Source organism: Arachis hypogaea, chromosome 17 (assembly GCF_003086295.3).
Source record: "Arachis hypogaea cultivar Tifrunner chromosome 17, arahy.Tifrunner.gnm2.J5K5, whole genome shotgun sequence".
Lineage (NCBI taxonomy): Eukaryota > Viridiplantae > Streptophyta > Magnoliopsida > Fabales > Fabaceae > Arachis > Arachis hypogaea.
In genome coordinates this window covers 3,975,206-4,117,892 of record NC_092052.1, presented here as the reverse complement: position 1 = coordinate 4,117,892, position 142,687 = coordinate 3,975,206, and the positions used below count along the sequence as shown (strand labels likewise).

At 30.7% G+C, this 142,687-nt stretch overlaps 14 protein-coding genes and 4 long non-coding RNA genes across 25 annotated transcripts; 10 read left to right on the top strand and 8 right to left on the bottom strand.

Moving 5' to 3' along the window:
* The first annotated feature begins 222 nt into the window (after positions 1 to 222).
* LOC112764283 (peroxisomal and mitochondrial division factor 2) lies at positions 223 to 1,946 on the top strand. Its single transcript, XM_025809846.3, has 2 exons — positions 223 to 442; positions 693 to 1,946. The coding sequence occupies exon 2, from the start codon at positions 711 to 713 to the stop codon at positions 1,605 to 1,607; it is 897 nt and encodes a 298-aa protein (XP_025665631.1). The 5' UTR covers positions 223 to 442; positions 693 to 710; the 3' UTR covers positions 1,608 to 1,946.
* Positions 1,947 to 2,701: 755 nt separating this feature from the next.
* LOC112766732 (uncharacterized) lies at positions 2,702 to 6,390 on the bottom strand. 2 transcript variants are annotated; one of them, XM_072222188.1, is made up of 5 exons: positions 6,071 to 6,390; positions 4,539 to 4,672; positions 3,600 to 4,453; positions 3,382 to 3,481; positions 2,702 to 2,989 (listed from the first exon to the last, which is right to left on the bottom strand). In XM_072222188.1, exons 2-4 carry the CDS (start codon positions 4,642 to 4,644, stop codon positions 3,392 to 3,394), a joined length of 1,050 nt encoding a protein of 349 aa, XP_072078289.1. In that variant the 5' UTR covers positions 4,645 to 4,672; positions 6,071 to 6,390; the 3' UTR covers positions 2,702 to 2,989; positions 3,382 to 3,391. The 2 variants fall into 2 exon arrangements, with proteins under 2 accessions (XP_072078289.1, XP_025668408.1); XM_025812623.3 differs by lacking the exon at positions 6,071 to 6,390 and having other exon boundaries at positions 4,539 to 4,951.
* Positions 6,391 to 11,893: 5,503 nt separating this feature from the next.
* Positions 11,894 to 13,420, top strand: LOC112765359 (uncharacterized). The gene is made up of 2 exons (XR_003183681.2): positions 11,894 to 12,318; positions 13,175 to 13,420. It is a non-coding gene; the product is annotated as an uncharacterized lncRNA (long non-coding RNA).
* Positions 13,421 to 17,673: 4,253 nt separating this feature from the next.
* LOC112764134 (taxadiene 5-alpha hydroxylase-like) lies at positions 17,674 to 19,630 on the bottom strand. Its single transcript, XM_025809669.2, has 3 exons — positions 18,652 to 19,630; positions 18,333 to 18,520; positions 17,674 to 18,028 (listed from the first exon to the last, which is right to left on the bottom strand). The coding sequence occupies exons 1-3, from the start codon at positions 19,610 to 19,612 to the stop codon at positions 17,732 to 17,734; spliced, it is 1,446 nt and encodes a 481-aa protein (XP_025665454.1). The 5' UTR covers positions 19,613 to 19,630; the 3' UTR covers positions 17,674 to 17,731.
* Positions 19,631 to 29,776: 10,146 nt separating this feature from the next.
* Positions 29,777 to 32,432, top strand: LOC112764241 (uncharacterized). The gene is made up of 3 exons (XM_025809792.3): positions 29,777 to 30,545; positions 30,726 to 31,782; positions 31,888 to 32,432. Exons 1-3 carry the CDS (start codon positions 30,401 to 30,403, stop codon positions 32,216 to 32,218), a joined length of 1,533 nt encoding a protein of 510 aa, XP_025665577.1. The 5' UTR covers positions 29,777 to 30,400; the 3' UTR covers positions 32,219 to 32,432.
* A 1,134-nt stretch (positions 32,433 to 33,566) lies between these two features.
* Positions 33,567 to 35,519, bottom strand: LOC112764242 (uncharacterized). 2 transcript variants are annotated; one of them, XM_025809793.3, is made up of 2 exons: positions 35,378 to 35,519; positions 33,567 to 35,087 (listed from the first exon to the last, which is right to left on the bottom strand). In XM_025809793.3, the coding sequence occupies exons 1-2, from the start codon at positions 35,488 to 35,490 to the stop codon at positions 33,965 to 33,967; spliced, it is 1,236 nt and encodes a 411-aa protein (XP_025665578.1). In that variant the 5' UTR covers positions 35,491 to 35,519; the 3' UTR covers positions 33,567 to 33,964. The 2 variants fall into 2 exon arrangements, with proteins under 2 accessions (XP_025665578.1, XP_025665579.1); XM_025809794.2 differs by having other exon boundaries at positions 35,311 to 35,458.
* Positions 35,520 to 38,134: 2,615 nt separating this feature from the next.
* Positions 38,135 to 41,131, top strand: LOC112765664 (trifunctional UDP-glucose 4,6-dehydratase/UDP-4-keto-6-deoxy-D-glucose 3,5-epimerase/UDP-4-keto-L-rhamnose-reductase RHM1). Its single transcript, XM_025811542.3, has 4 exons — positions 38,135 to 38,289; positions 38,562 to 38,986; positions 39,255 to 40,342; positions 40,423 to 41,131. The coding sequence occupies exons 2-4, from the start codon at positions 38,572 to 38,574 to the stop codon at positions 40,867 to 40,869; spliced, it is 1,950 nt and encodes a 649-aa protein (XP_025667327.1). The 5' UTR covers positions 38,135 to 38,289; positions 38,562 to 38,571; the 3' UTR covers positions 40,870 to 41,131.
* Positions 41,132 to 52,782: 11,651 nt separating this feature from the next.
* Positions 52,783 to 59,903, bottom strand: LOC140180451 (uncharacterized). Its single transcript, XM_072221617.1, has 3 exons — positions 59,735 to 59,903; positions 58,975 to 59,641; positions 52,783 to 52,861 (listed from the first exon to the last, which is right to left on the bottom strand). The coding sequence occupies exons 1-3, from the start codon at positions 59,901 to 59,903 to the stop codon at positions 52,783 to 52,785; spliced, it is 915 nt and encodes a 304-aa protein (XP_072077718.1).
* Positions 59,904 to 64,084: 4,181 nt separating this feature from the next.
* On the top strand, positions 64,085 to 69,187 carry LOC112764490 (probable galacturonosyltransferase 15). The gene is made up of 6 exons (XM_025810128.3): positions 64,085 to 64,849; positions 65,660 to 65,703; positions 66,640 to 66,786; positions 67,247 to 67,834; positions 68,059 to 68,367; positions 68,499 to 69,187. Exons 1-6 carry the CDS (start codon positions 64,597 to 64,599, stop codon positions 68,793 to 68,795), a joined length of 1,638 nt encoding a protein of 545 aa, XP_025665913.1. The 5' UTR covers positions 64,085 to 64,596; the 3' UTR covers positions 68,796 to 69,187.
* A 1,030-nt stretch (positions 69,188 to 70,217) lies between these two features.
* Positions 70,218 to 76,373, bottom strand: LOC112765921 (agamous-like MADS-box protein MADS1). Of its 2 annotated transcripts, XM_025811790.3 has the most exons (9): positions 76,203 to 76,373; positions 75,783 to 76,039; positions 73,241 to 73,322; positions 72,836 to 72,897; positions 72,615 to 72,714; positions 72,174 to 72,215; positions 71,730 to 71,771; positions 71,456 to 71,649; positions 70,218 to 70,496 (listed from the first exon to the last, which is right to left on the bottom strand). In XM_025811790.3, exons 2-9 carry the CDS (start codon positions 76,016 to 76,018, stop codon positions 70,493 to 70,495), a joined length of 762 nt encoding a protein of 253 aa, XP_025667575.1. In that variant the 5' UTR covers positions 76,019 to 76,039; positions 76,203 to 76,373; the 3' UTR covers positions 70,218 to 70,492. The 2 variants fall into 2 exon arrangements, with proteins under 2 accessions (XP_025667575.1, XP_025667576.1); XM_025811791.3 differs by lacking the exon at positions 70,218 to 70,496 and having other exon boundaries at positions 71,452 to 71,649; positions 76,203 to 76,370.
* An 8,137-nt stretch (positions 76,374 to 84,510) lies between these two features.
* Positions 84,511 to 86,882, top strand: LOC140181087 (uncharacterized). The gene is made up of 4 exons (XR_011875743.1): positions 84,511 to 84,583; positions 84,785 to 84,839; positions 84,928 to 85,056; positions 86,569 to 86,882. It is a non-coding gene; the product is annotated as an uncharacterized lncRNA (long non-coding RNA).
* A 5,360-nt stretch (positions 86,883 to 92,242) lies between these two features.
* LOC140181086 (uncharacterized) lies at positions 92,243 to 92,918 on the bottom strand. The gene is made up of 2 exons (XR_011875742.1): positions 92,570 to 92,918; positions 92,243 to 92,464 (listed from the first exon to the last, which is right to left on the bottom strand). It is a non-coding gene; the product is annotated as an uncharacterized lncRNA (long non-coding RNA).
* Positions 92,919 to 99,145: 6,227 nt separating this feature from the next.
* On the bottom strand, positions 99,146 to 102,125 carry LOC112764711 (zinc finger BED domain-containing protein RICESLEEPER 1). 3 transcript variants are annotated; one of them, XM_025810458.3, is made up of 2 exons: positions 101,867 to 102,125; positions 99,146 to 101,254 (listed from the first exon to the last, which is right to left on the bottom strand). In XM_025810458.3, exon 2 carries the CDS (start codon positions 101,243 to 101,245, stop codon positions 99,257 to 99,259), a length of 1,989 nt encoding a protein of 662 aa, XP_025666243.1. In that variant the 5' UTR covers positions 101,246 to 101,254; positions 101,867 to 102,125; the 3' UTR covers positions 99,146 to 99,256. The 3 variants fall into 3 exon arrangements, with proteins under 3 accessions (XP_025666243.1, XP_025666244.1, XP_025666245.1); XM_025810459.3 differs by having other exon boundaries at positions 99,146 to 101,266; positions 101,867 to 102,124; XM_025810460.3 differs by having other exon boundaries at positions 99,146 to 101,334; positions 101,867 to 102,102.
* Positions 102,126 to 104,423: 2,298 nt separating this feature from the next.
* On the top strand, positions 104,424 to 105,539 carry LOC112766500 (HVA22-like protein f). Its single transcript, XM_025812397.3, has 4 exons — positions 104,424 to 104,582; positions 104,784 to 104,810; positions 104,918 to 105,040; positions 105,131 to 105,539. The coding sequence occupies exons 1-4, from the start codon at positions 104,536 to 104,538 to the stop codon at positions 105,402 to 105,404; spliced, it is 471 nt and encodes a 156-aa protein (XP_025668182.1). The 5' UTR covers positions 104,424 to 104,535; the 3' UTR covers positions 105,405 to 105,539.
* A 1,252-nt stretch (positions 105,540 to 106,791) lies between these two features.
* Positions 106,792 to 115,258, bottom strand: LOC112766498 (uncharacterized). Its single transcript, XM_025812396.3, has 5 exons — positions 115,091 to 115,258; positions 113,580 to 114,987; positions 108,042 to 110,090; positions 107,109 to 107,921; positions 106,792 to 107,007 (listed from the first exon to the last, which is right to left on the bottom strand). Exons 1-4 carry the CDS (start codon positions 115,120 to 115,122, stop codon positions 107,214 to 107,216), a joined length of 4,197 nt encoding a protein of 1,398 aa, XP_025668181.1. The 5' UTR covers positions 115,123 to 115,258; the 3' UTR covers positions 106,792 to 107,007; positions 107,109 to 107,213.
* Positions 115,259 to 123,645: 8,387 nt separating this feature from the next.
* LOC140180842 (uncharacterized) lies at positions 123,646 to 125,941 on the top strand. The gene is made up of 4 exons (XM_072222187.1): positions 123,646 to 123,888; positions 124,624 to 124,899; positions 125,013 to 125,515; positions 125,588 to 125,941. Exons 1-3 carry the CDS (start codon positions 123,702 to 123,704, stop codon positions 125,339 to 125,341), a joined length of 792 nt encoding a protein of 263 aa, XP_072078288.1. The 5' UTR covers positions 123,646 to 123,701; the 3' UTR covers positions 125,342 to 125,515; positions 125,588 to 125,941.
* Positions 125,942 to 126,099: 158 nt separating this feature from the next.
* On the top strand, positions 126,100 to 129,319 carry LOC112765644 (uncharacterized). 2 transcript variants are annotated; one of them, XM_072222185.1, is made up of 14 exons: positions 126,100 to 126,148; positions 126,227 to 126,295; positions 126,371 to 126,572; positions 126,729 to 126,815; positions 127,045 to 127,110; positions 127,193 to 127,288; positions 127,412 to 127,477; positions 127,562 to 128,045; positions 128,133 to 128,218; positions 128,333 to 128,461; positions 128,552 to 128,686; positions 128,822 to 128,934; positions 129,005 to 129,098; positions 129,184 to 129,319. In XM_072222185.1, the coding sequence occupies exons 3-10, from the start codon at positions 126,448 to 126,450 to the stop codon at positions 128,430 to 128,432; spliced, it is 1,110 nt and encodes a 369-aa protein (XP_072078286.1). In that variant the 5' UTR covers positions 126,100 to 126,148; positions 126,227 to 126,295; positions 126,371 to 126,447; the 3' UTR covers positions 128,433 to 128,461; positions 128,552 to 128,686; positions 128,822 to 128,934; positions 129,005 to 129,098; positions 129,184 to 129,319. The 2 variants fall into 2 exon arrangements, with proteins under 2 accessions (XP_072078286.1, XP_072078287.1); XM_072222186.1 differs by lacking the exon at positions 128,822 to 128,934.
* Positions 129,320 to 138,271: 8,952 nt separating this feature from the next.
* On the top strand, positions 138,272 to 140,821 carry LOC112766397 (uncharacterized). Of its 2 annotated transcripts, XR_011875511.1 has the most exons (4): positions 138,272 to 138,482; positions 138,844 to 139,028; positions 139,272 to 139,515; positions 140,595 to 140,821. It is a non-coding gene; the product is annotated as an uncharacterized lncRNA (long non-coding RNA). The 2 variants fall into 2 exon arrangements; XR_003184323.3 differs by lacking the exon at positions 139,272 to 139,515.
* Positions 140,822 to 142,687: the final 1,866 nt, after the last annotated feature.

The window sequence follows — 142,687 nt, the reverse complement described above, 5'->3', positions numbered from 1 at the left end:
CAATAATATTTTTAATGATGTATGTAAAATTTTATATAATAATAAAAAATTACTCATTTTTTTTATTAACTAAGTACTAACCAAATTTTAATAAAAATATTAGTTTTTTAATTTTTTTATATATTATTAAAAATAAAAAATTACTCTTCCAATACATAAATAAAAATAAATTATTCGTGATAATCCTCTTCCCCTTTTATCAGATTCTATTCATTGTTTCCCTTTCCATTTCAATTTTTGCAGGAACTTTTTTTTTTTTTTTTTGAAAAGTGAAAAGGATAAAGCGAAGATATTTTGAAACACACACACTCACTCACTAACCACCCCAAACCCTAAACCGCACTCTTACACTCTGCACTCTTTTTTGTCGCTTTCCTGGAAAATCATTCCCATTTTTCCCGGAAAATTCGTTCCCCAATCTCTTCTTACCGCACACTCCAAGGTTCTACTCCATCTTCAACAATTCTCAGTTCCGCTGTTTGCTTGCTCAGAAAATTTTTGAAAACAAAAATCTTCGATCGTTTCTTGATTTTTCTTTTATCAATAACTTCAAGTTACTTTACTTCAATGCTTTTGCTCATTTTTAAATTTTCTCGGTGGCCAAACAGCACCGTCGTATTTTCAATTTGTTCTGCTTTGCGATGTTGATTTAGATTCTCTTCTTTTTACTTCTTCAATTTTTGTTTCTGCAGAGTTAGAGCGTTGAAACGATGGCGGAAGATAACTTCTCGAATGGTGTCGATGAACGGTCGAGGATCGAGGCTTTGGAGAGGGAGAGGGATGAGCTTGCAAGCGAGAGCGCGGAGAGGAAGGAGCAGATCAAGAAGCTCGTGATGGAGAACGAAGGACTCCGCAGCGACGGCGATGAGATGAGAGAGAAGGTTCTCGCGATGGAGAAGGAGTTGGAGCAGTCGCGCGATGCAACTAAGGTCGCAAGTGCGATCGCCGCGAGGGCGGCGGAGCTGGAGACAGAGTTGGCGAGGCTCCAACATGACACCATATCGGATATTAGCGCCGCCGAGGAGTTGGCGGCTGAGGCCGCTGAGCTCAGGAAGCTGCTATCGGAGAACGAATCCAAGGTGGAATTGCTGAAGAAGGACAAATCTGAGAGTGAAGAGAAAATTAGGGATTTGGAGAAGAAAATTGGGGCTCTGGAGAAAAAAGATATTGATGAGAGGAACAAGTGGACTAGGGTTGAGGAGGAGTTGAGGGAGAAGATTCAAGAGAAGGAAAAGGAGGTTTTGGAATTAGGGCAGAAGATTAAGGAAGTGGAGAACTTTGCAAAGTCGAAGAGCTCGGATATGGAGGAGTGGGTTAAGGAGAAACTGAGCTTGCAGGAGGCACTGAAGAAGTCTGAGGAGAGAGAAAAGAGCTTGGAATTGTTTGTTGCTCGGTTGAAGGAAGAAGCAGGGGTGGCTGAGAATGTGATCAGAGGACTGAACCAGAAGGTTGATACTGTGAATGGTGGAGTGAAAGGAAATGGGGTTATTGCTAGGGATGGGAAAGGGGTGAAGGGTTTGAATGTTCAGTGGCCTATGGTGGCAGCTGGTTCTACTGTTGTTGCAGCTGCTGCTGTGATCTGTGTCTTCTATGGAAAACGTAGGTGAGAAGAAAAAGGATTAGAATTTGAATGATGCGGGAGGGTTCTAGAGGTTAGGTTTTATGTTACTAGGGTTTATGTTTACAAAAAAAAATGTGTTTCAATTTTGGTTGATCCATGAAAATAATGACGATGATGGTTTCTTATATGGCTTAATGTTTATCAAGCCTGTGAATTTTGATTTCTTGTTGAAAAGTTGGAATACTTGTTGGTTGTTAGCACTTTTTTCTGAGGAATTAAAACAGAATTGTGTGTTGAGCAATGCTCTGTTAAATGCAGATGCTAGGTTTTGTCTTTTTGTACTGATTATGAGTCTAATATAGTTCATTTTGAAGTTTGGATCTAATGTCAATGGCAGAGTTGAGTTGAGATTACGTTTTATTTTTTTTTGTTTCTCTTGGTAGTTATGTCATTTTTGTTTAGATATTTCACAAGTTTCTCTTGCCAATGTCACAAGTTTCTAAAATCGATCCTCTTTGAAAGTCTATTCCATAGTGATATGAATAAAACGTCAACTTCGTAAGTGAAAATTCTCTAAATTGGTTATGAAAAGATTCTTTTAATCAAATTTGACTTTCAAATATATTAAGTTGATTACACTAGTTTTTCTGTCATTTTCGATGTTGATAGCATAGGAATTTGTTAATATGACATATTAAGAGACATCATAATATATACTTAATAGTTTTAATTGGCTAGTAATATGATAAATTCATAAAATTAGATCAAATCTCTTCCAATTTAGGGTTAGTTTGATCTAATTTTATAAATTTATCATGTTAGCAGCTAATTAAGAATGCTAATTGTGTGCTACGGTCTCTGATGTCATTTAACGTGTTATATTAGCAAACTTTTACGTTGTTAATGATGGAAGAATTGATGTGATTAGTTTAAAATATTTTAATAACGATTTTGATTAAAAAAATTTTCAGAAACTAATTTAAAAAACGAGTAATTTTTTAGGACAAATTTAACTATTTAATGACGGGAAAATTCGCAGATCATGTGCCTTAAAACATAGAATGTGCTGCCTCATATCATATCTGCTTTTGATGCTGCCACATATATTAATGTAGTAATTGTAAAGCAATTTTCACATCATAGAGGGAAAAAGAAAAGGTGCAATTTTCTGGTGATAATTGCCACTCGGAAATTCAGTACAAACACCTGAAATGTATACTGCATAGTCTATATATTTTTGGTCTTTGAAATGAAACAATGGAATGTAACCACGCTGGAGGCAAGCAATTAAAGCAAACAGATACAATGTCTGAGAACTTGGTATACACACAACTGATTTTGGTTTAGTCTCCTTTGGTCTTTGGAAGGTACTATGACAGTCAATGATTGAGCGAACCCTCAGGTTTCAACCTTCTAAGAAGTTCCCCCCTACAACATTCAAAAATCAAATTTTCTGATTAGAAAATGGTTCCAAAATAATGTTACAAGAAGAGCTCTGTTTGAACTTTTAACCTTGTTTAGTATGAAACCTTGGAAATTATTAATCACATTAATGATTACACTAAGCATGAAACATTCCTATTTCTTACTCATCAATCTAGTTAAGTAATTGGTATCACTAACTACAATATAGAAAACCCTTTAAAGCAAAATCTAGCTTCAAAATTAGAAAGGAAAATGGATATATAATCTGCATAGACAATGGGACTCTACTCAAACAGACCAAAAAAATGGTAATAGTTAAAAGATCCAAATATAGAACTATCTGCATAATTTGTCAGCCAATTATGATAACATAACATTAACTATGATTTTCTCACCTTGGATCAATCATCTATCACCACCACCCCTTAGAACCTCAAAGATTCCACAGCAACTGCTCCAAGAAGTGTACTGCCTTGGAGCTACAGAGACAATGCCCTTTCAAACAAAAATAAAGAACAATATCATTACATAAACTCTAACCAAAGTGCAGACATAAATTTCAAATTGCAGCAAGAATCTTTGCACGAAATCGTTTAAATATGAAGTTAAATACCTGATTTTGAGTGCTACTAGGCACTTGAATCTCCCTTTGCACAGTGACAGTGGTGGTTTCAGCATTAAGAACATTTGGCAATGGTTGAAAAGACTCCTCCTTAGAACTTTCATAGGGTGGAACCAAAGATCTCTCATTTCCCTTTGCTGTTTCTTCTTCTTCTTCTTCTTCTTCTTCTTCTTCTTCTTCTTCTTCTTCTTGTTTAGTTGGAGTTGAAATTGGAACTGGTGGAGAAACCTTGTTATCATTCTCATCTGTTTTCTCTAAAGAAAACACATATTCTGTAACATTTGAATGCATAACATTCTCTTCCTCCTCTTCAAGAACCTTCACATCCTTAATAACTGTTTCAACTACTTCTTCTTCAGGCTCTCTTGAATCATCATTCTCAGAAAACGAAGATGGATCATTGATGTACTCAAAAGCTTCCCCTTGTTCTTCTTTCAGTTCCAATTCCAATTCTACAGTTTCTGAGGTCAATTCATTGTTGTTGTCATCAAATTGAGCCTCTTTTGTTGCACCATTGAATTCATCATTAGGTGAAGAAGACACAACATGCTCAAAACATTCATCAGAAACATCTTCTGAATTCTCCTCTTTTAGTACTATTTCTTGTTCATCTTTGATGTCACTTTCACCACCATCATCATCATCAGCAGCAGCAACTTCAACAGAAACAACAACCACTTCCTCATTTTCTTCTTTAGTCCAAGTTTCTTCCACATTTTGATGAGTCTCTACCTCCTTCAAATCCCCATTGAGATATACTTCCATTGTGCTATTAAGATATGAACTGTTGTGTTCAACTACCACAAAGGGTTCCAAATAACCTTGCTCTTCTTCCTTACAAGAGCCTAAAGCAAGAAATAACAAAAGCATATAGAATGGAAATGGTTGATGATGAGATGATAAAGAGAGATAAGAAACATGCATGCATACCTTGGAATGGTTGAACAGTAGGAGAAGAATGGTGGTTGGTTTTGGTCAAAGTTGAGTTTTTCTTGAACTTGTTAGGCTTTTTTCTTCTTGAAGTAGCAGTAGGCATGGCTGAATGGTAGATGGTTTGATTCAATCTTCAAAGGAGAAATTGGATTGGTGGTTAGACAAACTATGAATAAAATGAATGGTGTTGTTGCTTTCAATGTTTGTGTATGTTTACATAAATATGTGTATATGTATGTATTTATATGTAAATGTGATGTGGTTTCAAATTGAAATTGGGTGTGGAGGGAAGTGAGGTTATGCCTTTACGGCTTTACAGCTAATGTCTAAAGTTCACAACAATCATTACCACTCAAAAAAACAAAGAGAAAAATCCAAAATAGCCCCCGACAATTACCTCGACAACGAGGTTTTGACAAAAAAAAATCTCACTCTGGTCCCTGACAATTACCTCAAAAGGACAATGAGGCTCCTGTGCAAAAAAAAATTCAATGTTGTTTTTTTTCACAGGGACTAATCAGTCAAAAAAATATCAGGGGCCGAATTTGGTGTTTTTTCTTGGGGATCTCTTTGTCCTTTCGAGATAATTCTCAGGGATCGGATAGGATATTCACTCAAAAACAAAAGATAGGAATTGTTTTTTTTCAAAGTGTAGATATTTATTTTTTTTCACTAGTATTCACAAACCCAAGAAGCCCACATAGAAAACCAGAATTATTATTTTAAAACAAAAGGCAAGTACCAAACTGGCAATGATGATTCTCAGTCTGACCCAAATAAACAAGCTGTATGGGCCCAAAAGGAAAAGAGTAAAGATGTGATGTTGTTAAATAAATTTTTTAGTTTACTGTAATGCTACCAAGAATGGACACGAATAAGAACACAAAATACTTGAAGATGTTGGTGCAAAGACAAAAATAAAAAATAAAAAAAAAACACTTGAATATGCAGCTTAGGCTTTGATTGTGCACTCCATTCGACCGAAAAAAAATATTTGAACATACTAATTTCATATTTTGTAAGGTAGAAAAACATGATATATATATATATATATATATATATATATATATATATATATATATCAAATATAAAATATTTTTTTAAAAGATTTTATTTTATTTTTGATATTTTATTAATACTAAACTACAAGCTAATATTATCAAATATTTTAAATATTTTTTAATTATATAAAGTATTTAAAATAATTTTTTATTTTAATAAAAATAATATATATATTTCGAAACTCATTTTAAAAATATAAGTTAAGAATAATGTTAGACATGCTGACTCGTGATAATATTTAGATGTGTATAAATATGTTTGAAAAGATTTTGTTTATTGAGATACAGTTAGACATAAGAGACACAATATTCGAAATATATTTGACAAGCAAATATAATAATTCAATGAATTGTGTTTCATAGTTATAATAATTTTATATATTATTTATACGAAATTTCTTTGTTGCAGAATTGAGCCGAATAAAAAGTGAATATTATAGCTAAATTTATGATGAAAATGTACATTACATATTGTTCCTGCGTGTATAACTGTTCCAAGGTATAGCTTGTTTTGCTGGTGTTCGACCTCGCTTTCTTTGAATCAAGGGGAAGGAACGACGTTGTCTTCTTGTAAGAGCGGCAGCGTCGGTTACCTGCAAAGGAACTCCATCACTCAAATAAGTAAGAGTATTAGATTATTCAGAGGAATCTGGAATGAATTACGTATGTTTGACTGAATGAGTCACTTGTATTTATTGAGTTTTTCTGTGGCAGTTATCTGCATCTTTGTTATTGTTTGACGGAATCTTCTGATGATAGTCAGATTTTCGAAATTTGAGTGGTTTTTGTTGGAGAGATTCTCGGAAAAACTATTTCGAAATAACAGCATAACTCTTATTTATACCATAACATAAAAGAAAGAAAAAGAAACCGTATTTTTTATATGAATTAACGTAAAAGAAGAAATGAAACAATAACTGAAATTTAAATTTTTAAAATTTAAATTAAGTTTAATTATAAATATATATTTAAAAATTAGGGATATATTTTTCTAAAAAAATAATTAAATAATATTAAAAGCTAACTAAAGACTTATTTGTGTTGTATAAGTAGCATTTCCCCTTATTTATAAGTTATAACCCATCGCCAAAAAAGCAACATTTTAAGATTTATGAAACATCAGGATCAAAATAATGGTTCTACTAGAAAACCAACTTTTTGTATAATTTATAGAAAAAGAGTTATATATAAACATTTAACTAAAACTCATCAAATAGGAAATAAAGGGTTTTCTCTATCTCAACATAATAGTAAGTTTAAGTTTAAAACTATTAATTTTTATTTACGTAACATTACTTGATGGAATGACACACTTCACAAAATTAATTAAACTTGAAAAATTGTTTTTTTTTTTATTATATTATATATAGGTAGGGATAGGGAGGTTGAATTTGGTGTAGGTTTTTAGGAAGACCAAGATTCCCTTTTTTGGTCACAATGGCATGGAGGAGGCATAATGCATGCATATTTTCAGTTATATTAATGAATAATGTATGTGGTAAAAATTACATGAACTTTATATATATGTCGGTGCCATCCTCAAAGCTCAATAGTTTCAGCCATGTATTAGGAGCAAATTGCAGGTACTAATATATATAAATAATTATTTGCATGCTTATTAGTTTTTTTTTTTTTTGCACGGACATGCTTATTTGTTTGTGTATGTACGTGAGCATGCATGGGTTTGAACTTTGAATTTGAAATTTGAATAGCCACTAACTATTTCAATGATAAACAAATTATTCAATTCTCCTTTATTATTATTTTTATTGTCAACTATCAAAGTGTCAAGTGTGTTTTCTACGCAAGAGAGAAGCAATAAATATTCTTTTTGGCTTTTTTTTTTTTGTCTCTTGCTATGTTTTGTTACTAGAATCTGGTCGAATCGATCAATTGATTCAACCAAATTAATTAAAAATTAATCATTAAATCAGTTAAATTCAAATAAAAAATTAGTTATCCACAAATGAGTCAAAAAATTAAAAAACTCAATCAAAGAATTAATTATTCTGTCAAACTGTTGCAGTTTTTTGCGGTTAATCAATTTAAAGTAATAAAGAAGAAAAATTTACTTTTTCAAAATAATATATTTTATACATAAATATATTATTTTTATTATGTTAATCTCGATTAAACCTCAATTGAACTTTTAAATTTTTGAATTTTTACTTCTACCAATTCAATGGTTCATTTAGTTTTCGAAAATTTAATTTTTAAAGCCTTTTTAAGTGATTTATATATACATTTTAATGTCATTAGTATATATATAGAACATTATTTCTGTTTCTCCGAAATTATTTTCTTTCTATAGTTTTTTGTTCTCACAAACTCAACATCTCAACTTTAAATAGATCAATGAAATAAATCATGATCGCACATTAAAATATAAATAAAAAAAATTGTACTATTGAGGCCACAAAAAGTGAAAAATGTCATGAAAGGGGTTCAATTCAAGACAAGAAAGGAGAATTATTGAATAATCATTGTGTTAAAGGCAAGTAAGGGGAATGATCAAAATTATTATTCTATATTAATATTTTTGAAAATGTGGGACTAAGCTTCTGATTTAATTTGTGAATCTCTCATTTGGTATCGGATTCAATGTTAGTTCTAGCTTGTACCAAATAATTATATATATGCAAATATAAATAAGAGAAGGTTTAATTAACATCTTTAATCTTTTCTTTAGTTTAATGTTCTTTTTCTCTAGCTCGTTTTTCCTTCGTATTTATAGAGACGAAATACATAAATAATATAGTATGATTTAAATATATGATTATATTGAAAAAAATAATAATAAATGTACATAATAATATCACTAAAATATACTATGTACATTTTTAAAGAGACATTGATATCTCTATTTTTAATATTTTTTTAGTATTTTATTATATTCCTCTATTTAATCGTACTCCTAATTTTTCTCGCCACTAATATCACACTTTTTTTTTTTTTAACCGAAGATATGGAGACTGAAACTCGTAACCTCTTAATTGAGTATGAAGACTATGCCATTTGAGCTATTGCTTCTTGGCACTAATATCACACTCTTGGTTGATCATAAAAGGAAAATGCTACTTATACAACAAAATTCAGTCTTTAGTCAATTTTTAATATTATTTAATTATTTTTTAATTAAAATATATTCCTATTTTTTAGGATACATTTATAATTAAGATTAATTTAAATTTTAAAAACTAAAATTTCTCTAAGTTTCTACCCATTTTATAGTTAGTTATTATTTCCTTTTTTTACGTTCTTTCTCTCTCTGTAACATGATTTGATTTTCTTCTTTCTTCTATTCTGCTACAATATTTCAATTTGTATCTGCAGAAAAAAAAAAAAAAAGAATTCAAAGTTAGTGCATTTAGAAAAAAATTAATCCCTTATTGTACCTTTGATAAAATGCAGGATCTATTTTATGACGTTCTAGTAATGAATGGTCGAATATAATTATATACACAAACTAAAATATTTTCAATTGTAGTTTCTTTTTCAATTGTAACACATCTAAAATTATTAAGTTATATAAAAAATATTTTTAAAACACATCCAAAATCATAAATCTAAAATTTAAATTTAAACATTAAAAAATAATTGTAACACATCTAAAATTATGAAATTATACAGAAAATATTTTTGAAACACATCCAAAATCATAAATCTAAAATTTAAGTTTAAACATTAAAAAATAATTGTAACCCATCTAAAATTATGAAATTATACATAAAATATTTTTGAAATACTTCCAAAATCCAGAAATTGCACATGCAAAAATAATTTAACATTATTGCAGTATATATGAAAATCTCTTCAGGCCACTTTATTCGATTTTTTATTTCAAAAAAAAATTATACAGAATAATAAAAAAAGTAATAGTGTCAGAGACCCATCCAAACCTTAGGTAAGTTTTCGGCGTAGACGAACGACGACGACGAGGAGGAAGACGGCGACGAAGATGAGTGTTGACGAAGGGGAATGTGGCGTTGTGAATGAGCGCCGAGAAGGAGGAAGGCAGCGTCGAGGATGAGCACGGAAGAGGAAGGTGGCGCAAATGAATGGCGGCGGAAGATGACTTCTATGAAATTTCGATGTGCGCCTCTGAATTTTCAATGTGGGAAAAAACGTGATTTCTCTGCTTTTTTGAGTGTTTTAATTTGTACGAATTTAGTTAATAATTAGATGGTTTTTTTTTTGTGACTGAAATAAATTAAACAAAAAAAACAAAACAAACAAAATAAGAAATTGCCTAAATAGAATAATTAGATGGTTTAAAGTTTATTTTAAAATTTTAAAATCAAAATTTTAAATTTTGAATAATTTAATTTTTAGATATGTATTTAAATTATAATATATTAATAATTAAATATTTTAAATCTGAAACAAAAATTTAAATTTCAGTTTTATTTAGTTTGTATTTTAAATGTGTATTTAATTTTAAAAAAATATTAAATTTATTCATAATTTTTAGATATGTTTATTTTAATTTTTTAAAAATTATTATAATAAAAAATTGAATATCGTACTATTTTTAAAGAATACAAATACCTAATTGAATTGATCATAAAAATATCACTATACAAATAAAAACAAGTGTACAAAAATAGGGTGCTGGTGTATACAAATAGAAAGAAAGAGATAGACAAAAAGAGTTATTAATAATAATTTTGTTAGGTATATATAAAAAATAAGAGTAAAGTATATTTTTTGTCTTTAAAGTTTTATAAAAGTTTTAAAAATACTCCTAAATTTTATTTTGTTTTAATTTTGTCCCAAAAGTTTTCGATTTGCATCAAATATACCCCTAACGGCTAATTTTTAAAAAAATTTAAGACCAATTCAACAACAATTTCATAAGAACAACCCTCAATATAAGCAAATCAAGCATAATTTTCATGCATTATTGTTAGATTGGTCTTAAATTTTTTTGAAAATTTAGCCGTCGAGGATATATTTGATGCAAATCGAAAACTTTTAGAACAAAATTGAAACAAAATAAAACTTAAGAATATTTTTAAAACTTTTATTAAACTTTAGGGACAAAAAATATACTTTACCCAAAAAATAACTATTAAAATTAGTCATAGAATATATATTAAAAATAATATATATATATATATATATATATATATATATAATGATTAAATTTAGTAATTAATTTTAGTGTGTAAATATGATTTTTTTTAATTAATAATAACGTGCAATGCTGTCAAGTATTTAGTGAATAATAATGGTGTCCAGCTGGTGAGACCTTCTTAACTTATATCACGCTCAAATACTGATTACTTTGTCACTTTCAAATAACATTAATGTTATGATAATTCATTTATAAATCAACAGTCTTTTTATATCAATGCTGCCTACGTACATCCGTATTTTTTGTGTTTGGTATGATATTTTTCAACTTAACTAATATATGAATTGTTAGATGTCTAAAGCAGAATTTAAATTCTCAAATACTTATTTAAATAGACAAATAAGTTGACCACTCAAAAATAATTACAGAATTAAACTCTATTTTTTTTTATTTTTAATAAATTATTACATTACATATACAATATACAATAAAATATTTAAAATTTATTTATGTAAATGAGTGAGTTGATCATTTTATATTCATTTAACATCAAATTGGGTTAATTTTTTCTTTGTTTAATTTCTAATTAAATTTAGTTGACGTTCTCATTTTTTTTTTAAATAAAAATTGATACCATCCTTTAATAGTTTTAATGTAACCAAAAAAAGAAAAAATGAAAAAAAAAAGGAAAGAGAGGCATCAAACTCATACATACATGTTCATGTATTATTATTGCTGATTTATTGCAGTGCAAATAGTCAAAATAAACATGAAAAACACAATTTTTGTGAAGTCTCCAATCCTCCTCAGACCCACATCAAATAAACATAGCTATTAGCTAGAGACCCATCAGAAATATATTACAACTAATTCTTACCTTGTCGGCAGTTTAATTTCATAAAGAAAAAAATGGCACAAAAAAATGTATCTATTTAATTAATTAGTATTAGGGGTGTAAATTACCGAACCGAACCGAAAATTATCGCAGAACCGAACCAAATTTTACAACAACTGATTAGAAAACCGAAAAAATCGGTTTTTTTTTATTTTTTTCGAAGTAAACCGATCGGTTCGGTTCGGTTTTCGGTTGACTCGGCAGAAACCGAACCGAACCGGACCGAACCGAAAAAGGAGGGTTCAATGGTGTGTTTTTACTAAGTTACCCTTTAACCTAGGTATAAAAGGACAACTTAACACACAGCCCTAGCCTTCTTCCTCTCTTTTACGCGAGGCGAATCCGGAGCCCTAGCTTTCTTCCTCTGTTCTTCTCTTCCACGGTTCCACACTTCCACCTTCGATTCCACCATGCTCGAGAGAAGGAGACCCTGAAGGAGAACCCTAGCTTCTCTTCCTCTCTTCTTGTCTTCAGTCATCGCCGTCGCAGGGTCGCCTCGCAGGGTCGCCGTCGCTGGGTCGCCGTCGCTGCCTCGCTGGGTCGCCGTCGCTGCCTCGCTGGGTCGCCGTCGCCGAGGAGCAATCCATTCACCGAGAAGCAGTCCTGTCACCGAGTAGCAGTCCAGTCGCCAAGCAAGACTCCACTCACTCCAGTGGCCGTCGCAGTCCAACTCGAGCGCCGAGCAGCACTCCTGTCACCAAGCCATCTCCTGCAGAAAGCAACTCCACAATGCCTTCTTCGGAGGTTAGAAATTCTGAACAATTATTTTTAGAGATTCTGTTTAGTGATATTGTGCTTGATTTAACCTGAACAATTGTTTTTACAAATTCTGTTTGTGGTTATGATTTTGAGAAATTTTGTTTGTGCCTTTGTGGTTATGTTTTTTAGAAATTCTGTAGCTAGAAATTCTGTTTGTATTGGCTGCATCAAGAACTCACAGGATAATGCATCGCTTTATTTTTTTATTTTAATTTTTTTCGTGGATGAAAAATAGAGACATTCATTGAATACATTGCTTGTGAGGTAATATGATGTTTGATGTTTAATTTTTGAAGTAGATTCTAAACCCATGTGATCTCTGCTTCACCAGCTGTCAAGCTTTAGAATTCAGCTTTAGTGGACTATGCATGAACTGGCTAAAAGTGGCAGTTGATAGTAATTTTAGGGATGAAATCATTGAGATAGGCATTGTTTTAGCTTCACTCATTCCCAATTTTGATAGAAGGTCTATTATATATTTTGTTTGGGACAAACTGCATAGAATCTGTTCTATGAACTTCAATTCCAAGAAAATATGATAAGGAACCAAGGTATATATAACAAGGCTGAATGTGAAGATTTTAATGTGAAGATTTTGTGCAATGGCTGAATCATTAGAGTAATTTGTGTAGAGTAATTTTCTGTAATAATAATGTCATATACATAACAAGGTATATATAAAATAGAATTGGCTGTTTGAGTATTAAATGATGCTTGTTTTGGTGGACTGTTAGAGCTGTTAATGATGCTTGTTTTGGTGGACTGTTAGAGCTGTTAATGAATTTAAATTCTGTTGATTATATTTATAATCTATATTGATTTTCTTGTTTTATTTTTGTAGAAATTGCACCAACCAGAGAAGATGAGAATGAATCTGGTGTGGATTCAGATTAAGCATGGTGGTTGATTGGCTGTTTGGTTTTTATTTGTTTTAAAGTGACTGTTGTGGTTTAAAGTGTGTTTATTTTTGTTGTTTTGCTAGACATTTTTAATTGCCTTTGTTTTATATTTAATTAAGTTGAATTTGTACTGGATTTGGATGTGATATACTCTTGTTATTCTGGTTTATTGAAGGTTTTAAACTTTATTTTATGATATTTTAAATTCTGTTTATTAGGTATAAAAAAACCGACCGAACCAAACCGCTATTGGTTCGGTTCGGTTCGGTTCGATTCGGTTGTCCAGAAAGCAGCCAACCGAATGGTTGATATTAGCGTTCAACCGATCAGGTCGGTTCGGTTGGTTTTCGGTCCAAAACCGAACCAAACCAAACCGATTACACCCCTAATTAGTATTTAGATGAAATTTTTAAATTTAAAAAGAAAAAAATAATGAAAAAAATATGTTCAGTTTAATAACAATAACAATAACAAATAACAATAATAATAATAATAAAGAAAAAAACAACTATTTGTATCCATTAAAGAAGAAAACTAACGTTGTATCCATCAAAGATGGATTCCGTACGACAAAAGTAGCCAAATCCTAAATTTATGTTGACTTTTTAATAAAATTCCAAAATTACCCCCACCATTATCTTCAACCCCTCTTCTCTTCTTTCCCAAATCTCAAATACCTCCATTGCCTAAAAACCCTAATCTCAATACCTAAAAATCCCAAATTATCATTTTTCTAACCCTAATCTCAATACCCCTTTCAATAATTTCAGCTCTCTCTTTATTCAGCAATTTAACCTTTCTTCTTCTTCTTCTATGGCTTCAATGAACTTGCTGGGGTTTCTCTCTCTCCCCTCAAGAACAACACACTACTACTACTCATCATCATCAAACTCGTTTTGGGCTATTCAATCCCACTGCACAAGATGATGTAACTGCTGCTGATGATGGAAACTGCTTCGATCTCACTCCTTCCACTCATGCCGCTACTACTCTCAACCTCCCTCCTTTTTCCATCTATCAAGAACCCTTCAACAATCATCATCACCTTTCTACTCATCAAGGTTTAATAATTTCTTTTCTCTTTTAATTTCTCTATTATTATTACAAATTACTCTTTTTTTTTAATTTTCCTTTATCATCGTATATTGGAAGGAGAACAACTACATCAACCAAAACCTGCTATTGGAAACTTCATGCAACAACAATAATAATGTCGACAACAATCACCACCACCATCACCAACAACCCAAGCTCGAGAACTTCATCGGTGGATACTCCTTCGCCAATCATCATCATGATTACGGTGCCAACTCATCGGGAGACTACCTCTTCCAAAACTGCTCTCAGCCAGAAGTTACAGCAGGAGGAGGAGAAGGCTCCGCCGGCGACAGTGGTGGAAGCACAAACTCAATACACCATCAACACGTGTTGGTGAAGGAAGTGGTAAAATTGATGAAAAGAATAAAGAGAGGGTTGAAATTTGTTGAAAGGGGGTATTGAGACTAAGGTTAGGAAAATGATAATTTGGAGTTTTTAGGTATTGAGATTAGGGTTTTTAGGCAATGGAGGTATTTGAGATTTGGAAAAGAATAGAGGAGGGGTTGAAGATAATGGTGGGGGTAATTCTGGAATTTTATTAAAAGGTCAACATAAATTTAGGATTTGGCTACTTTTGTCGTACGGAATCCATCTTTGATGGATACAATGTTAGTTTTCTTTTTTAATGGGTACTTTTGTCAGCGTTCGTAAAGTTCATGGGTACAAATGGTTGTTTTTCTATATATATATATACCTGGAACCCACAATTAAATTAATTAACTAAAATAAAAGATATATAGGAACTTGTCTAGATATGCTATTTTTATTTTACATCATTACATGCATGAACAATCACATATTGGTTTTTATTATACTTTCAATATGTTGATCTAATTAAGTATATATACAATATGTTAAGAAACAATAGCTCAAATGGTATAGTCTCCCCATACTCAATTAAGAGGTTGCGGGTTCGAGTCTCCATATCTTCGGTAAAAAAAAAAAGTATATATACAATATACCAATTATTGTGGAATAATTATATTAGGCCATTTTAACAACCTAGGGTGCTTTACATTCCAGACTAAATGCTCAGGAATTTAAGAATGGAGGGGTCCAAAATTAAAATATTGTATAATCAAATATAATGCTATATATTTGATAATAGATAAAAGGAGACTCGAACCCGCAATCTCTTAATTAAATATGGAGAGACTATGTCATTTGAGTTATAACTCATTGACTTTTAATTTAAAAAATTAATAAATACTTGTCAAATAAAAGAATTATCTCAGTTTTTATAATTTTTTCATAATTTATTTATGGTTTTATATCTAATAAAATATAAAATTATATATTTTTAAATATTTTGTTAATTAATTTATTTTATTAAGTATTTATGTGACAGTAAGTTATATTTTTATGTTTTATATCATTAAAAAATATGACATAAAATAATATAAGTTAATTGTACTAACAATTTTGTTATGTGAATTTAAAATATATTAAAGTATTTTTATATAATAATAGAGGTAAAAATTAATTAAAAAAGAATAAAAAAACAACTAAATAAAATTAGAAAAAAATAATATTATCATAAATAATATTAAAGTATTTTTATATGATTATAAATGTTAAAATTAATTTTAAGAAAAAAATGTAAAAAAAAAACTCTGAATTAAATAAAGAATACAAATAATATAAATATATGTAAAAAAATTTAAATTCTATTATATAAAGAATAATAACTCTCTTTTTTTTTTACCAAAAATAGAGAAACTCGAAACCGTAACCTCTTAATTGAGTGTGAGGAGACTGTGCTATTTAAAGTATAACTCATTTACAAGAATAATAACTCTTTTTACTATTATTATATTATTAAATTTTATTCTATACCAAATATCTTTTATAATAGTATATAACACATGCATTTTTAATAGTGTGGATTATTTTTGGTTCTTATTATACTTGTGAGAAGATTAATGATCATAACCATGCATGCTTCTCGAAGGTTTGTTTTATTATATATTTATACTATGACCTTAACTATTATTATGAATAATGCATGTGTTTTTCTTCTCATTTGTGTTTTGATATTTGATAGTGATAAGCGTTAAGCGATGAGGAAGGTGGAGACTTAATTTATAAATTATTAATGATGAGTTATCTAGTGAAACAAAAGCGTTTAGGGCTAATTTATTCACAAATTGGGAAAGGCCATGTGACTTTCTCAGTCCTCTATGTACTCCTTTTATATAATTAAATGAGAATAATAATGAATGATTATAACATCATTAATTTTAATTCTTTTACTATCTTTATGTAGTACTAATTTTTTTTCTTTCTGTTACTAACTAATGAATTCCCAATATTTATTTAAACGGATTAATGAGCTTATTATAATTGATTTATGTAATACTACTTAGTGCGACATTAAATAATTACAACCATCTAATTAAAATTTAAACCTGAATCTGATAACTTCTAAAGCATAAAAATATCATAATACAAAAGTCACATTCTTTTTTCAGTTACTAAAAATAAAAATAAACTCTTAAATAAGTTTTTGTTTACTACAAATTAAAATTATTTGTTTTTTTTTTATTTTATTAGTTCCTAGAAATTTTCATTTTAATTTTAGTTTAATATAATTTAAAAGTTGTTTATTTTAGTTGTAGTTGTTAGCTTGTTTTGTTAAATATTTGCCTATCATGTTAAATGTTGATGTAGTATATATATATCCTGTCATGTCAACATTTTAGCTTGCACCATAAGCCCTTCTAATAAATAACATGTAAGAATAAAAAGGGTATCTATTCTTAAATTTTACTGAACCAAAATGAGAAGAAAAAATTATAAGTTCCAAATAAATAATAAATTAAATATTTTATTGAAACTAAAAATATATTTAAGCTATTATTTTTCATTTAAAATGCTAATATACAATTTTTAATGTCTACAATATACATTTCTTTTAACTTTATTTTTCTCTATGTATTTGGGAAGAATATGACATTTTGAAGTGGGAATGAAATAAATGTTAATAATACTCACAAAAATAATAATTAAGAGGAGATTCAGAAGGAACAAAAAAAAGTATGATATTTTTTTGGTAATATTTTTTTAGTAATTTGAATATTGTATATATTAATAAACAAAAATGGAAGTTATAAACTCATAAAAGTTAAAACAAAGTGATTTTAATCATGCCCATCATTTATATTTTCCGCTTAATAACTTGCATTTAGAAATTGAATCTAATAAAAATTTAATTGAGCCATGCATATATATCATATACGTCCAACTAATTAATAGTCCAACTAATTAATAACATGTGCTTGCTCCTCATTTTAAGGACATCACACGATGGCAAGACAACTTTTAATTTAATACATAATTCTCTTATTGCTGATGTGTGTAAATTAAAGGATACAATAATAATTTAATACAAATACAATGTTTTAATTTTGCTTGGGAAAAATTCTAATTGGCATTCCAAGGGATGGGGATGGAAGAGGATCCATGATGATTGGTTCCTGTGGATGAAGTAAGAACCACTCATATTTTGTCACAACATAATGCACAAGAATTAGTATATTGATCTTTGCTAATTGATACCCCGCACACACTCTTGGTCCTCCTCCAAATGGAACAAATGCATATTGTGGTATTTCTTCATCAAACCTACTTGGCTTGAAACTTTGAGCCTCCTTAAAATACTCTTCATTATAATGTGTCCCATAAGTTGTCCATAGCACCTAAAATAAGCCATAAAATACTTCACATTTAATTGATAAATTGAAAACTATATATAAAAAAATTAATCATAAATATATTATTTAATTATATTGGTCAGACTTAAATTGTATCAAATTAACTAGATTCTTTATATTGAGTGGTTGTTTAGGATGTATTTTAGTCTAGTTGGACTGCGATGACTAATATATCTAGCCATTTTGAACAATTTTCAACTGTGATTTAGTGAATAATTAGGTTAATAATTTTAGAAATTAAATCCATACATACAAATATATAAGAAGCAAATATTATTATAAAATTCACCTTCCATCCTTTAGGTATGGTATATCCCTCATATTCAATATCAGTAATTGTTTTCCTAAAAGAGCCAAAAATAGGAGGGAACAATCTCATGCTTTCTCTAGCAACTTGCCATGTATACTTCATCTTCTTTACATCGTTTATCGATAAATTTTCCTCTCTTCTTTTGTTGTTCGCTATATCGACATGTTCTGCATAAAAATAACAATTCGTTGAATAAAATTTAAAAAATAAATTTAAAAATACAGTTTATCTAATTATCTGTTTAGATATATTAATTTTTTAATGTAACGAAAAAAACTACGTCAGCTATCATTGTTACCTTGAAGTAACTTTCTATAGCATTCAGGATGCTCTGCAAGCATCCTGAAAGTCATAGCAATGGCAAAAGAAGTTGTATCATGAGCTGCAAAAACCAACAACACCACATTATCAATGACCTCTTTCTCGTTAATCTCACCATGCATCAATCCATTGACCAATTTTGAAAGAAGCATTCCATCTTTCTCATTCTGCAAATTCTCTTCCATCTCCTTTCTTTTCTCTCTAACTGCTTTGGTAAGAGCCTTTTCTATCTCCATCCTTGCCTTCTTCGCCCTTGAAAACCTTGAGCCAGGGAACATAATTGCCGGCGAAAACACCCCTTCTAGAACTCTCTCAAATGTCTCTAGCATCCCCTGTTCCACTTTAATTCCCAACAAGCACTCGAAAACTATGCTAAAAGTTAGGATTTTGGTGGACCGGTAAAGACTAATTGTGTTTCCATGACCCTGCCATTTAGATTCCAAGAAGAATCTAACATGGTTGCATAGTTTTGGAACTAGATTTTCTAGTCCTGCATAGCTAAGGCTAGTTCCAATCAAGGCGCGAAGGAATCGATGCCTTTCGCCGTCTTTCTCCATAATTGAATCAGTTCCCATGAGCTGAACAGAAGAAGAAGGCCAAGAACTCTTCACCAACTTAAACTCATTGGTTAGAAAGAATTTGTTTGCTTCAGAACCATTCACAACCACGGTTGGAGACCCCATTATTCTTGTTTTGAAGATCTTTCCGTACTTTAGAACTCGCGGCTGGACGAATTTCTCGAACAATTGATTCCTCCTCTGAGCATTGAAGAACTCCATTGTCTCACCAATCAACGGGAACTTCATGTCCCCTGGTGGAAGCCGCTTCTTTTCTCTTTTGCAACCTTGCTTGTGTCGCAAGAAATTGAACGAGACTATCACAAGAAGGATTGGTAACAGGATCAATAATAGAACATCATAGATCATGTCCACAGACATTGTTTTTTGTCTGAATGATTTGTGTACTTTTGTTGTGTGATTTGGATACTAATTTTTGAACATATATATAGAAAACTGTGGTGGATGAAGTCAATGTATAATAATGTTAATTTATTTTAAAGTCACTTCCTTTCTAATAAAATTGTTATATAAATTAAGAAGCCTATGTGTTACTTAGAATATTTTTTTATTAGTTTAATATTGATAGTAATTAATTATAATAAGAATATATAAGAAGTAATAAATAAGAAGTAATAAAAAATAAAAAAAATAAAAAAAATTTATGTACTCTTTACGTACTCTTATTATAATTAATTATTATTAATATTAAACTATTAAAAAAAATAACGTATGATAACACTGTGATCTGGTCAACTTGACTACAACACAAGAATACTAGCAGCTATAGCACCATATCTTTGTGATATATAATATAATAAAATAAATACTATGCAGCATTATATTCTTGAAAGGAAAACATTTATACATTATCCATAAGCTGCATTGCTTTTACTAGTTGAGACACGACATACAGAGAAACAGGCAGTTCATGCTGTTTTCTAGTTTAATTTCTTTTATATTTTTTAATATATAATTTTGTATTAATTTTTATATGTTGTTGTGTCTCTATATTTTTTAAAATAAATTAAAAATAATTATATGTGTATTAATTTTTTTGTAGTGTATGAGTTTGTTTGATAAGCTTTTACGAAAAGATATTTTTTAAGTGATTTTTTAAAAAAAATTTACAAAAATAAAAATAATTTTATGTTTAGATATTTTATGTAAAAATAATTTTTTTGTTTAACAATTATATTTAGATATAATAATATAAATTTTTTTTGTTTATTTATTATGTTAAAAATATTTTTTTAAAAGTAAAATATAAAAGATTTTTTAAAAAAACAAATATAAATTATAACTTTAAGAAAAATATTTTTAATTTTTAAAATATTTTTATTTTTATTATTAAAATTTTGTCAAATATACTAAAAATTAAAAATAAAATTTTTTTATTATTTTTTTAATAATTTAATGATACCCAAACAAATCCTAAGTCAGATTACAAGTACACCACTATTGAATTGGACCCATTTTTAATCAAAGAGATGTATTTATGGATGAGATTACAAAGTAGGATCAGGGACGGACCCAAGCATACAAATGAGGGGCACTTGCCCCCATGATTTTTTAATTTTTGTTTTAAAAAATATAGTTATATATAATATGCCCTCACTTCAAATTTTAAATGACTCTACTACAAATGAAATAAATTCAATTAGCTAAAATTTTAAATTTATTTTTTTATTTTTTTATCATTTTTACTATTATTTAACCTAATCAAATTTAGTTATTGTACCGTCAGTTCTTTATTTTCTTAAACCATCTTCTTATTTTTATATTTTTAACCTTCTTTTTCTATTCCTTGTCTAATGGTCATCTTCTCTTCATCAAAAAGTAAATTTTAAATTCTCCAATTTTTTATATAGCTCTCCATGACTCTATGTATCTTTCAATTTCATTATTTTTCTTTTTGATATTTTCAATTGCATTTTTTAATTCAAACAATTATAGTTTAGTTATCAATCTAATATTTTATTTTTTTCGTGACTTTATATATTTTATTTTATTCTCGATTTATTCATCCTTATTACTTATTTTTTATCTTTTGTTCTAATATATGTACCTATGTTGCATATAAAATTTTAAAATGAACTGATTAATTTACTAATTTAGAATATATTTTTTATTTTTAAAAATAATGATAAAAAATATTTTAATTATAATATATAATTAAACATATACATAAAATATTTTATCTAATATTATATCAAAATTAAATTAAAAAATATATAACAAATTTAATTATTTTAAAAAATAAAAAAATTATAAAAATTATGTTTTTATTATTTTATATAAACATACTTTTCATATAAAGATTTAATTTTTCTAGTATTTATATATAGTTCTAATTTCAAATTATAAATACTAATGTATTATTATGCGCTAATATGCCAGTTAATTCAGTCTTTTATTATTAAATGTGTATAAAAAGATTAATTAGGATAATAAGTTATCTATAATTTAATTAAAAAATTTTAATTTTAAATTTTATAAATAAAAAAATATTTTTTATAAATTATATATAATAAATAATATTTTAAGAATAAAAGTGTTCGCTAACTCTTTTTAATTTTTATATCTCCATATAATTAATAATATTTAACAAAATTTATTTAATATATATATATATATATATTTTTTTTTTTTTGCCCCCACTCCTAAAATTTTCTGGGTCCGTCACTGAGTAGGATTATTTGAGCCAATAGTAATTCCATAAATAAAATTCACTTATGGTACGTTTAGTCGTTTACACAAAAAATTAATTATTAAATTAGTTATTCGTATAAAATATATGTTAAAATATAACATAATAAGATAAATAAGAATTATATTTATACATAAATACGTAATAAATAATTTGATGACAGATTTTTTTTAACAATAACATTTTTAAGAAAAAATTTATCCAACAAAACTGAATTACAGATTTACAGCCAACTTTTAATGTTCTAAATTTGAAAAAAAAAAAACCAGGATTACACATACAAAAATGATGAATAATAAGAAAATAGTAAATTTCTTCCTCTTCTTCAAATTGAAACAGGATCCACATTACATTCATGGTAAAACAAAATTATAAGTCCTGAAAAGTCTGAGCAAGACTTTTGAATATTTCCCTAACCTTAAAAGAATGACACGTAATCATCATCATGTACCTGAGAAATTCATTAAAAAAAAAAACATTAATCTCTTGATTTAGGTCAACGTTAGAAGGTGTTCTAAATTATCCAAAAATCCCTACAAATCTGGTTAAGTATTATTATTTTGTGAGACCTTGGAGCCATATATGATTGCTAATTATGGCAGCAACATTGAGATATGAGACATTAATGGTGTTAGTATCACCGTGTCACCGTCTTTTGTTAACTATATATAATTTTTTTTCAAAGGGTAGGCTAATACAACCGTTTAGGGACATAGATAATGTTATTTGCAACCGCCTAAAACCTAATATGGTTGGAACATTTTTGCACAAGTTGTTTTCAGACAATAGAATTGGGAAATATCCAAAGAATCATAGTCATATATATGACTTATGAAACTGGATTCTGTGGATCTATAATCTATATAGCTTCTTGTGGATATTATTTTGCATAGAAATTTAAGGTTCATTAACCGTTGTTATTATTATTATTATTATGGTGCATGTCAAATAATGAAGCGAAAGCAAGCTGGGAAATGGGAATGGATTGTATACAGTTGTTGTTTTACAAGTAATAATATTACAACCATACACAAAAAATAAGGTTATAAAAATTGAACTCACCGACCAATAAAATTAGATATTTAAAAATTCAATTAAAATTCAACTAAGATTGAAGTTAACATAATAAAATAATATATTTATGTATGAAATATATTTTTAAAAAATAATTTTTTTATATTATATTATTTTAAATTGATTAACTATTAAAAAGGATGATGAAAAGATATAATAATAATAAAAAGGATCTACATATGGTGTTTATTGATTTGAAAAAAAAAGCATATGATAGGGTTTAAGCTAAAGGAGGTCTTATGGAAGGTTTTAGAAAAAAAAAAAAAGAATAAAGATCGCATATATTTGTGTAATTAAATACATGTATGATGGAGTTATAACTATTGTGAATACTCAAGGTGGTGTGACAGAGGAATTTTTTATTAGTATAGGATTACACTAAGGATCATCCTTAAGTCCATACCTTTTCACATTAGTCTTGGAGGAACTCACAGAGTATATCCAAGAACCTGTACCATGGTGCATGCTTTTTGCCGATAATATCGTCCTTATGGGAGAGTCAATGGAAGACCTACCTAAATAAGAAGTTGGAGTTATGGAGAGAAGCTCTAGAAGTGTATGGTCTGCGCATAAGCCGTAGTAAGATGGAATATATGAAATGTAAGTTTGACTTGCGGAGGAAAAACCCTAATATAAAGATGAAGATTGGAGATAATATTCTACGAAAAGTGAAGAGTTTTAAGTATCTTAGGTGCATCATATAAGATAATGAAGAGATTGAATAGGATGTAAATCATAGGATCCAAGCAGATTGGTCAAAATGGTGGAGTGCATCTGGTTTTATATGTGACAAAAAAGTGTCTTTAAAACTTAAAGGTAAATTCTATCGCACTGCTATCAGACTGGCTATACTTTATGGTACAGAGTGTTGGCCGGCCAAAAGGGAGCACGAACATAATCTAAGTGTGGCAGAGATGAAGATGTTGAGATGGATGAGTGGTCATACGCGATTGGATAGAATAAGGAATGAAGATTTAAGAGAGAGAGTTGGAGTAGCATCTATTGTGAAAAAGATGGTAGAATCGCGGCTCAGGTGTTTTGGACATGTGAGAAGAAGACCGACAGAACACCCAGTCATGAGGGTGGATAGGATGGAAGATGGATAAGGGGTGAAAGGTAGAGGAAGACCTAAGAAGACCATCCATGAGGTAGTCAAACGAGATCTACATGTAAATGGTCTTTCTATAGACATGATACATAATAGAGCTCAATAACATCGTTTGATTCATGTAGCCGACCCCACCTAGTGAGACAAAGTTTTATTGTTGTTGTTTGATTAACTATTAAAAAAATAAACCAGTTCAATCAGTTTACTATTTTTTTACCAAACTTTTTTCAATTTTTAACTATTTTACTCGCAACTGTAATTTGCCATGAACTGAACTAATTTAATAGCCAGTTTCTAATAACTCCCTTAAATCAGGCACTGCGATTTGGTTTTCAGAATCATGCCTATATTATATATATATATATATATGAAATGCACTTCCAATAAAAAGATGACAAGTGTATTCTATTTTATCCTCATTAACTTAGTTTAGATACTAAGCAAAGTAATATTTTTCTTTATTACTATGCAAATAATATTGTAAATAGAGTGATCTCTCAATGTTAGAAATGTCAATTAGTTCCGATAATTTTAAAGGATTGAAGTAATCGCTGGCCGGTGCCAAGATGGGGTATAATGAAGTTGTTGATATTGAAAAAAATGCAATAATCGGTTGTTTATGTGTGGATTGATGTATGCTTAGTACTAATAGGTATGACCTCATCTGGAAGTCGATGGTGTGGATAATGGGTTGATAATTTATGACGAAAAGGAAGAAAGCGGTTTTGTGCTTGGTTGAAGACAGTGTTGTTGACTTTGCACACCTTCAACGCCGAGAAGATTTCCAATGCCCCTCTCAGGATCACACCCTTTCACAGCCGACGAGAACCTCGGCTACACCTCTCACCTTCAACGCCAACGGAGACTCCACCTATCCCTCTCACCTTCAATGGCCATGGAGAAATCAGCTCTTCCTCTCACCTTCAACACCGACGAGGATCTCCCCTACTACTCCCGGAAGCGAATTCGGAGAACAACTGGCTGCCAAAAGCTGCAGGTGAGGCGAGCGACGAGTGCCTTCTAATTTTTACCCACTAATTACAAACAGAATTCTAGTTTTTTCAGACTTCATAAAACTACACCCTCTATTGTTGGAAATTGGAATCGAGGATTTTTCAATTTATTGAGTTTATCCAATTTTTGTATTTTTGGTTTTTGGAATTTCATAAAGAATTACTAAGCTCCTCAAAATGTTAATTAGTAGTTGTTTATTGATTCAAAATTTTTACCTTACTTCATTAATGCATTTACGGTTATTACATCTAGTCAAATTCTTCTTCTCATAATTTCAAACATTCCACATGTCAAGTTTGGATTGGTTGCTGGATCTTAGCCACCATAGTCACCAAATTAATGAAGCCACCATAGATAACACCTATATATATATATATATATATATATATATATATATATATATATATATATATATAATTTTATATTTGGTATTCATGGAAATGTTTAATTATTCTATAATGACATATTTGATTATTTTGCTTGAAATATTTGATTATATTCTAATAGCTAATTACTTTATAAAAAAAAATATGAAATAACATATATAAAATATACACAAATATATAGTAATTTATTTAGTGACTAATTTTTCGTATTTATACAAATTTTTAATAATCTTATTATCATAAATTAAAATCAAGATCAATATTTGGTGTCATCTTAGAAGCTACTAAAATGAAGATCAATCTTGTTGGATTATAGTGAAATTATGGGAAGAAAAGAGGCCGTATACAATAATCAAGAAGAACAAATAATTTAAATTAACAGAATTATGTCCCTATTTTTTAATATGATTTTACTGATAGGGTAACATGTTTCTTGTAGCAATAATGAGCTGGCTCCATAAAAGAAGTGCAACCAAGAACCAATAGTAGTAGAATTTCATACTTGGCAACTACTATTATATTCTTTATGGTAAATATATAAATTAATTAATTAAACTAAGAAAGAAAAATAAATTCAATTAACAACTTTGGTATTTTAAGTTGGTTCATCCTATCACAAGAACTTCACATGGGAAAGTTCAGATTATGGTAACCACCGGAGGATATGGCAAATTGGGTGAATGTGTCAATGCAAGTGGCAAAGCTTTGTAAAGAACACACACATGAATGAATCATAGTGTCTGCATGCATGTAATGTCAATAGCTCTTAAATGTTTGCATTCAATGCAGTTTTATTTAAACATTGTCATCATATGTAGTAGTGGCAGTTTTTTCTTATGTCACTAATACAAATCAAACTAGTGCTGTAATTTTTAGAATTTTTTTACACTCCTATTTAGCATAAGTTTATTTACTATGTGAGAGCAAGATAATATTTTCAACGTGAAAATTGATTTTGTTCAACAAATTTACTCAATTATTTTTTGTCAACAACTAAAAAATGATCATTTATTTAAAACTAAAATGAAATATTATTATGATATTTTTTCAGTACCATGAACAAGAGATTATTAAATTATTGAGGGAACATTTTGTCAATAAACTATAATATGATTTATACATTAACACACAAATACTGTGTTATTATTGGCCCATTCTTAAACGCTATTTATTAAGTAAAGAGTGTTGCACTTTATGTTTATTAAACAAATCTTAGTTCTCTATTTATTATATTTAATATGAATGATTAAAATTTAAGGTTAATTTTTTTGTTTCTCATTATTTAACAAGTTAAGTTTTAGAGAGAATTACACTCCTTAATTTCTTTAAAGCGCATTAATATTTACTGTATTATTGCGTGTATAATTCATTATTTAAGAGGTGGTCCTTGTAAAACAAGTTATTTTTTATGGCAAGTCCCTTCAAAAAGCTAAAATCAAAGTATCATCTTACTAAAAAACCTAACAGAGTATACAATTTTTAGAAAGCCTAAGGTTCATAATGTTATGATGAAGAGTTAAATTTTGGTAAAAAAAAATGAATATTAATTTTTTTAACAAATTAATAAAATACATCATAACATGCAAAATCGAGAAAAACAATCAATATCAATATTTTATATTAAAAGCTATCCTCAGCTTCTCTACCGGATGCAGCAATACAACACTTGTGCTATTGCAAAGGTAGCACCTTTATTAACAAACACCTCAAAAGCTTTCTGGGTTTTGCTTAAAAAGTTTATCTTGACATGATTCAGTTGTAAAGTTGGTTGAAACAACATACAGGATCAGAGAAAAATAACCAATAGGTCAATGTTTTCCTTTTTATTAAATAATGCTTGCTACATGCAACTTTTCAATTTAAGGTGCATGGTATGGTAAAAAAAAAATATCTTATGGTAAATATCTTATGACATTTGAAGGATCAACAGAGAATCCCAGAGAAAAGTACCAAAGCACCCTTTTCAAAAAAAAGGCAAAAACATTCAGAATCTGTGGATGTGAGTAAGGCTTAAAGCAGCAGTATTGGCAGAGTTTCCAGTTCTTTACATAGAATAATTACCAAAAATAAATTTTCTCATGTGTTACAAGAGAAATATTTAGTGTACTTATTTTACACGACACCATATCGACTCATTTATTATTTAAAATAAGTTGATATGGTATCTCGTGTAAAATAAGTATAATAACCTTCTGCCTGTCCATATAGACAGCTTGAAACCCAGTTGTGTTCTACTGTTATGGGTACACTGTCATTTATTTATACTAGTAAAATAATTGCATTTAGGACCCTCCATGAATTTTCTGCTAGGACAATTGAAACCTTGCAAACTGAAAATGAATGTAAATTTATTATAAGTATTCAAACCATCAGTTCATAGCTGCTGACACAATTGTAGTTTAAATTCTGGAGTTGTCACTTTGAAAAATGCTTTCACTTAATCACTATTCAAGTCTCAAAATTGCATGAGCAATCAACTAAGGTCCCCATAATCATACTTGATGTATAATGCAAGAACTTAAGCAACTTAAAATACCACGTGGTTATGGACAAATCACTGAAACCGACACACCAAAGTAACCATTTGATTTATTCCACATATCCAATGTGATGACACTTCATAATCCTTTAAGGGAAAAGAAAAATAAAGCAATCCACATTCACTACCATAGCAACATTATTGTTCAGCCTCAACTACCCTCTGTCACAGTAATAACTCCCTCACAATTGTAACTTCAGATATTTGGGTCCCTTTTCTCTTGTAGCTTTTTCCCACTTTGAATTGCTTTATCTTAATATTGATGTCATGTGCTTATTAGAAAGAACTGATAGCTAATTAAGTATTTGAATTTGCATGCTAAAATTGTCTTGAGTAATGGTATCAAAAAATTTTAATTATAAGATTAAGATATTAAGGGGAAAAACTAGATTTGAGTGAATAAGATTACTAGTTGTGTGACCTAAACAGAAAATAATACATATTAATCTTTGGAAGGCCTTCTTTCTAAACCAGAAGTTCCAAGGTGAGAAAAATAGATATAAACAGAAAAAAAAGAACATGTAGGATGCAAATTGGCAAATCAAATTGATATGTCAGGGAATTCAAATCCTGCACTGTGTATGTAGCAACTCCTTGTCCAGTTGCAGACCCTTAAATAGAGTTCTGATCTGCAGTTGATTAGTTATTAACCTGTCGAGTTGGGGAATACTATGTAAAAAAAAAAAAAAAATTATCGGTTTTGATTACACCAAGCTTCCACATTATACCATCGTTGCTAATTTACAAGTTTAGATCTCTAAATAGAGCTTATGGGTGTGTTTTACTATTCAAATATACTTAAACTATGAGTTCAGATGAACTCTTGAATTTAATAACCTTGATACTATGAACTTTGACATATCTATATATAAATGCAGGGTGCAATGCATATAGATCTTATGTTGATCAAGCAAGCAATTTCTGAGAAGATCATTTATGGCCATTGACAAATCGTTTCTGGGACATGTCTCCATCAATCCCCATAAATGTAGGGTTGGGAGATTAAGATGCCAAGTCTCTGAAATCATGTTTAAGAGGGCACCCTAATCTAATTGAGGAAGAAAGAGTATGCAACACCAAGCATTTTATTTTTTTTCATATAAAAAATAAAAAACTGATTTGAAGAGAAGTTTTCATCTCATTGTCTGAAAATACAACAAAAGATGGAATGGTATAACCATTTTAAGTTGATTCAACCAATTGCCTCCCATTTCAGTCAAATTAGAGGTCTAAAAGATAAGATTATTGAATAAAATGGAATGGAATGAATTTCATCAAATACCAATCCATTTCATCTTATTTTAAGCCCAAGCAAAATTTAAAATAAATTATACTATCATTTCATGTGGTTAGGCAAAATTACATATGATACTCCCAATTATAAATAGTACACTAACCTCCCTGATATTTAGGTTATAAGGTAGTTGACACCCTTATACTTTATGAAAGAGTATATTATTAAAAATATCCTCCAAAAATTTAGTTAACAAAAATACCCCTCAAAAATGAAAACAACAAAGATATCCTAAAAAATTTTAAAAACGTGACAAAGTGTCTCGACGCAAAGTAAAAACAGATACATACTTACTTTATGTCAGGACACTTTTGTCACGGCTTTAAAACTTTTTGAGGATATTTTTGTCTTTTAAATCTCTGGAGGGTATTTCTTTCAGCAACTAAATCTTTAAAGAACATTTTTTGTGGGGTTACTCTTGAGAAATGTTGCACTTCCTTTATAAACATGACACTGAGTATGTAGTGTGTAATATCACATAACATCAGATCATGAGCGTAATTTATTCAATTATATTCCATGTTTTTCAATCAATTCAAAAATAGATTAACTTTCTTTCTTTCCTTTTTCTTTTTTGGACTTTTAACTCAACTTTCATAATAATAAAATTGAGTAATCAAAGTAAATGGAGGATACCTGCAATTAGTTTCATGATTTATCCCATTGGAGCATCAAAGTTATCTAGAAAAAGCAAATGAACAATTTTCGCACACAATCCGAATGCAGTGTTAGAGATCAACAGGAAAGAAATAGGACTTAAAGAGAGAGAGAGAGTATAGGTTTATGTTAAACTTAATTAATCATCTGTTTCTAAGTAAATGTTGGAAATTTTGGAAATATATGCATTATGGCATGAAGTAGTAAATAGTGTAGTAAATGCACCCTGCAAAAGATCAACTAACCCGCAAACCAATCTCACCTGCTAATATTTACTTCCTTCTCTGAACTTGTTTATATGTGCTGTCCACTCCCCTCTCCATCTCCAAAGCATTTCAAAATCTCTAAGCTAGAGTGTTCCATCTTGGCAGTCACCAGTCAGTGATAATGGAGAGGAAAAGAAGTTATCATGGTTTACTTACCATGTTAACATTGCTGGCTTTGCTTTCTCAGCACCTTGTCATTCCTGTAATATCCACCACTGTTGAAGGCCACAATAAGGCTCCCAAAAAGGGTGTATCCACCTCTCTATGTAATTTCTCTAACTTAAAATATCTATTATACATCATTATTCACGCAAAGTAGTACATATTATTTATAGGATCATAGGCTAACATGAAGCAATTTTATATCTTACTCTCACCTAATAGCATGCATACTATGTTTTTCATTTCTTTTTCATGAAGGCTCATGTTTTCTATTTCTTTTGAAGGCTCACACCATGGTCACCATTCTCATCATCATGGCTCTGGATGTGGAAGCTCAACACCCTCTCACGGAGGTAGTGGAAGCTCTGGGGGTGGTGGAAGCTACAACCCAACCCCATCACCACCTTCAGGTGGTGGAAGCTACAATCCAAGCCCCTCATCACCCTCAGGTGGTGGAAGCTGCAGCCCAAGCCCTTCACCACCCTCTGGTAGTGGAAGCGGAAGTGGAAGTTATAATCCAACCCCATCACCACCCTCAGGTGGCAATTGTGGATCACCACCAGAGGGATCATCTCCAACAACACCATCAAACCCTCCCTCAGGAGGTGGTGGCTACTATGGATCACCACCTGATGAACCTTCTCCATCAACACCCTCAACTCCAGACACACCATCAAGCCCTCCCTCAGGTGGTGGTGGAAGCTACAATCCAACCCCATCACCACCCTCAGGTGGTGGTGGAAGCTACAATCCAACCCCATCACCACCCTCAGGTAGTGGTAGTGGAAGTTATAATCCAACGCCATCGCCACCCTCAGGTGGCAATTGTGGATCACCACCTGAAGGATCATCTCCAACAACACCCACTACTCCAGAAACACCCTTATCTCCAGATGCACCATCAAGCCCTCCCTCAGGAGGTGGTGGCTACTATGGATCACCACCTGATGAACCTTCTCCAACAACACCCACTACTCCAGAAACACCTTTATCTCCAGATGCACCATCAAGCCCTCCCTCAGGTGGTGGTGGTTACTATGGATCACCACCACAAGAACCTTCTACTCCAACGCCCTTAACTCCAGATGCACCATCAAACCCTCCCTCCGGAGGTGGTGGATACTATGGATCACCACCACAGGAACCTTCTACTCCAACACCTTTAACTCCAGATGCACCATCAAACCCACCCTCAGGTGGTGGTTACTATAACTCCCCACCAACTTATGGAGGCTCTCCACCAACTTATGGAGGAAATAGCCCTCCAACACCAATTGATCCAGGAACCAATCCAACCCCACCCTACATTCCTGCCCCATCTCCCTTCACGGGTACATGCAAGTAAGTTCCTTTCACTACACTAGTACACTACACCAACTTTCATGCTATTATATATTGCAACACTGTTATGCAACCTGTTAAGTCCTTTTTTTCTCTAAACTGCAGCTACTGGAGGACTCACCCCGGAATCATCTGGGGATTGCTTGGCTGGTGGGGCTCCTTAGGGAATGCATTCGGTGTCACCAGCATGCCCGGGCTCGGTACAGGTCTGACCTTGCCACAAGCACTTTCCAACACAAGAACTGATGGGTTTGGAGCACTCTACAGAGAAGGGACAGCTTCTTTCCTCAACTCCTTGGTGAACAACAAGTTCCCTTACACAACAGCACAAGTCAGAGACAGATTTGCAGCATCACTTATCTCAAACAAGGCAGCAGAAGCACAAGCCAACCTATTCAGGATGGCCAATGAGGGGAAAATGAAGCCTCGGACATGATATAATTAACTTGGTTTGTGTGTTAGTAGTTTATCGAGTTAAGAGCATTATTATATCTAAAGTTTCTGTTAAGAGTGTGTTATTTAGGTACTTATCAATTATCATGTGTGAATTTACCTTAAGATGGATGATATCAAGGTACTTTAGAATTTAATGTTAGCTATTATGGTTTTATTATATTTGAATAAAAGTTAATATATAGTTATTTTGATAATTCAAGATCCATTCAGAAGATTCAAGTATGAAGTCCTATATATGAAGTACTTATAATTACAGAACTATCACTTCAAATGCCAGAATTCTATAATATCGTTCACCAAAAAAAACTAAGGATTATTCTATTACACAATAGAAGGTGCCAAAAAGAAAAAAATAGACGAGTGAAAAATAATGGGGATCTGCAAGTATTAATTATTAGTATTTGGTAGTTGAAACATGGAAGTTTTCTCATTGAATGAGAGGATTCAACATAAATGGACATATAACCTTTCAAAATGAATTGATTATCTAAATAGGGTAATAATGAACCATCCATACTCAAGACATGACACTTGTTCATACTATATCAATAGCATTCAAGTGATTAGCATGATTGAGTGTGCCCCAAGAAAATATGTGCAAGGTCCATCCTACATGATTGTATCCTAATGAAATCCAAGAAAATGGTTTTGTTGTCAACATATACACAAAAAGCAATTAAAAACAAATGGACCAAGATGCTAGATGGGGTGCCCTTATATGAAATGGAAAGTTCTGAGTCATGTAGTGTGGCACTAGAGACATTGAACAGCTACATTGCCCATTTATGTACCCTGAACAGGAAATGTACAAGGCTGTCGTTTGGTTCAGAGCAAATTTATAAGGGTAGCTAAGCCCTATAAATAAAAGGCAGTCTTCAATAGAAAAGTCGAAAGTATCATTTAAAAAGAAAAACAAGGACACCACCAACAATTGTCTTCAAGTTACCAATTTTCCAAATATGAGTAAGATATTAACTAAGGAAGGGTCCATTACCACTGCAGGTTCACATCACAATAAAGCAATAATTATTTAGGAGAACCACAAAAAAATTAAGAAGGAATCCAAGAACACAAGAGACCCCCCTTTTTTTTAAAAGCTTCTGATGTCAAACAAGTAATGCAAATATAAATCATCAAAATCTCAGTCTGTTAAAACACTTGGAATAATAAATGAATTGATCTGCTTGCTTAAAATTAATGTCTAATAGCCAGATATAGAAAGGTTTATGTTTAATTGATTATTTATTTTGTTGAATAATTAACGGGTGACTTGGAGCTTGAAAATTTCAAGCATGTAGGCAAATATGAAGCTGAGTTAACAATATAGATAACATAAGAGCACTTCTGTGTATATTTTTTTTTTCCTTTTTTTTCTGAATCAATAAAGAAAGTCATACATCCTCTACTAAGAGACTAAGAGTAGCTTCGTATTACTCTCTCCTCCTACATTAAAGCTATCTTCTTATTTCAAATCAACAAGACAAAATTTTCTTCCTAAATTTCATTTTGTCATATATTAAGCTACAAGAAGTGGGTTAAGTGCATTGGCTACACCAATCTAACGACTGATTTTTCTGAATTTCAAAGGCATACCTTTCAAACTGATAACTTCAGACAGTGACACCCAATTAGAAAATTTCAGCCCTTTGGATTGGATACATTTTTCATTTTTCAGGAGATAGCATTAGCAATTTAAACACGAGAGCGCGTCGCAATTCAGGTCTATTCAGCTCATATGAGATTCAAACCACTTGAAGATTTTATCTGAGTGCACACTAGTCATCTCATGATATGCAAATGCAAGGTTTAGCTCCTCCTGGATATGAGGTACAAGATGCTTATCCACCAAGAAATTTTTCTTCTCCTGAAGTACCTTTCTCCATTTTGTTACCCGGCCGTCTTTCTTCATATATCCATTGCGATCAATAAATCCCTCTTTGTGAAAGAATTCGAATAACCTTCGGGAAAGGCTTTGATCAAGACCTGGAACTCTATCTGCTAAAAAGTTTGGTGATAATGGGAGCTCCATGCATTCAACAACATCAGCAGCAATCCCTTTCTCTTTCAAAATCTCCACATATTCATCTATTTTCTGCTGCCTATACAGATCCTTTGGCATGTGAACGAATAGGGTAGGCGGGTAGTTTTCTTCAACATCAAATTTCTCAAACATTCCCTCAGCAATCATGAGGACAATACTATTAAACTTCATAATGGTTGGAAGCAATGATACAAAATATCCCCCAGACGAAGCACCAAGAGCCACCAGGGGAAGTTTCTGAAGCTTCTCTTTACCAACAAACCATTTGATAATGTCTTTGACTACAAACTTTTCCACACCATTATAAGCCCAACATCTTCCAGCACTCGAAATGGTGATCACGGCAAAACCCCGAGCAAGGGCGTTAAGAACAAGCAGCCGTTCTTCGGGCAAACCAACGCAATCAGGGCACTGAGGGGATCGGTCCCAAAAGTTAACGGCACGGCCATCGCATCCATGTGCCAGAAAGAGAACACCTTTAGGTGCTTCAGGCACTTGCCAAATCACATCTGTTCCATTCCTAGTCTCTCTTGTTGGCTTCAATTTCACCACCGAGTCAAAGTTATTCCACTTTTGTTGAGGTATTTCAGAAGCTGAACTTGTTTTCTGGCCATCATTAATTTCATGAGCTAAATTAGGTTTTCCATCATCGTTCTGAAGCACTACAAAAACAATCACTAACACTAGCATCAGCATCAATCCAAGAGAAATGACAAGCAAAGGAACCCTGCAATTCTGAGAACCATTCCATGACTTGGATTTGTAACCACGCTTCATCATGATGCCACAAGGTGATGAAGTCTTCACACTGAATTTACAAAAAAACAAAGCAACAGAAAACAGATACCCAAAAATGAGCTTACTTTGCTTAATTTTTTCACAAATCTTCTTCAGCTATAGACAGTGTCATACATTAATTCAAGTAAAAACCTACTATTTTAATAGCATACATAAAAAAAATTAAAACAAAGGATTTTTCACCAAAATTTTGTTGCAGAATATATGTAAATCCATAATAAAGGGGTACTAACACTAACACATAGTGAATTTCTTGCAGCATTCAGATCAGAAAGAAAGAGAGAGTAGTAACATAATTACATGGAATCATGTGGCGGAACTGAATATTTGATTGGTGTTGTTGAATGTTGAGTTGTGAGTTGAGTTGGGAGCGTTGAATCTGATGTGAAAGAAACTGCATTCAGGTGTTTCATGATGTTACTGTTACAGACTCAACAGTTTTTTTTTTTTGGGTCAGAGTTACAGACTTACAGTTACAAAATGATCATGGGCTTGGGTCCATTCTGGACAAAACAATTGGGCTTTCACTCACATTTATTGGCCACTTAAAATTGGTATCCTTAGTTTCCAAAATATATAATGATGTCCTTGTAGGAGGCCCATTTAATAAATTAAAAGGGCGTTTTAGTCCCGCTCCAATATAAAAAAAAATTAAAAATCTTTTTTTTTCCCTTTCTTTCATCTCAAACTAAATGGAGATTGTTTAGACTTTAGATAAAATAAGTTTTTATAGGTAATTCTATTATATGCTAATATATGGTGTAATTTTTTGTAGTAGTAATTATAAGAATAAAAGAATTATGTTATTGTATTTTTAGGTGTACAAAGAATTATGTTATTTACGTCAATAATAATAAATATGAGAATGATATAATAAAAAAAATCAATATTAAAAAGAATAAAACTCTACGTCCAAACAAAATTCTTATCCAAATTCATCGTTGTTGTAACAACTTTTCAAATCATGCGCTCTTCTCCTTCTCATTCTCCGTTTCCTTTTCCTTCTCCTTCTCTTTCTCCTCGTATTTCTTCTTCTTTTTTTTTGCAAATTTGTGCAGGTTCTTCTTCTCCTCCTCTTTCTTCTTCTTCTTTCAACGAAGCACACGCAGACTTCTTCTTTCAAATTTGCACAGGTTTTTCTTTTTTCCTTCTTCTCCTCCTTTTAGAGATTATCAATTCAATTCAGAACATCTGCATCCATTCAATTCAAAACAATTCAATTCAATTCATAATGAACCGAACATGTTATTAAAGTGAAACAATTGTATAGTACTAAATGAACGAAATATTATCCATTATATAAAATCAAATTCAAAACAGCTTTCTACATAATGAACCGAACACGTCATTACGGTGAAACAATTGTATAATACTAAATGAACGGAACATTATCCATTATATAAAATTAAATTCAAAACAGCTTTCTGTATAATGAACCGAATACATCATTAAAGTGAAACAATTATATAATACTAAATGAACGGAACATTATCCATTATATAAAATCAAATTTAAAACAGCTTTCTGCACAATGAACCGAACACGTCATTAAGATGAAACAATTCAATTCAGAACACCTGCGTCCATTCAATTCAATTCAATTTAGCAACTGCATTCCATTCAATTCGATTGAAAAAATAATCCATTAGCAAAATGTTGGTGTTGTTGGTGATGACGATAACGAAAGAGGAGAAGAAGACGAAGAAGAGGAGGAGGAAGAGGAGAAGAGTGTGGACGAAGAGGAGGATGTATGCGTGAATTTAAAAGAAGAAGAAGAGGACGTATGCATGTATTTGAAAGAAGAAGAAGAAGAAAAAGTGCAGGGAGGAAAAGAAGAAAAAGTGCGTATAACATGCTCTTTTAATGAGAGTGATTTTTGTTGGTGTTGGACCTACTTGGATAAACTTAAATAAAAAAATACTTGGATATATAACAATCATGATATTTAATATATATTTTATTTCAATTTACATTTTGTAATTTACTATCGGTCACTATTTTCATTTGTTATTTTTATTTTTTTAATGACTTGTAGTTATTTAAAAATAATTTATTTATATTTTTTATTTTATTAATTTTTTCAATTTAAGTAAATGTTTTGAACTTATATTTAGTGTTGATACTTTCTTTTAATTTTTATCACTTATGCCAATGTTTATTGGTTTAATATTTATTTACAACTATAAATTTAAAAATATAAGCTTAAAAATATAGCTTTTAACCGCAAATATTAATTACTATCTATTAGGATATTGAAAAATCATTAATATTTAATTGAAAGCAATTTGGGAAAAAGCACGTATAATGGCGCTTTTTTAATGTGAGTGGTTTTTGTTGGTGTTGAACTTATTTGGATAAACTTTGATAAAGTAATACCCTATTAAAAATAGGTAAAAATATTCCTTAAATAATTTGATTCCAATTCATCATGTATTAGCAACGTAATCCTTCATTCACAAGAATAATCAATCATTAGTATTAAGGAGTGGACAAGCATCTTATAAGGACATAAGAAATAATTAAATCTAAATTAAAAGAAAAAAAAAGAATATCATCATATCTTTCATGTACTTGTACCAGAGCAATAATCATAAAAATGAGCAAAGATCTATCTATGATATCGGAGTTGAGAATGATAGAAATAAACAATAAGTAAATAACAATGATGCAACTAACTTAAAAGTTTGATTAACATTATTAACACATTTCAAATATTTAATTATCAGCTATCATATAGTAATAGTAATTTGTGATGAATGCTTGATAATGATTCATTAGCCACGGGCAACACGAGACATCAAAGGAATGACGTCATTGAAACTATTTTATATTTTTATATTAATTACACATTAATATTTGATAGTTAACTATAATCAACATTCAACACAATAATTAGTTTCATGAAGAGCATGCCCTTTTCCATTATTATTATTTAGAGCAAAATATATATCATTGGTCTGCACCAAAGATGGAAAAAAATTGTGGCCAAAATCTCATAATTTAATAATGATAAATAATAAATAATAAATGAATGTCTCGTGTTCCATGAGACTATGAGAGGCATGCACACAATAATAATGAAAAATATAAATAGGGAACATTGTAACTGCATTTCCACCAACTCACTCCCTCATAGATTTTCAATTTTCCATCTTTAATTTCCCTTCTCACCCTCAAAGCCATTTCTCCATCTTTAATCTTCAGAACCTTATGTAAGTTAATCTGAATTTTTTCTTGTGAAAATTATTTACATCAATTGTATTTCAACTCTTATTTAAATAATCACATGCATTTAAATATATTTCTAAGTACATATATTCATTTATTTATGTAACTTTATGCAACTTTTTCCGTGAATGTTTCCCTAGGAAAAAGTAGAGTATGGTATAATGTGAATTCAATAAAAGCATAAGATTAGCATCTTCTTTTATTTATTTGATTTGACTAGAAATTCATTTTGTTACATGATGCAAAATTTGTGCAGAGAAATAATAATGGCAACAAGATACAATCCAAAGAACATTCTGATAACTGGAGCAGCTGGTTTCATTGCATCACACGTATGCAACAGGCTAATAAGAAACTACCCTGATTACAAGGTTGTTGTTCTTGACAAGCTTGATTACTGTTCAAATCTGAAGAACCTGCTTCCATCAAGATGTTCTTCAAGTTTCAAGTTCATCAAGGGAGATATATGCAGTGCTGACATTGTTAACTACATTCTTCTCACTGAGTCCATTGATACCATAATGCACTTTGCAGCACAGACTCATGTTGATAACTCCTTTGGCAACAGCTTTCAGTTCACTCAGAACAACATCTATGGAACTCATGTTCTCTTGGAAGCTTGCAAAGTTAGTGGTGGACAAGTTAAGAGGTTCATCCATGTCAGCACAGATGAAGTTTATGGTGAGAACTAACACTACCATGCACAAATACTTACTTTTTACTCACATATGCATATATGCATCAAATACTGCTATTGTTAATGTTGCAAGTTAAGTTTGAAGAGTGCATGAAATTAGTCTCATATCGAAGAAAATAAGAAAGAGTGAAGTGTTTATAAAATGAGAGACTCAATTATTTTATAATCTTGAAGTTTTGATGTTACACTAAATTGTATCCAATACATGTCTCAATTGTATTTAATACTTGTAATGGTATTTGTGCAACTTAGGTGAGACAGATGAGGATGCAGTTGTAGGAAACCATGAGGCATGTCAACTTCTACCTACAAATCCATATTCAGCAACAAAAGCTGGTGCTGAAATGCTGGTAATGGCTTATGGTAGATCCTATGGTTTACCTGTTATAACAACAAGAGGGAACAATGTCTATGGCCCTAACCAGTTCCCAGAGAAGCTGATTCCAAAGTTCTTGCTCTTAGCCATGAATGGAAAGCCACTACCAATTCATGGAGATGGATCAAATGTGAGAAGCTATCTGTATTGTGAAGATGTTGCTGAGGCCTTTGAGGTCATTCTCCATAGAGGTGAAGTAGGACATGTTTACAACATTGGTACAAAGAAGGAGAGAAGAGTGATTGATGTTGCAAGGAATATATGCAACTTGTTCTCTTTGGATCCTGATACACAAATCAAGTTTGTTGAGAATAGGCCTTTCAATGATCAAAGGTACTATTTGGATGATCAGAAGTTGAAGAGTTTGGGATGGTTTGAGAGAACAACTTGGGAAGAAGGACTAAGAAAAACAATGGATTGGTATGTTAAGAATCCTGATTGGTGGGGTGATGTTTCTGGTGCTTTGATTCCTCATCCAAGAATGTTAACTATGCCTGGAGTTGACAAGAACAATGGCCAAGATAATGCTTCTAATGTTGTTATTATGAACAATTCTAATCAGAGCAAAATGGTGGTTCCAAATGCAAGGAACAATATGAAGTTCTTGATATATGGTGGTGGAGGATGGATTGGAGGACTTCTTGGGAAAGTTTGTGAGAATCAAGGGATACCCTTTGAGTTTGGAAAGGGGAATTTAGAAGATAGGTCACAAATCTTGGTTGATATTGAAACTATTAAGCCAACTCATGTTTTTAATGTTAATGGTGTCATCACTAGTGCATTGAATTTGAAGTGGTTTGAGGCTAACAAAACAGAAACTATTGGTGCTGATGTTGTTGGTGTGCTAACCTTAGCAGATGTCTGCAATGATTATGATCTTCCCATGATGAATTATGTCTTTGGTGGTAACTTTGAAGATAAACCAAATTCTAATGATTCTTTCTACTCTAAAACCCAAGCCAAGGTGAGTTCCAAAAACTATGCATTCTGCTTATAATTCTAATATACTATTATACATGTGAGTCATTTTAAATTTGGTGTTAGGTTGAAGAGCTTTTAAAGGATTATGGAAATGTATGCATTCTCAAAATTCAATTTCCAGTATCCTCTGATCTTAGCAATCCACAAAACTTCATCACTAAGATGACAAGATCTGATAAAGTGGCTAATGTTGCTGCTAGCATCACTGTTTTGGATGAACTTCTTCCAATTTCAATTGAGATGGCACAAAAGAATTTGAAGGGTGTTTGGGACTTAACAAATCCTGATACTGTGACATGCAATGAGGTTCTTGAGATGTACAAGGATTATATTGATCCTTGTTTGAAGTGGAATAATTTCACACCTAAAGAAGAGGTTCAATTTTCTACTCAATACACCAATGGAGTTGATGCATCAAAATTGAAGAAGGAATTTCCTCAGCTCCTATCTGTTAAAGATTCTTTGATTAAATATGTCTTTGAGCCAAAGACAAAAAGCTTACTGCATTGATCAATGCCACAATTATGAATATGCACAGATACATTTATACACACATGAATAATAATAATGTGTCTATCTATGCTCTTTTTTTTTTTCTCCATTTAGTTTTCATTATTGGACTCTTATTTTTGTTAAAGTATCATTATGTCTTGTAAGTTACTTTATGGTCCTTTTTTTTGTTTATTATTTTTCTAACTGTTCATGAAAATAACATCTGAATTTTTTCAGACAAGGCAATAAAAGTGAGCTAGATGTTACATTTGAGGTTTAATTTTTTCTCCTCTGTTTTTTTTTTTCTCAATTCATGATGCATTGTATACATTTAAATCATTACAAAGAAAATGAAATTGTCTATCACTTAGACTTGGTTTGGTAAAACTTTTACTTTTCAAAAGTAGCTTATAAAGGCTAACTTTTAAAAGATGGCTTTATAAAAATTGTAGCATTTATGTTTGGTAAATTAAATTAAAAATAGCTTTCAATAAACACAAGCAACAACCATTGCGTTTGGTAAAATAGCTTTTAAAATTTAAAAATACTATAATAGACATAAATGCAAGCATTAAATTTGAAAATTAGTTAACATATGAGGTTATATTAGACTTTTAAATTTTAAAAAGTACAAGCCAACTTTGAAAAGCTCCTTGTTAGGTACTTTAAAAAACATCCCTAACTTTTAAAAGCTGCAATCACAAGCACTTGGACTTTTTAATTTACCAAACGCAAAATGAGGTGTTTGTGCTTACCTCTCCAAAAAGCTTTATCAAACCAACCCTTAATCAATTAGATGATACTAGAAATATTGCTTCCTATATACTTCTATTATATTATCTAGTTGACTAGTTATTAAAAAAACAAAAGATAAAATATTAAATTGATCTCTACATTTGGACGTAATCCTGTTTTGATTCTTAAAGTTTAAAGTATCTTATATGAATACAAAAAAGTTTCGTTTAGCTTCAATATAATTCTACCATGAGGTCAAAGTTAAATAATTAACGAAATGCCCTAAGTGATAGCAGGGAAATAACAAAGTCGATAATTTAGGCTGCATTTGCACAGACATAAAATCGTGTTTGACAGATGAGACATGGACAGAGACAATGTGTCCAGGGACACTGAATCCATCCTAACAGGAAGGACACGAAGATACTAACAATGGACACAACTTATTTTTCATTTTTTCTTTCATTATTCTTGTTAATTTTTTATAATTATATTTTTTATTATTATATTTTTCGTCTCAAATTTTTTGAATGAAAAAAATAAAAATAAATTAGATTTTCATAATTTGTTCTAGTGTATCACCAAATAGAATATAAGAATACAAAATTTTGTGTCTCTGTCCTTTATGTCTTGTTCTCAATGTCTTGTCTTGTCCTGTTCTCAGAAACAAATGCAGCCTTAGAGAACAAGTACAAGCTCCTGAGGTACAAAATCAATAATAGATGCATCAATACATTTATTTATCATTTTTCTTAATTCTATAGAAAATATTTCATTTAAATTATAAAAAAATGATAAATAAATGTAGTGATGCATCCACAATTGATTTTGTGCCTCTGGAACTTGTACTTGTTCTCCAAATTATCGACCTTAGGGACGGACCTACGTTGATGGAAGAGGGGGCATTTGTCCCACAAGGTTTTAAAGAAAAACTAATATATATATATATATATATATATCATTATATTATATTTGTTTTAAAATAAAATATAAAATAATTTTTATGTTTTATGTTAAAAAAATATTTTGTTAAATTTAACATTTAATAATAATTATATTGTTAAATTTGATTTAGCATAAATAAAAAAATTAAATAAATAAATAAACTCAAAAAAAGTGATAATTAATTTTATTATATTAGTTAATTAGCTGATAATTAAATTAAGTTATATTAGCTTAGTCGTCCATTTAAGTAAGTGTTGTGAGTTCGAATTTTGTCTCATATATATAGTAACTCATTGGCCCTATTAAATAAAATTTAAATTTTTGATAATTAATCCTTAATTTGTTGGGTATCGTATGAAAGAAAAATATATCTATACCTAAATTTTATTATATTTTTGCCCCCACAAATAAATTTTTCTAGGTCCGTCACTGCTTGTTCTTGTACTGTTGTTGCGTAAGACATTCTGTTAATTATTTAACTTTGATTTCTGAGATTATCTTAAAACTAAATGAAATATTTTAGATTCAAATATGATATTTTTAAACCTTAAAAACCAAAATAAAATTACGTCTAAATGCAGAGAATGAATTTAATACTTTACCCAAAAACAAAAATACTAAATATTAATTAACCATGTATCATACAACATATAATTATAGCATGACAACACCGGGCCAATTTCCCATGGCATAATGAATTGAGCCCAAACTTGGAGAGCCATAAATAGTAAATACCCAATGATATATGAGTCACCATTAATAATTTAATGTGGTCACTTTTTGCATAATGCATCCCTTTTCTGCATTATGGATGACCTACCATCAAACTCAACCCATGTGAATCCATTTCAAATTACACATCAAGCAACTATAATAATAATTCAAAGTCTATCAAAATTGATTATTTTTAACTAGTACTTTTAACTATAAGTATAATTTTTTTAATCTAACAATTCAATAATATACTTTTAATTTATATTTTTAAATATTACTGGCAAAAAATAATAAATTTTACTTACTCTATATCATTTCTCTAATAATAATATACAAGAATAGAGTTCACTTTATACGTATCACATTGATGAGTTTTTCTTGATTATGGTTTTTCTACTTTTTTTTTTTTTTACATAGTTTTGTTCTAAATGGAATTATTGGGTTTACAATATTTCTACATTGCATTTACCATATAAAAAGTTAAGGCAAAAAAAACATAATTTAAAATAAAAATATTCTTTTATGCAAAGAGAATAAAATGCAAAAATAGAAACCAAAGCTTGCTTCCTTATTGATTTTAATGATCATTCACAAATCACAGAAGACTTATGTGGCTGGTAGCACATGTCTAATTGGGCCCCACCATGCACGTTCCCACCTGATTTTGGGCCAAGAAAAGAGGAGCAACATTGGGTATTTAGTGGGCCATGGAATGGGCCCACTTGGACATTGTTGCATGTTCTGTATCACTGTATGTTCCATGTATCAACAGAAGCAGCAAAGCTTTCAACAAAGAACCCAGACAAAAAAAAAAAAAAAAAGAGCTTTCAACAAAGAACAAATTAATTAAAACCTCAACCATGTGAATGTTTCCTTGCTTTCTTTCCCTTCATCCTTGTTCCATCAAGTTTAGCTTTTTGACTTTACACCCTTAACCACATTAAATTCCCCTCTAGTAATAAGAGAAATATTTCTATTTCTATTTTGTATAGTCATTTTCCATTTAATAATAGATCCAAGAGAAGTATAAAGTATATGTTAATTCAATAATGATGAATACAAATAACTATTGATTCACCAAATCATAATGAATACAAATAATATACCTTTTTGAAGAGAAAAAAAAAATATTAACTATACAATGTTATACCCCCCCCCCCTTTTTTTTTTCTTTTGGTGTGATTACTTATATAATTGTTTCGTTCCATTTTGTTTCAATGTGGCTAATGATGGTGTCATTTATTTATTTTCTTCCATGTAATTATTATATGCTCATTTTCTAAAATTTAGAACTTTAGATGATTTGTTATTTAATTTGAACCCCTTTTTCCCCTTAGGTGTCTTTGTTATTTTTATTTATGAGGCTATTTTTTTTATAGAAGTAAAAATAGTGATATATTTTAATATTGTAATTTTTTTGTATTTTTTAAAATTGTGAAAAGTATACAAATTGGAGGGTCCGATCAAATTTTTAAATTTTTTTAACACAAATCGGACAATCTGATTTTTGTACCTCTAATAAATTGGACGGTCCATTCTAATTTTTATTTCTCTAATTAAATAGTTCCACATTTGAGAATAACACCTCAACAATCTACATTTTAAAAAAATATCATTGCCACTTCAATATTAAAAATAAAAAGTTCACTAGTCATGCTATTTTTTTCTCCACGATATTTTTTAAATTGATGGATCAAGAATTCTAAATTCAATTTAAGAATCAGTTATTAACTAATAAATTATTATATACATAAAATTAAATTTAAATTTTTAATATTTATTTAAACAAAAAAATAAATTAATTATTTGATCAACTTAAATTAATTATTTTTGGAAATTGCATAACAACAATACTAAATGTATACTAAGATTAGTCATTAATATAAAATATATATTAAAATATAAATACATATTAAAAATAAATTAAATAATATATATATATATATATACAAAATATATAAATACATTAGTAATTGATTTTAATAGTTAATTTTAGTATAGAAATAATATTTTTGATAGTATAACATTGTTTATACTCGTATAGGACTAGATTAATTATGAATTAAGTTAACTTGCGTTGGCCGAGTAGTTATTTATTAGTCTATTTAAGTAGGTGTCGGAATTTCAAATTTTATTTTGTGTATACAGTAATTTATTGGTAAATATCAAACTTTTAAAGAGTTCGGATTCACAAAAGATTATTTTTTTATCTATCAAATTTAAAAAAAAACGTAAATAATAAAAAAAAGTTACTAAAATAAAGGAAATTATATGTACTAACATTAATAGGGCAACGTAGATCGGATTGGATATGACAAAAATTTTGATTCAATCCGCATTAAAATTATTGGATCAAATTTAATATCTGTGATGTTTAAGTTTGAATCCAATGGGATCGGATTGAATCTCAGATATATATGCAAAACATGCGTTAAATATCAATTTGGCTCCTGAAATTTAGTTCGATACTCAAAATGACCCTCACAATTTTGTTGGCCCCAATTAGAACTCTCAAATTTGCAATCGTGGCTCCGGCTTGCCCCTGCGATCATCTTCGTCACCGAAATACTGATCTGACGCAATTGCATGACACGGTGGACACTACTTAAATGACGACGCATTGGTTTCGCACCCAAACCAGTTAAAAACCACGTCGTTTCAGTTTTTTTGTGGGTTAAAACTCTCTTTCTTTCCACTACGACGATCATAAGTTGTAAAACATTAAGAAAACCCTTACACCACGTGATTTTCAAAGGGTTTGGACGCGAAACCAATATGCCGTCGTTTAAGTAGTGTCCACCATATTATACAATTACGCCAGATCAGCATTCTAGTGACGGAGATGATCGCAGGGACAAGTAGGAGTCACGATTACAAATTTTTGGTTCTAATTGAGGCCAACAAAATTATGGGGGTCATTTTGAGTATCGAGTCAAATTTTAAGGACCAAATTGAGATTTAACTCGCAAAACATATAAATATTTAAAAAAGATTATTTTTATTAAAAATATCAATAAAATACTATTTTTTGCTCTTTTAAATATATTTACTCTTAAAATATTATTAAAAATATTTTTTTTAAAATAATAAAAATAAAATAACACAACCTATATTATAATTATTAGTAAAAATAAAATATAAAAAATATTTATTTTTTTTTTATGGATTCACATATATATAAATTGGATATGTAAATACTTATCTAAAATTTGCAATTCAATTCTATTAATATGTGGATCAAATTCGATCTAATCCGATAATTTTATAAATCAAATTAATATCCATAATTTTTACATCAAATTCAAATAAATATGTAGATATACAAACAGAATATGATCCATGATGAACACCCCTCAGTGAAGGACACCAAGTCAAATAACTTAAAATCTTGGTAACTGCATTGATTGCTTAGTTTGTTGATAATACTACTTTCCTTTTTGTCTTTTATCAGGGTATGTATTTACGAAATTATTTCTTGAATATTAATATTGTTATATGTTGGCCCATAAATTACAATATTCCCATCCTCAAATAATAATTCATTCAAAGTTCAAACAGGCTATTGATATCTTTATTAAAATTAAGAATTTACTTTTCAATAAAAAAATTCTTTGTTTTAATTAAAAACACATTGACTTTTTTTTTTTTTTTGGAATTTCTTCGCCATGTTTTACATTGTATATTTAATTATTGTCGACTCCGATAAGAAAGAGAAAAGAAATAAAATAACTATATCTATCCAAAAAAACCAAGGTCTATTTTTTTTTTTTTTTAAATACCATTCCAAATTTTAACTAATCAATATGTGTCACGTACGTGTTAAATTATGTCGGCAGGCATAGAATTTGTGTTGTGATGATAATCAGAAAAGCCATGCACATGATGCATAGCAATAATAGAGCAAAGGATGTATAAATAATAATAATAATAATAATAATAATAATAATAATAATAATAATAATAATAATAATAATAAGAAAAAGTACCAAGCTTATTGAAAAATAATATGAAAATATTATGGATGTGTATTATTTCTTATATATATTTATATTTTCTTATTTTTTATTAGAAAAATTAATTAAAAAGGAGAAAATAAAACATTTGTCTTTTATATACTATATAAAAATATTGTACAAAAAATTGATATATGGACATGCATTAATAATATAGCTAGCTAGTATACTATTAGCCAATAGCATAAAGGCAAAACAATATAATAACGGTGCTTCGACATATACAGGAAAAAAATGTACAATGCCTTTTCTATTTTAATTATTATTTTAGGAGTTATCAATTAGTATGGTATAAGCTAAGTTTGTTGTTTAATTTCTCTTTTCGTCTCATAAAGTGAGCTCCCCATTCAAATTAGAGGACTCGATAAACATCAACATATGTGATGTTAGTTAAATTTAATTAACTTAAAATGTATGTCAATCCTGTTTAAATGAAGATTATTTAAGGTTTTCTATTGTAATAAATAAATAAATAAATAGGGTTTTAGCAATGCAAAATCTCAAATCTACATACTGTGCAACAACGACATCCTTATCCATTTTATTGTCTAAGTATTAAATAATGTCGTGTGTCACGGCGACATTATCCCAAACGGATGCAAATAAAAATAAAGTTATATATGTATTTAATTATGTAATAATATATTAATAAGAATAATTATATTTTATATTAATTATGTAAATAATTATCTAAAAAATAGATATAATTAAATAATTATATAAAATAGTTTATATTTTTTAAATATTAAAATTAAACTTATATATATATGCGTATCTATAATTAATATTCAATTTGACTTCTAAAATTTGAGGTTAGACTCAAATTAACTTCTAAAATTATAATCGACTCAATTCAATTATCAAAATTTATAATAGTAACTCAAGTTAGTTTCTGAGTTGATTTTCATAAATAAGATGTTGATTTTGTACCTTAATTTATTAAAATTTGAATTTCTTACTTAGATTCTATTAGACCTCCTAAAAGTTTGATTGGTTCTAAAATATTTATGTGAAAATGATAATAACAAGTTCATTAATTTAAAAGTTTTGCGACTTTAGAAGTAATAATTAAAGTTTTGGAACTCTAATAAATCTTAATTACATAGAATTTGATAAAAAATTTAAATTACAACTTAATGTACTAAATCAATACATTGTTAATAAGAATTAGTTCAGAAATTAATATGAGTTATGATTATAAATTTTAAGATTCAATTTAAATCCATTTAAATTTTAAAAATTACATTAAATTCGATTTAAATATTAGAAGATCAAATTAAATATTAACTCCACTTATTTAGTGTGTATGCTCTAATTTTATTTGGATAAAAGTAAATATAATGGCATATATGCATGTTTATATTGGATAAGCATGACGCACTACAAGAAAAAAAAGTTATTTTAACATGATTTTTTTTAACAGTCATAGTTAAGTGTAAAGATTAATATATATTTTTGACAAATATCACAAATGTCAAATTTTTTATGTTTTTATTTATAATTTGATTGTAGAAAATTATTTCTCAATTTTGACACTCATTTGTTTTCAACAAACTCCATTATTTTTTTTTGTTGAGCTCCGTCAATTTTGGCATCACACTGCTCTCAGTTTGGGATCATACTACTCATTCTTCATCTTCAAAATCTCAGTTTATTCTTCAGTTTCAAGATCTCATCTCATTAGTTCTTTGTTAAAAACTTTTTGTTGAGAATTTTTTATGGTCAATAAGTGTCAAAATAAATAGTATTTTTGACGGTTAATAAGTATCACAAAAAATATATTCTCAAAATTTTCTAACAAATTATTTTTGATAGCCAATATTTATCAAAATAAGATTTAAAATTTTTTTACAATTACTTATATGTTAAAAATACTATTTTTGACAAAACTTTCATTAACATATTTTCATAATTAAAATAGTGTCAAAATTTGATTTTTTGACGAATTTTAATTTTTTTTGGCACATAATAATCCTTAAAAATAGTCTATATTGTTGTAGTGACGTATACACATAGTAGTTGAAAGTTGAAACCTATCCCTCTAGGCTCTAACAACGGAAGAAGGTGAATTATATGGTAAAGATGTAAGTTTATAGTTTTTTTTTTTTATAGGATAAAAGAGAGATTGAAAAAGATAGAACTTACACTTTAAATAATAATAAAATAATAAAAAATAACTATAAAAAAAATTATTTTTTCTCTCTCTATACCACTTCAATCTGTATAATAAAGTGTCTCGTGCAAGAAAACACAAAACCTAATATATAGCAGCGAGTGATACGCAAATATTAGTTAGTTAGGGTATTGTATGTAACACAGGTTAACCAAAAAGGGAGAGAGAAATGTGTGTTTTCCAAAGTGTTGGGACATTGGCAGCATTATTATTCTCAATAGAGGGACACCTTTTCTGCATATCCATATCCATATCACCATATTAGTATTCTATGTGGTAGCACCCAGTCACAAGCTATTTCAATTCTCTCTCCTCCCATACTTTCCACTTTTCCTTTACAATTTTCTAATATATTTGTTAAACATATATTTACTTAAGTATTTCTTTTATTTGTTTGAATTTTTAAAGAAATATAATATCAAAATTTTTATAATAAAAATTTTAAAATTTAATTTTTGTTAAATTTACAAAATAATATAAAATAAAAATAATAAATATATATATGTTCTAAAGTGAACTGTCTTTAAAATTAAATAGATATATTTTATTCTTATAATAATCTTTTTTTTTGAAGATTTTTAATAAAATGAGTTATACTTCAGTTATTATAAAATAAAGATGATAAATTAAATACTTGTATAAGATAAAGTACTTTGATATTCAAATCAGTGTATGAATATAATACTAAGGATAAAAAAATGAAGACTGGATTTTTTTTTATTATTTTACTCTTTAGTCTTTGTTATTTTATAAGTGGGGCATATCTATTTTATAGTTGTAAGAATTAAACTGGTGGTTAAATCGATTAAATTACTGATTTATTAATTTATTGATTTAACTGATAAATTATTAGTTGAACTGATAAAATCGATCTATGTAAATAAAAAATATAAAATAATTAAAATACTAACAATAATCTACAAAATTAATTTCTTCTTAAACAACAAATGACAACATAATAAAGTACCAACAAGTTAAATCTCATGATAATTACCATAATGTGCATTTTTCTGCGAACAGAACGCACTTCCCTGCCTGTGCATACGCACAGATGTGTGCATCCGTACAGGTCAAAATATTTGTAGGGTGTGCGTCCGCACAAGGATGTGCGCCCGCACACATCAGAAATCTGAAATTAACTCTAACTTTGAAGGATCATAACTTCCTCTACAAAATTCTAATTTTCACAAACTTTATATTAATTTAAAGGATTTTCAAAGATCTTTAATTATAAACAAATCTCAATCAATTTCGAAAAATGAGGCAAAAATTATGATCATTCAAAGTTCATCAAAAATCTTATTTTACCTAACTTCACAATTTACACACTTTCTTACCATACACATTCTAAACCACACGATACCATTCCAAAGCACATCAAACCATTCAAAACACCACTTTTCATCAAAATGTACTAGTTATACCACAATACACCAACTTTATCACTTTCTTCTTCTCATTTCATTATTCTCAATTCCAACATCAACTATATAACATTTATGATCAAAATCACCATCAAACCCACCATTTCATAAATCATAACACCACAATTATCATAAGGAACCAACTTTGTTCCAATCCATACAATCATACAACATCATCATATCATTAAAATTCATCACAATCAACCCAACATTCATCATCAACATTTAGCACACCAACCATCATTTTAGTTCAACCTATCTTATTGGTCACTAGCCTATGTGTCCATGAATATTATATACTACATAGAGGAAACCGAAACCATACCTTGATCGATTCTTCTTTATGTACCAAAACTCAAATTGATCACCAAATAGCTTTTAACCAATTTCCAAGCTTTCACTTCCACTCCAATAAGCACAATTAAATTCCAAGAGCTCCCAAAGCCACCATAATCAAACTATATACATATAAATCACCTCAATTCAACCTAGGGTTCCAATTAAATATAGATTCACAAGGGTTTAGTGGCTCTTACCTTCTCCCACAACTAGCAAGAATCCAAGGCTAAGCAAGAATTAGAGCAAACCTAAACACCAAGAATCACAAAAACTCATTTAGGCACAAACCCTAAGTACCCGAAATTTTGAGTAGAGAAAATGAGAAGATTTCGTGATTACTTTGAGAGTTTCTTGGATGGATTTTTTAAAGCTCTTCACAAGGAACGCGTAGCCGCAAACGGTGCGGCGATCGGAGCCCTCTAGCTCAAGATATGAGCTTTGGGAGAAGATGATGAATAGTAACCAAAAGGGTTTCTCTCTTCTCTTTTCAGCATGTATGAGTGTGTTGTTTAGTGTTGTGGCTAGTTTGGTTCATTTAATGAGTCTTTTATATGTTGAGCTTGGGCCCAATTTGGACCCGGTCCAATCCGTTAGCGTTTTTAGCCCGTTTGGCCCAACTTTGGGCCAAACCTTCCAAATTAACGCCCGATTTTCGACTTCTAATATTTTTCTAACATTTTTGACTGTTTTAAATTTTTCTCATACAGTATCGGGCAGACTTAAACCGGTTCAACCGGTTCAATTGTCGGTTCACAATTTTTTACGGTTTTTCGTAAAAAGTACATTTTCTGACTCAGAAAGACCTACTGAGTCCGAAAATTTCCTTTAAATACTCAAATTCTCACTCTAACTCGTCGAAGCCTAATTTGGGCAATATTAATTACTTAATTAACCGGTTGATTAGTTACGGTTCTTACAGTCCGAGAGAGAAAAGGACGCAGATGACGGAGACCACCAACCTGTTCGAGAGAGCAGACGACGGAGACGGTGCGACGACGGCGACAATGAAGCGAAGCAAGGAGAAGCGACGAAGAAGACGAAGGAGCCGCAGTGAAGTGAGGTGAAGTGAGACGAAGAAGACGACACAGACTGGCGGGCGGCGATGTCGCGGTGAGTGAAGTGTGGTGAGGTGAGGTGAGGGAGGAGGGTTACCGTTTAGCCGTTTAGGAGATTAGGGTTGGGGGAACGGGGATGGGAGTATTGGGCAATAGGTGTGTTTTTTTTTAAGAACCAAAACGACGTGGTTTTGGCAAATAAATTAAAAAAAAAAAGCGGCCGGATGAACAAAACTTGTTAGTTCTTTGATTTTTATCAGAACCGGAGGTTTCAACTCGGTTCTCTTCATTCCTATTCTTGATCTAATCATATTGATCAATCGGACCGATCGAAAATTCGATTTGTCGATTTTTTAGTTAAACCGTCCAATTCGATCCGATTGTTACAACGGATTACAACTTACAAGTATACTATTAATGTAAATAAATGGGTTTAATTTTAATGATTTGATAACATAATAGTTACAATAACGATCCAATTACTATAACGTCACAACAGATATATTAAGATAAAAATCAAGTAAACTCACTACTTAGTGATGAAATGCCATAGAATGAGCAGCTGTAGGCCAAAGAGCAGAAAATCCCATCTCCGGTTCTTGGTAATGCCATCTGTCCGATTTAACATAGTCTAAATAGATTTGGCAAAAAATTGCGCGGCATAAGACTCTCTCGACCTGTTAAGCACACGCTGCGAAGATCAAAAACGAGGTATTCCACTCGTCAGTTTATGACGAGCTTCGGCAGGAGCCTAACTCTTAGCTCTACTTGCTCGGAAGGTGAGAGAGAACTCAGGATGGCTAGACCGAGACGCTTAAAGTCAACTATCTGATGGTCTGAGAATCCATAAAAAAAGTATTTCTACTCCAGGACGCACGACACCTTTCCTCGCTCTAGGTGGTTCTAAACCGATTTCATGCTACCACCGAGCGGACTTTCCTATGAAGCTCGACCTAGCTTTACACGGTCCTATAAGACGCACGTTTTTAGCATTATATCTTATCTGCTCTCTCTAAAAAAAATGGAAATTTAGGATACATAGAAATCTAAAGGGTGTCTATTCTATTTCTCTTTAGAGTAGAGAAAAAAAAAAGATAGTTGAACGGGATATCTTTTTTCTATCTATCATTGATTCAATCTATGAATCAAGTCGAAGTTAGTCTCTCGCATCTTTCACTAAAATTATGCATGCACACTGCTGGTTCTTTATTGGCATTTTCTCCGGAACATATTTCATTTGTTTTAAAATAATTGTCGTTTTATTTAGATAGGGATAGTTACTTTTTTTTTTTTTTTTGTATAATAGGGATAGTTACTTTGAAGTTTGAACGGAAGGAATATATAACAAATGGAGAATTTGATAATATTTCAATGTATTGAAACTTATCATCTCTCTCTCTCTTTCTCAACATTATTTTAGTGTTAGTTTACATATTATTAAATCGATAAAAAATATTTTTTTAATAAAAATTATTTTTTTAGTGTATTTGATAAATTTTTAATAATAAAAATAAAAATATTAAAAAATAAAAAATATTTTTTTTAAATTTATAATTTATATTTAAAAAAAATATTTTTTTACATAATAAATAAATAAATAATAAAATAATTTTATTTTATATAAAATATCTAAACATAAAATTACTTTTATTTTTATAAAAAATATTTTAAAAAAATATCATATAAATTTTTTTTTGAAAATGACGTCTAAATAAATCCTTACTCTTAGAAAATTTCGAGAAAGTAATGAAAATAAAACAAAACTAGAAGGAGCAACTAATTAAAGAAAAATATTCCGAAACCATTGTTTGAGAGCTATAGAGAGCCATGCATACTTTTACTGCATTTTTTTAGTTTATTTAATGTATTTTTTTAATTATCATTAAATTAAATAAAGTAAATTTGTGCTGATCTTTCTAGCATCACTCATTATTAAATTTAAAAATAAATATTATTTTAATTCTTAAAATTTAAAATTAAAATCAAATTCATCCCAACAATATTTTTTATTTATAATTGCTTTCTCCCTAACTTTTAATTTGTTTCTCCCATTCCACACACAGTGATATGTATGTCGTTATATACGTGTATTCTTATTTAATCCAAGTAGCTAGCTAATGCGGAAGAAACAAAATATTTTTCATTAGAAAAAGATGGTAACTAAAGTATTTGAATTTGATCATCGTGAAAAGAAAAATAAATAAATAAAAATATGTCGGTAAGTCCATGCTGTGGATTGAGAAAGTAGATGTAGAACATGAAAAAAAGATAGCGACATGTTGACCAAATGAAAAAAAAAAGATATATGCGATAGTGATGTAGATATTATAGAATAACTATATATATAGGAATTAATTTTTAATTAATTAGATAACATTAGTTATTTTTATTATAATTCTTTTTTTTTAATTTTCCTTTTCAAAAAAATTTAAAATTTAGAATTAAGACTTAAAATTCGGAATTTAAACTCAAAATTTAGAATATAAAATTTAAATAAAATTAATTAATACTAATTTAAGAAATTTACTTCGTAATTAAATTCCTAGCTGATTATATTAGGCAATGATATTCATAATCTCATAATAAATAACAACACTACTACTGGATACAAAGTTATTTGAATGGACAATATTCATTATACAAAACTTTATCTCGTTATTATAATTTTATATTATATTCTGTATATATAAGCCGTTGATAATATATAATAATAGTAACAAATTAAAATATTATTAAATATAAAATGTGAAATAGTGCCCAATAAATATAGATGCATGAAATAGTGGTTGAGTCTTTAACTTGACGGGTAAATAAAGAAAGAAAAATAGAATTGAAAGTCACAAAGTGAAGAAGGATGGAGATAAATAATGGAGAAGATGGCTATATAATATTTCACAATATAACATGTGTTGCTAATAATTTAGTAACAGAAAATTAGTGGTAATTTTCCTTTCACGAATTGAGATATTTACCGTTGAACATGGTCATTAAGCTTCTTTATGCTAAAGTATACTTGAAAATTGATGAGGCTAAAATTTAGGTATATATACAATTTCGTTTTTTTTTTTTTTTTCGTAGGTGTCACCCTCACCACTTTGATATCCCAATATCTAATCTAATTATTTAGGTGAAAATTCACTACGTACTAGCAATGCAAGTGGCCAATTTTGTGAACTTATATTATATACATTTCTCAAATTTCTGGTGAAAATTCACTACTATACCAAACGATTATTTTTTGGCTATTTGCACGAATTAATAATTCATTTGATATTTTAATTTAATTTTTAAAATTTTAATTATTTTTATTTAATTTTAAAATTTTACAAATATAATTCACATTAATTTTTTAGATAATTTGTGATACATAAATATTAATAGAGCATAGACATATAAATAGTCAAATATTATGTTAAAATTTGTAAAATAATGTTATTTTAATTTTAATATTTAAATAGCATAAAAACGATGTTGTATCACTTGTTTTGAAAAAAATATTTTAATAAAATTCACTTAGAATTGTTTTTGGATTATTTCAACACTAAAATTAAAATTCCGTCATTTTACAGAATCTAACGTAATATCTGATTGTCTATGTTAACATTCTATTAACGTATGTGATACGTGTTTTAAATGTTCGTGATATGAATAGTTCAAGTGTTATTTAGAAGATATTAATTTACATTTTTTAGAATATTTTAATTTAATTTGATGTATTTTAATTTTATTTATTTAATTAGTAGATTTTTTTTTTGTGACTAAATAGAAAAGAAAGAAAAAAAAAGAGACAAAACCAAATTAATTGGCTAGGGTCATATCTAAATCTATTAGATGTTGAAGCTCACTCCATGGTTGGCTCCAATTCGAGTGAATGTCCGCGACAGAAGCAGCTGCTTTAGCCATACAATCTGCAACACTATTTGCAATCCTCTGAATTAAAAGAATAGAGACTCTCCAATTCCAATTCATAACCTCCTGTATATGCTTTGCCAAATCCCATTCCGGAATATCCTTACCAAGCATTCTTTGGTTTACCAAGAAAAGAGCTTCTAAACAGTCTGTTTCACAGATAACCTCACGAAATCTACTCTCCCAAGCAAGAAGTAAGCCTCTCCAAATTTCATACAATTCAGCAAAAAGAACACTGTACACTTCGACTTTCCCAGTGCAACCTTTCAACCAACATCCATCAGGATTACGAATGATACAACCAAAACCAGCATAACCAGAAGGAGGAAACCAACTAGCATCACAATTCAATTTAACAGAATAAACTGGAGGTGGAACCCAATGCAAACAAAGTGAAGGAGGAGACAGTGATTGATGCATAGTAAAAATAGTGTGAAACTCCCTTACTGAACTACGAATCAAACTCACCACTTTACTAGCACTCCATGAATCATCTATATTAAATAAGTCATGATTCCTGCTTCTCCAAATCCACCAGATGGTCGAAAAGAAAAGAAAAATATTTTCACTCCTTGCACCTCTATAGAGCCAATCATGTAAATTCGAGTTATCTGAATACAGGCCTAAAAGGTTCCAGACCTCCTTGGCACTAGGGCACTCCCGAAGACAATGAAGAATTGATTCAGAACCATTCTGACATCGATGACAGGTGCTAGATAAAGCTAAACCACGACCCAAACGAAACTCTGCCGTAGGAATAGCATTATGAAGACTGAGCCAAATCAAGAACTTGTACTTCTCAGGAATATGCAGTCGCCATACCCACAACCAATTATCATGCTCATTCCAGTCAAACTTTCTTTTGGCTAGCCAACTGTACCCACTCCTAGCTGAGTAAAGTCTAGAAGATGCCACACCCCACGACCAACCCGAACTCTCTCCAGCATTCAAATCTGGATTATAAGCATTCAAACGCTGTTTGACATCTTCTGGAATGATAGAGAAAATATCATGGAGATTCCATTGATCATCTTTCCAAACGTCTCTAATAGTTAAATCAGAGTCAGATATATGTACAAAAGGGACATCTTGAGCAATTGGACCCTCAATACTCCAATTGTCAAATAAAAAAGATTGATCAAGTGACCCAACGCACCAAGAGAAGGCATCCTTAAGAGCACCAAAAGCCTTTGAGATACTCTTCCAAACATGAGAAGCATTGCAAGGGACAGGGCCATCTAAAACTCCCTCATTCCTCATATACTTCGCCCTCAATAGAGCAACCCAAGGCTTGTCCTGACAATGAAAAAGTTGTCACACCAATTTACCAAGTAAAGATATATTAACACACGCAGGATCTCTAACACCCAGGCCACCAAATTTTTTTGGAGTGATCACGGTCCTCCAATTAACAAGAGAAAGACCTTTACCATCAACTTGACCCTTCCAAAGGAACTGTCTCATCATAGAAGATAATTTATCACAAACCCAATTTGGAAAAAAAGATACCTGCATATGATAGACAAGAATGGATGCTGCAACAGAATTGATCAGGAAAAGTCTCCCTGCTTTATTTAGAAGCCTTCCTTTCCAATTAGCTAATCTTCCCCTCACCTTTTCAATCACCGAATGAAAAGAAGCCCTACTGGTACGGGAATGATTAAAGTTAACTCCAAGATATCTTCCTAAGTCCAAAGCAAAACGTATTGAAGAAACACTAGTAAAAATATCTCTTCTACGAGCAGTCACATTTTTAGAACAAAAAGCTTTAGACTTTTCAAGATTCACTTTCATGCCAGATGCCTTGCAAAAAATGTTAAGAGAATGCATGACCATTTGGACCTGACTCTTTGTAGCCTGACAGAAGAGTAAGAGATCATCTGCAAACATCAAATGAGAAAATTTTGGGCCACCCCTAGTGACAGAAACTGGTTTCCACACACCCTCGACCACCTTATGAGATATATAGCAAGCAAGTCTTTCCATACAAAGCACAAATAAGTAAGGAGACATTGGATCGCCCTGTCTAAGCCCCCTTCTAGGAGCAAAACTATCCAATCTATTCCCATTCCACATAATAGAAAGAGATGATGCACGGACACAAGTCATAATCAAATTAACAGTGATGATAAGAAAACCAAAAGCAATGAGAGTACTCTCCAAAAACCTCCAATCCACCCTATCATAAGCTTTTTCAAGATCAATTTTAAAAGCAAGAGTACCTTTCTTGGATTTTGTGTGCTTCATGAAATTCAGAATTTCTTGGGCCACAATAATATTATCAGGAGCACCACGACCCGGAATAAAACCTCCTTGTAAAGGACTAACAATATCTGGAAGAAAAGGCCGAAGTCGGTTAGTCAATACTTTTGTGATAATTTTATAAACAACATTACACAAGCTAATAGGCCTGAAATCCTTCATAAAGGTAGGGTTATCAATTTTAGGAATAAGCACAATCAGAGTTTCTATGATGCTAGGATTTAAGAACTCTCCCAAAAAAGCGCTCCGGACAATATTCCAAATCTCAGTGCCTACTATCTCCCAATATTCTTTAAAAAAATAAGCTTGAAAGCCATATGGACCAGGAGCCTTAAAAGGGCTCATACTGAATACTGCTGACTTGACTTCCGCAATCAACCTCAACCTCTTCCGTTGTACCAAAGAGATTCTTGTAAAAAGAGAGAGCTTCTTCCTGTAGAATATCTGGATCAGTAGACCAAGACCCATCTCTAACATATAATCCATGTACTCTATTATGGTTTCTACGTACCAAAGTCTGAAGATGAAAGAATTTAGTGTTTCTATCCCCATACTTGACCCACTGCTCTCTAGATTTCTGGTACCAAAAAAGTTCCTCTTGCAACAAAAGCCTATTGTAATCTTCCCTCAGTTCAGCTTCTTTAATTCTCAGAGATAACACATCGGTAACCTCCAAACGCCGTTGAATCTGATCAATCTGATATTCCAGCTTATTTTTTCGCACAAAAATATTTCCAAAAATCTTTGAGTTGAAGTCCAAAGAAGCCTGTTGAACCATCTTAAGCCTTTCGGTAACGCCTCCAAACTCTTGATTCCAAGCCTTACTAATAACATGTTTATAAGAAGGATGTGTTGCCCACACAGCTTGAAACCTAAAAGGACGTGAACCTTTCACTCTGGGGCTACCATGACAACGAACTAAAATAGGACAATGATCAGAATGAAGCCTGCTAGGAATTTCAGAATAACCCTCAGGAAACATTGTCATCCACGCCTCATTAACTATAGCTCTATCCAACCTTTTAGCCAAGTCCCTGCCAGCCTGAACTGCTCTATACCAAGTATATCTCCTACCAGTCACTTTAAGATCAAAGAGCTCACAGTCATCTAGAGTAGTAGCTAATAGACTAGCTCTGTGAGAAGAAAAATAAGCACCTGTACTCTCATCTGGTGCCACAATCTCATTAAAATCACCAACGGCCATCCATGGTCTATTATGGCCTGAATTAATAGAACGCAAATGATTCCAAAGCATACATCTTTTTTCGAATTGAGGACTCCCATATACTGCACTACAAAGCCAAACTAAGTTACCCACACTCACTTTTACTGTGATACATTGGTCAATTTGATCAATAACCACACAAGAAGCATTAGCAATAGAAGATAGAAACCAAATGCCACCCCTGTGTCCTACTGCTTCCTCAATACCAACACAATGAAAACCTAACTTATCCCAAAAATTCTTCAAATTATTAAACATGGTATGAGTCTCAAAGAGAAAGAAGAAAGATGGTTTATATATTCTCACCAAATTTTTGCAATACACACGGGCCATCTTGTTAGACGCACCCCTCACATTCCAGGCTATGATATTGAAACTATCCATAAAAACAGCAAAAAGAGAGCTCCAATAACAAACCCGAGACTCAACATGATGTCCCTGTCTTCGACGATCCTGCCTTTAATGGACTCTCAAGTTGCAGCCCAATTTTCTCCGTCGAAACTTGCACCATACCCGCCGTCGATGCTCCATCCTTATCTACTGGTGAATTCTGCAAAGAGTTTGGGCGAGGACGCTTTCGCACAGTGCCATTTGTTGTCTCACCTTGCTGCTGATGATGAACATTGTGCCGGGTCCCCGAAGAAGCCACACTAACCGGTTTTCCAATATTGATGCCCCTGCTTAATTTTACTTTGGATCCAGTTGCATGTGTTGTACGTTGGTGATTAGGCCTTGTCCAAGTATTGGTAGCCTTGTTAGGAGTCTTCTTTACTTTTGGTTGGACCTGATGGGTGCTAAGAGAAGGCTTTTGACCCATTTTATACTTTTCTTTCCTAATCACTTGAGTCCAACCTTCCAAATCCTCATGTTGTGCATGGTCTACATGAACAGCATGCAAATCACTCTCCACCAAATCTGGGACAATAACATTTACAGTCTCATCTCCAAAATTCTTGCCAAAATGAAAACTTGCCTTTTCCACATGTACTTGATTTTTTGAATTTGAGCTTTCTGGCTGCTTTGCTACATCGCTGATCACCTTGGCATTAGTTCCTCCTCCTGCATTGCTGTCAGTCTTGCACACCTTCATATCATGACCAAACTTGAGACAGGAGCCACAAATAAGGTGAAGACTTTCATATTCAACCTCATATTCAACACCTTCAACAAGAATCTTCTTAGTCACTGACAATCCTAAATCTATCTGAACACAGGCTCGAGCATATCGTCCTCTTTCAGCTAATTTTGTTGCCAAATCAACCTTAACGGGAATGCCAACTGCAGCCGCAACACGGAGCATTGCATCTTCTTGGTAGCACCAAATTGGTAATCCGGAAATTCTAATCCACACTAAAGTTGCTCCAAAACAGTTTTCACTTGATCTAAACTCTTGATCCCAAGACTTCACAGCCACATAATTTCCCTCGATCATCCACGGACCTCCTAAGAGAACCTTTTCTCGCTCCTCAGCTACATCAAACTTCACAAGAAAGTAGTCAAATCCCACGTCCAATAAATCAAAACCTCCCTTAATCCTCCATACCGTTCGGAGTTTATGAGACAATGCAGTGTAGCTATAATGTTTACCTAGCACCTTAATCACTATAGCATCCTTATAAGGTTCTGCCAAGCAATTCTTAGCTTCTTGGGTAAACGTGACACTCGGTGGCAAGAGATCTCCTTGCTTCCCAGAAACTACCGCAATGTTATCTCCCGATAAAGTTTCAACAAGTGAAAAAGTTTTAGCAATCTTGGAACCCACAACTTTGTCCCTGAAAGAAACCTTCAAAGGCTTAGATTGGACCTTATATTTATGGGCTTTGGTTTTCTATATTTTAACCTAATAAGAGGTTATAAATACCTCATAAATTAAGATAGTCATAGCATAGAATGATTTAGAGGTTTTCAAAACCCCTTTTTTGGTTTTGTGATGGAACCATGGTGTATACAATTGAGGTTGAGGAATCCATCTCTTATTGTATCGGGGAATTGGGTAAAAGGTTGAGGAGTCCATTCGATTCAATTCCCAAACTATGGCTTTGACAAGTTAGGTTGAGGAATTCCTTTCTTGTTGCGTCAAGAAATTGGGTAGAAAGTAGAGTGATAAAAAAGATAAACATAAAGACAAGAATTCAAACTGAATAAAAAAGATACATTAAAATTGAAATAAAAATAAAAATGATAAATTGAAATTGAGTACAAAAAGATCGAATCACTCTACTTCCTACCAAATTTCTTGATGTAATAAGAAAGGGACTCTTCAACCTAACTTGTCAACACCATAGTTTGGGAATTGAATCGAAGGAACTCCTTAACCTTTTATCCAATTTCCCGATGTAACAAAAGAGGGACTCCTCAACCTTAATTGTCCACACCATGGTTTCATCACGAAACCAAAAGGGGTTTTGAAAACCTCTAAATCATTCTATGCTATGACTATCATAGTTTATGAGATATTTATAACCTCTTATTATGTTAAAATATAAAAAATTCTAAACCCATAAACATAAGACCCAATCTAATAATTAAATAAACAAAATTAAAATATATCAAATTAAATTAAAATATTTAAAAAATGTAAACTAATATTTTCTAAATAACACTTGAACTCTTCATATCACAAACATTTGAAGTACGTATCAGTATGTAAATTTAAAATTATTTCAGAGACTAACATAAATCATATTTATAAAATTTAAAAATTAAATAAAAATAATTAAAATTTAAAAAGTTAAATAAAAATTCATATATTAATATAAATTTACAGATCAAATTAAATCTTATTTCTATGCGTGATAAAAAAATACTTCAATATAAATTATTTGATTGGAAGCCTAAGTGGGCACACTTCTATAGTTATCCATCCACCTCTCACTTATTAAGTAATTCAATGATATTAGTATACTTAATTATGATATTAACTGGTATATTTTTACCTTTTAGAAAAGATAAAGAACCACTCGTATACATGTATTCATACATATACATATTATATTATTATTTATTTTTACATTTATAAATACTTCCATAAACTGTTTAACAAATAGAACGTATATTAATACTAATAAAAAAAATATTATATGTGTATTTTATGTATATATCCTTTAGTTTTCATATTAAAATAATTAAAGATAAAATATTTGTTTTCTATAACATAAAATAAAAATGCACATTTAGTAATATTTACTAAAATAAGTACAAATAATTTATTTTAGTATTTTAAGTCGTTTCTAACTTCCAAAATGGCAACTGAAGTTAGCATTGTAAGTTGTAACAATGATATATGGATATAATAATAATAAGAGTGAAATTTGGGAAAGAACTAAAACTAAAAAAAAAATATTAAAGCCAAAACAGAGTTTCTAATAATTCATTTAGATTGGTTGAGTAATTAATTTATTTATCAGCTTAAATAAATATTAAAAATTTAAATTTTATTTTATATATGTAATAATTCGTTAACTATATCAAAGTCTTAAATTAATTTTTAATTTATGGTAAATTAATTTTTAATTTATCCGATTTAATAATATTTGCAAAAAAAGTGGCCTCTAAGGTAGCGATAGAGACGGAAAGATTGAGACTGAGAGACAGAGATTAAAAGATATTTGGTACAAAATAGAAGACAGAAATTAAAATAAGAATAAAATTTTAATTAATTAATTGAAATGATGATATTTTAGGTATAAAATATTATTAAAATTTTAATTTTTATTTGTAAAAATTTTAGTCATTTGTGTTCCTACATTTTAAAGGTACTGAAATACTGAAATTTTAGGAATAAAGACAAAAAATTTAGTATCAATATCTAAACCAACAAATAAAATATTGAATCCCAATCTCTCAATTTATCTCAATACCTCAAAATAAACGCTATTAACGTAATGTTACAAGTAATACATATACTTATATCTTATTAATACCAAATATCTATTATAATTAAATGCAATAACTACTAATTGCACTATATTTTGAGCTAGGACACGCTTGTTTCACTAATGCCTTCTTTTTTCTTATATGCACTTAAATGTTATACAAAATAGTAATACAGCTACAAAACTCACCGGAGTAAATAGGAACACAAATCTGATGAATTCAAAAAAAAATTGGAAGTTCTAATAACACATGTGGAGGTTGGAGACATAACCGCCGGCCTCAACATTAATTATGGAAGAAGAAATAGTTGAAATGACTTTGAAATAAGTAATTAATTAGAAATTAGTAATTACCACAGTACTAATTAATTAAGTTCTCAAATTAATGAATTAACTTGAAAAACAAATCCTAAAAATTATTTTCAACTTTCAAATACGCGTTAACTTTACTTTTCTCTATTTCTTTTTCAACCTTTTAAAACCATGAATTGAGAATATGAGATCCTTATTTTTCTTCTTCCTCACCAAATAAATAAATAAATAAATTGCCACAATCCACAGGAACTGCTTGCCACGTCAGGTAGGTGTCGGTGAGATAGTGTCAAAATGGTAAATAAAGCTAAAAACAAGTGGCAAAAACGACAATAAAAAATTCCCAAAACGACGACGCGTATATATAATTATCGTCGCCATTGTTGCAATCTAATCATTTCCCGCGGCTTTGAATTTCGCAATTTTTTTCCACCGTCACTCTAATTTCTTTTATTTTTCTTCATCCAAACAAGAAAATCAGTACAATTTGCTCAGTTTAATTTTCCTCGCGGAAATCGATTTCAGAAAAAGAAAAAAAGAAAAAGGAAAATTCGAAACCCGTGAACTCATTGCTCTTATCACACCGTTGCAAATGCGAAGCAAAACGACACGCGCACATTTTTTTTCTCTCTTTCTCTAGCTGATGAGTGATGGAGCAGTTATAGTAGTTGTTGAAGTGAGGAAGCAGTGTGAAGTTTTCAGATCTGATTTTTGATTCAATCGTAGAGGAAAATGATGAGCTGGATGGAACTCAGAAGAAGATAATGAAGTTCTATGTATCTACCACCGGGATAAAGAGAGTCACCTTATCGTCGAAGGCCGCCGCAGCAGCTAACGCCGCCGCCGGAGGAAAAGGATCGTCGAAGTCTACTGCCGCGGATGCCGCCGTTAGTCGCCGGAGTTTTTCATCCCGGACTGTGCTGCCGGCGGTGGTTCTGTTCGGGATCGTGTCGCTCTTCGTCTTCGTGAGGATCGCGGTTTTGGTGCTCGAATCTTCCGCTGTTTGCTCCTCTCTCGGTAATAATTTTTCATTTTCCTTTTCTTTTTATCTGTCCTATTTGCCGTGTTTTTCTTTTTAAAATAAATTATTTATTTACCTCTGCACTTTTGATTCAAATTAGTTGTTGTTAGTATTAGCACTAGCAGTAGTTAATACTCAATAGTTTCGGTAAGTGAATGAAGTATGAATAAGGTGAGCGTGTGTGTATTTTGGGGTGAAAATTTTGTTTGATTAGGGGAGAAGAAGGTGAAAAGTGAAGATGCGTGTGAATTTCAGTGTAGAGTGTAGTTAGTAGTTAGTGGTTACTGTAGATAGTAAAAAAGGAGAGGAATGTTATTGTTTAGACGTACGAAAATGGAATGGTTCAAGTCTTTGGAACTTTTTTCATAATTCCTTTTTTCTTATTTATGATTTTTAAGAAAATAAAAATAAAGACCTTTTCACTTTTCAGTTTAATTTGTCTTGTTATGGGGACCACTCAGTGACAACTGACGAGGATATTGATTTTCTAATATATTTTTGAGAAAATAAAATATAATAATAACAGATTAAAAATTAAAATATGAAGAATTTATCTTATTACTGTTTGATATTTTATTTTTAAATATAAGTATACTTTTAATGAGTTTTAAGATTAATTTTGTTATATTTTCAGCATAGTGATTTTATATTACTTTTGTTTTTTATTTATATAATTTGCGGTACAATATATAGTTGTATTAAATATTTTTCTATTGAAATTAATTAATATATAGGAGTAATTTTATTTGTTGAAAATTTAGTGACAGACTGACAGTACTATATATTGGTTAAAATGATTAATGTAGGTTGCGTGGGATGGAGGTTCTTCAGCGGGGGTGACCCATCCCTGGTAAGTAATGTTCCTCATCTCCAATTCTGGAACCTGTTCCCTGTTTGCTACAATTAGCTTTGTTATTTGCATTTTTTTATTCACGTTTTTATTTTCTTTTTTTTCTTGGAGAGAGTAATAGTAGATTACATAATGAGTTAAAAAAAAGTTTTCTTAAAAAGAAAAAAAAAAATAACGGGAGTTTATTTTTTTGCGAAGCACAGGTACATTCTAGAAAGAAATTAAATTAAAACCTTATTTGTAATAATGATACAATTACACCATGATTTGATCTAAACAGATGATGCGTGTTTTTTAATTATTATTTGGTGGTGATTGGCAACAGAGAGACGGGATTTATATTGCCTTCCGATTATGCGTCAATTTCTTTTGTTCATATTTGTTTCCATAATAAAATAATCTCAATAAATAATATGATAAATATGGTACGTAATAAGACCTTCTAGGCTACTATTATATGTCTAGGTTTAATTTTAAGTTTTCTAACTAACAATTTACTTTTCATAACATGATTAGTTTTTTGTTGAAGTTATTTTATTATGTATTCATGAAAAAAAAAGTTATGAAGAGCAATATTTAAGACAACTTTTTCCAAATGTGTATGCAATATAAAATAGAATGTGTACCATGCAAGGCTATACATACTCATCTTAGTCATCTGTCATTTTTTCTATTGGCTTAATTATAAGAATGTAATTTTTTTTTTTAAAGAACTTGTATTATCATTCGTAAATTACGTTTCATAAAAGCCGGGTTAATTTTATGCTTATAGCAACCATTTTCTCGCTTTAGCAACCTCAAATGTATGTTTAGTTTTATGAGAACTGCTGGCATAGACTTTAGCTTATCTTACCACCACTTAGTAGTTTATTATTCAATGTTTCTGTGACATTCATTCTTTTTCTTGTCGTGTATTGCATGTATATATGCATAAAGAAACTCAGAGATGAGCTGACCAGAGCGTTAATAGAGGTAAATGATGACAACGTTAATGAAGGAGAAGTGGTGTCATTCAACGAGCTTGTGAAAATGATGGCGTCTGAGCAAGACTTTAAGGCGTTTGCTATCAAGACCAAAGCCATGGTACAGAAAATTTTACTGATTTATTCTTTAGCTATAGTTATTACCCTTGGACCTTGGTGATAACGATAATGGCGTCTTGTTAAATCGTTTTCCTCGTGATTCTTTTTTTGTTCTCTTTTGGCGTTTAGTAACAATCAATCCTGACACCAATGAGATTATTTGTATGCTTGCATCATTGAACCTTGGAACTATAAAGAATGTTGTAAATATAGGAATTTGAATGTATATACTGCATACTATAGGGTAGATTTATTAGGCAGTAGTCCCACGGCCCAACAATATTTAACCAAGCATAGCGTATACATGCAATTCATCAGTACAGTTGACCCTATTAATTCATAAAAAAGATTAAACAAGTACAGATTTTGTTTGAGCATAAATTGAGAAAAATTTGTAGTGTGTTTGAATAGTTCTCTAGGTAAATAAATATGTGCAATCTCATATGTCCGTATATGTGCAGCTGTTACAGATGGAGCGCAAGGTGCAATCAGCAAGAAAGCAAGAATCAGTTTATTGGCATTTAGCTTCACATGGTGTACCAAAAAGCCTACATTGCCTTTGTCTGAAATTGGCTGAAGAATATGCCGTAAATGCCATGGCCAGAACTCGCTTACCTCCTCCTGAATATGTGTCTCGCCTTTCTGACCCTACCTTCTTTCACATAGTTCTCCTAACTGACAACGTCCTTGCTGCATCTGTTGTTGTAACCTCTACCATTGAAAGTTCAGCCAGCCCTGAAAAATTGGTTTTTCATATTGTTACGGACAAGAAAACTTACACTCCAATGCATGCCTGGTTTTCCATAAACCCTGTGAAATCAGCAGTTGTTGAAGTCAAGGGATTACACCAGTACGATTGGTCTGAAGAAGTGAATGCTCGTGTCAAAGAGATGGTGGAAACTACTCAATCAATTTGGAAACACTACTACAAGAATTATACAGAAGAGGATGAACTACTCGACTATAATCAAGAGTATAAGAGATATTTGGAAGCTTTAAGACCCAGCAGCCTTTCCTTGTTGAATCATCTTCGAATCTACATCCCTGAGGTAATTAATTTGTTAATTTTTTTTTTAACACTGAATATTGATATATTAACAACGGAAACATATAGTGATCTGAGGTTTGATGTGTAAATTTAATATAAAGCTTATCCATAAAAATTTCCATATCATTTTTCACATTCTAAACAAACATATACCATTGATGATATATGGCTGCTTTTTTCCCTTTTTTTTTTTTTTTTCATAATCTGATGTTGGTATGAACACAGCTGTTTCCAGATTTGCACAAGGTGGTGTTGCTGGATGATGATGTTGTAGTACAGCATGACATATCTTCGTTGTGGGAAATTAACCTTAATGGTAAAGTCAGTGGTTCAGTATTCAAGTCATGGTGTTATGATGAGGAAAGCTGTTGCCCTGGAAATAAATACGTGGACTTCTTGAACTTTTCACATCCTATCATATCAGTCAACTTTGACCCTGACCAGTGTGCATGGCTCTATGGCATGAATATCTTTGATCTTGAAGCTTGGAGGAGAACAAATATTACTGAAACCTACCATCGATGGTTGAAACTAGTAAGCCTAGCTATAAAACTCTATTGCATTTTCCTTACCCATATGTGAAAAAGAAGAAAAAGTAAAGTTATATATGTTTGGTTCTTCTGTATTATTAATTAAATGTGTATTATTTATCCATGTTTACACAGAATGTGAAGCATGGGCTATCATTGTGGAACCCAGGAGTGCTTCCACCTGCATTGATTGCTTTTGATGGTCAAGTGCATCCGGTGGATTCATCCTGGATTGTTACTGATTTAGGTTATCGCCATCAATCAGAACAAATTAGAAATATCAGACATAGAATGGAAGATGCTGCTGTTGTTCATTTCAATGGCCCTGCAAAACCATGGCTTGAAATTGGTTCACCTGAAGTTCGTGGTCTATGGAATACATATGTTGATTTCTCAGATAAGTTTATTAGGAGCTGCAGGATTACAGCGTGAAGCATTTTCCACCATCCCCCTCCCCAGTATTATTGATGAGATTGAAGCAATTATGATGAAACCGTATGGGATCGGAGGGAAGAAGGTTTTGCCTTCAGTCTCTGACTCATGCTAACAGATGATATATATAGGTGATGAAGAACTACTACCACACAATATATACCTTATTAAAAAGAAGCAGTAGCTGCATCAGTTTAAGAATCGATCATATATAAAGCATTTATAATCTAGTTGTCTAACAGTACTGTAAAAATTACTTGCTTTTTCTATATAGATCGGAGTAATTGTTTCACTTGTATAGCATTATAATCAATAATCCAATACGACGTGTGACGTTAAAATACTAGATAAGTATTTGTTCTAATATAAAAAGAGTTCTGTTTATTGCAAAACTACTTCTTAACATTGCGTACACTAAATGTTTTCTCTTCCTTTTACATAATTTCAGCCGTTTATATTTCTGACTACATAAGATTATATTGAGAATTCTATGTAGTATTCTATCCCTTTGTTCATGGATTTCAGTAAATCAATTCAGTGTAACATTTGAAAGAATGATTGTTAGAGTTTTCAATAATTTATTATGAAACCAAAAAAAAAAAAAACTAATTAACACCGATGAAACTACTACCACAGGTTGATAATAACAACTCCAAAAACAGTGGTTTGTGTAAGCACAAGTGTCAACTGAACTGCTGAAGTAACTTAGTGTGGAGGGAAAAGCTAGAGCCAGTGCTAACTGTGCTATAAAGCTTTTAATACACGTTTGGAACAAAGATATTTCGATAGAGATATTTAATTTGCGTCTTTTCTTCTGAAAATTACATTAAAATATATGATATTTCAGTGTATTCTATTTTCTTCGTCTTAGTTCTACCTATACCTCTAGAATTAAAATAGCCATTGACATTAACTTAAAGAATGTACCAAAATGCAACATGCTATATAGATAGATATAGAATCCATATTCGTGAAATGCTGTGGAATCAGAAAATGCCATTAATTTTATGTACGCCTCCTTTGCTGTTCCCTTTTTCAAGCTTTAAACTTGAAATTCTTCAAAAGTAGGGACATGTATGTTCTTCCCAACTACTTGTGAGTTTCTTTTTTTAAAAGAAAAAAAAATTTTGAGTTGCCCTATATATACAAGAAGATTTGTATCATAACACTTGTTTAAAAAAATGAGTGAAGTAACTATTCGATCAATCAAGTCGGTTAGTTAAACATAACTTTAGCAATTAATAGAAAGCATTTCTTTTTTAGCAATGGACACAAATTTGTGGATGATATATCTATATAAACATACGGATACTCCAACATTTTCAATTAACTTTTACTCTTCCAAGTTCACACATTAATAAACAAGCATGTTAGTAATACTAGTGGCAAACAAACAAATAACAAAATAATACGAGATAGGGATGAAAATAAAGACAAGCTTTTATATTGAAGATACATAAACATTGTATTAAGTATATAGGTGCGGAATGCTTGTTGTTTTTCCGAGAAGAAATTAAAATTTGATAGTAGTAATTAAAGGGAAATTCTAAAGTGGCACTCATTCAGGAAGCTTTGGATATATGTATGGAGTATGGAGTATCCATTATAGGCACCAACTTGCAATTATTTAGATAGATGATAGATAAAATGAAAACCATATAGCATAATTTCCAGAGGCTTTAGTTTCCAGCATATTATCAGCTGCATCCAAAGGTGAAAACAAACAAATCATGAGAAACATATCAAATTATAAAAGGGCTCCCAAAACCCACTAATTACTGCATACAAGAATTTAATTTAATTTGAATGTATGTCACGAAAATTATTTAATTTTAAAATTTTAAATCGATAAAAAAAATGAGAGAAATAAATAGTTATATGTTGTCTCATAAGGTTTCATAGGTAGGAACACTTTTTAATTTGAGTGTGATTGTGATAAATTTTTTTTATTATTTGTTTTATGCTAAAAAAATCTTATTTGGAATAACAAAAATGATTAAATTTTAAATTTTTTTGTTATAAAAATTTTGATATCATGTCATAAAATTATGTATTTCAAGAGTTTAAAAGTTTAAACTAATAGAATAAAACACATAAATCATTATATAAAAATATTATTTGTATACTAAATTTAGCCATAAAAATAAATCACTATGTATTTATGTATAAATATATGTATTATTTAATTTATTTTTAATATATATTTTATATTTTAACATATATTTTATACTAACAGTAATTTTATTAACTAATTTTAGTATATACCTAATATGATTATTGATAATTATATATTTAATAATGTACACCATTTATTAACTAATTTTATTAGATATCTGAATTTCTATTATCAAAAAAATTCGATACTTATTAGTTTTTTTAATAAAAAAATTTTAGTGTAAGACAAATAAAAAAAATTTACACAATTTATCAAAATCCAAAAAAAAAAAAAAACTTTACATAAAAAATGTTCTAGATATATAATCGTAAATCATTTATATACTTCTTTCAGCCTAAGACTAGTGAAATTATAATTAGCAGAACTTAATTATTATCTTGTTTATGTTTATGTTTGGCATGAATAAAAATTTGATTCAACTAAGAATTAAGTAGGTAGCTAGATAAAGATATGAATAATTTAAGTAGTAATTGAATGTGCTTACACAAGCTGGAGTGCAGTGTGATCTTGGCGTGAATATTGATGATTATTGGAATCTAAGAGATTTATTGGGAAGAAATTCCTGTCATATGTTTGTGACGCTATGGTGGACTGATCTTCACACATGTTCCCATGCATCAAATTTTGCTGTTCTTGTTCCTGTTGTTGTTGCTGCTGTGCTCTCTCATGTTCAGCTATCTGCATATATACATAGTATTAATTAATTCATTAATTAATTTCATGTATGCATAGAAGAATGAAAAGTGAAACAAACAGACCTTAGCTCGCAGATAATTGTTATGGTTTTGCAGCTCAATTTCCTGCACATGTTATAAAAGGGGTATTAATTTAATTAACTAGATAAGTATAAACTATATATTATATTATGTACACACAAAAAATCAATCATTAAATTAATCTTTCATAAAATATATCACATTAATAGATTTATATACAAGAGTTTATTTTTTTTATAGATTCATCTTTATTTTTAATTTCAATTATAGTAGTAAATAATACTAATAGCTTTGTATGTTAACTAAACCAATTTTTAGGAGGGTTACGTTGTGTTAGTTAGTTAGTCCGCATAATATAGTAAATATAAAATTTAATTACTAAGATAATGGGAAATGCCAAGTAATTATTAAGCTTTAGGGAAAAACAATGAATTAATAATTATAATAAGATCTTTATTAGGGAATGGTATTATTGATGAGAAGTACCCTCTTTTGCATGAACTCCACATCAGCAAACAATGTTTCATGCTGCAAGCAAGAATTTGAATGCGTACGTCAGACCATATATCAGAAACAAATCTACAACTTGGATTTGGAACAAGGACAATAATGTTAAAATAATCCGCAAATTAAATCACATGTAATAATTCAAATTAAAGTATTTATTAATTTTTTTTTTGCTCTCCATAGTATTTTTAATTTGATACATCAAAAACTAATTTGTTATAAATTTAAACTCTATTTAAAGATTTGATACTGACGAATGAATTATTGCATATATAAAATAAAATTTAAGACTATTCGATAAATTCAAATTAATTGTACTTATTAATTATTAGCAAGTTCTTTAACAAAACAGATATTATGTATTAGAATGGCCTAAATTAATTGTGATCATTAGTTATTAATTATATATAATATCTATACCTTTCTAGATCGAACTCTGCTTAAACCTTTCTCCAATCTACTCTCAAGGTTCTTTAGTTCCTTGAGGCTCAGAGAGCTAAGAGCTTCACCAAGGATGTGCCTGCAAATCAAAACAAATTAAACATCATTAATTATTAATTAATAATATGGATGCATACATACATTAATATATAGAATTGAAATAGTTAGTTTTCATAAAAGAACAAAGAAATAAAACTCACCTATTTAGATTTTGAATATCACGAATCTGTCTTCTTAATTTGGATGATTCTTGCTGATAAAACTAATGATATTTATAAACAATGTTAAGTATATATGACAAAATAAAGTCCTAGGAATATAAAATATAGATCACTAACTGAAAGAAATAGTGATTAAAAAAAAGATGGACTTTTATATATATTTCAAAACTAATAATAATGTGCATTTTTTTTATATCATGTGTTCAAATTTTTTTCAGTTTTTTTTTTTAATTATATTATTTATCTTAAATTACAAAACTTTAAATCTAAATCCTAAATTATGAAGTTAAAAGAAAATTTAGCTAATATTAATTAACTAAAACTTAATTTTCTATAGTCCCATATATATAACATCATTATAGGATAATTAATAATATAATTTACCTGTGTATTAGCTTCAGATACAGATTCTGTGTTTGAGGAAGCAGCACTTGCTTTCTTATACCTTTCGATAGTTCCTCTAACACTGCAAATAATTATACAATCATAAAAAATTAAATCAATATTAGTTATTATCAGAGATCAATTAGTAATAATAATAAACAATATAATATTGAACTTTAAAAGAGCTGAAATTATAATTGAAGCCAACAAAGTTGATAATGAACATTATTATTTTTTATTAATTAATAATTATATATAGCATCTAGCAGGTAGCATAACTAAGATGACGACAAGTAGGAAGATTCTAATGCTACTACAACTTATTATGACTCAACCTTAATATTCTCGAGATTCTGATTGGTTGTCCCTGCCACGCTGGAACATAAGATTCGACAATGCCATTGACTTAAGTACGTATATATATTTAATATACTTATTAGTAGTTATTAGTAAAACTAGTAAGTACTTCCATTCAAATCCTGCAAGTCTAATATAATACTGTTTTTACTTTTTTTTTGTACTTGGCATACTATAAAAATATAATTAATTAATATGATGATGACATATGTTATATTAAATAATTTAATTAGATTTATTAAATTATTTAATATTTTTTAATTATATAAAGAAGGTATTTTATCTGAATAATCACCTAAGCTAGTGTTTATACATGTACCCTTTTACTATTCACACAATCTCTATATTTGAAGAGTTTAAAAAGAAAAAAAATTGTATATATAAGTAAAAGGATAATGCTAGGTAAACAAAAAAAAACAGCAGCCAGAACTTGTCTTATTCAGTATTATTAATTGTCGTAATAATTAATAAATGTTAAATAAGACAAGTTATGACCGTTTTTAGCTGATTTTCTTTAGTTACCAAACATTTTCGTAGGTAAAAATTATATATATAGGGTTTAAAGAAAGACCTTTATAAACAAAAACTTAAAAAAAAAAAAACTAATTGGAAAAAAGTACAACACTATACTAAATAAATTTAAGGGTATTTCACTAAATAAGTATTATAAATATATAACACTGTAATCACACTCTATTTATAGGAAAAAAATTTGATTAAACTCTCTCTTTCGCTTTCAATATTCTGCTCTCATGTTGTATGTATTTTTCCTTCTAAAGAATCAGTGTCAGTAGCACTCAGAAGAGAGAAAGAAGTAAAAAGAAGTGCATGCTATCTCAATAAACACATAATAAATCATTTTAAAAATTAATTTCCTATTACCCTTCTTGTTTACCCTCTCTAAATATTTTTACTCTCAACACAAATTGGTGAAACAAGTGTAAGAGTAATAACTTATTATAAGTGTGTGACTTTTTTTTTTTTTTTTTAAATTGATTCTGTCTTGTTGAAACGTCCAAAACTACATAATTGAGAGTAGGTAAAAAATTGACGTCAGGAATATGAGGAAGCTTTATTATATTTCCAGAAAAATGAAAGCAATCAAGAGAGAGAAGTGATTTGCTTTTATCCATTCTTATATCATGGTTTTGCTTTTAGCTCTTTCTTATTAATTAATGTTTCAATTTAATAATAATTAATAATCCGTATTCTTTTGTTTTAAATGAATTAGTTTGGATAATGTTTTTCAAAACTCTTTATTCACCTGAAATTTCTTATGTGGAGACAGTGAGGTATGGGCATTGATAATTGCCCATAAACCCTAACCGCAACCATGATGATTCATTCCTCCACTATATGCAAGGACAAAAATTCAAGAAAGTGATGAGGAATGAAATGAAATTTCCATAACCCTAAAGTCACAACTTATTTATTGGTTATGAATTAATGCTGCAAGAGAAGAAAAAAAAATCAGTAACCATATTTGAGCATGAAACCCTAATATGAATATCTGATTTGGTTTCACTAATTCTAAATTTTCATTAATTACCAACACTAAAGAACCCTAAATGTTGCTCCTTTCACAGGTAGTTGGGTCCAGTTAGGTCAAGTTAGTTGAATATTAGTACAAAATTTGGTGATTTAGTCGGAATAAAAGAAAATCCCCATTTTTGTCTTGTGCGGAAAAGTGAAAAGTGAAACCCTAACTCTAAATTGCGGATCTGACATGCAAACACTAATTAATTAATTAAAGCATATAGAGAGAAGGAAGAGTGAAGAAGATCAGAAGAAGAAGAAGAAGAAGTGCATTATTTACAGATTTGTACTGGAAAAAGAAAACCTTTTTGAACTTTGGTATCTGACATGTGTAGAGAGAGAGAAAGAGAGAAGAGAATGTTGCACAAGAGAAGCTAAAATTCCAGAACTGAAAAAATCTGTGTGTACCCTAATTATTTGTGAATAGATCTGATTCTTCTTACTTCATCATCATCATCTTTTATCATAAATCAACTACTTCAAGTGTGTGTGTTGCACCTTCTATATACATTCATTATTTCATTATTTTCTTTTCAGTTATTAATTACATAGATTTGCAACTTATTTTCAAGAAAAAGAAAAACTACACAAGAAGAAGAGAAAAGAGAATATTTTTTTTTAATTAGAAAACAATTTAATTTGAATGAACCTGTTGTTGGCGTACTCGTAGAGGCGGCCGCGGCTGGAGAAGACGACGAGGGCCACCTCGGCGTCACAGAGGACGGAGAGCTCATAAGCTTTCTTGAGCAAGCCGTTGCGGCGCTTACAGAACGTGACTTGGCGGTTGGTAGTGTTTTCAATCCTCTTGATCTCAATCTTGCCTCTCCCCATCTTCTTCTGATGTTGTGAGGATCCTTCTTCCGGTGCTTGATTTGGAAGTTCCATGGTCCCTTGATTCTGCTGAGACTATAAAAAAAAATTAAGGTATTAGTTATTTATTTATTAATTAATCATTTCACTATTAGCAAAAAAAAAAAAACCAAACAAGGAAAAAAATACTGTCCATTAGCATAGAATAGAAAATTATGATGAAATTAAACAAGTGATGAATAAAAGGAAGAATGAAAACCTTTGGGAATGAAAACCCTATTTCAAGTTGTTTGGGATAACACAAAACTCAGGTGAAAGTTTTGCAGAATATGGAAGTTGAGTTGGATTATAGCTAGGAAAATAGACCTTCCAACCATTAGCCAATTACTTTCACTTGTGTTTTTGAGAGAGAAATTAAGAGAGAGAGAGAGAAGGGTGAATGAGGAAGCTAGCTAATAAGGTTGATATTGAAGTATGAAAGCGAAACAAAACACAGAAACTTCTCCGATTTAATTTGTTGTGTTCGCGAGTCGGATATATTTTGGATACGTCATCGATACTTGTTTGGTATGCATTTTTCTGTATCTAATCCTGTTTTAATAAAAAATAAAAAATTTTTTACTGGATACGTTTAGACACGTCTAAATATTATCACGTGTCAACGTGTCTAATTTTATTCTTAACATGTATTTTTTAGATGAGTTTAGAAATAATATATATTATTAATTATTAAAACAAAAAATATTTTAAATATTTTATATAATTAAAAAAATATTAAAAATAATTAAAAATTAATTTATATTTTAATATCACTAAAATATTAAAATATTATTATAATTTATCTAAAAATAATTTATATTTTTTATGTATATTGTGTTCTCGTGTCTCGTATCATATCGTGTTCATATCCATCTCAGCATTATAGACTAATAATAATAGCCGATCATTTCTTCATGTATGTATGTATAGGAAAAAGTTGATTGAGACAATAATAATGAAAGGATAGTTCTTCTTCTTTTTGAAAGTGACTTTGATGTTTTGATTAGTAGTATCTAGTGTGGGGTTTTGGTGTGAGAATTGAAGGACTTATATGTATACATAAATGAATATAAGAAAGAAGAACTTGGGAAAGGATTAAAATTTGTAAAAGTAGCCTTAGAAGGAGAGATTGAGAGGGACATAATATAGGTAGAAAGAATTTTTTGGAGTTTTATTATACAAATTACAAACTTTAATTTTGTTTTTCTCTATAATGCTAAGTTTTTTTTCTCTTTCTTCTACCACTTCATCCTCTCTTTCTAAAGCAGCTCATAGTTATATTTAAAAAAAATACTATTTAAATTTTTATTTAAAAATAAAAATAAAAGATTAATTTTTAAATAGTCAATATTAACTACTTTAGAATTTAGCGTTTATAATTTAGAGAATAAGATTAAGAATTTATAATTTAGTAAAATATATAAAATAATATTTAAAAATGAACTAATATTAGTAAAAAAAATATTGATTATATAATATTATAATCTTTATTTAATTTTACTATGAAATTTTACTAGGTTTGGAGAATAAAATATATATTTTATATAAAAATGTTTAAAGATCAGAAAATTTTATTATTTTTTATCAATATTTTTAATCATTAGTTTAATATCTTTTGTTTAATATAATATATTTTTAAATATTATTAATTAACTTCAGATAAAAAATAATAAATTTTATTGATCTTCTAATATTTATAGCCTTATATAGCAGTAGTTGTATTGTCAAGTGTAAACTCTTGTCTTTAGTTATAGTTTGAAGTTGAGTTTATTATACAGTTCATTGCAGTTTTGATATGTAGCTCCATTGTGGTCAAATTACATGAATTAGTATTATTTTACAACAAAATTCCAAAATTGTATGTGGCACCAATATATATAGGTTAAAACGTTGTCATAAACAACAAAATCTTGAATATCCTCATCAACTGGGTCATTGCCAAAATTTTTAATCAGAAATAACAATGAAAATTTATTATTGCCTAATAACATCTTTATGCAAATTTTTAAATATAGATTATATATGAAAACCTAAAGTCAAAATTATTGTTGTGGTGAAACCAATCATATATAAGCTACACTAGTCATATTAAGAACGAAAATTGATTGTTGTAACTTCTATTTGTTTTGGGAATATTAATCTTTTGAGCTCAAGTAAAAAATTATTTTTTTTTCAGTTAATATTAATTAATTGTTTAAATTATTTTTATTTTAAAATTTAAATTTTAAATCATAATTCTAAACCTCAAGACTTAAACAAATAAGATTAAAAAATAATTTTACAATAAAAAATTAGTTAATATTAACTACTTAAAATTTAATTTTCTAATTGTTTCTAATTTTATTTACCGTGTGTCTTCAAAAGATAAAGGAAGAAAGAAATAAAAAATAATGATTAAAGAAAAAAGGGGAAAGAATGAGAGAGACACTCAGACACAAAGGAAGTGGCAGGTGAGTAGGGATCTATAGGTACACTTATCTTTTAGAAAAAATTTTAAGTGTATCTGAAATACCGTTATTTCAGTAATTTTAACAGTTTAATTTCAATTAATATATATTATATATATTTTTTATAATTTAACCTCAACTTTAAAGAGATGTGGAGATGTATGTTACTATTATATATATTTACATAGAATTAAAACAAATTTAGGAACCATTTTTTTTTCAATTAGTAGTATTCAATTAATTTTTTCTTTCTTTCTTTTCTCTTTCTTTCATTTCTATTCCTTCTATTAGCTGAGAATAAACTATTTTTGAGCTTTTTATTGATTATTTCTGATAAAAAGGTTGGTTATCTAATTAGATACACAAGTATTAGAATATAAACATGCCTGTTATCAACCCAAAGAGAAAAGTTGAAGCGCTAGTAGAATTTATTTTTAGTTATTAATTTAATTTTTTTATTTTAGTCATTTAATAATATATTTTTAATTTATATTTTTAAATATTGATAATTAACTAGTTAACATAATATATTATGCTGGTATTTTATTATTCCTTTTAACCTAAATTTAAGTAACTTAAAATTAGACTTAATTTTGTTCTTATTTTAAGCATATTGTTGTGTTAATAGAGTTTCGCGAATCAGAAAACCTAACTACTTAATTATTATTGGAATAAAGAAAAAAGTATATTTTTTTGTTTTTTACGATATTTTTCAGTTCGACATAACAATGATTAATTTATTGTCGATTTAAATTTTATCTAATAATTTATTGTTTGCTAATGAATTGTTACATATATAATATAAAATTCAAGCTTTTAAACGAGTGAGCTAACTATTCGATTAAACTAAATTAGTTAAAAAGAAAGTATACTTATTTCAACCAAAATGATCATATATATTAATTTTAATTTATTATAATCAAATTTAATTATGACGGTACTAGCTAGATGTTATACTTGATTAATATTTGTCAAGTATGGGCTTCAATTCCGATGTGATGTCTTCATCATAAAATTCAACTTTTTCAATGGTTAGAGTTAACTTGTCTTTTGCAGTAATGGGAAAGTGATGAGTCAGATATTTCCAGTTTGCAATATTACTATTTGTTTCCTTTTCCGTACTTAATTGATTTCCATTACTTTGGTTAATCTTTAAATTAATTAATTTAATTACCATTATAAAGCAGTGTTTGACATATAATAAAGGGTGTTGAAATTTTGGGACCACAATGAATGGGTGGTGTGACCCCATAACTCGATCCCTATGGATCCGAATATCGATATTTGCATAAAAATAGAAGGTTGATTCAATAATCAGCATAAGCAAATAATATAAGTTGCGGGAAAAAATGGTTTATTGCTCTGACAAATTAAATCAACTAGCTAGTGTGACTTGCAAACTTTTTCAACACAAATTTAATTTATCTTGATAGATCTTGTCATCCATTTATTAGGATGCTCTTAAATTCAATAATGGAATGACTCAAAGGCATCAACAAGTTTAATTAGGGTTTAAGACTAAGTGTTAAATTTAACTCTTAATTAAATTATTACTTTATGGTATATAGTAGTTGAACTTTTCTCTTTATTTTTTGGAAAAGAATCTTATAACAACATTTTTCATGCTGAATAATTCTTCTCCTTAATTATCATCATTACTATCGTAATAGATTACTTCTCTTCCTCCACCACTATCAATATTTAATTATTTTGTTGGTCTCTATAATTTTGTAAAATTTTTAATTAGATTTTTATATTTTTTTATCTTTTAATTGGGTCCTTATACCAATTTTTTTTTTTAATTTATCACTGAAAGATGAAAATTTTGTAATAAAATTTACCAATTATACTAGATGTATATTAAAATTAGTTATCAAAATAAGTTAACAGTATAAAAATATACATTAAAATACAAAATATATATTAAAAATAAATATAATTAAACTATATATGTATTTATACTTAAATATATAATAACTATAATTTTTATAACTAATTTTAATGTATAAATAATATTTTTTAAAATTCATATACTTCCCTCTATCTCAATAAATGGGTTGACAAACAAAAAATTTGGCAACCGTTGGTATCCAAAATAATAAAGAGATACATGTTTGTGTGATTTAATTAGCCTTTGCCCTGAATCCCTAGTTAACCATATTGGAAGGAGACAAGTTACTATATAAGATGTATGTATAAAAAATCTACACCACTTGTCTATTCATTTACAAGGATTAAGTCAAAATTCTCTCTCTCTCTCTCTCTTTCTCTCTCTCTAAAATTGATAATCATCATATTGATAGAAATTAACATATTTATTAATCTGCTTTTTGATTCACTAAAATAAAAGTAATAATAATAAATACATGAATAATTAATATAATAAATATTTCCCACTATAATTAGTAGATTTTAAATTTGAATTCTAAAAATGATTAAATATTGTTTTATGAATATATATTATAAAAAAGTTGTAGGGAAAAAAATTGTGCACATTATCATTATATATATATAGTATGTATAAATAATAATAATAAAGTCTTGTCCCATTAGGTGAACTCGGTATATATAATATATATATATTTACATTTAAATTAAAGGGGTAATTATAGGTCCAAACGGACAAAGAATATTGTCAATTTGTCTTTGCTTATATAACGGAATTTAATTATCTATGTTTACTAAAGCAAGAGTTGATGAATGATATATCGTACTACTGACTCAGTTCTATAAATTTTTTTTAATAAAGATGAAAACTCTTATACGTCTTGTCAATGTTTGTCTTAAAGCAAGAGTTGATGACTCATGATATGATAGTTGTAAGTTCTACATCAAATGATTCATTGTATTCTTCTATCATAAAAAATTAGCTTAAAGATGTGGACCAGAATGATGGATATATATATTAATTATTGCGAGAATAATATATAATTGATTGAACAAGGACAACAATTCGTTAGGATTTAAATATTTAGGATATTAAAATTTCAATCCAGCAACATGTATACTCCTTATAATAAATACTGTTTTAATATTTTTTTAATAATTATACACATATTTTTATTTTATTAATTAAAAAATAACTTAAATACACAATTAATTTTTATATGGATGTGAAGAATATTTGGCGCATGAATAATATTTTCTTAAATCTTTTATGCAAATTTTTTGTGTTAACCTTTTTAAGTTATCTTTGAATTAGCTTGTTAGTTTAACTCCGCCTATATTATATTTACGGTACATATCCGGTTTTAAATTTGGATAAAGGAGGAAGGTTATGTTAGGTCTTCGATAGTTAACATAGAAATTTAGTCGAATCTTCATGACATAGATCAAAGATGTTATTGCACTAAATACATGGTTAGTGGATAAAGGTCGGAGCGACAGAAGGTTGAGATTTGGGACATGGAACATAGGTACTCTAACAGAAAAATTCATGGTGTTAGTGGATACTATGACAAGGAGGAAGATTAACATCATGTACCTATAAGAAACAAAATAGGTCGACGCGAAATCTAGGGAGTTGGATACCTCTGAGTTCAAACTTTGGTATACAGAAAAGGTGAAGAATAGGAATGGGATAAGTATTATCGTGGATAAGCAGCAGAAGAAGGACGTAGTGGATGTCAAGAAGGTGGGTGATCGGATAATCTCTATCAAACTTGTGATGGAAGGAGGCATTTTTCACATGATTAGCGCTTATGCATCGCATAAGTGAGTTCAGACGAGCAACACAAGATAAGGTTTTGGGAGGATCTAGAGAGTTTGGTCCAAGACATACCTTCGGGAAATAAGATTTCTTAGGAGGAGATTTAAATGGCCATGTTGGAAGAGAAGTGCCTGGATATGGAAGCTAAGTATTCATGGAAGCCATGGTTTCGGGGTGGTTAATACCGAAGGTAAAACTATATATTTTGGACTTTTTCTCAATATTTGACCTTCTCATTGCAAATATATATATTTTAAAAAGAGAGACGAACATCTTATAACCAATAGGAGTGGTATGACAAGCTCTCAAATCGACTTTTTCTTGTTGAGGAGAGTCGACTGAAAATTTTGCATTAATTGTAAAACTATTACGGGAGAGATTTTAACAACACAACATAGGATGCTCGTCATAGATTTTCGTGTTGAGTAAAATTTGAGGAAAAGACATCAAACGAAAAACCCAAGGATGAGGTGGTGATAGATGAAAGGTGAGGAACAAAAAAATTCCTAAGATGGGTAGGAAAAGAGGCAAAGAGGGAAGGGGATGGAAGCGCGGAGGAGATTTGAACGGAGATGACAGAAATTATTAGAAGAACAGTAAAAGAAAGTTTTTGTGAATCTAGAGGGATAGGATCAAGAGACAAGAAGTTCTGGTGGTGGAATGCGAGTGTACAATAAAAGATAAAGGCAAAAAGAGAGTGATTTAAAGAGTGGTCTTTGTGCCGCAATACAGATAATTAGAAAAAATATAAGGCGGTTAAGAAAGAGACAAGAGTGGCTGTAATAAGTAAAGCAAGAATAAGAGCATATGAGGGTCTCTACCAGTCTTTAGACATGAAGGAAGGAGAAAAAGATATATATAAAATTGCAAAGATCCGTGAAAAAAGAACGAGAGATTTGGATCATGTTAAGTGCATAAAGGACGATAAAGACGGAGAGATTTTGGCTCAAGATGAGAAGATTAATGAAAGGTGGAAGAGTTACTTATACGAGTTATTTAATGAAGGACAGAAGACTCTTTCGAGCCTTGGTCGGGTTATGCACGAGGGAAGAAGATCAAAACTTCGACTACTATCGAAGGATTCGAGACTTTGAGGTAAAACATGTAAGACTCAGAACTTTTGGAAAAATCTTATTACGAGCTAACTTCAATTTACTTATTCATTAAAGACTTTATTTTCAAAAATTATTTTATTAAGAGTAAATAAGTCAAGTTTTGATAATTAAATAAAAAAATTTACTTAATTTTATAATTATTGAATAATTTTTCATATTTAAATTATAAATCTTAATAGTTTTAAAAGAATAAGAATTTTATATGATTTAGTTTAAATAATTGAGATTTTAGGATTTAATACTTTAATTTTATAAACAAAAAAAAATATATTATCTCTAATTTTAAATAAGAATATTTGATTAAAAGCTAATTAGCAAATTGACAATTAAATAATATTTTAAAAATAATTTTAAGGAATGATTAAATTAGATTTTAAATTAATACTCTATGTCCCAATTTTATTAAAATTATCAAAATCCTAATTTTATCCTAACTCTAGCTGCCATTTCCCCTTTCCCTTATTCCTCAACACACACATAAAACAAACCCAACATTCAGCATACTTCAAAAAAGAAAAACCAGAAAAAGAAAGGGAACAGAGAAAAGGGAAGAGTGAGAGAGAACAGGAAGAAGGGTGACCTGAGGAGGAGGGCTTGTTCGCAGCGCCACCGTTTAGCCCGTTCCGTCGCCGCCAAGCTACCATCGACGCTGTTGCTTAGAGAAGAGAACGATACGATGCGCGCGCGCGCGAGAGAGAGAGAGAGAGAGAGAGAGAGAGAGAGAGAGAGAGAGAGAGAGAGAGAGAGAGAGAGAGAGAGAGAGAGAGAGAGAGAGAGAGAGAGAGAGAGAGAGTTCATGTCGCCGCTATCGAAGAACCCATTGCCACCGAACATGCAACCACAACCAGGAGAGGAAGCCGTCGCTGTGCCGTCGGGCTCCATCGTCGCCGCCGGAAGAGCAGAACCGAGAGAGAGAGAGAGAGAGAGAGAGAGAGAGAGAGATGCGGGTGAGAAAGGGAGGGTCGCACCCAGCCGTCATGGCCACCGTTCACGCCTCCAGCTGCGTCATCGTCGTTCGTGCTCACTGTAAACCCCGGTTAAATTAGTAGATAATTAGTTAATAAATTAGTTTTTAATAAGGAGGATTAGAAATGTGAATATTATGTTAAATTAGGATAGAGCTCATCGAAACGAGAATTTTGACACCAATTTCAAAGAAAACGGTCCAAAATTGGATCGAACGGGCCGAATTGGTTGAACCGGGCCCGAACCAGGCTGTCGGTCCAACCGGACCCACACTTTAAATGAGCCCGAAAGCCCCTTCTTCTTCATTTCACCAGCTGCAGCGTGAAAAGCCCCAGGGAGAAGAAAACACTCCCGAACCCTTACGGTAACCTTCCAACCCCCGTAACTTCTCCGTCCGAGCTCCGATTGCCGCACCGTTTGCGGCCACGCGTCCACCGCGTCGAGCTCTACATTTCTACCGGAACAATTTCACTGATAACTTGTTTAATCACTCTCAGCCCTCTTTTCCCCCAATTTTCAAATTTTTAATGGGAAGGTTGAATTTCTTTGATTTTTGATGTTTTAGGATCCAATTAGCTTGAGAAAAACATTCACTCTTACTTATGTGAAGCTTGGGTAAGGTGAGGATACGATAATTTTATTTTAATTTCATTAAATTTGAGCTTTGAGTATTAAATTGGGTATATATGTGTTATGAATGTGTATTAGGTTGAAAATAAATAATTGGAGCTTGAAATTGTGAATACTAGAACTTGGAGGAAGCGGATTAGTTGAGGTTTTGAGGGCTGTGTTCTTTTAGGAAACTTTTCTTGGAATAATACTTGGGAATCGGCTAAGGTATGGTTTAGGTTTCTTGCATTTAATATATAATGTTCTGTGAAAACTTAGGCTAGATGACCATAGGATAAGTTGGAATGCAGGTGTATGTTTAATACTTAGTAATTTGTCGATGAATATAATTGGTTGAAGTTTATTGGATAATTAGTTATTAATTTTGGATGGTGAATGTTGTTATGTTAATTTGGAGAGAATTATAGTTGAATGTTATTGTTGATGAACATGGTTGGTTTGGTGCTTGTTGATTAATTAATGATTCGGTGAATTATTGATTTGTGGTATAATTATTGTGGAGGTTGTTGTGATAATGAGGTATTTTGTGTTAAAAGCCTAGGATTTGTGAACTATGATTCTTAGTTGAATTTTGGTTGTTGGATTTGAATATTGTATGAGTTTAATTGTTGATCTGAGGTAGATTTTTGTGTGGATATTGTTATGATAATAAGGAAGGGTATGTTGAATTGAAAAGAATGCAGGTTTGGACCCGAACAGGGTGGCAAAGTCCGAGTTTTAGAGGAGATGCTGCCGAAATTTTATAAAAATTAGAGATTAGAGATTTTGTTTATATGATTATTTAAAAAGATTTAGATTCAAAGGTTATATGGTTTGATTTAGAGTTATTAAGAAAATGAGTATGTTTTAAGTTTTATTCATTTAGAAAAGAATGAATTATGTTTTGAATTGGAACTATTGATAGACGGAGTGGGAGGTGTGATAATGAAGGATAAGGATTGAATATGATTGACGTATAATGATGAATGAGATGCGATTGAGAATGATGTCGATGTTGATGAATTATAATTGAATTATTTATATGGCTTATGAATTTGAATTATCTGAGATACGAGGTTCCCTGGATTAAGTGCCGTGGCTTGCCACCACGTGTACCAGGTAGAAAACTCGATACTCTGTTGACCCTACGACGTAAGTGTGACCGGACACTATATAAATTCCCGGGAATGTTACCCCCATTGAGCAATATTGATTATTTGAGATAAAGCTATGCATAGACTCAAGGGGATGCACGTCGGGGGACAGTCTAAGTACAATTCAGACTTGTCGGGTTGGCTGGATAACCGACAGATGAGCCTCATCAGCCATAGGACAGGCATGCATCATCTGCATATTACTTGAATTACTTGCTTGTACATTAATTGGGTGTGCCTATATGTTCTTGCCATGTTAAATGTGTATTTGTTACCTGCAGTAATTGTAACCTTCCTGTGCTTGCTTTTATCTGTTTATTTGTCTGTGAAAATGCATGATGGAATTGGAGGTATGGAGGAATGGCAGTATGGGACTTAGATTTTAAGGTTAAGTTAAGTTAGGTTTAAATGTTCTTAGAAAACCACCTTTTATGGCTTCTGTTTAATACTTTAAGCTCTATAATCTGAGTGTCGGTGTTCTAGGATTGTCTCTGGCATTCCGAGGACCTTATATATTATGTGTGTGGCACCTTTACCATACTGAGAACCTCCGGTTCTCATTCCATACTATGTTGTTGTTTTTCAGATGCAGGTCGAGAGGCATCTCGTTAGGCGTCTGGACTCTTAAAGCGGAGTGGTTACTGGGATATTTTGTTATGCTATGATGTATATATATGTACTTAGCTTTCTCTCCGCATGACTTATTCTTTTTGATCCTCTTAGAGGTTATGGAGAGGCAGGATTGTGTATATGTACTTTTGGGTTTTGGATATGTATGTATATATGTGTAAATATTCTCCGGCCAGTCTTGACTTCGCAGGCTGAGTTAGGAGCTTGTTATTTTGTATCTTTGGTATTCTACTCCTACTTCTGTTATCTTATGTTTGATAGTTATGGTTTTCTTAGCACATAAGTTAACTCGTTCCTTGGGCGTTGCGCCTTTATTGTGCGATTTTTATTTCCCCCTTTTCTTCAAGGCTCCTAACATATTATAATTCTTCTACTATTATATGTACTCATTTTATTTTAGAGGTCGTAATACCATACCATCTTCGTTTTACGACTTAAGCGTAAAGTTTAGTGTGGTAGGGTGTTACACTCACCGTTGGAGAAGTCGTCACCGAAGAAGTAGAAGGTGATGGAAAGAAGGAAGGTGCTCTGTTCTTTGGTCCTTCTCTGAGTTCAGTAATTCGCTCGTATTCTGGAACCCTTACCGTTGTTATTTTGTTATAAGTTATTGAGTTTTACGCGTTGTTAATATCTCAAGATTGAGTCTCGGTTCTTGCATGCTATGTTTGATGAGCTGTTGTTGCTGCGTGGATGGTCGGATTTGACGCCGCAGCTGCGAAATCTGAATTTTACGGGTTTTGTCGCGTAGTTAAATTGCGATCGAGATAGAAATTTTCTTAAAATTTATTTTATATTACAGAATTGTTATAAATAGATATTGATATCAAAAATATATTTCTATGATTATGTGAGTCTTACGGATGTGGTTGTGTATTGGATTGAATTATGCATTGCTTGAGTAGTGTGTGGTAACTGATAAAAAATGAATTTGAAAAGTTGATTTGATTGATTATCATGAAAAGTGGTTTTCTTGGTTTTGGAGTAAATTTGATATTAAAAATGAATCAGCATTGGAATTTATTTTGTTGATTTATCAGAAATGATATTTGAGAGTTGAAAATGGTTTGAAATAATGGAATTTGTCTGATTTTGGAAATGATTTTAAAAGAGTTTGAGAAATGGTTTGGTTGGGACCCTTGAAGGGTGGTAAAGTCTAAATTTTAGAGGGGATGCTACCGAAATTTTTATAAAAATTAGAGGTTTCGTTTGAAAAGGATTACGTTTTGAGTTTGATTTATTTGAAAAAGAATGCACTATGTTTTGAGTTTGAATTATTTATGAACGAAATGGGAGATGTGATGAGGATGAGTGTGATAATGAGGAATGATGATGATTAAATTTGAATGACGATGAAGTTTGATTTTAAAATATGATTTTTGAATGAATTGAATGATATTGAGAATGATTTGAAAATAAAATTGAATTTGATTGTGATATGTTACCGGGTAAGATGCAGTGGTGTTATCCACTTGCTTCAGATAAGAGTTCGAAACTCCAAGTAAGATGCAAGAGTTGAGTTCTGTTGCCGCTTGCTCCGTGTTTAGAACTATAACACCACCTGGATAAGAGGCAGGGTGAAGTTGTTCCCTGCTCCGGGTACGCGGGTAAGATGCAAGGGTTGCGGCTTGGTCCCATTTGCTCCGTGTTCGGTGTTCTATCCAGGGTTAGCTATCGAACATGTCGGGTTTGGCTTTATAATTGACAGATGAGATTTATCGGCCATAGGACAAACATGCATCATATGCATTTGCATGCTTTGCTTGGGTTTGAATTTATTTTGGTTTGCCTAATTGCTTAACTGTTATTAACTGCTATCTATACCTGTATTTTTCTTGTCTATTTTTCCTGTGTTTGTTCTGGTATGGTACTTTTGAGATTGGATATTGGTGCTAAATTGATGATAGTGTTGATTGATTATGTGATTGATTTTCTAATTGAGGTTTAGTTAAGTATAAAAAAATCAAGCTGGTTCAGCATAGACTTAATGAATCTATACTTGAAACAGGTTGGTCATTCATACAGTCTAAGAAACTTTTAAGATTTTTACTATAAGGAAAGAAAGGTTTTTTATTATGGATAATTAACTGGTTTCCTTTAAAAAGGATTTGGATTTTGGGATTTTTGGATGTTAAACCGTTGGTTTTCAAAAGATTCATAAGACAACGATGATCACCGAGCTTGAAAATAGTTTTCTTATTAAATATCTTCTTGAAAAAATTCTGAAAATTCGTAGTGAGACCATGTGGTTAGGTTCTCACTCCCCTACAGCTTTACCTTTTCAGGAATCGGACGAAGGAGCTTACGAAAAGTTTTATTACGTTTTGTTTATACAATGTTGTTATTTTAGTTAGATACTTTTTCTTCCCTTGCCTTTGTTATTATAGTATTGTAAGAGGAATAGGAGTTATATGTTTTATATGTATATATAAGCTACTTATGTAATAAGTTATGCATATATGTATATGCTTATTTGTTTTCAATTAAAAAGTATTTCCGTAGCTGGTGATTCGGCCTGTTTTCCTCTCGACGATGAAGCTTATCCCCCATCGTCTCATGGGTCGACCTTGACATGAGCATGAAAAGGATAATCTGTTTTTTTTTTAAAGATTGAGAAATAGAACCATCTGATTTGGTTCATTCTCAATAGCCATGAGATGATCATCTTAGGGTGATCCTTTTGTCGACGGATGCTCCTATTATACTTATAGTCTCAGAAGGATGAGAACCAACTATGTATGTAAACTAGAAATTCCATTTCTGTATCGCTCATAATATATATTAATTCGCGATATGGTTTCGAGTTAAAGGCTCATATTTTACTATTAAATATATGAAGTCGTCGTAATACTTCTTGCTATCAGAGTGGCGCAGCCGGAAGTGTGACATTTTGATAGTGAGGGTGTTATAAAAGAGACTCTAAAGCGGATGAAAAATGGTAGGGTAGTAGGACCCGATAATATTCAGATTGAAGTTTAGAAGAGCCTTGGAGAGAAAGGCATCAATCAGTTAAACAAACTTTTTAATGAGATTTTAAGGTTAGAGAAGATGTCAGATAAGTGGAAAAAGAGCACCTTGGTACCTATAAGAATAAGGGGGATATATAGAATTGTGGAAACTATAGAGGGATCAAACTCATGAGTCATACCATGAAGTTATGGAAAAGGGTGATAGAATGGAGGTTGAGATAAGAGACACAAGTAACAGAGAACCAATTTAATTTTATGCCAGACAAATCCACCATTGAAGCTTACCTGTCAAGAAGAATTATGGAGAGGTATCGTAGTAATAAAAGGGATCTACATATGGTGTTTATTGATTTGGAAAAAGTGTACGGGTGTCAAAGGAGGTCTTATGGAAAGTTTTGGAAAGAAAGAGAGTAAGGATCGCATATATTCGTGCAATTAAAGACATGTATGATGGGGTTACAATTAGTGTGAAGACTCAAGGTGGTGTGACAAAAATTTTCTATTGGTATAAGATTACACCAGAGATCATCCTTAAGTCCATATCTTTTCACATTAGTCTTGGAAGTACTCACAGAGCATATCCAAGAGTCTGTGCCATGGTGCATACTTTTTGCCGATGATATTATCCTTATAGGAGAGTCAAGGAAAGACCTGAATAAGAAGTTAGATTTATGAAGAGAAGCTCTAGAAGTGTATGGTCTATGCATAAGTCGTAGCAAGAAGGAATATATGGAATGTAAGTTCGGCTGTCGAAGGAAAAATCATAATATAGAGGTACAGATTGGAGAAAACATCCTAAGTTAAAAGTTTGAAGTATCTTGGGTGCATCATGCAGGATAATAGAGAGATTGAACAGGATGTAAACCATAGGATCCAAGCAGTTGGTCAAAATGGCAGAGTGCATCTGGTTTTATATGTGACAAAAAGTGTCTTTAAAATTTAAAGGTAAATTTTATCGCACTACTATCAGACCGGCTATGCTTTATGGTACAAAGTGTAGGCCGGCCAAAGAGGAGCACGGACATAAATTAAGTATGACAGAGATGAAGATGTTGAGAGAGATGAGTGGTCATACTCGATTGGATAGAATAAGGAACGAAGATGAGAGAGAGAGAGAGAGAGAGAGAGAGAGAGAGAGAGAGAGAGAGAGAGAGAGAGAGAGAGAGAGAGAGAGAGAGAGAGAGAGAGAATAGCATCTATTGTGGAAAAGATGGTAGAATCGCATCTTAGGTAGTTTGGACCTGTGAGAAGAAGATCAACAAAGCACTCAGTCAGGAGGGTAGATAAGATGAAAGATAGACAATGAGTGAAAGATAGAAAAAGACCTAAACCATCCATAAGGTGGTCAAACGAGATCTACATACAAATAATCTTTCTATAAACATGGTATATAATAGAGCTAAATATAATATCGTTTGATTCATGTAATCATTCCTAATTGATGGAACAAGGCTTTGTTGTTGTTGTAATTAAGCTAGCTTATTAGTTTATCATTGTAATCCTTTCAATTTTTTTGACATAGCAACGGCTTCTTTTAAGATTTTGAATAGAGTTTAACTTTGAGGATGTTTATTAATAGTGATGTCTTTATATTATAGTATTATCATAGATTATCTAATCTAAACTATTTTTTTTAATTAATTAGTGAGTTCAAATAAATATTAATTATTTTCATTAATATAATAATATATAAATAAATATTTACACCAATATAACAATCATACATAAAAATTAAATCCTTTTTAATATTAATTTATTCTCATCGATCTCATGAATAATACTGCTAGATTAGTTATATTATCATTGTACCCAATTTTTATTGATAGACAATGATATACTTTTAGATTCAATAATGTAAAAACCCAAGGTTAGCTAGCCAGGACCACAAATTCAATAAGATAATTAATTTGCCTTTATATAGGATCTTTCATATTTAATGTATCAATATCTATTTTACAATTTTAAAATTTTGGTATGATTTTTATTCTAATCATGCTACAGGAACATTAAAAATTAGTCACCAATCGATTATTATTATAAATAAGTTTAATTATTTGTTTATTATGATAAATTTAATTATTTTGATAATTTATTATTTAATTAAAAAATATATAGATTAATATATATAAGGAATAAGTATTGTTTTGGTTCCTAACGTTTAGGGTCGAAATCAAATTCGTCCCAAACATTATTTTGGATTTAAAATCGTCCCAACGTTTCAAAACGATATTAAAATTGTCCTTTTTAATAAAAAAATTTTTTTAAATAACAAAAATGTCCCTTTTTCACCAGTTCACTTCTTCTTCTTCCATCATTAACAAAATTCAAAACTAGAAATCCTTCTTCTTCCTTCTTCTTTCATTAATAAATTTTAAAATTACAAATCCTTAAATACAATTAAGAACAACAACAACAACAATTACAAATTCATAGAAAATTAGGGATTATGATAAATATCAAATTCTTCAAATCCAACAACAACAACCACAGATTCAGAATAAAAAAAACAAAAAGAATAAAAAAAAAACAGCATCAAGCAATTCAGATCTTTTTCTTCTTCTTCAAATTCTTCAAATCCAACAACAATAATCACAGATTCAGAATTAAAAAAAAAAACCAAAAAGAATGAAAAAAGTAACAGCATCAAGCAATTCAAAAACAACATTAGAACAAAACAAAAGCAAAAATTATTCTTTAAATCCAACAAGAACAACAATATATTCAGATTAAAAAAAATAGAAAATTAAAAAGGTAACAGTAATCCAGAAACAAGAACATAACAAAAATAAGAACAAAGATTAGAGAAGGTGGTTGCATGCAGTAGCATCAGCGACGAAAGGAGAGAAGCAGCTCAGCATCAACCTCCTTCAGCCTCGACGGAAACCACTGCAAAGTTTGTGATGAATTTGAAAATTAGGTTTTGTAATGAATTTGAAAATTAGGGATTCTGATAAATAAGAACAGGAATTAGGAACTTGAATCTTAACTTACCTATGATGGCAGTGACGGTGGAGTTGCTTGGTGGTGGTGGTAGTAAATCTGGATAGCGGATATTAGGGAGGGAAGAGAAAGGGAGGCGTGGCGGTGATGCTGGAAACGCGACCACCACCACCACCACCACCTCCCCGACGACGAGGAGAAACAAGAGGCGAGGGCGAGGTCTAGGTGCGTGAGGCAACGCAAGGTGAGGGGAAAGTCGAGGCGCGGCGAGGCGAGGCGAGGTCGAGGAGGAGGGCGTCGGCGACGGGGAGACTTTTTTTCTCTCCTCTCTCTGAGTCTCTACTCGCTTCTCTCTCTTCTCTGAAGAATGAGACTGAGAAGAAATGAAGAACGAAGAAGCAAGATTGCTTCTCTCTCTGTCTTGTGATATAAGGGTAAAATCGTCAAACGTTGGGGACGATTTTAAATCCAAAATAATGTTTAGGACGAATTTGATTCCAACCCTAAACGTTAGGGACCAAAACAATACTTATCCGTATATATAATAATTAATTTAGTAGTTGAGTTTTAGTATACATGTATTATTTTTTCTAACACTTAAATTGAACAAATTCATATATGATTAAGTTACATGAATTGTCAATTTTCATTTCCAAATATTCCTAAGAAATGCATTTCATACTCGAAGGTACATGGATGTTTCTCTCCTCCGATCCTACCATTTTTGTTGAACCATAAATGCAGAATTTGGCAATGTTATCTGTTCTGAAACAAGTTTAATTAATGCTATCATTAAGGCTATAAAATACTACTTCAAACCCTATGTGACCTACCATCAAAAATGGAAATTTAAGTCCTTCAAGTTTCTTTCTTGTGTAGGACCACATTCTTCAAATATGGAAAATGGTTTAACTTGACAATAACCCATTGCTAAGTGCAATTATTCCTTCATACCTACCTGTAATCATGGTGTTCATACTTTGGGTGTATACAATCATAATCTTCTCCTAAGACAATTTTATTTTTCCTTGATCGCAGGTACATGATCAATTATTATATGCAACATATATAACAGTACATAAACTAGGTAAAAAAAACCCAGTAATTAGTTATGGATCTAATTTAAAGGTGCATGGTAACTATTATGATAAGAACTAAAACTTTCACTTTGGTACAATTACAACTTAAATTACTTTATTTAAAGAAAATTTCTTTCATACTCTTATAAAGTATATATATTTAGTATCTATTTTCTAAAGTTTTATAACCACTAATTTTAATTTATATATAAGTTATGTTTAATTATATTAAAAGAATCCAATAGTCATAAATATCTAAAAAAGACATGTACTAATTATATATACCCTAAAATATGTAAGTATTGCTATAGATTTAATTAAACGAATTTAATTTTAATGTATTGATAATATAAAAAATTTATTGTCATCTAATTATATTTATGTATTTATTAGTATTTTTAAATAATAAATTTGAAAAGATACAATAATATACAAAATTTTCACCCAATAATGGAATCATTCCTTCAATGCATGGCTTTAATTAATTATTAATTAGTGAACACGTTAGATTAGTTAATCATAGGATAAAGTAGTGATTAACAAGTGTAGGGCCCTTTTCTATGCTAAAGACATGAATGCCAACTTTCATTCTCAGTCTTTCACGAGCTGAGCTGAGTTAACTCATTGCACTGCAAAACCCTTTAATAGTTTTACTTTTACACAAAATTAAATAAAATACAAGGTCGGTTGATTTTAATAAAAAATTATTGCTCAACGTAAAATATTTCACGCTACTCATAGAATTTGAAAAGAGCTACATTAAAAATACAATTTCATTATAAAATACATTAAAAATGACATATAAATTAAGTTATTAACTAATAATAAAACTATTAAAATTCATTTTATTTTCAGGGTTACACTCATTGTGACATTTTTTTTCCATCATTAAGTATTTTTTTTATTCTTCTTTTTTATTTTAGCAACATATAGCAAATCACATGACAATATTTGAAGATCAGATTGAATATGCTTCCATTATAAAACAAGCTATTACCATATTTATAATTATTAACGAGCCTCTATCTTTATCATTGTCTCTAAAGGATTTAGCATATGAACATGTCTTGTCTTGTGATATGGTTTGGGGAGGAATTTAATGCTAACTTAATTAATTTAAAATGAAAATCAAGGAAGCTATGCTATATTAGAGGCCTTGATTTAGGTCTTTTGAACATGAAATTATGTTAAAATTCAAAGCAGTAGTCATAATATTACTTTTTATAAAAAATTTACCTAAACTGATAAGAAAAATATATGAATGGTTATATAACATACTTTTTTAAACAATAATTTTTTAGTGAATTCTATCGTACGATCGTACTCTTTCTAAAATAAAGGGTAAATTACCCGTTGTAATATATACAGTGATTATTGATAATTATCTTTTTATCAGAATTTCAAGATTCACGTTATCTTCTCTTTTCTTTTTAATTGACGCTATGTTTCTCTTGATACTTGATAACAATGTTATTTTCATCATCTCCACTAAATACATTTCTTCTTCTCCAATTTTAAAATTATGATTCCTTTCAAATCGAATCACCATTTCCAATCAATTAAGTTAGGATTTTGAACTTATTCTTACGTTTTTAATCTCCAATTTCAACGAGCACAATTATCAATTTTTTAGCTCTCTTCTTTCTAAGATTTTTTTTTGTATTAGAAGATATTATGTTCGGAGAGAAGCAAAAGGATATGGGTTTGTACGACAGATATGAATTTGCACCTTAAATAAAATTCTTGTAGATAATTAATGGCATGAATAATAAAATAATTAATTAATATTTGAGGCGAATGTGAATATTAAAATACTTATTTTATTTTGTTTTATTATTATCTGAATAATAATTTAATATTTTTTGTGTCAATATAATAGTTTAATATGCTCCCACCAATACATTAGTTTTTTTTTTAAATTAGGAAAGATGTGTATTTAGTGAAGATGATAAAAATAGCACTGTTATTAAATTTTTAAGAGAAATATGAAGAAAAGAGAAGATATGAAAGGATAATTTATCAATAATTACTATATATGTCACAAGGAGTAATTTACCTTTTATTTTAGAGAGGGTAGGATAGAGTTCATCTAATTTTTTTTGGGTTTGCGTAAATTATTTGCAATAAAAATTGAATTTTAGACAAAAAGATGCACAAAAATAATTATATTTTTAATAAAATAAAATAAAATTATCGTCTAATTAAGTAATCTTATTAAACTCAAGTATATAAGAGTGCTAAATTAAGAGGAAATCTATATAGTTTTTAATAAATAGAAAAAGAAAGAAACTAAAAGAATATTGCATGTGGTGAAGAAGGTTTCACACATCACATAGTTGTTGAAGAAGGTGAACATGATAGTGATGGTAATTGAAATTATCATGAGGAAGGAAATAAAGAAAGTTTTATAGATTATTAGTGGGGAAAATTGCAGCATACAAAACAAGCGAGTAGGCCCTAATAATTAATGAATAATGACTAGTCAAAAAGATGACGTCATGATGATTTCTTAGGTATGTTTGAATGAATTTAGTTTCTCAACATACAAAAACTATATTAAAAGGGATGAGAGAATTAAATTCATTCACTAAACATCACTCAATAGTAGGTAGTTGAAATCCTATTGTAGGAAAGATAAAATTCCGACTCTAAGAGATTGAAGAGCATGCATTTATGGATGTGGGATTAAAAAGGCATGGTCATGGCTAGGGATCTCAACGGGGTAGGATGGGATGAGGCGAGAGATGTTTTATTGTTTTCCATCTTTGTTTTTAGATTTATTTTCTGTCTTTGCTTTTATTTTCTGTCGTAAGAGAATATTGCTTCTCATCTTTATTTTTCATAGGGTTTCATTTTCAACATGGACCCCATTTTCTATCTATTTAATAATTCTAACTAATTATTAATTTTTATATGAATAAAGCTGCAAGTATCTATCCTATACAAAAACAGCAAGATTTTATACAAAAAATCTAAATGATAAGATGGTAACTTCTTTCGAAATAAAGTAGTGAGGGAACGTAACGGCGAGCCAAAAGATAGAGTAGTGGATGGAGTGGGAGACGCGACAATAGAGAAGAAAATAGACACGACGGCATAGTTACGGAAAGGAACGCCACAAATAGAGAGTACGTCGCGGTGAGGTGATGGCACGGTGAGGTGTGACGATGCAGTGAGAAAGGAGAGTGGCAAAGGGATGACTGTAAAAAGGTTGGATGGAGTATGAAGTATAAAGTATGGACATCGTTAAGGATCTCTAAATTGAAGAAGGGTTAACAAATGAGGATTAGAAGTTTTAGATTTATATATATATTGGGTTTCAGAGATTAGCAGAAATAGAACGGAAATCCCTGTTCAAGTTCCTGCGCCTATTTCAAGAAAATTTTGTCTCCCATTCTCATTCCTGCAAAAAAATTCTCTACAATTGGATCTCCATTTGGAGCAGTCCAGAGAATTTTGCCATCCATAGTCATGGCTTCACACTAATGATAGAGTATGGAAATTCTTTTGTACAACTTACTAGGACAAATGGCATTTAATTTATAAGTAATGGTTTAATTTGGGGTATAGTCTCCTTTGCTAGATGCTTATTAAAAATTTATATTTAAAAAAATTGAAGTTTTACCATTGTAATAGATTAATAGTTATAATTTTTTATCACTATTTTGAGGATTAATTACAACAATTTAATTAAAAATAAATGGAAGAGGATAAAATTTAGTCTAAAGTAGTTCAATTTTTATATTTTTTATTTATTGATTATTGCAGAAATAATTATAAATAGATAATTTTATCTATAATAAACATATAATTATTATAGATGTTATATATACGGAATTATAAATGTAACTTGTGATATTTAAAAGGATATTATTATTATTATTATTATTATTATTATTATTATTATTATTATTATTATAGGCCAGTTGCTGAATTCCATGGTTCATAATATATGGTAATAATAATGGCTTTATTTATTTATTTTAAAAAATTTGCTAAAGATGTTGATATAGTAGGAAATAATGGATGTGGATGGAAAGCAACATTTGATTAATTGTTTCCAGCAGGGTTTAGAATTATTCCAATTGGATAAATGTGGCAACAAATTAAAAAGACAAGTTATTGAGCTGTAATTAATTGTTTGGCAACTAAAGAGAATATACAATAGAGGAGTTTTAGATGGACATGCTAGCTCTATGGATCAACACCTTTAATAATTATTAGAAATTGTTGCCATTTTCTAGCAAAATCCCAAAACCTGATGACTATGACATAACATTGACATGAGGAACACAGACACCTTTGAAATTAACCTTAATTATAACCTAAGTGATGGTTTTACCAGCATGTTTGAATTAATTACTTTGAATGTAAATGGGTAAAGAAAGTAAAAAAGCTTAATTACTAGCTAACATAGACGGATTATTATAAAAAAGGTTTGATGACAAAAAAGAATTAGCAAAAAATAGTCAAAATTTATCTTATTTAATATTTTAAATAAGATAAATTCTGACTTTTTTTTTTATCTCCCTAACATTTTCAAAATATTATTTGTTGCTATTAATTAGAACAGGAACAATAACTACACCCTAAAAAGTAGAGAAGGCAAATTCATTATGCAAGCCAAAGCTATCAACTCAATACTTGCTAGAAAAAGAATTAAGATTATTCCTTATGTAATTTTAACTTGATTTTATCATCTTAAGATATATTCAAATGATGAGAAATAAAGTTTGTATTATTATTTGTGTATATTTTTTATTTTTTGTTTGTATCTTTTTTCACTTATTATCAATTATTTTTTATTTACATATATATTTTTATACTTTTTTTACAAACTCTTTACCTTGTTTCACTTATTATCAATCACTTTTAATATTAAGAATAAAATATATACATTAGTAGTATAAAAAAAACAATGCATATAACATTTCTTTATTCAAACGGGACCTTAAGTAGTATTTATAACAATCAAACTTTCCCTTGATATAACATGATCGTGTTAAGAACAAATAATAAGAGGTTTGAGTTTGACACAGGCGATAAATATTTGAAACCTATTTTATAAAATACTAATTCACTGACGTTAGCCAATGAGTAATAGCTCAAATGGCATAATCTCCCCATACTCAATTAAGAGGTTGCGGGTTCGAGTCTCATATCTTTAGTAAAAAAAAAAAAAATTTCACTGACGTTAAGACTCTTTTATATAAACAATTTATGAGTACTTAAGTACGGACATTCATTTCAGTTTTGAGAAGCTTTCGTTTATTAATCATAAGTGCCAAACCTACTTTCATTTCTAGCCTAGAAAATTCTCTTCTTTTTTTTTCCCCCTTAGAAGCATATTATATTGTAATTTAATCTGAAAAGAATAGTTGAATGCAAGGGGCTCATCCTCCTTTGAAGTGTTGAGAATGCAATCGATAAGACACATATATACAATTATACATGTCTATGATTTGCCTCTCATTAGAACATGTTACCGAAAACAATTATCCAAAAAGTTGAGACTATGTAATAACCAAAAGAAAAATTAAAACCCCACTTGCTAAGTTTGCATATGCCTTTGGATCAAATAGAAAAAATGCAATATGGAGTTAGAATATGTAACTTACAATGGTTTATAAGAAGTGACATGCAGAATTAGCATCAATCCTTAATTTTCTAATTCATTCCTTATCCAATCTTGTGAACAAACCAATGCTTGGATAGTAGCAGGATTAAGCGAACTCCAATCGCGATCAAGAACCCTTCCATCGGTGTTGAAGGCCAACTCCGGCGGAACTTTTGACATCGGAATTCCTAGCATGTTTCTTGCCATCATGGATAATACAGGATACCTGGGAGTGTGAACTTTCCACCAATTCAATATGCTGAAATCAACATTGCGTGGAAAGAGAGGCTCTTCTAGGTACTTGTCTAGATCGGATTTCATGCCTTCGCCCTGGGAAGTTTCATTGAGAAATTTATCAAATCCCATGAGTCTATCCCTAGAGTCCTTTGCAGAAGTCGGTAAGGAAAGTCGAACACTGCCAACTTGCCACGGCAGACCCTCATCATGAAAAGCTAGTGGCGAGCATATTGAATGTTCATTGTATAGAGCCTTCACGCTGTCAAGAACCTCGTTGATGCGAGCTGAAGAAGTGCTACCATAGATTTGTGGATAGTAATATTCTACCAATTTCATCTTGAATCTCGGATCTAACATGGCTGCAACTGCCAAACCTAAGCTACATTTCTCCCAGTATTCATCAAACTTGCTCCGCATTCTTAATGCCAAAGAACTAATATATTCATCAGAATTGTTGCACCATTCAATCAGATGCAACTTGACATCACATAGTTCAGGGAAATATATGTTTGCAGTTGGATACTTGCTCCTGGTGAAAACATTTGTAACTTCCACAAAAAGTTTCAAGTAATTAGTAATGGCAGAGACTCTGTCCCACTCTACATCAGATAAGCTGACTGTGCAGCCATCATCATTTTCTTGCAAAAGAATAAAAACATCCTTGAATTCTAAGACAGCTTCAAGCATTGAATGTGTGGTATTCCATTGGAATGGATTATCTACAGTTAGGCATTTTTGACTCCTAATCCCGACTTCTTTGGCCATCCCGTCGAACTTTGCTTGTACTGTCTGTGAACTTCTAACATAACGAATACTTTCTCTGACCTTGCTGATTAATTCACTAATAGCTACCAGAGCATGCTGAACCATGACATGTAGAACACTCGCAGCACAGCGTATATCAAATAATTGACCATTACAATAAAGAAACCTGTTTTGCGAAAGTCTTTCCCCAATTCTTATTGCAACGTCATTGCCGGTAGTACTATCCAAGATAACGGAGAACAGCTTCCGGTCAATATCCCAATCCATCAGACAAGTCATGATAGTATCCGAAAGCATGTCTTCAGTATGGGAAGGATCAATTGTGACAAAATTTAAAATCCTCCTCCTTAACAACCATGATTCATCTATATAATTTGCAGTCAAGCATAAATATTCAGAACCATTCAATGTAGTCCACACATCGGCACCAAGGCTGATTTTCCCAGGTAATTTATCCAACATCTCATTCACCTTCTGTTTCTCTTTGTCATAAATCTCAATACAGTCTGCCTCAACCCTATTCATCGTCACAAGCTCAAACAAAGGCTGTAGATTTTTTACAAATACTCTGAAACCCACATGTTCAACCATAGCCAACGGATATCCATGTAGAATAATCATTCGAGCAAGATCAAATCGACTCCGCCTTTGATCGAAGTTACAGTTTCCAGCATTCACATTTTCATCTTTCAACTGCTCCTGGTCCAATTTAACATTGACGAAGCTAAGGGGGTCATCTTTTTTGTGATCTTTATTATCAAAGTTGAAGTTTGCAACAGTGACAGTTGTGTCCTTTCTCTTTTCTTTAGCTGTAACATATTGAGCTATGCCATGGCTAGACCTTCTCTGACACCTGACTAAATGGTTCCTCAAATGCGATGTTCCACTCGAACTTGATCCACTCAATTTCCTTTTACAATGCCTACAAACTGCCACACAGGTGTCTCCTTTCTTAATTCTATCAAAATCATTCCATACAACAGACTTCAACCTACTGGATTTGACAATTACGGCATCCGACAAATCCATAGCATGAACCTGACAAATAAGCTTTCCATCCAATTCAATTCAAAAGCTTCATATTTATCGAGGTAAAATGAAACGAACGAGATAGAATCCTTGCATAATCAAATGTTTGTGTATAGAAAAATGAGCATACATATGAGTATGAACAAATGAAGGTACAACATTACAAGAAGATAAGAGAACAAACACATAGCTTTCCAATCTCTCAACATATTTGAGATTGGGAGGAAAATTCTTCTAAAAACATTAGGTGTACACGCTTATTTGAAAAACATATCAAGAAACAATGGTTTAAGCAAAACTTCAAAATAACTTCATAAATATGTGAGGAATGTTCTGGTAATCACCCTAAAACCATTCTATCTAGAACTATTCCACACTTGCCTCTTATCATGTTCTTGTTGTCGGAATTGAGAAAAGAAAACCTTCACTTTACAACAAAAAAAAATTCACAATAAAAAAAACCTTTTTTTTTCCGATAAAATCAAATTCATAGTTTCCTGATAACTAAATAGTTGCAAGCAGCTGCTTCTTATTACATTCTCACAGAAATGATTTAGGCAGAAAAATGATCCATTTCCAAATGATAACATGAATTATGTAAGAAGGGAGAAAAATTGGTACCTTTGTGAGTGAGAATTTGGATTTGAAGAAGCGCCGATGAATTGGGATTGTTGTATGTATGTAGCTGCAGTTGTTTAGGGAAGATGAATCAATTCAAATGCTATGTGAGAAAAGAAGAAGGACACTCTGAAAACCCTACACACAGAGTAGCATTTAATGCAATGCAATGTGTTGGGGACAACAGAAAGAAGAGGAGGAGGAAGAAGACGACGATGATGACGATATAGCTTCACTCTAAACGCATCGTTTCGGTGCACCACCGCTATTATAATTATTCTTATTTTTATTTCTAGTTTCTTTTATGGTTTAGGGCCCAAATTTATATATGGGCTCATGTTGGGCTGGCCCAAATTGATTATAGCCCAAAACGAAAATGCACCTCTTTCTCCCTCTGCCGCGTGTGTGTGAACCCTCAAACTTGGTTTTGATGAAAAATTGAAACTTTCATGGCTGCAGCGCTTGGTTCTAGATTTCGTATTTTTTGTTTAGAGTGATTAAAGTCTGAAACTTTTTTAGCTATTAGTAAGAATTATCAGCTCCTCTTGGTTGATCTTAGAAGAAGACTATTTTCCTTTTGTCAATTCTATCATCCAGCATTCTTATTAATTCAGGTTCTTTAAACAATAATTCACTCTCCATGGTGATTTTGTTTCATAATAAGATTGGACTTGTGGATATGTGTTGACTTTTGAGCTAGATTGTATTCATGTTATGGACTCATGAAACATACCTCCTATCATTTTATTTTATTTTTCTATAATGATTAAAAATGAAATGAATACTTATTATATATATATATATGATTAGCTAATATTAGACGATATTAAGCATGACATTCTTCCATTGTAAAAGTATATATACTAGCGTTTTTGAGATTAAGTGTTGTTTGAGCGTCATTATTTTGATAGAAAAAGATTTTTTTTTAATAAATTTTTTTTTTATTTTTTTGCGTGTTTGGTAAATTTCTAGTAGTAAAAGTAAAAGTACTAGAAAAAAAAATTTGAGAAGTTATAATTTACATCTTTTTTTAAAAAAAAAAATTTCATGTAATAAATAAATAAAAAATACTTTTATATTGTTATAATCAAACATAATTGATAAATAAATAAAAAATTATATGAGATATCCAAACATAAAATCACTTTTACTTTTACATAAAATTTTTTGAAAAAAGATAACTCAAAAAAAGATTTTTTTTAAAGCTCACCCAAACAAACCCTTAAGTAGGTTATATGCCATTAAGTACTTTTGTATTTTGTAAAATGCAACATTGTTGCTTGTAATATTAGTATGATAATGCTGTGGTGCTTGTTGACAAGCAAATGCAGCCAATAGGGACCAGAGAAGGACATGTTGCTTGGAAGGAATATATACTAAGAAAAAGGGGTTATCATTGAATTTTTGTTTTGTGGAATGCACTGTTCACTTTAACAGTTTCAATAATTGAGAAGCTTTTGTGTCTGGTTTTGTTTGTGTATGTAAAATGTAACATTGGTATTTATTAGATCATTTTTTTTTAAATATTCAAGTTCAAGCTCTCACTCTTCATTAGGCACAAGAAGAATAAAGATTTCTAAGAATAAACTTTATCTTGAAGTGGCATTTTATAAAAAAAAAATCATAAATAAGAAGTGGTACATTTTGACATTCTCCTTGGTATACAGATACATCACAATAACTATGATTAAGTTGGAAAATTTTTTCAACGAAAAAAATACTATTAGCTGAATATATTTCTTTTATAGTGATCTTTAAGTATTTATATATTTTGAATGATGCTTCTTGTATATTAAATCACATATGAAAATTAAGTTTGAATTACGTATTTAATGTTAAATTATTTTTGGGTTTTTAATGATAATTTTTTTTCCATCTTAACTTACTAATATTGAACTAAAATGATTTAAATTTATTAAAATGAATATAACAATACAATGCAAATCAATTATATGGCCAAAAAACTATGGCTCAAATGACATAATCTTCTCATACTCATTTAGAAGTTGCGGGTTCGAGTATTGTTATCTTTGAAAAAAAAATCAATTTTGTGCATTGCATAATACTTTTTAATGGTTGAATGCTTTGTTACCATATTTTTTCATCCCAAATGTTACATTCTCACCATATTGTAAAAGTAAAAGTAACCACCGATGTAGGGTTTCAAGACATTGGATCTTATGTATACTTTCTTGTCTTGTACACTAAATACTCAATGAATAATATAAAATATAAGTACCTTCATACATATAAATATATAATCATAGAATCTCAATAATGCCACAAAAGCTAAGCCATACAGAAAAAAGATGGATCAAGGTAACGCATTAATATGGTTTCTCTTGCTAGTTGCTATAGGATATGCACGAGTCCAAACTACAAAGCATGCACGTGCATATTCAAAACTTTAGGAATATAAATATATTATATTCCTTAATCTTTATGATTGTTTCCTCTCCATACAGAAAAGAAGACTTTTGGTCATAACACAAACATTCCTTACTTCCTACATTAAACCTTCTACCACACATTTTATCTATATAAACACATACATATCAAACCATTGTTTAATTCGCATATGCATCCACAATAATACAACCATATTATAATCTTTCTAAAACTTGGTCATCCTAAAGATCTGAAAAAATAATACACCTTCAGCATCAGTCATCATGGGTGTCCTTGGAACAGTGGCAAGAAATTTGGATACAATAGTAGGGTAATTAATTAAATTAATTAATCTTTCTCCTTTCATGCATATATATTATAATTAATATTCTACCACACCAACACATTAATATGAAAAGTTATTTATAAATATAACACAAACTATATATATTGCTTATTATTATTTATTATTAATTCATTTAACATTTCGTCCATATAGAATAACAGCCTTTCTTTTTGGCTTTATTATCAGGCCAGGAGCAATGCTTCTTTACCCTCTGTAAGTAAATTAATAATATTCTTCAATAACAATAATGTTAATAAGAAAGCAATAAACATGCAGAATGACAAAATAATGCTTGGTATATGATTGTGTATATATTATAGATATGCATCAATGAGGGCGATTGAGAGTCCTTCAACCTTAGATGATCAACAGTGGCTAACGTATTGGGTTTTGTACTCCTTCATAACCCTCTTTGAGCTTTCATTTCATAAGGTCCTATCTTGGTACGTCCATGAATATATAATATTGTTACGTAAGTTATATTTATTACACAACAACAACAACAATAATAATAATAATTTTACAAAGTGCAGGTTGCCGTTTTGGCCATACATGAAGCTTGTAATATGCATGTGGCTGGTGCTGCCAATGTTCAATGGAGCAGCATATATATATGAGAATTATGTGAGGAGATACATAAATGTAACGAGCTATGGAGCTAATGATTATACCATGAAGAACAAGAAGGCGATTCAGATGATGAGCTTTGATGCTAGGAAAGCTGTTGAACGCTACATCGATAGGCATGGCCCTCAAGCCTTTGAAAAAGTTATCAGTGCTGCTGAGAGAGAAGCAAACAAGCACTGATCATGTATTCTTAATTAATTAATGACTCTCATCATGATGCATTAACCACTTTGTAATCATCAAATCTGAACTTGGCTTCACATATGCATTAAATTTTTCTATGTAATCTACATGAAATTATATGGCCATGTTATGTTATTTTAGATTTTGATGCTGAAACGAAAATTCTTCTGATGATCATGCAATCATTTCTATTCGCCCGGCAATATATCATAATAAAATGATAATCTAACAATAACAAGCGTAATCTCGCCAAAGGATTATTAGGCATAAATTAAATGAGGGATTAGCGGGTTTCTTGTAGTAAAATGAAAGTAGTTCAACCTCTTTTCCTTTCCACCTTTACGTATTGGATTAATAAACAGCTAAAACAATTGATAAATGTGAATGAATGAACTTTGATAGATAATATCACTAGAAAGCAGCATCAACAATTTTCTTTTTTGTCGGAAAAAAAAGGAAGAAAGTTAAGAATGTTTATCTTTTCTAACTTAGAGCAATGCTATATGACCAATAAATATTATTTTTAACAAGTATTTAATTAGCAATAATTTTGCACTCATTTTTAAAAATTTTACACATAAAAATATATAATTTATACTTATATTTATCAGAATTTGTACAGATGAATCAATATAGTTTATACCTATATTCTTTAAAATTTATACACATAAATTAATAAAATCTATTTATTAAAAATAATTTAATATTTATACTGGTCAAATAATAACAAAAAATACTAAAAATTCTGTCCCAAGAGTCTCTCTTTTATATATACATGGCTCATTAGTATATACTACGATTTAGAAATCTTGATTCAATTCTAAGAACGAAACCTTTTTTTTTTTTTGGTTAAAAAGAGTTTGGCTATACTTAAGAGAGTAATCTTCTTTTCTAAGAATAAAACGAATTTAACAAAAATAATTCCAGATACCTTTATTATATATATGAAAGAGGCGAAAAAATGGAAATGGAAATAGAAATATTTTCGACATAACGTCTTGTTTCTCACTTTTGATGCAAATATAATCCTGTATTAAGGTGTGGGAACACCTGGAGAAAAATATGGCTAAAATAGACTGATTGATGTAGTACGGACAACAATATCAGCCGAAAGGTCCAGCTCCAGCACCACCTTGACTATTAACTTTTTTTTATTTTAATTATCGGGTTTTGATAAAGAAAACAAAGAGAACAACTATTATTATTATTATTACAAGAGATAAATCCACAACTCAAACTTGAATTTTATTTTTCTTCACCAGACGAGATCTTTTATATGAACATTTTTTGTAACTTCAATTAAGATAACAATATAATTGTAATTAAACTACTGTTATTTTATGGAGTGGCTTTAGCCGCATCCAATGGTTAATTAAGGAATAAATAAAGCCTGAAATTCAAGTTTTTATTGATTTGGTTTAGCCATCAATATTCATAAGTGTATATATATATATGTTCATATCCATTCCCTTGTTCTATCTAAAGTACATCTTCAAAGGTGATTGAACAGATGCCATGTGGAGAGTACCTTACTCAAAAATAGATAGGAAAGCATCATCTTTGGTGATCAAAATATCAATTTTCCACCTGTTTGAGCAACCTGACAATATTGATACATGAACAGTTCTGTTATGTTCATAAATGCATATATATACTATTGAAAGAAAGAAAAAAAGGATATAAAATGATATAATGACTTACACCTAATATAAGTATACTTTTGTCAGTTTGTCTCTGAATTTCTAGGTCTCTATCACAGTCAGTAATCGCAAATGTGAGAAAAATGCAGAATTGAGATAACTCTTTTTAAGAGGATCTCAGGATGTGCTTAGCTCTAGGACCCAATCTGACAGGACCTGTTACCGTGCCATCCAGTTTAAAAGAATCTACGGCAGGATAACTTGTGGTACTTAGCTTCTGTGCTTCATTCTGGCAACATCTACCTCTTGCACCATCCAATCGTGGATCGAGCTTCGTCACCCTTGTGTGTCTTTGCAATTCTGCACCCGAGTTTGTCATGCGACTCGAGTTCTCCTGCACTTCTATGTTAGGTAACTTGATTGGTTTTCTGGAATCATCAAGAGCAGATGGTGCAGGTCTCTTCCTGGTGTTTGTGCATGCATGATAGTTTTTGGCAATGTTATGATCCAACTTCACACTGTCTGAAACCATATTCATGGTTCTACAACCAGTGTTTAAGGGAGAGGATGTAATTGGAACATGTGGAGGTTGAGCAATTGATACTGGACTAAGATGGTTCGTCTTCATAGGACTCGGATAAGTCAGAGGATTAGAAGGATAGAGAACTTGAGCCGAATGATTCAAGGATGCTGATGATGTAGTAAATTTGTTTCCCCAAATACATTGAGAAAAACTTGGATTACTTACGCCTGAAAATTGGTGAGAGAAGGTGACTGGTAGCCTCTCATCTGTTGGGCCTGACAACCACGATGGTAAACTTCTGTAAGGCCTCTGAGACCAAGATGTTGATTTGGCCTGTTCATTGTTGGATGTCTGCAAGAAAGGAAATTCAAAGGCTGATTTCGCAACATGATGAGGATTTTTGTTCCTGTCATGCAGCTCGCCGTTGTTTAGGTATGTTGGCGGGCTGAAATTGCAAGGAGTAGCTTGTACCTGTGACTGAGAGCTGAGTCCTTGAGGTTTAGCTCCGGGCATAAATCGCTCTGGAAAGTCATCAGGTGCACCATTAAACATAGCACATGAAGCAGGTTCGTGAGTAATAGGGTGGAAATATGAGCTGCCATTTCTGCTGACTGGATGACTTCCATTTTGAGATACATGGTTCCTTTGCAGATCAGCAAATTGAGGAGGAAATTCTGTGTCATGACCATTCATCAATACAGTACATCGAAATCCTTGACTGCTTTGAATTTTTGGGGACTGCACAACGTTGTCAATTGATGATGATCTGCCAAATGCCAAATCCTGCTTAGAACATTTTCCCAGTAAGGAATTTTCTGAAGCACCATATTCAGAAGACTGCCTTCTTCCTGATTCCTCACCAGCCCAAACATCTCCAGAGAGTTGTTGCATTGCTTTGCTGCTTCCACCAATTGGAACATCTTTACCCATCAACCTCATTGTTGGTTGGCTGGAACTTAGTGTGACATGATCTGAACTCTCTTTCACTGAAACCATCCCATCTCCCTTGTGGCTCTGCACCTGGCCATACTGATTCTGTTCAATGGGTAAGTTTCTCATAACGTTCACCTCTGAGTTAGGTGGCTGGACAAAAGAACTGGAACACATGTCAGAATCAGTCGGGTTGACATCTCTGTCACATGGCAACTCAGTAACAGCCAACCTAGCTGGATAATGTGGAAATGAGTTTAGACCATCTGTTGGAGATATCTTCTGAACAACCTGCCTCTCATTAATCCTCAAATTTTCTTGGTTATCTTGATGGAGTGTACTATTGACTGGTAGACCACTTAAAGAACCACGTAACGTACTTGACGTCTCCGGCTGGTTTGTCCCTACTGTCCCACTTGAACTGAAATTGACTAGCTCACCATGAGAATTGAGTGGCAAACCAAAGAAGCTCGGATCCAAACAGTTATTTCTTATACTTCCCTTTCCCCAGGCTGTATAGAGGAATGCATTATCAATCATATCTGAAGCAAGCATATGAGAGAACTGTCTGTCACCAAAGGCCTGGCTACTATCATCATTATCTTCATAAGTTTGCAAAGGAAATTCTGGTCTTTCATTTCCTTTATCATAAGAAGAAGAATATGATGATGAAGGCTCTAGGAATGTCCTTGTATTAGCATCTGAGTTCACAGGAACAGCCCGAAAAGTAGAATCCTCCAAATGGTCAATGAACTTTCCAATGGAGCTCAAAGATCCAGATTCACACAATTGGGAATTGGTACCAGACATCTTCACTTCTTGATCTGTAGAAAGAGGACTGGGAATATCATCATACGGAGAACAATGCAATGTACTTGTGTTGCCTCCATCAAACGGATGTAAATTGTTGTCGTCACAAAGCATCACCTTGGTTAATGTTTGAGACTTCTCTTCTGAGTGCGTTGATGTCTTTTGACTGGGACACGGCTTCAAGAAATTTTGCGCAGTAGCTTGTTCCAGAGTATTAGCAAACTCTTTACTTTCAACTATAGGGCAAAACTCCTTTCTGTTGTCTATGTTAATGGCAGCATAGTCATAACTTCTGTTTGCCCCCAAACTTGAAGTTTCTCTATCACTTCCAGAGGACTGCTCCTTTACTAATGAAGTAGTCAGCACATCTGATGATTTATTAAACATGGTTTCTTCAAATGAATTCCTCCTTTTGGGACCGAGTATGTCATCTTTACAAGTGAATCTCACATATCTGTCTGATGTTGGATATTCATCATCACAACTGTACTCATCAGTACCATCTTGAGTACTGCTGCTACTTGATGCCTTTCCGGAAAGTTGTTTTACACGGTTCTTAAGAATGCCACAAAAAGGATATACTGATTTTGGTTGCTTTGCATCCGGTTCATAGGTTTTAACTTTCTGCTCCTTTTCAACAAAAGAGATCTTTGAATCCAATTTTCTCTCATGGATAGAAGGATCTACGTTGTGATGTGCAAGCATTTTAGTTCCAATTGTAGCTTTCAGTTGTCTGAAACTATTTACCGGCGTCTGCACCTTACGCTTACAAGCATCTTCCTGAGATAGATAAGATTAAAAGGTTATAGATGTTTAATAATAAAACAAACTCAAAATGTTGCTAAGATTTACAATATGCAAAATAATCACGTTCAAAGAGAAAGCAAATAAGCAATTCACCATATCTCCAATACATTACCCATGAAACATAACACTTTTGTAACGTTTATAATGATTCCTACTATAGACGAGTTTTCAGCAAAAAAAAGTTTTGGAGAGAAAGAAAAAAGCATAAAAAAATCCCTATAAATTCAAAGCATTAATATACATGACTAAAAAGTGCAACTTATTGTTATCAGTTTGAAGTTACTATAGTAAATTTAAGGAATAAAAGGTGAAGGAAGTAAATGAGGACAATCATCATATGGGACAGGTATTCCTGTAAGCATTGATTGCATGCCAAGAACATGTTTCATAAAATGGCACCAAAGAGAACCATGAACAAACTTTTAACATCCTTTTCAACAATTCCAACTAGCAATATGAAATAACATGAAATATCACTTTCAGAACCATGACATATAAAAAAACAAGGCAAATACAATGGAATTTATGGTCAAATAAAATAAGTTATAGTCGGGAAGAACAACCAGCTTTGAAAGTTTTCGAGAAATCATAAAGAACTATATTTCCATCTTTAATTATCAAATAACAGCCCAAACTTCAACGTAAACAAACTCTTTGATTATTAATAGAAATATTTTTACATTTCAATCAATATAATGATGGTGGAAAGACCGAGGGATCCAGTAACACTTCACTCAATTTAATTCGTGTTTAAGGTGTTCCAACAATCATATATAAAAGGGCATTAATTTGGAACTTATCAACTTGAAATAAACTACTAAGAAAAAAAAAGAAAAGAAATAAACTATGATGTTCAATAACAAAGTTTCACTTAGTGCATCAGAAAATTTTAAGCATAAGATTATTTCACGATTCCAACAGCTGAAATAAGAACTGAAAAGGTGGAAGTCAAGAAACCAAAAACCATTGCATCCTTATTTCGGTGACAAAATCCATCAAAAAGGACTTAAAAAAAAGTTAAAACCAATAAAGGGAGGGGGGGGGGTGGAGGTAATAAATTTAAGAATTTATTTTTCAGAATAGAGAAACTCAGAAACTATGAAGGCATTTATCATAGAACGTATAGATCACAGGCTCGCACATAATTCGAACACTTGGCTAAAAAGAAAGATGTTATTGTTAAAACTTCAACGCGCGTGTGATGTAGGCTTGCACTTAATCATACATGAACTAGATAATTAATTAATTATTATATATCTGAAGCTTTATACGCCAGCCAGACCAATGCATGACAGATTAAATTCAAAATCTTATTCATAACAAGGGGTAAAATCTATTTTTCCAATTATGAAAGAAACTACACATCTTTAGTTAATAAACATAAAAGGAGCTAGTACAATTTTATAGATATTATTTTAAAAATACCTAGTCGTAACTAGAATATAAAATTATTATAATAAATATAGATATAGAGACTAAAGTTTCAAGTAGAAAACTTTGATGGGGGAGATCAGCAAAGTACCTCCATAAGTTCAAGTAAGAAATTCTCTGAGTTCCTAATCACACTTTGTCATAAAATTAAATAACCAAGAATGATAATGACAACCCTAAATAGTTTGTATTAAAATAATCACGTTAAGGAATCATAAGAAATCTTTTGAGAGAGAGAGAGAGAGAGAGAGAGAGAGAGAGAGAGAAACATACGCATATATGATCATTTCATATAGTCATACATGTATCAAAATATCGTTTAGATATATAATATATAAGACCAGAAGTGCATCTAATTATGAAGGGAGGCTAATAATAATAATAATAATAATAATAATAATAATAATATATTCCTAAACTCGGGGGGAAAAAAGGATAAAGGAAGAAGAAACCTAGTGGGACATAAAGTTGTGGTTCTCTCACTAAATTTGAGTGGAAGAGGAGGGATGAAGAATTGCGACAGCAAGAGACTTCTACGTAATGCCAACCTCCGAAACTCACATATAGCGCATCTCTAGAATTTGCATTACGCGCTTCATATATCGCCATTAAAACACTGTGACTGGGTTCTGCAGAATCTAAACGCCGCAGAATTCAGTATGTTTTTAATCTTTAAACATTCGAATGCAGGGGAAACTTCTATTTATGCCTATAGAATTATAAGTAGGAAACACTCATCCAAATAAAGTATTTTTTCCGGAAACGCCAATATTTTAAACAATCCAGGCATGTTAGGGATGCCAAGTCATAAAGTTTCACTTCACTAATCTTATTCTTAATCTTATCATCATATCTGGAGATAACCACCGTGATTCTCAACATTTCATGTATATATACGACTGTATCTATAAAAATATAGCTAGAGATTTGAAATTTTTCACTCTCAAATTTTGTCCGCCATAACCATAAACTGACACTCTTTTCTGTCTTCTTTTTCCTCCGACACTATATACTCAATCTTCTGGAATTATTATCTAACTGAAACTCATAGCGATTTGATTGTATCTCAATGATATCTGCCAATAAAAATTGTAAAAAATAGCAGTCACCACCTGCGCTCTCAACCTGCCGATATGCTCAGAAAAGGAGTAATTCTCATCACGTACTTTTTTGTATTTCGTAGTAGTTCAGATCCCAGAATAACAGAGATACACCCATGCGATAACGATTGAAATCAACCCAAGTCAGAGTAATTTCTTCCGGATTTCAATGATATTCATGTTCATCTGAAACTGCATACTACTAATATCTAATACGATCATCAATCCCAGACCACTCATTATATAAACTTCTGACAGACCCTACAATTGAACGATCATCCGATCCATCTAGCCTTGACTACCTGGGTATAAACCTCTACATCTGCGTTCAAAAAAACTCGCCACTAAATAGAAACAAGAATCTGTTGATCTACCCATGGCCCATATGATAATTCCCCACAAAACCCCATCATTTCTTCCACCTCGAAACTCCATGAGTGGCCCCTTCTACATTTCTAGGGTACCTGTACTGATTATACAGCTTACAGCTGGAGCATAAACATTCTTGCAGACACCAACACCCACCCCTTCTGATGAGTTTCCTTCCGCGCACGAAGGCACTTGTCTTAATTTGTATGGTTTTTTCTTTCACTCTCTTTTTTTCCCCCAAACTTTTATTATACTTACCGCGTATTTCGTTTATGTACTGAAACAAAAACAACCACTCGCTTTCGTCCACAAAATGTTTAGCTGTCTCCCTAATCAGCTTTTTCAGCAGTAATTCTATCCAGAAAAAGCAACACAAAGAGATGGGAAAGCTTTAACACCATCCCTTAAGCAACTACATCAACAGTGTTGTTGGGTAATATTTTATGCACAAAATCCACGAATTGTAACCTTGTTCGGCATGAATTAGCCTCCAAATCATGGAAACAAACTGCATATAGCAAAACATTAGCTCATATTTTATGAGACATAATAAACCACATACCTTCTTTGAAGAAGTCGTCACTTCGCTGTTGAAGAAGCTCTTCTTTTTCTTCTTCTTCTTCTGCTGCTGCTTGTTCACAGTTATCGTCTTCTCGCTGTTGAGATTCTCCACCACCTTGCTTTTCTTCTTCGCTTCCTTCGTCTTCTTCTTCTTCTTTTTCTTCCTACTCTTGGTGGTGGTACTCTTCTTGTTTTTCGTTGTCGAAACCACAATACCATCACAATCAGCATCAGCTGCAGCTGCTCCAGCTGAATTCAGGCCACTATAATCAGATGATTTATCATTATCTTCATCTCCATTATCTTCTTCGTCATAATCCTTTGCTACTTCGATTGCTTTGCTTTTGGTAGCTCCGATCGGAGGAGCCACGGTGAGAATCTCAGCAATCGAACGCTTCTTCGGCGCCTTAGGTTTGTGCTTGAAGCCGCCACCACTAACACCGGCGCTCCTCCTCATCTGCCGCCTCTCGTCCCTCACAGCCTGCGCGAGGCAGTTATCGATGTGCGCGTTCACAGCCGTAACGGTAGCAGCGTTGAAATCGCGGCAAACAGGACAAACCATCTCCGACTTTTCTTCTTCGTCGTCGTCAATCGCCTCGGCCGGCGTACCAGAGGCTCCTCCTGCGTCCGATTTCGCCGATTGGCCTCCTCGGCGACCAGATCTCAGCGCCTCGAGCCGTTGCGATAGCCACTGGAACTTGGTAACCGTAATCGAAACATCGTCAACGACTGAGTCCTCGTGTTCGACTCCGTCCTTCTTCCAGAGCTTCAATACACTCTCAATTCGCGGCTCCTCTTCTTCATCCCCCTCGTCCTTCTCCTTCTCCTTATCCTGTTCCTTCTCAAGCTCCCTTTCCTTGTCGTTCTCTTGTTCCAGCTGCTGCTCCTTTCCTTGTTCGTTTACCTTGAAAATCTCAGCGATGGAGCGCTTCTTCGGAGCCTTAGGCTTGGCGTGAGACGAGGAGGAGGACTTGAAGGAGGTGGTGGTGGCAGTAGAAGTTGCGGTGGTGATCCTGATGTGACGGCGGTCGTCTCTGACAGTCTGAGCAAGACAAGCGTCTATATGAGCGTTAACCGCCGTTAGCGTAGCAGCGTTGAATTCTCGACAAACTGGACAGACCATCTCCAGTCTCTCTTCATCAGCAAGAGTAGCAGAAGCAGGTGGAGGAGATTGTTGATCGGATTGGAGCGATTGTTGTTGGTGGTTGTTGGTAGAAGTAGATCTTAGGGATTGGAAAGAAGAAGAAGAAGAAGAAGAAGTAGAACAAGAAGAAGAAGTAGAAGTAGAAGAAGAAGAAGGAGTCATAGGAGGAAGCCAGGAGTGAAGGTCTTTGGCAGTGACATTTGGAGAAGTGGAGAATGGCCAGCACTTGAAGACATCAACGGACCTCATCTTGTTTGTGTATTCCCTGCAACCAACCACACACAATCATAATCATAAATTTTAAGACAAGAGAAGAGAGAGTTGTTGCTGAGAGAGAAAGAGAGAGAGAGAGAGAGAGAGATGCCTGCCTTATGGAGAATCCATTGAAGGCTGCTCCCATGATCAGTAGGTAACTGCTTGGAGAGAGGGAGGGAGGGATGGATGGGAAAGAGAGAGAGAGAGAGAGAGAGGGTGTGTGGGTGTGTTTGAGTGTGGTGTTAGTGTTGAGAGAGCGTAGCTGTCTGTCTGCTTGCTTGCTTTTCCCTAATTTATGACTGAAAGTGACTTATGAGAGAGAGCAAGTGTGTGTGTGCAACTGTGCATTGCAAATTGAAACTACTTGCAGGATAAAGCTTAAATTATCATTTTACTCCATCTTATTAGCTTGCATTACAACATTTACAAATACAACAAATTATATACGAATAAAAAATTTTGATATGGAAGCAAAATAAGTGATATATTTTAACATGGTAATTTTTAGTATTTTTTAAAATTGTAGGAGTACACAAATTGGAGGGTCTGATTTGTGTTTAAAAAATTGAAAAAAATTCAGAATACACAAATCGGACTCTCTGATTTATGTTAAAAAAATTGAAAAAACACAACTCAGACCATGCGAGTTCTTTGATCATGAAATTTTGCTTCACAAATAGCATGGTCCGATTTGCAGCTGGTGGAATTTGAATCTGAAATGTAGAATTGAGACCTTCTGTTTTTCTTGTTCTGGGTAATTTTTTTTACATTTTGAAGGACACAACTTACAGGGTCCGAGTTCTGCTTCCTCTAATCCCACAACGAAGTGAAGCACCCCTCCTCCTTGTAAGCGAGTCCAACATTTTCTTCACTTCCATATTCAAATTAAAAAGCGACGATATACAACATTTCTATTAACTAAAAAATATTCTAAATTATTTTATTTGAAAATAGCTATTGTTATTTCTATTTTGTATAATTATATATTGTAAAAGAATTATACGTGAAGTGATGATAACATTAGAAATAGAAATCAAAACATCATACTCCTCTTATTTTTTATATATTACTACTTCAAAAACAGAATTTAAACATATTTTATACTTTATAGTATAAATTATATTTTCTAATGTAAATATCTAGCCTTCAAGTCCCTTTTAAGATATGAAAACACTAAAAACTATGATTAAGTTATCTCATTCTTGAGATGTTTATAAAATAGAAAAAATTAATGTCAATTAACATTGGATATCAAATAATAGGAAAAAATATTATGTGCTGTATAAAATCTTGAGTGACAATATATTTTTTTATTTTATATTTAAGTATGGAATAAATAATAAATAAAAAGATATATGATTGTGATGAAATCTTTGGAACGAGCAAGTGCACGTTATGATTTTTCGCATAAGAACAAGCAGGAACCAAGCATCAGCACACTCAAATAAAATATGAGAAAATAAAAGAATATTATTAATTATTGCTCATTTCTTAATTAGCATTCGGCTTTATTTCAACTCTATTTGTTTCTTTTCGTGGATTTATGCTTCCTTTCATTAATTAATTGAATTTGACTACTGCTGCGGCTAATAAGGCAGGACGGATGGAATGGATGCACTGTATTTGTAATTTCTTTTCTTTTCTTTAATTTTTTTAACGATAAAATTTTAAATATTAATAATTTTACGTATAATTAATAATTAAAAATTTAATTAAATTAATTAAATTATTTAACTACTTTTAACTATTAATTTTACGTGAAATTGACTGTATTATTGTTAATTTTAGATGTGCAAAATTGGAAATGTTAGATTTGTAGATAGGTGCAGTGAATTTTAGTTGATATCTGAAAGCTGTTAAATTATTTGACTAATTTAAGTATTTAACTAAATTTTCATTTTAAATATCAATTTCACGTAAAGTCGACTTCCCCTGAATTTTGTAGATATAGAATAGGTGAGTATACAGATACTGTAGAGAGGGTAGTAGGGACAGGGTCGTGTACATACTCATACAGATACAGTCATACGAAACAAAGATTCTGCTGTAACAATTGTACGCGATCACCATCCGCCACTATTGCCACGCGCTTTGAAACTTTTATTATCTCAATTTATCAAAAATATTATTTATTCATTAAAATTTAAAATCAACTATTATATATATATAAATATATATTATTTAATTTATTTTTAATATGTAATTTATATTAATAATTAATTTTAATATATATTTAATATAATTATAATTTATTATTAGAATTTTACTTTATTTAATTACGGTGATTATTTCAATAAAAATAATATTATAAATCGTTAAATAATTTAATATATTAAATTAAATTTGTTTAATTAAATTATTTAATAATTTATAATATTTTTTATATAAATTTTTTTTATAGAAATAGCCAACTTTATTAATGCCTCTAACAAATAATGTAGCTACAATAAAGTGTTTCATAGTAAAATATAAACAAATTAAAACAAGATATAAAAAATATATCTATGTACAAATAAATATTTTTTTGAATTAATTTTAATTATTTTTTGTCTAAACAAATTGTGGACAACTCAAAATCAAAGATAAAATTCGCATCTCAATTTTTTTTTCTTAAAATGCTTTTAAAACACACTATAATTAAAGTAAATTCGGTATTAATTTAATTTGGTAAAATAAAAATAAAATTGTGAAAACTATGAGCTTACTTTTTTATTACTTTGTAAACCATGTATAAAGCTGATATATGTTGTTAATTTTCAATATAATAGTCATCGTTATCCTTTGTTTACTATATATAATAAGAATAAAAGAGTTTAATTTATATTTTTGTTTTAAATTGTCTTCAAAATTTCTTAATTATAATATTAAAGTATATTTATTATCTTAATGAATCTCATAATTATTATTATTACATATATTTAATTAGTGGGTGGTAATTAACATACTAGTATTTACTAATTGCTTGGTATAGTACTTGGTTATTTTGAATTGGTCAAATAATAGTATTTGTGTATTCTTAATGCACTAACTTGAATTTAGTGTGATACACTTATATGCTAAGACAAAAATCTAATGGTATAAATCTAATAAAAATTTACAATTAAAATATTTTTTACTAAATTCACACCCAAGTAAGTTCGAGAAGTATAATTTATCTACATGCCTCGGTTTTTATTAATCTCAAATATCTTATTAATTAATAAATAAAATAGAGTTAGTTCCTCAACGCCAATATGGAAAAAATTCCTATTAAATTATTACTTTATTGAGACCCATTTATATATAATAAGGTACATAAGATTATTGGACAAATATGCAAGTCTTATGTCTGGTTTAAGGTTATAATAGTAAATTCATATATCAAGAGAAGAAATTCAATTAATACTTGCATTTAAGCTCATCACTTTAACTTGTACTTTTTATCTAAGTATTTCTTTTATGTTTTGGTTTAATATAATAAGATTGAAAAGTTTTTCGCTTGTAGTTTTATTTCGTTAGTTAATAAATAACATACAAGTTAAATATTGATAAGTCAAAATGTTGGTGTGTATCGAAAATATTGATCTTATTACGTTAGTATTTAACATAATAAATTGATGATAAAAATAAAATAGACAATTTTTTAAATTTCAATGGAGTAAAGCCACACATACATACACACAGATAGATATATATTATTTAGGTTTCTTTAAATATTTTTTATTTAACCTTTTTTTTCCCCTCAAAATAGCTCATCAAAATGTCTTTAACCTCAATATATTTGTGTGTATGTTTTTCTTTTTAAGTACGATTGTTTGATAATAAATTAAAATTTGTATAAAAGTAATAGTTTAATTTTCAAGTACAATCAGTGAAAAAGAATTTTACATAAGTACCTATTTATATAAAAAAAATACACAAATAATTATTTATATATTATTACATTAATAAAAATAATTAATTTTTAAATTTATTATTTAAAAAATTATTTATATTATCAATTTATCAAAATTAAATTCATAATTTATAAAAAATAACAATGTCTTAATTATTTCAATGCTTCTTGTAAAATTAAAGTATGTTTATTACACAGTGAACATTTATATACAATTATTTTTATATAAAAGTAATTGTTAAAAATTATTAAATAATAATTTAATTAAATTAAATTTATTAAATTATTTAATAATTTTAAACTATCAACATCATGTAAAAATAAATGTATATAAAATTTTATCCTATTACACCCTTAAAATTTGGGGCCAGCTTCCCAATCAAGAGAGCCACTTAGATAAAGACGTTAAAAACGTCTTTTTATAAATATATTTTTTAATAATTAAAATTTAACACATATAATCGATTAAATCATGTTATTTTGTCAAAATTGGGCTAGACAAATTTATTTGACCGAAAAATAGTGAATCAAATCTTGAACTGATTTAAATTAATATTATTTTTTATAGAAAATGACTATAATACTCTATTATAGAAAATGACTAAAATATTTCTATTATATATATTAATTTTAAGAATTTTAAATTTTAGTCCTTTATTTTTCTATTGTAGGGTTAGGATATAGAATTTTTAAAATTAATATATATATATATATATATATATATATATATATATAATAAGAGTATTTTAATCATTCTCTATAATAAGGGTGTTGTAGTTATTTTTTACAAAAAAAATAATATTAATTTAGACCAGTTCAAGATTTAATTCATAATTTTTTCGATTAAATCAATTTATCTAGCCTAATTTTAACAAAAATAACATGATTTAATTGATTATATATATTAAATATTAATTACTGAAAAACATATTTAAAAAAAAACGTTTTAGGCATTTTTATGTAAGTAGCTCCTAAACCAATAAGCCCTTCTTATATTTGTGACCATCATATGGTTTTCTATTTTGTGTATATATATGCCAAAAATGTTTTATTCTTTTAGCCGTTGATATAGTTCACAGTATTGATTTTCCTATAATATGGTATTAATTACCTGATGTTGTACAATAATAGATCAAGCAAATTTGCTATTTAGCAAAATATTTTATAGGTTTAATTATTCTATTAGTTCTTATAGTTTTGTGAAATTTTTAATTAGGTTTTTATACTTTTTTTCTTTTAATTGAATTCTTGCAATAAAATTTTTTTTAATTGGGTCCCTACACTTTTTTTTCTTTTATTTAGGTTTTTATACCAATTCTTTTTTTTAAGTTGAGTCCCTATAAAATTAAGCTAATTATTACTAAGAAGGACTTAATTGAAAAAAAAATTAGTGCAGAAACTTAATTAAAAAAAAAAAAGTATAGGGACCTAATTGAAAATTTTATAAAAATACAGGGATCAACAGAATAATTAAACATATTTTATACAATACAAAAAATAAAGTTAATTATAATTTAGCGGTTAACAATGATATGTAAACAATTTTTATACATAGCTAAAAATACTGAATTCGATTCTTCATGATAGCTATTTTAAAATCATTTTAAAAGGTTTGCACAAATGCAGTTTAACCGACGGAATTAAATTAGTTTGTGCGCATTGAGTCCACTCTGGTAGAAGATTAATTATTGAGATTTGAGAAGGAAGATTTTAATTGGTTTTGAAAAAAAAAATAGATAGGTTTTTATTTAATTTTATAATTTAAAAATATATAAATTATTGATTAATTAAAAATATAAAAATATTTTTTATTTTTAAAAATATAAAATTTTTAAAATTTTTTGTCTAAAATATATAAGAATAAATAGGTTTTTAAAGAGATTAATTGTGTAAAAAAAATGAATTTTTTGTATAAAAATAATTTTGAAGTGAGAACTAAATTGGTGGAAGTGGATTAGTTAGATCTAAAATGTAGAGAGTGTTTATCTAGTTTAAAAAACTAAATTAGATTTCTCTTCACTAATATCACATGTCATGAACACTCTTTTATCTAGACACCTTCTTGCCACAGACACCCATAACCGTGTTTAGAACTTTAACTTAATTTTTGGGGATCAACTTTTTCTTTACACTCATTTTTGGTTAAAATGACTTAAAATGATAAAAACATATATACATCTAAAAATATATCCGCCAACTATCTTATTTAACAAACTTTGGGATAAAAGGGTAGACTAAATATTACATTATAACCATGGAGTAATACATTCAAAATGGCTTTACACTATAAAAGAAGTTCAACTCACTTCTCTTAGAAGACTTTTATATGAAAAAATGAAAAAGCTCCTATCCGTTTTTTCTCTCATCTAATTATTCTCATTGTTCTTCATTTTATATCAATTTCAAACAAAAATTCATAAAATTGACGTTCGAGTGTTCTAACAGAACACTTGACAGCGAAATTAATTAATCATTATCCACTCTAAAAGAGTTTATTCATCCTCTTATGATATTAGTGAATGTCTCAATACTTATTTTTTATCTTTATTTTTCATCTCTAATTCTTGTATTATTTATTTATCATTAATAAAAATATTTTTTTTACAAATTTACTTATTTTTTATCTATCATTTTAATTTTTTTTCACTTAATCTATTTCTATAAAATTCACTTAAATAAAAAATTTATATGTGTCATATTTTAAAAAATAAAAGATATTTCTTATTTTTAATTAGTTAATAATTTATTTATTTTTAAAATAAAAAAATTAAAATCCTATTTAAATAGTCTTTTCCCTTAGTATGTTGACAAGAAAACTTTTTACAGACTTCTATTATACAAATGCTATTAATCTAAATGATAGCCTTGTAAATAGGTTTGGTAAAAATAATGATACTCTAATTATGGCTCAATTATTGTGACTTATGCACAATGAACCGTGTAGTAAAGATGTTACGATACATATGCATAAATAAATATGAAAAATTAAAAAATAAAATTTAACAATTATAAAAGTGTATCGCTATTATATAAGATTTTTTATATAAAAAAATAAATATTTTATTTATTAACATGTATAATTTTTAGATTATTACAAATTTAAAACATGATGCACATTGCACCCAAAATACGTATTAAATTATACATATTCATAAATAAAAAATTTATTTTATTTATATATAAAAAAAATTACTATTATATATCTATAGATATATAGATATTATAGGTATATATAAACTATTATCAGTGAACTACAGTATTAAAAAAAGTGCAAACCAACAAAATTCTATACATATTTCGATTATATATGCGGTATGAGATAATATCAGCAAAGTCTATATCTATAAGCAGTTTATTAATAAACCAGAAATAAAAGTGAAAATCCTAATTACTTAATGATGATAATTATGATTAATAACAAGTAATGTTAAGAAAAAGTAATGTTATTGCGGGTTCTAAAAATGAGTGTTAATTAAAGTTTGTTAAATTTAAAGAAAGGTATTAGAATAATCAATAATGTAATTCAAAACAATGAAGGATGAATGTTAGGGTTAAAAATAAAGGGACAAATATGGCTTTCAACTAATTGATCTGGTGATTTTTTTTAAACTTAAATAATTATTATAATAAATAATAATATCACATAATTATGTAGTGATTCTTAATTAGAGTTTGTTATCTCATCTATTTCTTGTTAGTCAGTTTAGTATTTTCTATTAACAAAAATAGACATTTTAGCTTAATTTTTTTTCATGTTTATGATAATCTAATTTTTTGATAATAAATATTTTTAAAAACTAATTCGCCTCATAATGTATAATTTTTTAAACTAATTTGTTTAACAATGAATATCTTGAGAACTAAATCGACTATAATTTGTCTAGAAATTAATTTATATTTTGTATAGAATTAACTGTTAGAATTAATGAACTAATTAATTTTAATTGAAGACTAAAATATGTAATTCAAAATATTTTAAAAACTAAAATAAATAATATTTTTATTTTTATGAGTATCAAAATCTTTGGAGTTCTATATTAACTAGATCAGAATTCAGAACCAGGAAGCATCACCTTTCCCCCCTTTAATATAATAAAGTGCATAGGGACTCTTGAAGGCTTAAAAGTTTGGAAATCTTAATTTAGAGCAATCAAATTCCAAGTACCAAACACCCCCTATGTGGGTCCTACTTCCCAATCATAGCTGTAGAATGAAGGATCCACTTACGGCCACAACTTCAATAAATAAATTTTGGTGGGTACTCCCATGAAGATATTATAATTATCTTCATGTGATGATTTTTCTTTTTGACCCTTAGATGATAGAGTGTAGGGTTAGATTTTGATATGTTATAAAAGTGTTGTTTTTATTTGAAGTGTGGCCAAATCAATAAATCACATTTTTATACAAAGCATCTTCATAAAAAGATGTTTTTTGCATCTTCATTTGAGTAGCTCCCATAAATTTTACGTTCCGCTACATTATCAACAGTATTTCTGTCAATTTCTGTCAATTTTTATTTATAATTGTATTTAATAAAAATATCTTTTTAGATGTATCTCATAAAAATATTTTGTATAACTGTGTTTAATAAAAAATTTTTACAGATATATTTTTTGAACGTATCTTTTTATATATGTATTTAAAATATAATAATTAATTATTATTAACAATAAATTAACAGATAATATATTAGTATCCTATACATTTTCTAAATTTTAAATTTTACGGGCCTGCTACACATACAAGTATCCAAGCATCCAAGTTGGCCCAGCCCAAATCGAAGACACGCGTATAAGGAAGCATAACATGGCGCGTCAAAATCACGCGCTCAACACAAACAGTTACGTATGGCAGACTCTTCCACTTCCTCCACTTCTTCCACTTCTCAAAACGCTTCGAAACCAAGGAAACGCTCCCAATTTCGAGCAAAAATCAAAGTTCAAAATATACAAATCGTTGTTCGAAACCTCCATCAAAACAACATCAAACTCTCCGTGAAGAATCTGAAGAGAAAACGAAGCAAATACACTCAACGTAAGTTCATCAAGAAAACCTCCCAATTTTAGTTTTCTTCTACGTCGTTCTTCTCTAGGGTTTACTGTGCTATTATTCTTGCTTCTTTGTCACACTGTTCTAAGTTCTACGTCATTCTTCTAAGTTCTACGTCGTTCTACATTCTTGTTCTAAGTTCTCTTGCTACTGTTGTTGATTTTTGGGGCTTTATTCCGTAGATTGGGGGTTGTATACTGTTTGAACTTGTAATGTGACTTGATATTGATGCATGTTTGAGTGATATCTCACTGATATATATGAATGTATCTGAATAATTTCAATGGGTGTATCTCACTGTTATCAATGGGTGTATCTGATTCTTACATATGGGTGTATCTTACTCTTATCAATGGGTGTATCTGACTCATATATGCGTGTATCTTACTGATATCTGAATTAATTTGATATTGAAGCATGTTTGAGTGATAACTGACTGATATATATGGATTTATATGAATAATATCTATGGGTGTATCTCCCTGTTAACAATGAGTGTATCGGATTCTTACATATGGGTGTATCTTACTGTTATTAGACCTTGTAATGTTGCTTGATATTGAAACATGTTTGACTGATATCTGACTGATATATATGAATGTATCTGAATAATTTCAATGGGTGTATCTCACTGTTATCAATGGGTGTATCTGATTCTTACATATGGGTGTATCTTACTGTTACTAATGGGAGTATATTTGTGTGTATTTTTTGTTTCAGACAAAATGGCAGCAAGAAACCAAACGAAAGACCTTAAGTGTGCCACACATCTCCTGAGTGATAAGTTCAGAAACATGGCTGAGGAGAAGAAGGCAATTGTCAGGGATCTCGGATTTGGTGGGTTGATGCACGTCCCACCTCTTAGGGTGGATCACCAACTCTTAAGGGAACTGGCAAACAACTTCAAACTTGGGGAGAACAAACTGAAGACAGGATATGGTTCTTTCCAAATAACACCAAAGACAATAGGTGATGCGCTTGGCATCAATGCAACAGGTAACTAGCTCAAAATTATAGGTGTATATTAAGTTCATGCTTGGGTGTATTTAAGGTTGATGCTTGGGTGTTTTTGAACCGATTTTGATACTTTGTTGTTTTCTTTTTTGTAGGAAATCTGTTTCCTGAGAAAGTTGAGTATAAGCAACTTTATAAGCAACTTTCTGATGATGACAAAATAATTTATAGAAGATTCCAGGGTAAGACCCTCAAAAGTCTTACCGATGAAATGATGGAAATCGACGTTGGCAGCGAAGAGGAACGCCTGATGTTCAAGAGGATATTCATCCTCTACATACAGATGGCGTTCCTTTTGCCAACGACGATAAACAAAATATCGCCCGTGCACCTCGCCCCAATTTTTAAGATGGACGGCATATCGGAGAGAAACTGGGGGGCGCATGTTTTGACCTTCTTGATCAAAGGCATCACAGACTACTAGGATAAGAAGAAGAAGGCAATTGATGGCTGCCTCTTTGCCCTCATGATAATATACTTTCATCTTTCTGAAAACAAAGGCAAGAAGAGGGCCGAAAGACCACCAAAGCCTTGGATTGCCAACTGGACTAAGGAGAAGTTGGTGGAAAGAATGACTGCAGAAAAAGAAGAAATTTTGGTAAGTAAACATAATATGTTGCTTGTATTTTATTTATCTGAATGCTGCTAGCTAAAATATCTCATGTTTCAGGGGATTGTGAAGATGGCGGAGACAAGAGCAAGAGAAAAAATGAAAGAAAAAGAAAAAAAAGAAAAAAAACAAGAAATCAAAAAAACAAAAAAAAGGAAGGCGAGTCCAACATCGTCTTCGGAGACAGAAACAGCTACTGACAGTGACACTTCTACCTCTGAGTCTGAGACTCAACAAGACTCGGAGGATTCAGCAAGAAAACACCCCATCAAAAAGGGGAAAAAGTAAGTACCATACTTGGGTGTAATTTCTTTTTCGAGTTGGGTGTATCTTGTTGATCACGTTGGGTGTATTTTAATATGTTCTAAATAATCACTGTTTGCCTTCCAGAATGGACTCCAGAAAAAGAAAGCAGAGGCAAGAGAAGCCAGATTCTGATTCAGAATCTGAATCTGAACAAAGTGATGAGTAATGTCCTGAAATTATTACTCCTTTCTTTTGGCTTCATTATAAAGATTTCGTGTATTAACTGAAGTGTCTGTTATTAACTTATAGGAGTGAAGAATCATCACCTGCAGAGAAGGAGAAGGAGAAGAAAAAAACAAAAACAACACCAAAAAAGTAAGCACTTCTTTGCATAATATTCTGTGATAAAATTAATTTTTTATTTCTGATTGGTACTCTTTTTTTTCCACCCAGAACACAACCAAAAAAGAAAAAAGTTCTCGTGGAGGATTCACCTCCTAAAGAAGACCAATACTTTGACGGGTACAGTACCTCATAAGCTATATTACCGTCTATCGTCGTAATTATTTTTGTTAACATCTTCTTTTATGAATGTAGTGAGACATATGAAATATCAAGTGACGAACTGGATGAATGGCTAGGGCAAAACGTTGATAAATCTGCTGCAGAGGGGTATGTCTTGCTGGGCTGTCTATTTCATATTTTGTTGTGTTTTGTATGCTAATAATTGTTTCTTGTTTCGCAGCGAGAACCAACCTGACCTGCGATCGACAGAAGGTCGCTATGTGTCGTCTGAAACGTAAGAAGCTTTATTATTTAATAAAATCTTGTTATCATGAATTGGGTGTGTCTTGTGGTACCATTTGGGTGTATTGAGTGGATCAAGTTGGGTGTATGTTGTCTAATAAGTTGGAATATTAACTTTGTTGTGTTGCTTGGATCAAATCTGTCTTAGAATACCGGCTGTGAACTTGGGAACTGATGCTCCTTCCTCTCAAGGAAACACAGAACAGAGTAGTGTAAACCAGCCGTCACAGAGCATGTAATTTCTCTTTCAAATAACCGTTACTTTTGTTCTTCTATTACCCTTCTACTTCTAATTCTGTATATATTTTTTTTTAGAAAAAAAAGCCCTTTATTATTTTATTCAAGAAAAAAAGGCAGGAAAAAAAAGCAAAAACTGCAAGTATGTAAGTTCTCAAAAAAACAAAGCATGTCTTCTTTTTGAATTGTTCGGGTGTATTTCTTGAATTTCTTTGGGTGTATTTTAGGTTGAGTCCGTCTGATTCGAATATGATTGTTGTGAGGGAACAGACACCGTCCGAAGCGCTTGCAATGTGAGTTTTACAATAATATTCAGCCTTATAACCTTATTATTTTCAAAGGCGTTGTTAACCTTTCATTTTTCTTCTTGTTTAGAGTCCCGATTCAGGTTTTTGTGCCGGCATCCCAAACAACCACAGAGACAGATTTTGAACCAACCCCTATGCTACAGATTGAAGGGACTACAGAAACGTAAGAAATAGTATTGAGTGTATATTTGTTTGGAGTTTGGGTGTATATTAGCTAACAGTTTGGGTGTATATTGTTCCTGATTAGTTTCTTTTACGCCGTGATTAATTTTTTGTAACTGTGCAGCACTCCTGAAACCCCCAAACAACTTCAAGAGACCACACCCACGGTTCCCCCAGCTCCAACTAAAGTGTAAGTTCATCAGACTAAAATCAATCTTTGCTTATCATCTGTATATTCTTATTCTTATTCTTATTCTTATACATGATGACGCAGTCATCCAGACGCAGAAGACGCTGCTGCCCTGTTGATGATGGCACGGACAGCTTCCTATGTTCCTAAAACAGATCCAGGGGTGCCATCATTCAGCCTTGGATTGACTGATTCAAGCCAGGAGGGGGCGTCAACGCAGGAGACAGAAAGGGAAAAATCTCCAGAAGCTGCGAATTTGATAGAACAATTGGACAGTTTGGTCCAAAGAATAGCAAGCAGCGCGACGAAGGGAAAAAACACAAGTCCACAAATTCAGAGGGAGACTGGGGGAGAAAGTTCTGCAAAGTTTGAAACTCCTCGGGGATTATATCAGATTACGGATGATATGAAACAAAAGTGCTACATCTGGGGGACGAGACTGAAGGAAGATGCAGATGGCAATACTAACGAGTATGAGGAGATGTGCACTCTGATTGGCCAAGGAGAATACATTTTGATGAGAATGCACCTTGCTTCCCTCCAGGCAAAAAGTGATATAGAATCTCAGGTAATATTAGAATAAGATTACTGTTTTTACACCAAAGTCAATTACAATGCTTATTAATGTAAAATTGATTTCGGCATATATTTCTAGATTGTATCTGCCATCTGCCTCATCCTCAACAACAAAAATGAAAAGAGATTTCAAGAACAAATATACTGTCTCCCCCCGATATTGTGGTAAGTGTTACTTCTACGAACTTCGGGTGTATTTTCTGTATTGATTTGGGTGTATTTGTCACGTTCCATTGGGTGTAAGTTTAGTATTTCATTTCTCGTTTCCCATTCTTGCAGTGCATGGCGCTTTCGGATCACCCAAACGGGGAATTCGTATCACCAAAAACGAAAAGGGAATTCAGGGTGGAAGCCTACCCGAGTTTCATTCCCTTCATAGATAGAAAAAAATTGACTTCGCACCCATATGTAAGTTTTCGTTTGCTAAATTTGTTACTACCCTTATTTACTTATTTGCAAAATAAAATAACACACTGTTCATGTGTGGGAATCCTTCAGATTTTTGCCCCTGTCTGCTACGCCGGGCATTGGTGGTTATGGCTGATAAATACAAGAAAGCGGAAATGTCAAATACTTGACCCGCTACACAAAATAGCTCCCACTGATGAGAGAAAGACCATTAATAAATTCACTGTAAGTTGCCTCTATCTTCTTTACTTTAATAGATAGGTCTATTTCGTTAGTTGTGATGGGTGTATATTGTCCATTCAGTTGGGTGTATCTTGTCCATTCATTCGGGTGTATTACTGATTTGTTTTCGTATTTAAGGGATACGTATTTTCAAGATTGATAACATATGCCGGCGGGGGACCTCTTCAAAAAGGGGAGAGGGAGAAGGAAATTAAATCACCATATGTTAAAATATCAGGCCAAAAAACAAGGTATAAATTTGTGACTCTGAACATTAAACTTTTGTAAATGAGATTTGTAATTTATTTTCTTTGTTTTCAGCTATGACTGCGCTGTGTACGTTATGAAGTGGATGGAGATAATTGAGCCGGAAAACATCAAAAAGGGGAAGTATCAATGGGATAATTGGCCACAGGTAACTGTCTTTAAAACCATATAACTCTGTATTACTTTACTGAATTAATATTGCTGTTTAAACAGAATATACTTTTTTATTGTAGGAGGAGGTGGACCACTATAGAGTGGAGTACGCATCCCGGATACTATTCAGTGAGATGAATACACAGAGAGATCAGGCAATTAGAGAGAGTAGTGCTATAAGGCTGTCGAAGCCATCCTCTATATTATTAAGTCCGTTTTGTCAGATTAATTCTGCTGATATAGAAACTGGGTAATCCAACTGCTTGGTAGTTTGTAAATTGAACAAATGATGTAAATATTTGCCATGTATATTTTTTCCCATAGTTAAACTATCTGTGCTGGTAAACTGTCTGTGATGTATTCAAAAGCTGTATTACAGGTGGTAAAATATGAAGGAAAAAACACAAATTATAAACTGCTACACCCAACGCAAGTCTAATAATACACCCAAGGTTGTATTAAATATACACCCAAACTGTCTGCGCTGTATTCAAAATGTATGAATTACATGTACTAAAATATGAAGAAAAACATCAAATCAAATATAAACCCATAACCTGAGAATTTTTACAGCTTTTGTTTTATATATATCTATATATGTGTCTATATCTAAATTGTGAATTAACGAAAATACACCCAAAATAACGGTGCTTTTACACCCATATTCTGTAAAACTATACACCCAACGAGTTATCCCCTGCTGCTGGTACCCTGAACTGATAACTCATAACGTGTCCTTGATATTGGCTGCAATTTGAATGCGCCGCTGATGCAGCATCAAACAGGTTTATCTGAAATATAACACACACACATTACCTAAACTATTAACGAGAAAAATAAACTCAATCGCCACAAATTTAAAGAACATTACTTTTACCTCGCTTAAAACTTTCGTCTTCTTCTTCTTTGTGGCATTTGCGATCTGTTTCTCCAGCTTTGAACCTAGCCTGTTTTTTGGACGTCCTCTTGTTCGAATCCTTGGCGGGCTTTGAAGCTCGTTAACGGATTCCAAGTTGGCGTCTTCGTGGGATAAAGAAGATGTCCCCTTCCTTTTGGCTTTTAATGCTTCCATCTCGGCCATGACGTTATCGTACGCACGGTGCAGAATTGCAGTCAGCTCCTCCGATTCGGAGGCAAATTCGCATATATTTTGCGAACGAAAAACCAATTGGTCGAACCTCTTGCTTCTTGGCTCCATTAGTGGCTCGTCGTGGCTGCTCTTGATGTGTGTGTGTCGCCTCTTTACCTTCTTGCTCCATCGTTCCAGTATGTATCTCGGTGACACTTGGCTTACTTGTTCGAAGCTTAACACGCTTAGTGCGTGACGGCACAGTATCCCTCTCGACTCGAATAATAAGCAATGGCATTTTACCTCGGCTGCAACCGAGTCGTAAGTAACCACGAACTTGTTGAATATTGAGCTGGAAACTTGTTCTCCGACTTCGTATACTAAATAGCCTAGAGCAGAATTCTTCAGTCTGGTGATGCAATTCACCTTTCCTCTGAATTGCACTTGGACTTCCCTAAACTTTGCGTGAGTGTACGCATCTTGAAACTGAGCTTCAATGCAGGATTTGGTTGCACACGGTATGACCGTATGAAAATCTGCAGCATCTGATTCTCTCTCTGCTTGCTCCCTGCTTCCGAGGCAATTATCGTATTGTTTGACGAACTGAATAAGCGAGCTGTTCCGGGTGATATACTTGTTAAAAAATGAATGCATGCTCTCGCTCCTTTGTGTGCTTCTCATCCCTGCCCAGAAATGGTGATCCAGATAGATAGGAACCCATATGTGACGGTCTTCGTACAGATCTGCATAATACACCCAAAGACAGTCTATAAATACACCCGAGAAAACATGCAATTTACACCTCTGATGCAGATTTTAAAAAGACATTACCTGAAAGCCACTTGTTGTCCCCAAGACCAAAATTCAGCAGAAAATCGTTCCAATTCCTATCGAATGAGTCTTTGCTGTGAGAGTTCCAAACAACTTGGCTCATTTCTTGTTCGATATCGGCATGTCCCTTGTACCCGTTTAATTTGCTTGGAATCTTCTTCATGATGTGCCAAATGCACCAGCGGTGAACTGTTGTTGGCATACAGGCCTCTAAAGCCCTTTTCATGGATGCGCACTGATCGGTGAGAAACCCTTTCGGAGCGTTTCCTCCCATGCAACGAAGCCAGCTTTGAAATAACCATTTGAATGATTCAATTTCTTCGTTCTTCATCAAAGAGCATCCGAGAAGTGTTGATTGACCGTGGTGATTCACCCCGACAAAAGAAACACAGACCAAATTATACCTGAAACAAATTACCATGGTCCAGAATGCAAAATCATTAGCTACACCCTAACAAATGCTTCGCATACACCCAATGAAACAGCCAATATACACCTCTACTGCGGATTCGTAAAAATAAATTAATTTGGCATCATAAACAGGGACAGTTTGTTACCTGTTTGTATTGTAGGTGGTGTCGAATGAAATGACGTCTCCGAAATACTCAAAGGCGGCTCTGCTTCTTGCATCGGCCCAAAAAGCCAGCTTAATCGATTGATCCTCTTCGAGTTGGAGCTCAAAAAAGAAATTCGGATTCTTCTCTTTCATTCTTAAGAAATATTTTCCGAATTCCTTTGCATCTTCTTGTTCGGAAACATTCCGCACTTCCCTGGTAATGTAATTCCTCACGTCCTTTTCGATAAAATTTAACTCGCGGTGACCCCCGGCAGCCGCAACAAATGATTGGTAGGTTTTGCTTGGTCTGATACCGGCCTCCTCGTTATTCTCTATCGTACGACGAATGGACATGCTTAGTTCCCTGTGCTGTTTGAGCATCTCTGCTTTGCTTGGACAGCAGGGGTGTGAATGATCCAGCACAACCTTTGAAATGATCCAAGCACCGACATCCTTCAATGTGTGTATATAAATTCTTGCAGGACAGTTTAGACCAGCTGTCGGATTGGTCTTCTCGGTCGGAGATATTTTAGATTTCCATTTTCCCTCTCTGCTACATGTAATCAGTTGGTTCTTAATCTCGTTTCCCTTCCTATTTGTGCACCGAACTCTTGTAGAGAAACCTGCAGCCTTGGCGTAGTTCCTGTAAAATTTTCCAGCATCTTCAAGGGTAGTAAAGGTCATTCCAACCTTTGGAACAAGCTCGTCATCAACAACTGAGAGAGGCTGCAAAATACACCGTGTCAGAACTGTAAATACACCCATAGATATGATTCAAATACACCCAATCAGGTCTAATACGATACACCCTAACCGCAACAACTCAACTACAGAATGACTTTTAAAGCCATAAACTGTAAATACAGAGCATGCAGATATAATACAGTTCTAAAAACACACCTAATCATGTCTGTTATAATACAGCTGAACAACAACAAGTAAATTAAAATAACAAAAAACCAGTAAAGTGTAGATACACCTACACTTCTAGCTAAAATACACCCAAACAAGAATTGATCTACACCCGAGCGTCTGCTACAAATTCCAGGTAATTAATCACAACTAATACATTGAATCGACAGATTCACGTAAACGTGTTACTTTCACAGTAATGTTCAGCAATTTTTCAACTACACAATGCTATACAAATTACTGAAAGAAATTTCATACTAATCCTATGTAAATCAAACCTCAGGGACTTCGTTAGATTCTGACTCATAATCCACTTCGCCTGCATTCAGATGACAATCTGAGGTTGAATGATCCATTATCTTCAAAACGAGATCAAACTTTGATTTCGAAAAACAACAAATCAAAAATAGAAAACGAAGATGGAGTTGCAGAGAGAGACAAAGGTAACCTAAACGAAGAAGATGCTAGTGAGAAAAGGAGAAGAAAAGAACAATGGAGAAGAAGGAGGGTAAACGCGGGAGAAGAAGAAGAACGAAATCTCAAAATAACGAAAACGAAAAGGGAAAGAAATATTTTAAATCTGGTAGTTAGATATACGCGCGATGTTATATAGCGCGTGTAATCAACGTACCTGAAGCAGCGCGTATTTTGATCTTATTGTTTAATGAACTTGTATAGCATACAAGCCTATGCAGAGCTTTTCCGTAAATTTTATTGGATCATAATTAAAAAAAATTGCTTTCAGACAAGAATACAAGTTTATTTAATATAAGATAATGTAAAATATATTTCATAACTTGATTTTTACATTATAGTATCTAGGATTCGTGGGTATCTAAGTTGGGTTATTTATGAGTTCATATAGATTTAATTGAAGAGCATTATTATGCAAGAGAAATTAAACATAAGATCTAATTAATTTAATGGAGATGACGTCTATAAATCCACTTGAACTTTATTATGTGTAATTGAAATGATTATTAATTATTAATTACCATATCTAGCTTCGAAACATGGATCAAGTTGTTTAGTACTCTTGCCTCCAAGGCCCCAACAGCCAATGTGGTCTCTGAAATTTGGTCACGAAAGCAATGTTTCAACCATCTTTAATTTCGTTAGGTTCCTTCAGTTTTCTCCTCTTTAATTTGTGTTTCTGCTTCTTCACATGTTGATCAGAAAATCCAAACATATATATCTTCTTTCTTCAGTTAGGGTTCTACTAAATAATAAACGAAATAAACAATATTCACTTCTATTAACATGTTAATATGCAACTTCTTTTGGGAAATTTTTCAAGTGTACTATCGTATTGGTGTTTTAGTAAATTTTAACCGTTGATCTTAATTATAAAAAATATATATAATATATATAATTAAGATCAACGGTTAAAAATTACTGATACACGATACGACGGTACAATTGAAACTTCCCTTCTTTTAACATGCCATTTATAATATAACAATTTCTTTTTCCGATCCGTAAAATATGTTGAACTTGAAAGGGACCAAAGAATGTTCCAAGTTCAGAAAAAGAAGAGGCTATGTGAACATCTTTTTTCTTTGATACGGTAATCTTTTTAGAACAAATTAAAAATTAATTTATCATAAATATAATTTTTATTTAAAATTTATTATTAGTCAATAAATTATTATATATATAAAATAAAATTCGAATTCTGACATTTACTAAAACGAATTAGTGAAGTAATCGTTCAATCCATTCAAATTATTTAAAACTTTAACTTTTATGTCAACACATAAATAATAGATTTACTATTTGATATGTTTGACCGCATTTGAAAACTAGTGTTATTTTAATAACGATCATTTATACATATATTTTAAAATAATTAGTTATTTAAAAATTAATTTAAGTTTAGATATATTTTAATTGTAAAATAATTTTTTATGCTTAAAATGTATTAAAATATTATAAATGTTAAAGTATTACTTTTGCTTGCAAACTAAAATTCTCAATTTCAATTATAATTTCTTTTCAAATTTTTACTCAAACATTCTATATTGATTCCTAAACATGCTTATAAAGTGTGGTGGTGCCTTAATGTTAATTATTTTATTTTGATGACTAAGATTGGAAAAATGAAAGTCATGATTGATGAAGTAAAGCGCGTGTAAAAGGCGTGAGTGTGATGAGAGTATGAGAATATTTAAGGCACCCAAGTGAGTCAGAAAATGAGAATAGTGCACAGTTACTTGCACCTCATCCTTCTGACTTTTTGAGCTTCTCATTAAAGTAACTTAACTTGTTGCGCTATTGCTCCCTATCAAAACTGCACTAAAAAGAAATTATACAATGTATTTAAATTAAAAAAATATTATTGTTTGTACTTTGTACTCATAAAAGATACAGATACTGATAAATGTATCCATATAAGAATAAAATGACAATTATAATCATAGAAGATGGCTTCTGTGTACCAAGAGTATTCGGACGTTGGTTACACAATTAGTCCGTTAGGGTATTCTTGGCACACAGAAGCTATCTTCCGTAAATATAATTGTCGTTTTATTTTTATATGAATACATTTGTGAGCGTTTGTATCTTTCATGGATACAAATGATAATTTATTCTTAAAAAAATTTGAAATGGAATTGATCTGGGTATAATACCTTAAAGAGAAAGTATATGAAGCCAATGAAATATTTGTATAATGTGTACAATAAAGATTTAGGGATATCCGATTCAGTATTAGAGATATAACCATTAGTGTTATCTTTTTCCATCAACTAAAACTTTTGGGATGAGTGGTATCATGACATGATATCAAAGCTCTAAATTCAAAAGATTGATAAAATATTTATTATCCTTAGTTAGTACCTAAATAATTATTCTAAATAGTACGAGTAATATTCATTTTTTAATTCATATGATCCATTATACACATTATACAAATATTCTATTGATTTTCTAGCAAGAATTTACCTTTAAAACGTTACTTGGGGATGATTTACGTTGGTATGGGTCTTTTACTTCTCGGACATACCAGAATGTCAGACTAAAATATTCTATAATAAAAAAATTAATAAAATAATAAAATAAAAAATTAATTATTTTAAATTAAAATAATAATAATATATATTTATAAAAATTATAAAATTAATAGTAATTATTCTTTCACTTTACTATTTTACTAAATTTGAAAAAATCCACTATCATATATTAAGTTGGTCGATCGACTGCATGTTTTGACAAATAATGAAAAATCTGAAATTTATGTTTTCCTATTTCTTCTACAGATTTTATTAATAAATTTATATCTATATCTAAATTTTTAATATTTAAATTATATTATTTTATATGTTTATAACGTGGTAATTATTTAATTTTATAAAAAATAATAATTGATAATCGTTGATCTTATATTTTAAAAATTTAAATAATTTTGTTAAGTAATTAATAAATTACTATTTTTATAAACATTTAAAGTGTCCGTTATTTTTTAGATGTCTATTATGATGTCTAAAAATTATTGTTCAATTATTAAAAAAATAAATAATTAATTTTAAATTTAAAAATAAAAATTAGACACCAAATAAAAAATATCGTAAAATTGGCCTATTTTCGAATTATAATGATAGAATAATGAGACTTGAGCTCAATGTCACAATAAATTTTAAAAAGTTAAATTTAACAGTATTTATATAATTTTTTAAAGTGTTTGATAATGTTCTAGATAGTTCTAGAACGTTCTAAAATATTTTAGAAAATTTTGGAATATCCTAAAAGATTTTAGAAGACTTTAAAAGGTCATAGAGTATTTTAGAAAAGTGGAAATGTATAAATATAAAAAGTAGTATAAAATATCTATTAGTATTTAGAAAAATATAGTAGAATAGATATTCATAGTAAAAGTTTTAGATAATCAATTCAGACCGTTAATTAGATTTAGTTCTAATTATTTGTTAAGAATGTGGATGACTATAAATAAAAATGAGAGTTAAAATTTAGGTGTGTGAATCATTTGTAATGAATATTAAAATAATAAAATATTCTTTCTACTAAAATTTTCTTTTTCTTGTGTTCTCTTATTTAACTTTCTTGTTAAATATTAAAGATTAGACTAACTTAATTTTAACTCAAAAAATTAAATAACTACAAATACCAACTTACTAAATATTGAAGATTAGACTAACTTAATCTTAACCGAAGAAATTAAATAACTCCAAATACCAACACAGTATTATTAGAATATGTGCAGGCCATATCATCAGAACTTTTTATTTTAATATAGAGAGAGAATTGGTGTATAGCAAAATTATGAAAGTATATGGTGTTTTACCAGAGTATGAGAATTGTGCAAAACAAATTGGACCGTCTAATTGGAGGTACTGAAAATTTTGGATCCAATTTGTGTATTAAACTATTAACAAAAAATTCTGGACTCGATTTGTGTACTGACAAAAAACCCTGAATCCGATTTGTGTATCCACTCTCTCTCTTTGTAATAAAATCGGACGGTCTGATTTCTTTTCACTAAAACAAAAAATTAACCGTCACAATCGTATATATATTCTCAATACTCCATAACTCAGCATAACTCACATATCAATCTCGTATAAAAAAAAAATTAGCCGTATCATCAATCAAACTAAATTAAACCTTTTTATTATTAATAATAAAATGGAAAAGGGTAACGTAACCCCCACCACACGATCATCGTTCGTGAACATTCATTTATAAGAGCCACCATAAATTTTTAATGCATATATCACTTAATAGCACACAAAAAAATCTTGATACTTTCTCTCATCATATATTATTATAATTAAAAAAATTGTAACATCCAACTTCAAATCTCTACTATCTAGTGTTGTCTAGTCTAGTATATTTAATTAATATTAATATAAGTAATTAAATTTAGATGTAGTAGCACTATATCTTATGGCATCATGCCATCATGGACCATGATACAAAACAGCGACTGAAAAAAAAAAAAAGAAGAAAAGCAAGCGGTCAAAGAAAACGACAAGAATGTGGGACCTACCCACTAATGATAATGGTGTCCGTGTCGTATTGGGAAAATTTTGAGTTAATTTTAATATAAGTTAAAAAATATTTTGATATAAATTAAAATTATTAGTTTAATTCATATTTACAATCTGTCAAGCTACATAGATTATTCTATAAAAAAAAAATATTTTTTTTATTGTTTTCATATAAAATAACTAAATTTTTTATTGCCAATAAGTTATAGTTCAAATAGCATAATCTCTCCATACTCAATTAAAAAGTTACGAATTCGAGTCTCTTATTTTTGATAAAAGAAAAACTAAAATTTTTATTACTCCAACGTATTTTTATATTGCGTCTTAAATTTACTACTAAAACATCTAATAGATTTTTACTGACAAAAATTTTAAAAGTACTGGTTAAAGTTATTAGTAAAAGATTTTTAAATTATTTTTAAAAATAAATATACAATAAAAAATTTAAATTTTTGCTTTTAATATAAATTAAATCTATAAATTTTTATTTGCATGCAATTATTATTTTTTAATATTATTTAGTGTATAAATAAATTTTTAATTTTTAATAATATATTGAAATAAAATAAAAAATATGATGTATATATAAAAGTTTAGAAAAATTTTAAATGTACCGAGAACATCGGTTTTCCAATTGTTGTTGATTTTAATTAATATATATTATATATATTTTTTATAATTCAGATCAACGGTTAAAACAACTGGAACACCAATGTTTCCGATACACTTAAAATTTTTCTTAAAAGTTTAATTATTAAATCAGTTATTATATATATATATAGCATATAAATTTTTATTGTGGTGTAGTGCTTTATGCTCTAATCTCACACTTGGAGAGTACTTTGTCTTTTGATCATTGTGGTGTTTGTGTTGTGTATTCTTTTCTTCTTCTTTTAATTTTTTTCAGCTCTTCTTATCCCTTATCTTATGCACTTCCATAATCCAAAGTAGTATCTGTCTTTCTAGCTAGCCATTGAAAACATTCCAAAACCAACCTCTCATCAGGTATGTGCCTATGCTAACAATATTCTATATTCCTCATACTTTTTTTTTCAGCTTTGGAACTGTTTTCATTTTCTATTCTAAATTATGCTTATCAACTGTTTGTTGATTTGCTTAGCTTACTTTCTGATATGATAATCATTCTTCATTTTATATAATATGTACTGTTCCAGTCCAAATTCAATGAACTTATTTCAGTAAGTGTATGATGGATATAGTTGGTAGTAAAGAAATGGATTTGCAGCTTTACTTTTTGTCAAACACTAAACAAAGTAATGATTTTTTCTGGAAGAACTTAGTGAACTGTAGTAGTACTGATTAATGGTTTCATTTACTCATTGAAACTTCAACAACCTGGGATAAGATTTGAGATTAAAATCAATGGTTATTGGAGTTAGATTGGAGATGGTTTGAAGAGGGGAAAGTAGGAGGAGGTGAGCATTTACAAGCTTTGATAGTTGGTGAAACAGGACCTACAGTTCAAGAACCCTCTCTCATCAAGGTCCCCCACAGCCATTAATTGAAGCTCAAAAACAACTGAAGCACAAGGTAAACAGAAACTAGACCCCCCATCATGACTCATCAAATATTATTGGATCAATTTACTGAAATTATTCTTGTGATAGAAAAGAATTTCAAATATGTTTGGGGCAATATGCAGAAGGGGTTGTTAGTGGATTAGCAACTTATAATTATAACTGTTTTTTTTTTATATATTTTTTTTGTTGATATTTGATAATGAACAATTAATATATCTGATGAGGTACCATTTTTATGCTTGTTTGGAAGCAGATGGATTTGGAGTTTATCTCTGAAGTTCTATATATCTAGGATGTACATACTGTAGCAACTTGGCATCTAAGATTCACATGAATGGAATTTATGGAAAGAAAAAAGCTAAGGACAAAAGCAAATTAAATTATCCCATACCTTTAGAATTTTTCAAACTCTGTGTGTGTTGGAATTTATGCAAAGAGTGGTGAAAATATGAGGTGGAGATGCTCCAATATGATACTATGATACAATAATGGATAAGGTAGATATGTATAATTATGAAAGCTGGTTGGCTATAGTTACTCCTAGAATTCTAACTTCTACTAACTCACTTCACATATGGCGGCTAGTTACTATGTATTTTAATTATTTAGATTTTTTCTACATTTGTGGCTTTCATATCTAAGAGACTTCTAGATAGTATCTCTTATTATAAGGTAAATCCAATTATTGTCTTTGATTGTTTTAGGAAAATGGGCATCACTAATTCATCAGAGACATAGTACTTATTATTATTGGAGGATCAGTTCATAATCTGAGTCTTTGGATTGACAAAAATCTTTTCAGTAATGCAGTAGACAATAATTCATTCAATCTTTAGTGTTACATATGTGAGATTGCTAGAGTTAATACCCAGAATATCATCAGCTCATCAAGGATTAGTAGCTCACCTACACATAAAATGTGAGCACCTAATCTATCTTAAATTTTGGGATTGGCAAATTTTCAAGATTTGGTGCAGAATATGTAGAAAGGATTCAAAACTCAAAAGATATACCCTGAAGAAAGGTGGATTTGAATATAATTAATACTAGGATAACTGTTTGATTAAGTTTGCAGTTTCATGAGTGGAAAAAACAGTGATCTAATGATTAGTGGTATAGTTATCTTGGTTATTGAGTTGTTTTTGCTGAATTGTACGATTTTGAAACTGAAAAAGCATTGATTTGGAATGTGAAAATATCATTCTGTAATTGCCATGATGCAAGGATGATTTATTTTGTACTTGTCCCAATAATGCTCTCAATGGCTACTGATCAAGGTTGATTTTAGCATAAAAGAAATATTTTATGTACTCATATTTGTCTTGTAGAGCCATTGCATGGGATTAACACAACATTATACGGAAACTATTTGAATATAAGAAATTAGGAATAGTGATGGAAGTTATCATTTTTTGTGTTCAAGAGGTGGAGGTACATGAAATTGATAATAATCACATGAGCTAATACTTAGATTAGTATTTATTTATTTTAAATCCCCAGCTAGACAATTATATGTAGCTTAACTGATACACTGATTATAATTTATAATCATGATTTTTTTTTATGACTTCTATAGGCAGAAGATTGGTAGAGAGGTCAAAGATGCTATGCTAGAATACTGGGTTTGGTTTGTTACTTTGTTTTTAACAACTCTCTGAATGGTTAGAATAAGTGTTTGTACTTGATGACTATGACTATGACTATGTTTGCATATTAATAACAGGCTGTTATATTGTTGATTTTATTTGGAAGACATGATATGATTGATGGATATGAGTAATAGTTCCCACTTTTTGACTATGATATTTTAATTTCTTTATGTCCGTTAGATTAGCGTATACTTACTATTAGAAAACAGTAATAAGCTTATAATTAGTCTTTGTCTAATTCTTATTGTTAATTAGACTTCATATCTTTAGCTTGGCCACTTGTCCTTTTGTTTTTTTTTTTGATATGTTATCTTGGAAATTTAATAAATGAGATATTTCATTATTTTTGGTTTTGCAGCACATTTTTTTTTTTATATCATGGTAAGATCATGCTTTTGTCTCTTGTAACTTTTGTCAATTTTACATGTTAGGAGTAACAGTCTCAAGAGGATGCAATTACTATATAGGCACGATTGAACGTATTAGATTATATGTCATATAAGATAGAATTTTAACCGTTAACTTTAATTATATATATTATATATATTTTTTATAATTAAGATCAACGATTAAAAATTATTAAAACACCAGTATATCGGTATAATTTAAAATTTTCTTGTAACATAAATTTATATAGAGACCTATACTAACTGTAGTCTATAGGCTATGACGAAGCATACTCATGAAATTAATGTGATTTAGATGTCAATATTAGGCATACACTAAAAATTATTGGTTATTAATCAATCATTGTATATAAAAATATATATTTGATATTTTATAAAAAAAATTATTATGCTATTATAAATAAATTAGGTTATTCATTTATTATAAATTTAATTATTTTACTAAGATAGATTTACTTATTTTGATGATTGATTATTTAATTAAAAAATAATTTATATATAAATATATATTAACTAGTACATGGAGTAGTTTTGTTTAGATATTCAACACGATCTCTTTAAGTTTGTTTTCTCTTTTATTTTTTCTTTTTAAAAATTTCCTATACATAAATTTTTTTCTGTAGTTTTAATATAGTTGATGTTGAACCTCAAACCTCTAGGTGAATTATAGTTTACTTTCCACCGACTAAGAAGATTGACAGTAATAAATAATAAATTGATCAATATTTTTTCTTTAAAAAAAAAAGAACAAAGGGAAGCATGTTACATGTTGGAAATCTCAAGTAATATATAATAGTAAAAGACTAGAAGGGTGCTTATCCAATCCAATCCAAGAAAAGGTGTAAATTGAAAGGGTGGAAAAGAGTAGCAGTGCATGTTCAATTATTCAGCATAATCCAAATGGGAATGGCACCCAAATAGGAAAATGCTATTTAGCTATAATGGTCCTACACACAAGCTTCCCTTCTTTTTTTTCTTTTCTTTTCTTTCCTATCTTTCCCACATTCTCAACACCATACATCACTTAATTGTCTTCATATGTGTGTGTGTGTGTCAACATTTCACATGGCAATATGACACGTCAGAAACTTCTGTTTATCTTTATAAATGCAACATTCTATGAAAAGAAGTATGAATATTTGCATGCAATAAGTTTGGTATGTTAATAATGAATAGTGAAAAATGAAAATGATGGTAATAAACTTGCACATATTATTACTATTGGTCTAGTCAGTGATTTTTCAGGTAGTAATGTCTGAGAGAACATGAGCAATGGTGAAAAGGAAACAAGTTGAAACACTGTTATTTTCACTCACTATGTTATACGTTAGTTGAATTCCTATGATCTTGACAACTGAAAAGTAATGAAAGGTAATAATATATATGGTCCCCCTCCAACCACCTTAACATTTTTTTTTCTCATTAATTGGAGGAAGCTAGTGTCATATCATTCTACTATTGTGATTTGCAAAATCGTTATGTGTTGAAAATTCAGTACTGCAGAATCACAAGTATAAAACTGTAGTAGCCTCTCATCTCATTGAAGATGCTCAGCAACACTGATGAGAATGAAGGACATATATTCAATGTCATTACATGCTTCATCAATTTGG

What these genes read in the sequence shown, in the direction of transcription:
- LOC112764283 (XM_025809846.3), top strand. Translation starts at nt 711, where the DNA reads ATGGCGGAAGATAACTTCTCGAATGGTGTCGATGAACGGTCGAGGATC.
- LOC112765644 (XM_072222186.1), top strand. Translation starts at nt 126,448, where the DNA reads ATGTCTTGCTGGGCTGTCTATTTCATATTTTGTTGTGTTTTGTATGCT. An exon ending in CCCCCAGCTCCAACTAAAGT is followed by an intron (nt 127,478 to 127,561) that starts GTAAGTTCATCA and finishes ATGATGACGCAG; the next exon opens with TCATCCAGACGCAGAAGACG. An exon ending in AAAGTGATATAGAATCTCAG is followed by an intron (nt 128,046 to 128,132) that starts GTAATATTAGAA and finishes ATATATTTCTAG; the next exon opens with ATTGTATCTGCCATCTGCCT.
- LOC112764490 (XM_025810128.3), top strand. Translation starts at nt 64,597, where the DNA reads ATGAAGTTCTATGTATCTACCACCGGGATAAAGAGAGTCACCTTATCG. An exon ending in GCGGGGGTGACCCATCCCTG is followed by an intron (nt 65,704 to 66,639) that starts GTAAGTAATGTT and finishes ATATGCATAAAG; the next exon opens with AAACTCAGAGATGAGCTGAC. An exon ending in ACCATCGATGGTTGAAACTA is followed by an intron (nt 68,368 to 68,498) that starts GTAAGCCTAGCT and finishes ATGTTTACACAG; the next exon opens with AATGTGAAGCATGGGCTATC.
- LOC140180451 (XM_072221617.1), bottom strand. Translation starts at nt 59,903, where the DNA reads ATGTTTAATAATTTGAAGAATTTTTGGGATAAGTTAGGTTTTCATTGT. An exon ending in CACAGTAAAAGTGAGTGTGG is followed by an intron (nt 59,642 to 59,734) that starts GTAACTTAGTTT and finishes CTATTAATTCAG; the next exon opens with GCCATAATAGACCATGGATG. An exon ending in TCTAGAGAGCAGTGGGTCAA is followed by an intron (nt 52,862 to 58,974) that starts GTATGGGGATAG and finishes TAAATCGGACAG; the next exon opens with ATGGCATTACCAAGAACCGG.
- LOC140180842 (XM_072222187.1), top strand. Translation starts at nt 123,702, where the DNA reads ATGGCAGACTCTTCCACTTCCTCCACTTCTTCCACTTCTCAAAACGCT. An exon ending in ACGAAGCAAATACACTCAAC is followed by an intron (nt 123,889 to 124,623) that starts GTAAGTTCATCA and finishes TTTTTGTTTCAG; the next exon opens with ACAAAATGGCAGCAAGAAAC. An exon ending in GCTTGGCATCAATGCAACAG is followed by an intron (nt 124,900 to 125,012) that starts GTAACTAGCTCA and finishes TCTTTTTTGTAG; the next exon opens with GAAATCTGTTTCCTGAGAAA.
- LOC112766500 (XM_025812397.3), top strand. Translation starts at nt 104,536, where the DNA reads ATGGGTGTCCTTGGAACAGTGGCAAGAAATTTGGATACAATAGTAGG. An exon ending in AATTTGGATACAATAGTAGG is followed by an intron (nt 104,583 to 104,783) that starts GTAATTAATTAA and finishes CTTTATTATCAG; the next exon opens with GCCAGGAGCAATGCTTCTTT. An exon ending in GCAATGCTTCTTTACCCTCT is followed by an intron (nt 104,811 to 104,917) that starts GTAAGTAAATTA and finishes TATATATTATAG; the next exon opens with ATATGCATCAATGAGGGCGA.
- LOC112764711 (XM_025810458.3), bottom strand. Translation starts at nt 101,245, where the DNA reads ATGGATTTGTCGGATGCCGTAATTGTCAAATCCAGTAGGTTGAAGTCT.
- LOC112764134 (XM_025809669.2), bottom strand. Translation starts at nt 19,612, where the DNA reads ATGTCTGTGGACATGATCTATGATGTTCTATTATTGATCCTGTTACCA. An exon ending in CTATAGAAAGTTACTTCAAG is followed by an intron (nt 18,521 to 18,651) that starts GTAACAATGATA and finishes ATTTTTATGCAG; the next exon opens with AACATGTCGATATAGCGAAC. An exon ending in CCATACCTAAAGGATGGAAG is followed by an intron (nt 18,029 to 18,332) that starts GTGAATTTTATA and finishes GGCTTATTTTAG; the next exon opens with GTGCTATGGACAACTTATGG.
- LOC112766498 (XM_025812396.3), bottom strand. Translation starts at nt 115,122, where the DNA reads ATGGGAGCAGCCTTCAATGGATTCTCCATAAG. An exon ending in TTCAATGGATTCTCCATAAG is followed by an intron (nt 114,988 to 115,090) that starts GCAGGCATCTCT and finishes GGTTGGTTGCAG; the next exon opens with GGAATACACAAACAAGATGA. An exon ending in GACTCAGCTCTCAGTCACAG is followed by an intron (nt 107,922 to 108,041) that starts GTACAAGCTACT and finishes CCTTTCTTGCAG; the next exon opens with ACATCCAACAATGAACAGGC.
- LOC112764241 (XM_025809792.3), top strand. Translation starts at nt 30,401, where the DNA reads ATGGAGAGGAAAAGAAGTTATCATGGTTTACTTACCATGTTAACATTG. An exon ending in GGGTGTATCCACCTCTCTAT is followed by an intron (nt 30,546 to 30,725) that starts GTAATTTCTCTA and finishes TTTCTTTTGAAG; the next exon opens with GCTCACACCATGGTCACCAT. An exon ending in CCCTTCACGGGTACATGCAA is followed by an intron (nt 31,783 to 31,887) that starts GTAAGTTCCTTT and finishes TCTAAACTGCAG; the next exon opens with CTACTGGAGGACTCACCCCG.
- LOC112765921 (XM_025811790.3), bottom strand. Translation starts at nt 76,018, where the DNA reads ATGGAACTTCCAAATCAAGCACCGGAAGAAGGATCCTCACAACATCAG. An exon ending in TATCTGAAGCTAATACACAG is followed by an intron (nt 72,898 to 73,240) that starts GTAAATTATATT and finishes AAATATCATTAG; the next exon opens with TTTTATCAGCAAGAATCATC. An exon ending in GATATTCAAAATCTAAATAG is followed by an intron (nt 72,715 to 72,835) that starts GTGAGTTTTATT and finishes TTTGATTTGCAG; the next exon opens with GCACATCCTTGGTGAAGCTC.
- LOC112766732 (XM_072222188.1), bottom strand. Translation starts at nt 4,644, where the DNA reads ATGCCTACTGCTACTTCAAGAAGAAAAAAGCCTAACAAGTTCAAGAAA. An exon ending in TACTGTTCAACCATTCCAAG is followed by an intron (nt 4,454 to 4,538) that starts GTATGCATGCAT and finishes TTCTTGCTTTAG; the next exon opens with GCTCTTGTAAGGAAGAAGAG. An exon ending in CTAGTAGCACTCAAAATCAG is followed by an intron (nt 3,482 to 3,599) that starts GTATTTAACTTC and finishes TTTGTTTGAAAG; the next exon opens with GGCATTGTCTCTGTAGCTCC.
- LOC112765664 (XM_025811542.3), top strand. Translation starts at nt 38,572, where the DNA reads ATGGCAACAAGATACAATCCAAAGAACATTCTGATAACTGGAGCAGCT. An exon ending in CAGCACAGATGAAGTTTATG is followed by an intron (nt 38,987 to 39,254) that starts GTGAGAACTAAC and finishes TGTGCAACTTAG; the next exon opens with GTGAGACAGATGAGGATGCA. An exon ending in ACTCTAAAACCCAAGCCAAG is followed by an intron (nt 40,343 to 40,422) that starts GTGAGTTCCAAA and finishes ATTTGGTGTTAG; the next exon opens with GTTGAAGAGCTTTTAAAGGA.
- LOC112764242 (XM_025809793.3), bottom strand. Translation starts at nt 35,490, where the DNA reads ATGAAACACCTGAATGCAGTTTCTTTCACATCAGATTCAACGCTCCCA. An exon ending in GTTCCGCCACATGATTCCAT is followed by an intron (nt 35,088 to 35,377) that starts GTAATTATGTTA and finishes TTGTAAATTCAG; the next exon opens with TGTGAAGACTTCATCACCTT.